At 46.1% G+C, this 121,896-nt stretch overlaps 2 protein-coding genes across 5 annotated transcripts; both read left to right on the top strand.

Annotated features, from left to right (window-relative positions):
* Positions 1 to 287: 287 nt before the first annotated feature.
* Positions 288 to 21,311, top strand: IFT52 (intraflagellar transport 52). 2 transcript variants are annotated; one of them, XM_084645854.1, is made up of 14 exons: positions 288 to 386; positions 2,035 to 2,159; positions 3,046 to 3,133; positions 3,429 to 3,558; positions 4,305 to 4,380; positions 4,468 to 4,539; positions 5,594 to 5,720; positions 12,479 to 12,565; positions 13,798 to 13,866; positions 16,089 to 16,243; positions 16,695 to 16,782; positions 19,507 to 19,615; positions 20,279 to 20,424; positions 20,986 to 21,310. In XM_084645854.1, the coding sequence occupies exons 1-14, from the start codon at positions 369 to 371 to the stop codon at positions 21,031 to 21,033; spliced, it is 1,338 nt and encodes a 445-aa protein (XP_084501980.1). In that variant the 5' UTR covers positions 288 to 368; the 3' UTR covers positions 21,034 to 21,310. The 2 variants fall into 2 exon arrangements, with proteins under 2 accessions (XP_084501980.1, XP_084501981.1); XM_084645855.1 differs by lacking the exon at positions 288 to 386 and adding an exon at positions 1,075 to 1,093 and having other exon boundaries at positions 20,986 to 21,311.
* A 4,408-nt stretch (positions 21,312 to 25,719) lies between these two features.
* On the top strand, positions 25,720 to 65,623 carry MYBL2 (MYB proto-oncogene like 2). Of its 3 annotated transcripts, none has more exons than XM_084645343.1 (14): positions 25,720 to 25,975; positions 39,620 to 39,713; positions 40,452 to 40,523; positions 42,598 to 42,690; positions 44,527 to 44,747; positions 44,895 to 45,051; positions 45,998 to 46,225; positions 48,365 to 48,739; positions 53,024 to 53,163; positions 54,703 to 54,802; positions 56,037 to 56,150; positions 57,509 to 57,625; positions 59,527 to 59,682; positions 65,320 to 65,623. In XM_084645343.1, exons 1-14 carry the CDS (start codon positions 25,920 to 25,922, stop codon positions 65,446 to 65,448), a joined length of 2,052 nt encoding a protein of 683 aa, XP_084501469.1. In that variant the 5' UTR covers positions 25,720 to 25,919; the 3' UTR covers positions 65,449 to 65,623. The 3 variants fall into 3 exon arrangements, with proteins under 3 accessions (XP_084501469.1, XP_084501467.1, XP_084501468.1); XM_084645341.1 differs by having other exon boundaries at positions 25,721 to 25,975; positions 45,953 to 46,225; XM_084645342.1 differs by lacking the exon at positions 25,720 to 25,975 and adding an exon at positions 37,129 to 37,339 and having other exon boundaries at positions 45,953 to 46,225.
* Positions 65,624 to 121,896: the final 56,273 nt, after the last annotated feature.

The raw sequence follows: 121,896 nt of genomic DNA, 5'->3' as shown, positions 1-121,896 counted from the left end.
AGCCCGGGGAGCAAGGTGCCGGGAGCAGCGCTGCACGCAGCAGCTGGCGCTCAGAGCGAGTGAAGGGGCCACGCCGCTCCGTGGGTCCCAGGCGCTATCCCTGCACACGTCACCCTCCCATCGAGAATGGTAGAGTCCAACTCTCCCCCCCCGTGCCAGGAAATAGTAGGTGCAACTTTCCCGTCCCCTGGAATGGTGGGAGAGGGCGGGGCCGGCGTGATGTCATCACGTGAAGCCTGCTCCGGCCGCCGTGTTGGTTGCGGGCGTGTTCCGTTGAATTCATTCCCTGCGCGTGCGCAGAAGGGCGGTTGCTAGGCAAGGAGCGGCCCTTAGTTACCGCTCCGAGGTCGGCGGCGGGGCGCAGGAAGATGGTGGCGACTCCGCGGGTAAGGCCCGGGAGTTCACGCCCCTCTCCCCCCGGGGCGATGGTGGGTAGGACTGTGAGGGGCACGCAGAGGAGGTGGAGCGGAGGCCCATGGAGACACCAGGTCAAGGGGTAGCGCCAACTGCCCACCCCCGTGTGCACTGTGCCACCCCGTCGCACAGAGCATAGCTCCCCCATCGCTCAGGCAGAGCCAGCGTGCCACCCCTCCCACGGAGACAGTGGGTCAGGGGTCGCCCCACCACGCACTGTGCTACGCTGCCCATGGAGACAGTAGGTGAAGGTGCACCACCCCGGTGCTCTGTGCCAGGGGTGGCCAACCTGTGGCTCCGGAGCCACACGCGGCTCTTCAGAAGTTAATATGCGGCTCCTGGTCCAGGCACTGACTCCGGCCCCAGCTTTCCAATGGGCCGGGGTGTGTGTATGTGTGTTCACTGCTCAACCCCTGGCTCTGCCACAGGCCCTGCCCCTGTCCACTCTTCCCGCCCCCTCCCCTGAGCCTGCCCTGCCCTCGCTCCTCCCCCTCCCCTGCCTCCCCATAAAACAGCTGATTAGGAGGTGTGGGAAGGAAGGGAGGGTGAGGTGCAGATTGGCCGGGCTACTGGTGGGTGGGAGGCGCTGGGAGCAGGGGCGGCTGCTGCTGCTGCTGATGTATTACTGTGGCTCTTTAGCAATGTACATCGGTAAATTCTGGTTCCTGCTCATGCACAGGTTGGCCACCCCTGCTCTATGCCCTTCCCCTCTACTCACCCCCCGCCGCATGCATTGTGCTACCCTCTAGTATGGAGATAGATAGCTTTATTATTTATATTGCAGTAGCAGTTAGGACCCCCAGCCCTGAATAAGGACCCCATTGTACTAGGCACTGTACAAATACAGAGCAAAAAGACAGTCCCTGTTGTCCCAAAGATTTATCTCTGTGTTTAGACCTGCTTTGAACTGGGTTAGGTGACTCAGTGGTAAAAATGCCTTTGCTGCAACAGGTTAGTAGTGCAATAGTGAAACTTGCCAGAAAATGCTAGTGTCAACATAGCCTAAGTTTAACCAGCTAACCGTCTGATTCTCTGCGATTATGCTTCAACCTTGACTTCCAGGAGGGGCCAGAGGTAGTGGTTATTTATTTTATTTATAGAATTCCAACAGCGTGGTAGCTACTTTACAGAAAGTAGACAAGGTCCTTGGTCCAAATAATTTAGCTCAGGGGTGTCCTATTTGTTCTTTGAAAACCATAAAAGATTGCAGCTCTTATTTTAATGTTATTTTTTGTGATTTTTTTCAATACAAAATGTTAGTGAATCTAATATAACTTTTTGATTACATATATTGAGGAAACAAAATGAGAAAGCTTGGGTGCTTCTTGGGATGTTGCCTCTTCTTTTTATTGTGTAGGGAAGTTTCTTGTAGGTTTTAGTTTTATTTTATATTTCTGTCTGTATGTTGTTTAAAATTGCAGTAAACGTTTTAAGTAACAACAACAAAGACATCTTTAGGCCTAATTCTTCTAGTTCAGATGTTCCGTTCCTGCACCAACACATTCCACGCCAGCCAGCATCTGCGTGCATGCGTTCCGTATTCAGAGACTGGTCTGAAATAGTACCTTTTTTTGCTCTTCCTTTCTGATTTTGGTTCTCTCCGTTCCTTTCATTCTTGAGGTCACTATGGAGACAGAGCTTCGGAACACCATAGTCTTCAATACATCCAAAAAGGAGATTTTCACTGTCAACAGTGGTTACAAGTCCTTACAGAAGAGGCTTCGTAGTAAATGGAAGATACAGAGGTGGGGGATTTTCTTCAGCTCTCTTTTTCATGCTTTATAGCACAAGATTGAAACTGACATGAACAAGTAATTACATGTAAGCTAATTGGAGATGGGACCATTTTAATGCTGACTTTGGGGGGTAATTCATAATATAGAAATGTTTGGGAATGTTAATAGAAAGGTAAAAGGATTATTTCCTTTGGTTCTACCCAGTGGCATTAGCTGTAGCTCTGCTGTTGCATGGTGTTGGAGGACTTTTATTTTGAACTTTCAGGTACTGTGGCAATGGAGAGGGACAGAGCTTAGCTGATAATGGTGAGGTTCCAAATGTGTGTGTACTCCTCTGTGCTGCATGGAATATCTAATGATAGGAAAAAATGTCAAGATAATTTGAACCCTAGCCTTTGTACATCAAGTTTATGGTATTGGTCACCCACCTGCTGTAATCATAGAATCATAGAATATCAGGGTTGGAAGGGACCCCAGAAGGTCATCTAGTCCAACCCCCTGCTCAAAGCAGGACCAATTCCCAGTTAAATCATCCCAGCCAGGGCTTTGTCAAGAATTAAAACACAGAAAAATAAGAGTGGAGCTGATTGTCAGCTGATATAAATTGCCATAGCTCTAGTGAAGTCAACTGAACTGCAACAATTTACATCAGCTGTGGATCTGCCACAGTGTCTTTCTAGAATACTTATTTTCCTTCATCAGTTCAAATTGGTAGTTATTTGAGATAATAAAATATCAAATTTAAAACCAGGGTAAACAGATGTAAAGTGACTGACTGAAGTGACTTGCTTTGTGTTCCTCTGCCTAGTTCTTTATGTAAAGGCAGCCCAGGATTCAGTCGTGGATTGTATCTAAAATTACAATGTAATATGTCTCTTTATTAACTTATTTGTAGTTTAAAAGATGAGATCACATCCGAGAAGCTAGCTGGGGTAAAATTGTGGATTACAGCAGGGCCCAGAGAGAAGTTCACTGCAGCTGAGGTAAGAAATATTCATAAAGAAGAAAAAAAGCCAACAATGGTTTGCAGATTAGTTATGCTTCCAGATTTGTCTAGGAAGACGGAAGAAAGGTGACCCAAAACATTCTGTAATAGCATTTTTGTTTGGAAAGTCTATTCTACATACATTTAGATTTGAACGCTTCTTGATCTTCTAGAGTCAAGTTGGTTGCAAGTAGCTGAAACCATTTATGCCTCATTTCCATATAGTTCTTTGGAGTTCTATACTTAGCGCCTCTAACTGTGTTCTTGTGTTTTTTTCCATCTTATTGTTTTAGTTTGAGGTTCTGAAGAAATATCTAGAAGAGGGTGGGGATATCCTGGTGATGCTGGGAGAAGGTGGTGAATCCCGATATGACACCAATATTAACTTCTTGTTAGAAGAGTATGGAATCATGGTCAATAATGGTAACTTGAACTTTTGTAGATGCAAACCATGTATGGTTCTTATTACAAATTAGGGTTTCAAAGCCACTTCCATTATAAGCCTTCTTTTCCCTCAAGTGTTTGTCTTTTAGGAGAGAGAAAAATAGTCTGTGAGCTGAGTTATTCCATACTCATTCTCAACCCAGCAGTGAATTTTTTTGCAGTCTCGTAAAATTCCATTCAGCTGTTCTTGCAATATCCAAGTGTAAATAAGCAGTGTGTCCTCACCAAATAAGACATTTTTCAGATGTTTTAGTGGCAGTTGGGTAGTGGGTTCACTCTTTATTGCACCAGAGTGTTATTGAGTTCATCATAGTTTTGGAAACCTCTAAGACACACAATAAAAATTTGAACTTGTTGAACCAGATTTTTTATTTATTTATTTTTTTTAAACCTGGCCTCCCTGTCTGTGCTTGAAAATAATTGCAGGTTCAAGTGAAGGCAGGTAGACATGATTGTGCCTGCACTTCAGGTGATTAGGTGTCTGCATATCTTCATCTGAATTTTGGAATAAGTGTTCCCACTGTCTTTTGATGCCTGAAGTTGCAGGTCCAAAAAGAGGCCATAGGTTAAGGCTGTTCCAAGTTACGCTGGGAACCAAATAAGCCCCAGGCTTGTAGCATTAAAAATAGGAATCGAACCCACATCTCATCACTCTCAATCTTGTGTTCTAAGTACTAGACAAACTGCCTCCATAAAAGATTTAAATTTCTTCTTTTTTCTTTAAGATGCTGTGGTGAGAAATGTATATTATAAGTACTTTCATCCTAAGGAAGCCTTAGTCTCCAATGGAGTTTTGAATAGGTAATTGTTTTGGGGATCTAAATCTGTGAGTAACATTATTGCAAATTCATGTAACTTTAATCAGATTTGTGTTTCCACCTCTTCTAGGGAAATCAGCAGAGCTGCAGGGAAAGCAGTGCTTGGGATAATAGATGAAGACAACAGTGGAAATGACTCACAGTAAGTGTATTTTCTTCACTAGCTTTTTCAAAGGAAAGATTTAGTACAGTCATGAAGAGTTAAATTATTGGGCCAGGGCAATGACTGAAGTACACAGTGCTTCTGTTAAGATGTCCTAATTCATTTGTTGGTCTCCGCTTCTTGCTTCTCTAGTTTCAATCCTAAATGGATGAATTCTTTAGCAATGCTTGCCAGCCAATCTGAGTAACAATGAAGGGTTCTGAAGGGAGTCCCATCTATTCCTACTGTCCAGACCTGTGATGATTAAATGAACCTTGTATGTGGATTTGAAAAGGCTTAAAGGACATAAAATGGTGAACATCCTTAGTACCTTGCAGACGTATAGAATTGAGTGGATTAGGCATAGGCAAAAAGAGTTCAATAGAAGGGGGGGAAAGGTGCTAATCCAGGGAGACTCATACACTTGAAGAATTTGGTGGTTTTCCCTCTTTCTCTCCCCTTGTAGTTCCTTTACTTTGCTCTGGGCAGAAGAATACTGAAGAACCATCAGCCTTTCCACAAACAGCTGTAGCTAATTGTGTTCTTTCTTATGGTTTATTTCGGGGCTGTACTGATTACGGTGCTCATTATAGGAAAGAATTTAAGTGCAGAAACATTTAGTATAGTTATGTTCCAGAATATTTATTTGAGAGTTAATTACCCCTACTTGTCTCTCGTATCTAGGAATACCTGAGAGATAACCAAAACGTTACACTTAAACTTCTTGAAAATTCCAACCATAAAAAACTCTGGAAATATTCCCACATCTTATTCTAGTCAGCAAGATTTCAAAAGTGTGCTTTTGTGAGCCTGCACTGTTCCTGACACAAGTCAGGATTTATGCACATAGACCATGACTTGTACGTGTGCCAAATTATGCATTTGAAAATCTGAGTCTCAGCTTGGTTATTATTACTCATGCCTCTAACTCTAAACAAACAATGCAGAATTGAACATCAGTCACTTATCAGGAATATCATCGACAAATCTAAAGTTAAGAAATCTAGTCTCTGAAATTTAGCAGACACTAATGAAATGCTTGTATTTTCTGCAGGGCTCTCACTTTTGTGTATCCATTTGGTGCCACACTGAATGTGATGAAACCAGCAGTGGCTGTTCTGTCCACAGGATCTGTCTGCTTTCCACTCAACAGACCCATTCTGGCTTTTTACCATTATAAGGTACAATACTGCATGAAATAAGCTATCCATCCCCCAGTAAAGAAATGCAACGGTATGGTGTGGCAGATCTACATACACCTGTTTCTACTCCCAAAGCACCTATGAGCCCTTGAGCCCGCTTGACAATTCTTTGATTCTTTTTTCTGGAAAGCTCTATTGCACAGAGTTCAAAGAAGAAAAATGTTTGATCATCACCAAAGATTATGTACCTTTTGTTTCTTATTTCCAGTTTTACTCTCTTTCCACCATTGTAGTAACCATCTAGTAACCATTATCAGTTCAGCTGCATAGGTAGGCAATTTTGAGTTAGGGACTCTGGAACTGAAAAGATGTTTGTATCCATGATCTTAGCCATTGACTTTGGTTTGGTACTTGCTAGTTTGCAAACATTTCTCCATAATAAGTACTAAGTGATGCTTACATTTAATGGTTAATATGTTAACATGAAATTTTATATTTGGTATCTTAGCGATATAGGGACTCCTCCCCTAAATGTGCACAAAGTTACAGATGCATGTTATGGATAAAATAGACCCCATAAAAAATTAGAGGCAATAAAAGTGCATGAAGTCATATTATGACAAGGTCGCCAGCGCATTTAAGACAGGGGAGCCTGGGGCAGCACTTGCCAAATCGCAGCCTGCCTACTTCCATGGCAATGATAGACGGAACAGTTTTCTCGCCCACCACTCTTATTTACATTTATGGAGCGAGTGTTTATACATGTGGTCATTTTGAAATTACATGCACAAACATACATTTCTGTAATATGTTAACCATCAAGTCCATATAAAGCCTTGATCCCCCGTGGATCAGAACCGTGCCGGTTCAAATTGCATTTCAAAACTGCTGTTTAGTTGAGTTCTAGCACTCTTTCCTTGGACAGGAATATTTTATCTGAGAACCATAACAACATACCAGTGCTATGGACTAAACTGTAAAGTGGTTATCCCAATCCTTAGGTAATCCGTTGCATCAGTTAATAACTGAAGTCTAACAGGGTTGTCAGATGAAAAAAATTCTAGACCATACAGGCCAAGGAAACTGGATCAGAAATGTGAATTTAAACACAGTTGCTGCTAGCAGGTTTGTCACAAAGGAGACAGGGCATAAATGTGTAATGTATTTTTAAAAGCTCTTTAATTAAATTTTAGTGAATGTTATCTTCCCTAAATTTCTGAATGTATAAGTTTTCTTTTGGTTTTGATATAGTGAGAAAATTAAATGAACGCTTGTCTGTGAGATGAGAACCTGATAATCTGAAGCCAGTCTTTTAAATTTATTTAGGCAACAATTGCATGTGCAAATCAGATAACTGTGCATGCCTATCCATCTAATTCATAATTTGTGTGTGATATCTGATTTCACTGCACAAGTGAAAGGGCTTGTATATTTTGTGAGCACAACAGCGTGCCTCGGCTATATGGAAGTTTGGCCCTTGATTCTCAACAAAATTACCAATGATCTTCTAAAGATTCTGCTTCTTTCCTCAGAGGGGGTAAGAAAATGTTGTTTCCATCAGAGTTCTCATCACGTGCTCTCCCTGGCAATCTCCCTTTTGATATAAGAAAATAGCATGAAAGTCAAGGGAATAGAACTGATCTTTAATTAGGCTTTCTTTTTTTCTATTTAGCTGGAGGAAATTATAGACAAAATGCTGGAGGATGAAGCTGAAGACAATGGTAGAATCTCTGTCAGGGCAGAGAAAAGGATTAGAAAGAAAATATATAATCTGTTTGAGAAAAGTGAGGTAGGGAAAAGAATAGCAATATATAATAGAAGAACAGTAGATAAGCTTAATAAGGAAATCAAAAAGGAGGTAAATGAGGCTTTTTGAGAACAAAATAACAGAAATATCCAAAACACAGACCTAGTAGTTATGGGGGACTTTAATTCCCCTGACATCCACTGGAAAAGTAATACATCAAAATTCAAAATTTCCAATAAGTTCTTGGAATGAATGGGGGACAACTTTTTGTTTCAGAAGGTGGAGGAAGCAGCCAGGTGGACAGCCATTTTAGTTTTGATTCTGACACATAGGGAAGAAATGGCTGCGAATTTAAAAGTTGAAGGCAGTTTGGGTGAAAGTGATTGATAAGTGATAGAGTTCATTTTTCTAAGAGTTTGTCTACATTACCCACTGGATCGACAGGCAGTGATCGTATCTAGTCTAGACACGATAAATTGACCGCCAAGCGCTCTCCCATCGACTCTGGTACTCCATCAGGGCAAGAAGCGCAGGCAGAGTTGACGGGAGAGCATCAGCCATTGACTTACCGCAGTAAGTAGGTCTAAGTACGTCGACTTCAGCTACGTTATTCACGTAGCTGAAGTTGCATAACTTAGATAGATTTCTCCCCACCCCCAGCGTAGACCAGGCCTAAGGAAAGGAAGGAGTGAGAGCAGCAGAATAAGGACAATGACTTCAAAAAAGCAGATTTTAACAGGGGTAAGGTCCCATGGGAAGAATATGTAAGGGAAAGATGAGTTCAGGTGAGCTAGCAGTTTCTCAAGAAGACGCTATTTAAAGATACAAAAACAAACTATCCCAATGTGAAGGAATGATATGAAGAATAGTAAGAGGCCAGCATGGCTCCATCAGGAGCTCTTTAAAGTCCTGAAAATCTAAAAGGAATCTTACACAAAGTGGAAACATCGACATATTGTTAAGGAGGACTGCAGACGAATAACACAAGCTTGTAGGGGCAAAATCAGAAAGGCTAAGGCACAAATGAGTTAAATCTAATAAGGGACATAACAGGCAATAAGAAGAGGTTCTTTAAATACATTAGGAGTAAGACAAAGATGAAGGAGAGTGCTTAAATGACAACATGAAGAAAGCTGCGGTGTTTAGTTCCTATTTTGCTTCAGTTTTCACTAAAAAGGTAAATTGTGACCAGATACATAATACAATTAATATTAACAAGGAAGAAGGAGTATAAGCCAAAATAGGGAAAGAACAGGTTAAAGAATACAGTAGAACCCCCTTTATTCGAGCCTCTACTATCTGGCTCTCAGTATTAACCAAGCCACTAGTGTGCACACACAGGAATATGGGAAACTGATGCTTCAGCCGCAGGCAGCGGAGCTGACAGTGGGAGCCCACTGTCCAGAGCTGAAGCTCTTTGTCCATTCTGCAGATTATCTGAATTTTTGATTATCCGATCTGGCCCCTGTCCCAGTGAGATTGGATTAATGGGGTTCCACTGTATTTAGGTAAGTTAGATGTATTCAAGTCGGCAGGGCTTGATCCTAAGGAACTAGTTGAAGCAATCTTGGAACCATTAAGGACTGTCTTTGAGACCTCATGGAGGACCAGTGAGGTTCTAGAGGACTGGAGAAGGGCAAACATTGTACCTATCTTTTAAAAGGAGAACAAAGAGGATGAGGAAATTATAGACCAGTAAGCCTAACTTTGATACCTAGAAAGGTACTGGAACAAATTACTGTACAATCAGTTTGTAAGCACCTGGAGGATAATAGGGTTATAAGGAATAGCCCCTTGGATTTGTCAAGAACATATAATTCCAAACCAACCTAATTTCCTTCTTTTGAGAGGGTTACTGGCCTTGTGGATAGGGAGGAAGCAATAGACACGATACATCTTAATTTTATAATTAAATTAGGGAGATGTGGTCTAGATGAAATTGCTGTAGGATGGGTGCATAACTTGTTGAAAGACTGTACTCAGAGAGTAGTTATCAATAGTTTGCTGTCAAACTGGGAGGATGTATCTAATGGAGTCCCACAAGTGTCAGTCCTGGGTCTGGTACTATTCAGTATGTTCATTAGCGCCTTGGTTTTGGAATGGAGAGTATGCTTATAAAATTTGAAGATGATCCCAAATTGGGAGGGGTTGCAAGCACTTTGGAGGATGGGATTAAAATTCAAAATCACCTTGAAAATTGGAGGGTTGGTCTGAATTCAATGAGATGAAATTCAATAAAGTTAAGTGCAAAGTACTACATTCAGGAAGGAAAAATCAAATGCACAAGTACAAAATGGGGAATAACTGGCTAGGCAGTAGTACTGCTGAAAAGGATCTGGGGGTATAGTGGATCACAAATTGAAAATGAGTCATCAATACGAAGCAGTTGCAAAAAAGGCGAATATCAGTCTGAGGTGTATTAACAGGAGTGTCGTATGTAAGACATGGGAGGTAACTGTCCCGCTCTACTTGGCCATGGTGAGGCATTAGCTGGAGTACTGTATCTAGTTCTGAGCGCCACACTTCAAGAAAGATCTGGACCAAGTGGAGGGAGTCCAGAGAAGAGTAACCAAAATGATAGAAGGTTTAGAAAACCTGACCTATTTGAAAAGGTTAAAAAAACCGGGCATGTTTAGTTTTGAGAAAAGAAGACTGAGGGAGGACTTGATAAGTCTTCAGATATGGTAAGAGCTGTTATAAAAAGGACGGTGATCAATTGTTTTCCATGTCAACTGAAGGTAGCACAAGAAGTCATTGCCTAATCTGTAGCAAGGGAGCTTTAGGTTAGATATTTGGAAAATCTAACTATAAAGATAGTTAAGCACTGGAACAGACTTCCGAGGGAGGTTGTAGAATCCTCATCATTATAGATTTTAAAGAACCGGTTAGACAAGCACCTGTCAAGGAAGATTGTGACATTCCTGAGAGTACAATTTGAACTGTTGAACCGTTGTGTCCTCTCAAATCTCTAACTTGGCATGCCTTTTATACTGCTTCGCTGGTAGAGCAACCACTTGCACACACAGCCTCTAACATGTAAAATCCGTTCCAACTGAATTACTTGAATGCTGCGTCCAGTCACTCATGAATTACATACAGAGCGATGCCAGCAACTTCTCAGTCCCAGATCTTCTCCCAGAAATGTGCATCTTTTACTGGCCAGCACTCTACTGGACTATGCATTTCATTAATAGAAAATGATATTCACAAACCTTGTTATCTCAAGTGGAGATTCCCAACACTTCAATCCAAACACGCACTGGTTTAGATAAAATAATAAAACAAGTTTATTAACTACAGAAAAATAGATTTTAAGTGATTACAAGTAATGAGGCATAAAAGTCAGAATGGGTTACAAGTAAAATAAAAGATAAAATGCAGATTGGTATCCAATTTAGCAAGCTTAATGGATTCAAAGCAAAGGTTTTTCTCACCCTGTACTCTTCACAGTCTTTATTGACTGGAAGCCTCCAGACCAGGACCCCTCCTACGGTTCAGTGTTTCTTCAGGTGTTGCTGCTGTGAGCAGAGACGAGTGGAGTAGAGAGAGTCGATTTGGAAGCCTCTGTTTCTCATTCTTATACCGTTCTCCCCTCTTTGAGGATTACCTCCAGCTGGGGTTCAGGTTACAGTCAGTCTGTTTACCCAGAAACCCCTCAGCTGTTCCATTGCCAATATGTAAAGTTCTCGTTCTTACCCTTCTTCCGGCCAAAGAATGGCTTCTTAATCAGTTGATAGCCCATGATAGTCCATTTGATTATGCTGATACTTGGCCGGGGTGTCAGTATGTCTTTTGTGTCTGAAAAACTGGTTTGGGCCTGTTTTTCTAACTTTGGAACTTGGCACAGCAATATTATACAGTAGAATCTTATAAATTTACATACAGTGTTGCCACACATTTTACCAGGACAATAATGTTCAGCAGATTGAGTTTTCAAGTGATACCTCACAAGGTATACTTTGTACAAAATGGTTTTGTAAAAAGAATGTACATGGGGTACAGTCTGTCACAATGATCTAGTGTACTTGGTCTTGCATGAAGGACTGGACTAGATGACCTCTTAAGGTTCCTTCTATCCCTACATTTCTATGATTCTGTGAAACAGTAACAGCTGAGGATGTGTTAGGGGATAAAAGTCACTTGCTTTAGGTTGTTTCCTTTCCTGGGGTCATTTACCAAGTAGGAGCTAAATAGAAAGTACAAGCATTCCATTCATACTCAGAAATTTACCATTATGTTTATCCTTTGATCAATACAAGTAAACTGGAACTCTGTTTGAAGCAAGTTCAAGTTCTTTACAACAGCAGTTTTTATGGTTACATTATTTGCTATGAATTTTTATCTTGGTGCCCACAAGAAATATTACTGGTTGTTGTGCTGTCTTGAAAACTTACTATTTCTTTGGGGGAAGGGTGTCGTTTTACATAATTCTTTATATGACATTTTTAATTCAGCTAATTAAAATATAATTGTCTGCATTTTTTGTAACTCTACCTATAAACAGCAAAAATTGCTATGCCTTTGTTTTGTTAGCTAGCCTGGGGCTTTGAAAGCTATGTTGACTTGCATGCATGCCTCACTTTTGCAGGTACTGACTCTGAATTACTTAAGAGAACTAATCTCATGCGCACCTATGTATTAATCTCAGTTAAGATCTTATCTTTCTTGCTCCTATTGATGAGTAGGTTTGTTTTTTTTTAAGGAGTCAAAAACTACAATAAAATACATACAATTTGCTTATTGTTGATGTAATCTTATTTGTTGCTCTGCTTTGTGGAATGCCCATGAAATAGCCCTCCAATCCCATTCATACAGAGCACTTCTTCTAAGGTAATCTTAATAAAAGAATAAATCTTCTAAAATAATGCATTTATTTTATACTAATGCTACACGTTCAACAGATTGTCCTCTTGCAAGTTGTCATACCTACTTCTTGTTCCAAAGTTCCCATTTCCCTCTAATTAAAATAATGTAATAGTTTAGAGCATGGTATGAAATCCCCTGAATGTTTGGGATCTGACTTTTTTTTATATGTTAACTTTGTTGACAGAACCAAGGTGGAAAAATGGCAGTGTTGGGATCTTGCCACATGTTCAGTGACCAATATTTGGATAAAGAAGAAAATGGCAAGATCATGGTAGACTTTTAAAATATATTTTAAAATTATCATTAGTCTTTTCATAGCATTCACAAGCACACCCAACCCTTGTAGTTTGTTCCCAGAGCACAGATACTTTCATCACTATGAAATAGTTGGGGGATGGAGAACCAGACTTGGCATTGAAATAGTGAGAGAGATTTTCAAAGGCACTGATAGCAGTTGAGCACCTAACTCTGTATATTGCAAAGCGGAATTCTGGAAAGCTTTTTACTGCTTCTGCTCTCTTGACCATGATTGTTTGTGTGTGTGTGTTTAAAATATGCAGTAGGGTTTTTTTGTCATTAAATGGTTGAAATTTGTCACAGCTAGAAATGTGGCAACACAATAATATTTTGCACTTACAGCTCCTTTTGTTTAAATATCACAAAGTGCTTCACAAAAGTTGGTATGTATTACCATCCTTGACTGTTTATTTAAAAAAAAAAAAGGGGGAGGGGGTTTGAGAATTTTGGTATTACAATCATTGTTTTAGCCCTAGATAACTGTTCTACTTGATCCAGATTATTAGGCAATTTGTGTCTACATGTTCTTTCAGTTTCTGTATGTGTTTCTTTGTAACATGACTTCTTTTGTAGGCTGATTTGTAACTGCATCTTGAGCTTCGTGCACCTCTCTATACATTTTTTCCTTTTTAAAACAAATATTATGAAAGGAGTATTCTGACTGGCTGATAAAGGACTGTCATGATTTGCATTGCTATACAAATACGTGTTTAAAAACAAAAGGCCAAATTAACCTCTCTAAGTTAACGCAACTCAGTTGAGTTGCACTTGCCAGTTTGTCCCCATAGTCCTTGCCCAAGTCCAGTAGCTAGCAATCTCTACTGTTCAAGTATTCCCCCTAAAAGTACAATTCAGCAATCATTTACCCATTATTGCATTTTTCAAGAACACTTATGAACTTCAGACAGCCCACGTTATTCAGGTGGATGAACTGAATTGGTTTTCATCCTCTTGCCTTGCAATTGACCTGCATCCATTATAAAGTGCACTCCTTGCCATGTTTTTGTTGCTTTGGTAAGTAATACAAATACTCTTAATATTACCATTTTTCTCCCCCTGATATTCTTTGTTGTTTTATCCGACTCTTTCATATTTACGTCATCTCTTCCAACGGGTGGATTTGACAAGGAATTTTAAAATGTTTTAGCATTACAGTAAATTATTCTGGCACTCCAAAAAAATTAACATGCATCTGTGGATCCACAGGATGTGATTTTCCAGTGGCTCACAACCACGGACATCCATTTAAATCAGATTGATGCAGAGGACCCTGAGGTAAGAGACATTCATCGTGTGATAGCTAATAATGTTTTAATCCACTAGGACCAGAATTACAGAAGTACCTGCCTAGCACCCCATAGTTCAAGGCTGTATCTATGTTCTTATTACAGATACACGGATGTTACTCTGAAACCTGTTCTTATTACAGATCCCTTAGGACAGGGTAGTAAATAGGCAGACAGCAGGCCAAATCCTGATCACTGGATGCTTTTGAAGGGACCCCTAAATCTTTTCATTTACATATTATCATTATTATTATTTTATTTTCTCTGGAGTCTGGACCATGACTATACTTTAATCAAGAAATTTGGACCTTGACAAAAAATAATTGACTTCCCCTGCCTTAAGAGTTTTGTTTAATTTTCAGGTTTAGAAAGTCTCTTCAGACTGCAACCTGGCAAGTCAGATCTCTCTCTAGCAGGGCATTTTGTTAAATGTTTTTGTTGTTGAGTAATAATGTGTCAATTGCCACTGATTGAAAATAACTAGAAGACATTAAAATCCAGTTATAGTCTTACTTAAACCCCCATAATCTGGAGTCTCACAGATCAAGATTCAGTCCTCATTAACTGCGCTCTTTGAGACATCAGCATGGATGCTAACCCTGATGTTCTGGTCGAGCTTTTACCTAGATATTTGAGTTTGGATCCTGAACTCAAATGTTCAACATTTTAGAGAGATATGTAAGAACAAACAGTATTTTAATGTACCTTCTAATGTGGCTTTTGTTGGTATTGCATCCAGATGTTGTAGTGAATGAACTTCAAGGTCTCAAAAACTGAAACTGTTTTCAGGGGAATTTTGGAGATATCCATGGCGTTTTTGCCACTTGTAGATTAGGATTTTCTGCCGTATTTGGGTAGTTATTCATCATAAAATGTCAGTCATGGACATATTTGCATCCTATTTGCCACTGGTTTCTGTGATGGGTTGGATCACAGAAACCCCTTTGGGACTGCCACCTGATATGCCAAGACTACTTCTGACCCTGCTTTCCTGCCCAGTCAGCTTAGGACTTCAGTGCCCTGCCTGGTTTGAGCCAGACCCACTAGCCTGCTGCAAACCCAGACCCAGGTCTGAACCATGTCCCCTAACAGCTGTAGGCTCAATTGAAAGCAGCTTACAGAAGTGTTCCTGTCTTTAACACTCAGATGCCCAACTCCCAATGGGGTCCAAACCCTATATAAATCCGTTTTACTTTGTATAAAGCTTATACAGGGTAAACTCATAAATTGTTCGCCCTCTATAACACTGATAGAGAGATACGCATAGCTGTTTGTACCCCCAAGTATTAATACGTATTCTGGGTTAATTAATAAGTAAAAATTGATTTTATTAAATATAGAAAGTAGGATTTAAGTGGTTCCAAGTAGTAACAGACAGAACAAAGTGAATTACCAAGTACAGTAAAACGAAACACGCAAATCTAAACCTAATACAGTAATACAACTGAATACAGGTAAAATCTCATCCTTAGAGATGCTTCAATAAATTTCTTTCTCAGACTGGACACCTTCCTAGTCTGGGCACAATCCTTTCCCCAGGGGGTTGGGGTGCAGGCTCTGGAAGGGAGTTAGGGTGTGGAAGGGGGCTCATGGCAGGGGGTTTGGGGTGGGTGTACATTCTTTGGGAGTGGGTTGGTGCTCAGGCCTGGGGCCAGGGGTAGGGGTGCAGGGAGGGGTGTGGGCTCCAGCTGGGTGCTGCTTTCCTCAGGCAGCTCTCAGTTGGCGGCGCAGCAGGGCTAAGGCAGGATCCCCCCCACCCTGGCCCCGTGCCGCTCCCGGAAGCGGCCACGATGTGGCCAGGCAGCTATGCATGGTGCGCGCTGCCAGTGGTGCACCTGCAGGCACCGCCCCCGCAGCTCCCATTGACTGCGGTTGGGGGTAGGCACACACAGATTCAGAGCTTCTCTGATCGCCCCTGCGCCTAGCCGGGGTCACAGGGACAGCCGACCGACTGGCCTGGCACCCTAGCTTCCACCTGCAGCAGGCAAGCTGGCACTCGTGTTCACTTTCTTTTCACATGAAACTAAATAGTTCTCTGTGACATTCTTAACGAAGTATAGTGACCTGCATTGTGAAGAGTCTTGGGAGGGAAAAAGTGTAAACTGAAGTTATCTCATCTAGAAAAAATGATTTTTTTTTAAGTGAAGTACAAAGTAGGAGGAGCGTATTTAAGGTAGTTCCCCTTACTCATAGCAGTGTCATTGTGTTCAGATTTCAGACTATACGATGCTTCCGGATATAGCCACGCTGTCTGAGCGACTACGAGTGTGTCTACAAGAGGGAGACGAGAACCCACGAGATTTCACAACGCTTTTTGATATGTCAATTTATCAGCTGGATACAACCTCCCTCCCTAAAGTTATCAAGTTAGCAACTATGAAGTGTTTGTGTGTTTGGTCTTATTCTGCATTTCCTCTTGGTGTGTTTGGAAGCATACCTATACTGAAGGAAACACTTTCACTTCCTTAATGTAATCTTGTAAGATGCCGATTAGATGCATACCCTGAACTTTCACCCTAGGACACTTGGATTTAAACATGCCATAGGTTACAAATAGAAAAGCTGAGCAATCTATCTGCATTGTAGTGAGTGCTTGTCCATTTTTTAGAAGCAGTTGCTTTGTAGTTGTTGCAGAGATCAAAGTTACTGTGTAAGTGTGGTCATAAAAGAACCCATGACATATTTTCACAAATAGGGTGTTAACCTTGGTGTCCTGGGCAAATTCAAATTCACAGTCTGTATCTTACACATGCAAGTGTAAACAGACAATGTATTATCATCTCCTCCCCTCAGACTGTGCCTTTTTCTTGATTGTAGATCTTATGAACAGCTGAATGTGAAACATGAACCTCTCCAGCTCATTCAGCCTCAGTTTGAGACTCCACTACCTGCACTCCAGCCAGCTGTGAGTAATCTTACCTGACTGAGCTTCTTACTGACCCCTGAGAGGCATAGGTTCATGTTACAAGGTGGATTCTATCTTTATTGTAAAGAACTATATGGAAGAGACAGAAACGGTAGAACATTAACCATTTGAGTGCCTTAGTACATGCCTTTTATGAAGTAGCACTCTTTATGGTCTTATGAATGTGTGTTCAGTCAGATTATGTGACTGAAAACAATGAAACCCCTTAAGTGCACACAGGATAAGCAAACTGAGACAGCTGCCAGCAGAACCCACTATATCCTGAAGATGTTAAGATGCTCCATACATCTAGTGTTTCCACAAGTCTCCGTAGCTGCTTTATGTTGCTCTGAGCCAGCGGTGCCCAGTGTTTTTAGTGTGAAGGCCAAATGTTATTTCAGAAAGGTCCTGGGGCCACAGTCAGTATCTTAACTCTTTCCCTAGGTTCAGGCAGAGGCAGTCAGGCTCCCATCCTGCTCTCGTTAGGGCTCCCACAAGGAGGCAGCGGAGCAACCAGAGCTATTCTATCCTTGCTGAGCTCACATCAGAGCTGTTCCTGCAGTTGTGAGGAATCACAGGCCTTTGGAGACTGAACCCCATGCTACTTTGACTGTAGAAAGGGGGTGGAGGTGGGCAGACACACATCTTTTACAAGCCTTGAGTAGAAGAATGCGATAGAAACTGCACATTCAGACTCTAGCTGTTTCTTGGCCCCTATATAGGAATAACCAGGCCAGAAGAGGATCTAGTTCTTGTCCTTGGTTTTAATTGGTTTAAAAAAGAAAACAACTAAGAGAATAAAATGAAATGGGAAAAAGGAGAGGTGCTGGCATGCTTGTTCCTAGGCAATATGTAGACTATCTAGTTATTTTTATGAAATTAGGGCTGTCAAGCGATTAAAAAAATTAACCATGATTAACCACGCAATTAAAAAAAAAATTTAAACACTACTACTACTACTTATATATTATGAGATATAAGTTTAACAATACCATTTACTTAAATATTTGTGGATGTTTTCTACATTTTCAAATATATTGATTTCAGTTACAACACAGAATACAAAGTGTACAGTGCTCACTTTATATTTATTTCTGACTACAAATATTTGCACTGTAAAAAAAGCAAAAGAAATAGTATTTTTTCAATTCGCCTAATACAAGTACTGTAGTGCAACCTCTTCATTGTGAAAGTTGAACTTACAAATGTAGAATTATGTACAAAAAATAACTGCATTCAAAAATAAAACAATTATAAATCTTTAGAGCCAACAGGTCTACTCGGTCCTACTTCTTGTTCAGCCAATAGTTCAGACAAATAAGTTTGTTTACATTTGCAGGAGATAATGCTGCCCGCTTCTTGTTTACAGTGTTACCTAAAAGTGAGAACAGGTGTGCGCATAACACTTTTGTAGCCAGCATTGCAAGGTACATGCCAAATATTGCTAAACATTCGTATGCCCCTTCATGCTTCGGCCACCAATCCAGAGGACATGCTTCCATGCTGATGACATTCATTAAAAAAATAACGCATTAATTAAATTTGTGATGGAACTCCTTAGTGGAGAATTGTATGTTCCCAGCTGTTTTACTCACATTCTGCCATATATTTCATGTTATAGTAGTCTTGGATGATGACCCAGCACCTGTAGGTCATTTTTAAGAACACTTTTGCTGAAGATTTGACAATACACAAAGAAGGTACCAATGTGAGATTTCTAAAGATAGCTACAGCACTCAACTCAAGGTTTAAGAATCTGAAGTGCCTTCCAAAATCTGAAAGGGGTGAGGTGTGAAGCATGCTTTCAGAAATCTTAAAAGAACAATACTCTGATGCAGAAACTACAGAACCCTAAACACCAAAAAAGAAAATCAACCTTCTGCTGGTAGCATCTGACTCAGATGATGAAAATGAACATGTGTTGGTCTGTACTGCTTTGGATCATTATTGAGCAAAACCCATCATCAGCATGGACGCATGTCCTATGGAATGGTGATTGAAGCATGAAGGAACATATTGAATCTTTAGCGCATCTGGCATGTAAATACCTTGCGACGCCAGCTACAACGGTGCCATGCAAAATCCTGTTCTCACTTTCAGATGACACAGTAAACAAAAAGCGGGCAGCCTTATCTCCTGCAAATGTAAACAAACTCGTTTGTCTGAGCAATTGGCTGAACAAGAAGTAAGACCGACTGGACTTACAGGCTCTAAAGATTTATAATTGTTTCGTTTTTGAGTGCAGTTATGTAACACAAATATTTCTACGTTTATAAGTTGCACTTTCACGATAAAGATTGCACTACAGTACTTGTATGAGGTGAATTGCAAAATACTATTATCATTTTTACAGTGCAAATATTTGTTATAAAAAATAAAGTGAGCACTGTACACTTTGTATTCTGTGTTGTAATTGAAATAAACATATTTGAAAATGTAGGAAAAAAATCCAAAAATATTTAATAAATTTCAATCGGTATTCTTTTAACAGTGTGATTAAAACTGCGATGAATCGTGATTAACTCAAAAAAATTAACTTGTGCGAGTTAACTGCAATTAATCGACAGCTCTATATGAAAATGTGTTCAGTTTATTGTGGAGTTTTGGCTTATCATAGATTTTCAAAAGGCTCTACTGATATCCAAGTTGAAAGCTATCTCCTAGTTTTCTATAGCATGTAAGGAAAACACTTGACAGTAAAATACATTAAATCTTCTCTTGTAGGTTTTCCCACCTGCTTTCAGAGAATTACCTCCGCCCAGTCTGGACCTGTTTGACTTAGATGAAACGTTCTCCTCTGAGAAAGCTCGTCTTGCACAGATTACAAACAAATGTAAGCAAGGCAAACTTCTGAAGTTGGATTACATTCATATTTATACAGAAGTCCCATTCTTTTGAGAAAAACTTTAGCAAAATAACTTGAGACATTTTAGCTGCAGTAGGAATATAGGGCCTGATTTTCAGATGTACGGTGCCCCTACAGCTTCACATTGATTTCATCTAGGGTTAGGGGTTCTCAGTATCTCTGGAAATCAGGTCCATGGAAAATATCCTTCTCACATGCATGACATGTTGTAGATCAAAATGTTAATAGCAGAGTGACTCTTCTTTTTCTGAGTCTCCTGCCTTCTTCTCCAGTCATTGTCCAGAATGACTTCCAATGCTGTGGTCACTAGAATATGATTCTTGGAGCCATACATGTTAAAGGATCCTAGATTCCTCTCACTAATTTGTGATGGACATTACTCTAAAAAATACTTTAAAGTGTTCAGTATCAGGATCTAGTGGGGCCAGTCAGAATCCCTGATCCTGCTGTGAATCTCAGTAGTGGGACTGCAGCTGATTTGATATTAATGGGTCTCTCATTTTGCTTCTGCTTTCTGGTCCATGTCTTTATGCATGAATGATTTCCGTGTGTGTGAGTGTGAGAGAGAGAGAGAGAGAGAGTGTGTGTGTGTGTGTGATTTGTCTCCCTCACTCTGTGCGTCCTTGTTAGGTACTGAAGATGACCTGGAGTTTTATGTCAGAAAATGTGGTGATATCTTAGGGGTAACAAACAAACTCCCAAAGGAGCAGCAAGATGCCAAGCATATCTTGGAGCACATCTTCTTCCAAGTGGTGGAGTTCAAGAAGTTGAATCAGGTACATTGTTTTAATAGCAGAACAGCTAATGTATGGAAAGTATGATGTTAGGTATGACCCTCTGTCATGGGGTGCTCTACTCACAGCAAAGGGCGGCTCTTTGTGGCTGCGTCAGGGGATTAGCTTCATTCAGATCTGATACCCCCTTCCGCTGCTTACTGCATGCCCTACTGTGTCTCTGTCTCTCTCTCCCTCCTTGCAACTCAAGGTACTCTGTCTTCATGGCTTGGGCCTCCAGCCAGGTCACTATAGTCTGTTAGAACCAGATCTTCAAAGGTATTTAGGCTCCTAACTGCTTTTGATTTCAGTGGGAGTTGGGAGCCTAAATACTTTTGAGGCTCTGGGTCTCAGTAACTGAGAATAGAGCATTCCTGATGGTGCTACAAAGTTTAGGGCTGCTGGGTCAATTGTGAACGCCTCCCTTCTGATCAGCTGTTTCATTAATAGGGCTTCCAGGTTTACATCAGTAAAAGTACATTTTAAAGGTGAAGGGTTTTGTTTTGTTTTTAAGTGTATAACTTTTACTGTATATTGTCCTTTCTTCTCCCCACCCCTGTAAAGGAACATGATATTGACACAAGTGAAGCTGGATTCCAGAATGGTTACTGAGCACTGGATTTTCCTGTCAGAGGGAGAGACCGACTGACCTTCTTAGCAAAAACATTTATTGTACCTCCCTCAGTGTAAATTATTTTTCTACTTGTTTATTCAATATATTGGTTGACATTGCCTCAGCAATTCTCTTTGAACCTTTGGGTGTTGTAAATATGTATAAAGTCTTAAACTGGTACTTTTTTTTTAATGCCAAATTAGGGTTTGCCTTGTAAGTGGCAGTAATTTTCAAAAGCTTTTTATGTAACACACATTCCATATTTAATCTTGTTTCTATTTTTGTATTGGAGCTATAATTCTGTAATTTATGAAATATTCTTATGTTAAGAAAATATTTCATTCCAAACCCTACTTCGGTCTCTGGTATTTATTTTCCTGTCTCTAATGCTTGCAGAATTTGTTTGAGTATAAAATGTTTGTTTTACAGATGCTTGTAGTTTTTTAATTGCATAGTAGAAGAGAGGCCACTCATCTGTGATTTATTTATTTTTGTGTGTGTGCTGGAGAGCAGAGTATGTAGCTATAAGTAGAATTGGGACTGAAACTCATATGCTAATCTCTCACCCTGTGGCTGCCTCCTGATTGACAGTCAAGAGAAGTAGGTTTGTCACTACAGAGGAAAAGGATGAGCTTCCAAATAGAGGGAAAGGAGTATACTTAGGCAAAGATAAGAAGATTCTTTGTGGATCAGTCTTTGTAAAGTGTAAGGCACCATGTAAATTTAGAAGGTAGGGGCAGCCATGTGGAAGAATACATAGAATTCAAAAGGAACATTTTCACACAATGCCTACAGTGTAAGGTGTTTTTCAAAACCAAAAAGCCACACCATACTTTTTGCTTGGATTTATTCTATCCATGGGCTATTTACCACCTGCTTACTGCAACCGTGAGGCATTGTCTACACTACAGGGGAAATTCAATCTAAGCTATGCAGTTTGGGTTACGTGAATAGCGTAACTCAAATCAACATAGCTTAGCTTAGATCAGTGTACCACTACATGATATCGACGGGAGCCCTTACTCTTCTCCATCTGGCGGAGTACAGGAGTTGATGGGAGAGCGATCGGCGGTTGATTTAGCTAAATTGACCGCCGATTCATCAGTTGCTGCTCATGTGTCCCCAGCTAAGTGTCGACAAGCCCTGAGTTACTGCATAAGAACTGAAATTAAAGTGGAAGTGATTGATCTTTAATTGTACAAGCTGAGTATAGGGCTGAGTGTAGAGTAAACAAGAAAACCGAAAGCATAAATAATGAAAAGGTTTCACATTCTTCCAATGTTAATAACCAGCTGCTTGTGTCAAGAGGGGCAAGGACATCTATTTTTCTTAATAGTTTTTAAACCTGTAATTGGCACTGCACGAGAGCACCCCTTCCTCATATATAACTGTGTATTATGCACAAGTAACCACTGCCTTTCTCTGCTCGTGTCTGAGATGCAGGCCTCTATCCCTGGCACCTGCTTGTAGTCCTGGTCTGCCCTATCACTACCTTCAAAGTTGCTTCTTCGGAAAGGCCTTTTCACCTTTTATCCTCTCCTCGGTGGTGTAGTGAAGATGAGTGAAAATCCTATTCTTTCTGCTATTGCCCCATCCCCCCCGCATGGATGCTAAAACATCAGCTTACACTGCTTGTCCGGAAGAGGAGCTAGCATTCTTTCCTGCCTAAAACACCTAGCATGCTGTTGACACTATGCAAATATGCACTATATGCTGCTGGCAGAAGTGGCAATTCCATTGACTTCAAAAGCTTTTGCTTACTTGTGCCAGCTATGAATATGGTCCCCAGCATCCTTTACTGTTTAGACAAGTGTAGAACTTCTAAATTCCATAGGGTCCCAGTCTGCCCCAACAGCTCTATGGCAGTGGTGGAAGATGATCATGCTTGGTCAGAGATCACATTTTTCAAAAAAGGTTGGTGTGCTTTGTGTTCTTACAAACTAGTTACCCCGTTCACCCAGGACACTGGCTAGTACAATCCAGCTGAAGATTTACACAACCACCTCAATCTTTCCAAGACTGTGTCAATACCATTCACCAAAGCACCACAGATTCCAGCAATCCTACTGGTATTTAGGGAGTGATGGATAGCTCCAGCCTGTGCTGTTCTTCTGTGTTTATATTTTAGACAGTAAATAAATGCTTCCTTTAGAAAGCTTTTAAAAGGTGTTTTGCCAACTGTGCTTGTTGTTGCAATAATATGTTTTAGAAATAAGTCAGCAGGGACCTCTAAGAATGCAGAGTAAGCAGTGTGTGACCAACCAAGAGCTAGGGCTTATCCTTCAGTATATCTGGTGTCCCTGTTTGCATTGCTCATGGGCCTACTGTAGTGAGCTTTGAAACAAAGGGAAGCATTTTCACTAAATTGTTATAACTTGCAGAGTAAGCTTCCCAAGCTGATATGTAGATAGGGATAACCGTGCACTTCTCTCCTTTAAAACACTGAAATCTCATGATTATGTAGTTCCTTTTCATTTCATTCCCCTAATAGAAGTTGAAACCATCATAGCTGTTTTGCCATGTGGATGGTGGTTTAAGAGCAGTAGCCAGTCAGAGGGCAGGGATTTGTATGCAGTGGAACTGCTGTAACTAGTGTAGCCTTGATTTTTACTAACTGTGCAATATGCAACTCCCTATTTGCTAGATACTAATCACAGATAGGCTTCAGTGTCACACAGGCTTTGTCTCTTATACTTCCAAAAATCAGCCTATAATTCTGCACAAGCAGAGATTACTATGTAGACAGGATGTAGATGTTTTTCTACCCTGTCTTCTAACCCTCAAGTACCTGAGCGCTGTGTACACTCAGACCCCCATAGTCATGTGTGATGGATGTGATATATGCCTGTGTAAACATAGCCACAGAATAAGAAAAAGCCTAATTGCTGTGGTGCTTTTGTGAGTCAGTTCTGCACCCCAGCCTGATGCTTTGCTTGTAAAGGAGCATTGCAGAATAACCTGCATCACACCCAGAAGGAAATTAAAATGAGTGCTGCTTTCGGAAACAGACTTCTCATCTCTACACTTGTGGGGCTTATTGCGTCACAGCCCCTTACATTAGCCTGAAGGAGTGTATTCTCTTCTTCATATGCTCCAACTTCTCTCCTTAGGGACCTAAGCAGGAGGTTGACTGTTCAGCTGTTAAACTGATCAGAGGCTAACTTCTAGAGCATTGTCTCTTTTCAGCTAGCTATGATTCTGACTAGAGTAGTAACTGGGAGATTTGACATTGGTAACACCTACTGCAAATTAACAGAATATTTAAAGAGATCTTCTACTTGGAGTCATCCAGGGAGTGGTGGCAGAGAACAAAGATACTATTCACACCTGCTCAAGAACTCCATGGTTATGAATAAACTACTGTATAATTTATTATTACCCTAAAGCCATCCACAAGCAAGAATCAGTGCCTCTCTGTGGAATCTCCTCCCCATGCCAGTTTACCAAACCTCCACCTTTTCCTCAGACTTCTTCATCTGTTAAGGCCGAAATATAGGATGCAGTCAGAATGATGAATTCATCCATAATAAGGGCACCAAAATTATTTTTGCACAAAATTTAAAATGCTGCAGGATTCCTTCTGTCAGTAGAAGTGACTATTTGTTCTCCATTTCTTGTGTCTATGTCTATTGTAAATAATTTTCATCAATGAAAATGAGAAATACCAGACAGATATAGAATGAAGGGAACTTTAGAAGTAGGATGAGAGGTGCCCCTGAAAACAAAGGTCATGTGAGAAGTTCCTAACTGACCCACTTCCTTCCATGAAGGCCATATGAAATGATTACAGAAATAATGCACCAAGCTACCTCAATTCTGAATGTCCCAGCACCTTCCTACATTGCAAAACCCTACTTCACAAGAGAAGTGACTAAAAACTGCCCCAACATTAATCCTACATGAGAAAAGACTTCAGCTGCTTTATAAACACTTAGAAGAGGGAGCATCTTCTAAGCCAGGGGTTCTCAAACTTCATTGCACCATGACCCCCTTCTGACAACAAAAATTACTATGTGACCCCCCTGACAACAAAAGTTACTACATGACCCCAGGAGCGGAGACTGAAGCCCCGGTCCCCAGCAAGTCTAAGCCAGCCCTGGTCCTGACCCATAGTTTGAGTTAAGAACCACTGTTCTAAGCCATTAAGGGACAGACCTCTGAGTCATGGGATCCATGATCTATTCCAGGCTGTGTGAGTTAGGGAAACAGAGAAGTGACTTGCCCAATCTCTAAAATGGAGATTTTAAGCGGGACCTGAAACCTTTTCAGGGGGTTGCATGCCCTTGAGCTAGTCACTTCCCCATCTGTAAAATGGGGATAATGATACTCCCTTCTCCAACCTGGCTTCTTTAGGTAGAGTGTAAATGCGCCAGGGACTGTGTGTGTTTCTACACAGAACCAGCGGGATTCCACAGCCACCCTGAGCAGCCTCTTCCAGAGCTTAACTGCCCTTACAGCAAGACCGCTTTCCCCAACAGCTAACCCAGCTCCCTTGCTGCAGATTGGGCCTGTCACTTCGCATCCGAGCTTCAATGGACGTGTGGGGTGCCCGCCGCAGCGAGGCCCTGCTCTCTCGCCCGTGGGACCCCTGGGACTGGCAACAAGCCACCGTCCGCGCAGCCCCCTTTAAAGAGCAGCGCTGCTCTTTTGTCCTTGCCAGGCTCCCATAGGGCGCAGGCTGGGTTTCTTCCGGCCTGAAGAGGGACCCGCAGCGGCCCAGCCCCCGCCGCCGGGCTGACTCTCCTTGCCCACGTGTAGGCACTGGCGGGTGGGGGGTCTCGGGATGCCGCGTCCGTCCCGTCTCCGGGCCGGGCTTTGCCCGGGGCTGAGCTAAGGCAGAGACCCGGGCTCGCAGCACTTCAGTCTGCAGGATGCTGAGCCGGTCATGGCTGCTCTCCCGCGGCGCTCCGCCACTCACGCGGCCCCCGGGGCGCTGCTGAGGTAACTGCATTCCCCCCCCCCCCCGCCGCATAGGCTCATACACCGCCCCACCCCCACCCCCCCGGCTGCCGGGGAGGGCGAGGGTTGTGTCCCTAGTGCCAGAAGGAAGGAAGGGAGGGAGGGAGGGAGAGAGAGAGAGAGTCAGAGTCCCACACGCCCCCGCCCGCCCCCGCCGCCGCCTCCGGGGGGGGGTTCGGGTTCGGGCTCGTGCACGTGTCGTGCCAGCCCCGCTCGTGCGCGTGAGACGTGCAGCCCTGCGCCCAGCCGTGCCGGGTTCACGGCCGAGGGGGAGGGGGTGGGGGTGGGATTCAGGGAGGTATAAACCTTTTTCTCCTCCTCCCTTCAGCGGTACAGCGGGATGTTCGCGCAAACGCCCTTCCCACCCCCCCAGCCCACGGATCCGCTTCCCCGGGCTCCTACGGACACAGGAGGCGTTAGCCGCCGGCAGGCACAAGCCGACTTCAGATTTCCCTCCTCGGCTCTTGCCCTCTCCCACGCCGCCCGTCCGCCCGCCCCTCCTACGTGCCCCGCCCGGGCTGCTGTCCCCCGCCGGCTGCTTGTGCGCTAGCCTCCCTTCCCCCGGCCCGGCCCTTTTAGTTCACAAACCAGGCAGCCCCCGCTAAGCTTTACGCCGGGGTAATGCTCTCGTGTGAGCTCGGCCATCTTGTTTCTTTGTGTAAATGTCTTGCATCGCCCCTGCTGCCTTAGTCCCGCCTTAAGGCTGGGCCCGTCCTGCTGTAGGCCGCCGCTGTTAGGAGAGTTACTCAGGGCAGGTGAGCAGGGGTCAAGTAGGGGAGAGATGCCGAAGAGTCCGGAATAAGACTTTTAAATGTCTCTTAAGACGGGGAGAGACCTTAAAATCAACCCAGGAGAGATTCCTTCAGCAAGGCTGAGATTTGGCAGGGCTGGCTCCACTTGCCAGAGTTACAGCTTTGGGGGGTAACAGTTCACTTAGTGATATAGACAAGGGGGGGGGGGAGAAGAGGTTCCCTTCTCTCCCCTCAGAAGCACAACCCCACTAAATATAATTATTGGGAACTCTACTGGATCCTGTTCCAAATATTTAGGGTGTAAAACTGTTACACAAAGACACACTAGATTTTGCAGAGATGTGAAGTTATTCTACCTGCCAGCCTTGCTCGGCATAGCCCAGATCCCAGCTCAGGCGCTTAGAGGGTGCCCCTCTAGAGCCATCATTTCAATGGCCAGAGGGTAGTTTAGCTCTTGGCCCAAAGTGGGGTGTAGTGTTAATGACATTATCTAGTTGCTACTTTAAAGTAATGGACAAAAGGCTGTAGATTCTGAAATATCATGCCCTAATTTAAAGATGAAATGAATAAAGAAATATTTCCCATTTTAGAGGGGCAATCACTTTGTAATCTGTTAAACTGGGTTCAAGTAGTTTCAGGTACTAACCTGCCCTTCCAGCCCATCTGTTGTATAAATGTGTTCTGTTCCCCACTACAGAGGGCTTCTCCTCACTGTAGTTTCAGGGACTTGAAGTGTTTTGTTAAATTTCCCTTTTCAAAGTTTTTAGGTCAGTGGTAGTTTAAACACTGCTTCAAAGGATTTGGAGTTTAATTTGACACTTAGGCCCAGGTCCACAAGAGGTACTTAAAAAGAAAAAAGTAGTACTTGTGGCTCCTTAGAGACTAACCGATTTATTTGAGCATGAGCTTTCGTGAGCAACAGCTCACTTCATCAGATGCAACATCCGATGAAGTGAGCTGTAGCTCACGAAAGCTTATGCTCTAATAAATTGGTTAGTCTCCAAGGTTCCACAAGTACTACTTTTTCTTTTTGCGAATACAGACTAACACGGCTGTTACTCTGAAACCTGTCAAGAGGTACTTAGATACCTAATGCAGTTTTGGTGGCACAGAACTGCTGCCGACTGCAGTAGGTACCTAAACTCATTCAGCACCTAAGTTTTCAGGGTCTGAATTAACTAAACCTATACATTTCTGCCTCTGAGCAGATGTACTACTGCCTTCCTTTAGCCTAGTGGTTCTCAACCTTCCTAGACTACTGTACTCCTTTCAGGAGTCTGATTTGTCTTGTGTACCCCTCCCCCCCAAGTTTAATGTCACTTAAACTACTTGCTTACAAGAAAAAAAAAGACAAAAATACAAAAAAGTGTGTCACAGCACACTGTTACTGGAATTGCATACTTTCACATTTTTGCCATATAAAATAGATCAATTGGAATATAATTGTTTCAGTGCAGAGTATATAGAGCAGTATAAGGAAGTCATTGTATGAAATTTTCATTTGTACTGACTTCACTAGTGCTTTTTATGCAGCCTGTTGTAGAACCAGGCAAATATCTGATGAGCTTTTCCCTCTGGGGGGGTGGGGGGTGGTGGTGGTACATGTACCCCTGGTTGAGAACCACTGTTTCTAGGCAGCCAGATGCCTACCTCCCAAAGCCCCAGAACAATACACAAACTGGGGAAGACAGGCATTTGGCCACCTAAGTTACATGCAGGACCCAATCCTGTAGGCAGTCTGTGAGCATGCCTACAGGATCACATCCCATTCAGAACCAACTTTGAGTTAAAAGCCATAAGGGGGATAATCACCTCCTCCAAATAAAAGGACTCTGTCTTTCTCACACATCTAATGGCTATTTAAATATTCATCCACAGTGCAACAGACCTTGGGCCAGAGAGAGAATGACTATAGTAGTGGTTCGGGCACCTGCATGGGAGGCAGGAGAGCCAAGGTCCAGTGCCCCGCTCTAGTCACTTCCTTTTAAATCCACAGTGGAACAGGAAAGATTAAGGGACTTCTGTGTCAGAATATCCCATAGCTCAGTAGTTAGAGCATCCTCTGGAGGCCCCCCCAATTCAACTTCTTCCTCCCCCCCAGGCAGAGAGAAAGGAATTGAACCCAAGTCTCCTCTATCCCCAGAGTGCTCTACCTACCAAGCTAGGTGTCAAGGTGGCATCACCTCCTCCTCCAGCTATTATGTGGAGCAAGGCATGTGGCTAAACTTATTCCCACAAGAAATGCATGAGGTGCCTAAACCCCCTCACATCAGGCAGCTGGTTCCCATTTGTAGATTGGGAAGCAGAGATAGGTATCTGTATTTCAGAGAGAAGGAAGGGCTTAGTATATAGCCCTCATCACAGATGCTGGAACAATTTGGGGTGGGTGGGGGTGCTAAGAGCCCTATAACCAAACTGTAAACCCTGTATATAATGGAAACCACTTCAAGCCAGATGGTGCTGCAGCACCCATAGTTCCAGCACTTAGACCTCTCATGTCCATCTCTCCCACTGGCTAGTTCAGGCAGCTCCGCACCTGGTATACTGGCTCTTGTGGCTCATTCTTAGGTGCCCCTCTCTTGCATTCATTGTATAGGGAGCCTAGGGGTCAATGTGGCTTATGGATCAGTGTTGTTCCTTTGATTTTCTAAGCATCAAAAAAGTGAAGTGTTACAACAGCGAGAGTCAAGGCTTAAATCTCTTCATGGATCCCCCCTTAGTGACTCAGCCAATTAGTTTAGGCTAGGTTGAAAATAGGCTCATGTTTTGAATGAGCTGTTCTCCTCACCTGAAACAATTACTTCTAAGTATTGTCTTGTAGGTGAAATGTCCCAACAATTAATTACCCATAATTACTGGTTTTAGATGTAGATCTCTGTTTGGTCTCCTGTGCAGAAACTTCATGTATCCTTTCAGTTTGTGCTGCATGCTCCATTCTACCAAGATTGTAGGTATAGTGCTACTCCCTGAACTCTGACCTAATCCATCCTTCCTGTGTCGTTTTATGTAGCAGTTAGAGTAGCCAGTTGACTGGTCATTCCACCATTTTTTCAGTATGGTCAATTAAGTTAGGATCTTGCATTGTCAGGTATTCTAGTTCATGTATTTTTATTTTTGAAGCCTCTTGCATGATAGGTACACTTAACCTGCAAATCACTATTTAACAGCTGGCTGCTTTCCCCCATAAATATTACCAATGGGAACATGCCCCTACAGCTGAGCTGAAGGAGAACAATAGCGTTGTGTTCCCTGAGCAAAAGGAGCAGAGGGTCTCATTACCTTGAGGCATGCCAGCTGTCCAGTAGTAATAGCTATGCACAAGATTGAGTTCTTCTCTTTATTTGCACACTACAAACAATTAAGACAGAGTTTTACAAGGCATTCTGGTCAATATGAAGGTCACAAATCAAGTTCAGTGCTGTTGAGCAAGAGTCAACATCCAGTTAATTTAAAAAGACCCACCAAGCTTATCTAGGAATTCAGAACAGCTTCCTCCACCCAGCAGTGCCCCTACCAAGTTTCCACACTAGAATTTTTTTTTTTTTTAAAAAGGTCCTTTCCCAGGTGGAGATGAGAGGGCATCACAGCAATAGAGCCTCACCCAGGATGGTTCCCACCATTTGCAGCTGAAACTATTTGTTAAGAGACTTTAGAGATTTGCCATGAGGTGAGCTAGTTTCCTGGACACAGATGAAAACCCCCAACTCCAGTCAGGCTTTATACACTAGCCTCTTGTGCAACAAACACCCTGGACCATGTATCACTTATGTTTGCACTATGATGCAGAGCACATGCATTACCAGAGAGAATCCCAAGTAACATTGTCACTAGAGAGCTTAGTGCTTAGCCTATTGGCTTTGGCCATCGCACTGAGCTAAGATCACTCCTTTCCTCTCTCATTTGAGGAGTTTTGATTTTTGTGGCCCATTTGGCTTGTCACTCCATCTGTCAGAGAGGGGATAGCAAAGTCAAATGGCTTCATGCAGTGAGCCACAGCTAAGGGCTCTGGCTCACTCCCCTGGGTATCGTAACTGAGAGACCTGAAGCCAGGAGCATAAGGTCTCTTGGTAGCTGCACCAGGCCATGCCAAAGCAATAGCAAAGACCGATTTCTCCAGAGATGGGGTATCTGGTTTCAGAGATCCCAGTGACCTCAGCTCTTCTACACTTGCATCCAGAGAAAGAGTGTTGTCCAGCAGGGCTGGTATCTCAGAGATCTCCCAGATGGGTGGAGGTGGTTTCCTGAGACTGGAGAAGTCAGTTGTTATCTCAGAGCTTTTGGAGAGCAAGTTGTCCATTGATTTGCGGAGCTTTTCTTCCTTGCATGGTGTGGAGGACTTGGCATCACAAAATACATCTACTATTGAGTTCACTCTGCTGTTGGATTCAGAAGCCACACTGGACAAGTCAAAGGCAACTGGAACACTGGGGGTCTTGCAGAAGCAAGCAAGACCACCATCACAAAGGCCCTGGGTCACACAATTCAGGTCACCCTTCACACAACTGCTCAGAGACTCTGGCCACTTGAGGACAAGCTGAGAACTACCTTTTGTTGTGTTCTCCAAGTCAAGGATGCCATCCCAGGCATCTGGTTTAGAGGTACTGTCAGTCTCCAAGTAGTAGCTGATGCCTGGAGAAAAGTTGATACAGCTGGAAGCACCTGCCACAAACCCATGTTCCAAGATCTCCTTTAACATCACAAGGTTGGTACTGCTCCTCTGGGTGGAGGACATCACAGGATCTCCACACTAAGTCACTCAGTCTTGTCCTGCTGCATCCAACAGACACACCCTGTGAGTAAAGGAAGCCTTGACAGAGGGAAAACACGTTGTCCTTCACAGGGCTCCTTTTCCAGAGTCTTGACTCTGGGCTTGTCTAGAGCAGAGCAGGTCTGACTACTTTAACTATCCCCATGTATTGTTAAAGCAGCCACCCCACAGTATGGATGTAATTATACTAGAGACTTTACACTAGTAGGCCTGTTTCTGGTTCAGGAAACAAAATAAGCTCTACTGATAGAGGGCACCTTTATACCAATATAGCTGCAGTCACACTGTGGTTTATACCAGTATAACTGTACTGGTTAGAAACCCCTGACACCAGTAGAACATTAGCATAGACCAGGCCTTACAGAAGCTTTTCTGACTTTAAACATGCCTGCCTCATCCTTGAGCTTATATTTGACATTAACTAGGTTACTATAAACTCACCTTCCTCAGTTATATTTCCAACCAGCATTTAAATCTTTCAGTTGGTTTTGAAACAGCACCCATTGCCAATCTTTGCAGCCCTGGCAGACAGAGGTCATCCAAGTAGAGGACTAGGAGCCAGGAGAGCAAAGGGATAGACAAACTCCCACAATGAACCTGGACAAGAGTGTTAAGCCTCATCTGTAATACGGGAGCAATACTAGTTTCCCAGGGGCATCATTAGGATGGACTAATTAGTGTTTGTAGAGTGCCTTAAGATTTACACTGATGGTCCTAGACAGATAGAGAGGTAGAGGTTGTTAACAGGTTGGAAGATTGTTTACATTCTTCCCACCTCACAGATGGCACCACGGTCCTGCCATCTGGCCATTTCTAGCATTAGGTTGGTTCATGAGCATTAGCTGTAGCTAGTAAAGCTCACCTGAAGATACTTTTTACCCCAGGAACTCATACTGCTTTAGTTCCCCTGTAAGGGTTGGCTTTGAGTGGCTCCAGTCCTTGTGTCCCACCATTCTTATAAGCAAAGTCAGACTAAGGAGAGGGGACTCCTTAGAACACCTACAGAGGAGAGCTCATTTTCTGTCCTTGGGGTCTGATGCCAGAGAGACCCTTTAGCAGTTTGCTGTGCAGTAGGCTCTCACACACCACTGGGGCTGCTTGCTACATGGTTACCCTGCAACTGAAACATTTGTAGCTCTTCTCCCACCACTACCCTAGACTAGAGAGTAGACCAGGAATTCCTATGTGCTGGCTAGGGCTTTTCCTCTGGCTATGTGGATTTTAGAGACAGTGTGTTCCTTGGGGGACCAAGTCAACTTTAAGATCACATTTGCCTGGAAGCTTTGTACTAATAGTTTACACGCAACACCTAAAATGACCAGCTTTCTTCAGCTGGCAAGAAGCTTTCTGTTCCCCTGACATTGACTAGACAAAACAATGTGCTGTTGTGCACATCTTCTGTTACCAAAGAGGCCCTTGGATAGGGGAGCTGGAAAATCCCTTCTAAAGAGGTTACGATTAAAACCTCAAGTCAATACTGTACCAGAGGCTCCATAGCAGGAGCTGGATTTTTTTTTTTTTAAAACAAAAAACAAACAAACAAGCTTCAAAAAACCACACACCACATTTGGTGGACAGTGTCTCTTTAAGGGCAGCTCAGTATTCAACATATCAGTTTAGATGACAAAGCTGGGGTCCTCCAGTGGGCTAGAGGGGCAGAACACATGGGAAAGGGCAGTCACATGAACTGCTGCTCAGTAGGGACTTGGGAGAGCTCACTCAAGGAAGAGCTCATTGCTGTTTCCCAGAAGCTGTACACTATCCTGGCCTCCTGGGTGGTCTTACTAAAAGATGGTTGAGCTCAAACCGACATTATGGACTTGATGAAGAAGTTACTGGCTGGATTCTCTAGCCTGTGTTATGTGGAAGGTCAGACTGGATGATCATGATTGTAAAGCAAGAAAGGACTATCTGATCGGCTGTGCTGAAGATCCAATATAGAAAGCCCTGATTCAGATAGTCCAGGGTAGGACTTTAGTCCTAGAGATAAGTTCACTGAGAATATTAAACCAAGATGTGGCATACATGCACACCTGAGACCATGGTTGAAACGGATAGTGACAGGGCAGGGAAGAGAAGAAGAAAGAATGTCCTAATACAGTTCTCTCCCCCACACAGGAGAGCATTAAAAAACCTGAACACCCCACACACAAGTACACTAGCCAGCTATTATTCTAGTTAAAAGAATACCAAATTCAGAGATTTTGTAGATCACTTTCTGACACTGACAGCTTAGAGAACAACATTTCTTTATTTTTAGGCCCTAATCCTGAAAGTGATTGGGTCCAGATAAGTCTCACTAATCCACATATTATACATTCTCTCTGCACCCAGTCCACAGGCTAGTGAGTTGTGCTTACAGAGAAGCTCACTCTAGTCAGTAGAACGTTACACCCAACTGCAGTCACAATCATTTATCCTTACTTTTTACAACACTAGTTTGTTTCCATATTTCTTCAACTCACTCACCCACATGTAAGTGAGTCTTACATAGGAAGTGGTGGGGGGAGAGAAGAGAGGAGCTTTTAAGAAGCATCAGGAAAGGAACACAAGACACAGAAGATGAGCTAGGGAGGCAGCGGGTGCATGACCAGAGGTTGATTTTAATTCACTTTTGACATTGACTAGGTTTGAAGATCCCCTGGAACATAAGAGGGGGTGAGTAAAATCCACAAATTCTCTAATGCTACATGACCATACAGGCAGTTTTTGGAAGCCAAGAAGTCTTTTCTCTAAGGAAAAATTTAACTAAACCAAATCACTAATATTTGAAAAATAACAGGAGGGAAGAAGAGTCCCATCTGGGAACTACTCACCTCTTGTTTCTGCAGAAATTCTCATGAACCTTTACTCCTGTTCTACTGGTGCAATGATGCTGCTTTTGTAGCACTGGTAATTAGTTAGCAGGTCCTTGTCATTTCCTATTAAGCTAATTTGGGAGGAGGCAGATTTTCAGCTTGACGGTGACGATGCTGTCAACAACCAACATGAAGCTGCTTTGGGGGAGGTTGCCCAACAGTCCTGCAGAGACCTGCACACATGCTTAGCTTTATGCATGTCAGTTAATAGTCCCATTGAACTCATTGGGGGTGCTTAAAGTTAAACATAAGTCTCTGCAGGACCAGGGCCTATAAGCAGAGGGCAGCCTATATCAGAATTGCAATAACCCAATAGTTCTGCAGGGTTTATATTTAGCCTGTCTACTTGGTGCTGTTATAGACTTCTTGGGGAGACACTAATTCACAAAAATCAAGCATCAGAAATAAGAACTGATTGCGAGAGCTGGTTGGTAGCGAACTCCTGAGTGCAGTGCACAAAAATAGAAATAACCCCAACACACACACAGCTGCTGGAGTAGCTCTGAACCAGATCAATGTGGTCATGCAACTCTTTTTGGGAGGAGCAACAGTGCCATCTGCTGGCAATGGTTAGTCCTATGACGGTATGTGCTCCCAAAGGAGATAAACCTACCGCACCAGGCTGCTCAAACTTTTTCATTGGGGAACCCACATCTCAATGGAGAAATTGTCTCCTCTCCCGTTTCTGATTATGCAGACCTCCTCTTCTTGCCTGTGGAAAGGTGCAGACCAGCTCCCTTCCGTTCACAATCCTGTAGCATCCCCATAGAACTCCAGCAGCTGTTTACATGGAAAAGCAACATAGGGAAAGTATTTTGATGTGTTTTTAGCTGTCTTCAGTGTGATGTAGCGGCTTGGAAACAAAGAGGAGGAGGCAGCAGCATATGACCAGCCAGCTCTCCAAAGGTCACCAGAAAGTGGTCCACGGACAAGTTTGGGAGCTGCTGCAATTACATCAGTGATGAATGTGAATCCTCTCCTCAGTTATTTTATCCTGGGTACCCATTAAACAAACCAGTGTCCTGCATACCTGAGCACGCAAGGTACCTCTCCCTTTTACACATATGGGTGTTTTTTAGTCTGCTTGCATGGATTTAAGGCGCCTCTCTTTCTGACTCTTCCACCTTGTATTTTGACTGTGCCATGGGGGTCTTTAACATGTTCTATGAGCTTCTGTCTTTTGGGCAGGTTGTCTGGAGGTGGTGGGGACTGCTGTCAGTAGTTGTGAATGGATGTTAAGAGATGGCAGAGAAGGTTGGGGGTATGATGGTCTGCTTTTATATATGGCTGCGTGATGGTTCTCCTTTTAAACCTTATTCACCCTTCATGCTGCAAATCTGAAATGGAGGTTCCGTTGTTTGATCACGTAGGCACGATTCAGCAAAGCGCTTAAACACGTTTAACTTTAAGCATGTGCTTAAGTCTTTTGCTGCATCAAAGCCTTTGTCTGTGAACTTGTCCGTATAGACATTTACACCAGCGATTGTCTTTGTTATAGTATTGTTGGAGTGGCTACAGATGTGTCTGCTCTGATTAAATAGTCATTCAGGGTACATGTAGGACGTTGTATGTAGAAGAGTGCAATTCTTTACCCCTCCTTCTTCAGTGCTGCCTAGCAAAATGCAGGTAAACATCCCTGCAAATGCATCTCTGCAGGCATGGGCCTCTGAAGATAAAATCACTTCCATTTAGTGGTCTTCCCTCTGTAAATCCACCTGTACCCCAAATAACATATGTTGGTAACAGTAATAATAGAAATAATATTCTCTTCTGTATGACTTCTAATCTTCAAACACTGTGCAAAAATTAATCCTCACAATGCCCCTCTAAACAAATGGAGAAAATCTTCTGTTGCCTGGCATAGAAAGCTGCTTCTTGTTTACTCAGAGAACAAGGGCCATATTCAGCCCTGGAATAACCGTAATTTAGCACATATGTAGCTTTTCTCACATGTAGATCTCAAAGCCCTTAACAAAAGTGAGTAGGCATCATTATCCCTGTGTTAGAGATGAGGAAACTGAGGCACAGAGAGTTACATGACTTGGCCAAGGTCACGGAGTGTGTCTGTGACATAGCCAGGAACAGAGCCCAGGTCTCCTGACTTGTAGCCCAGATGCCTTCAATGGGATTGGCATCCTGCGTGAATTTAGTTTTAGTAGTCTGACTGAATGTAAAGGCTGTGTCTTCGAGGCATGTTGAGCCTGGCCATAACAGGAAGAGAGAGAGGAGACCGATGAAAGCCCACAAAATCAATGGGGATTCTGCTTGGGAGCAGAGATCTGTCTCTGTAGGTCAGCTTTCAAGATTGGTGCCTTACCATGCAAAGTACATTCAAGTCTGCTAAGTCTGACAGGGAGACGGTGACCCCCCACGAGAGCACCTAGTTTTAAGGAACTAACAGACGTTGGGTTTGCAGACCCGAAGCACCCGCGTAGGGTCCCTGCCGTTCCGAGGCATTGATGCATGCATGCATTTCTTTTTGCACGCCTAGTTGGACATGGACGCCTGTATTTTGCACCCGTCCTTTGCATGCCTGTATTTCACATCCATTATTTCTCGCTTTAATAAGAGTCGGGGGCGGGGAAGGAGGAGAAAGGGAAGGAGTTTTTTGCAAGCGGCCCGCGCGCGCCTCTTTTACTCCCCCCCGCTTTTTTTTGTTCCTCCCTCCCTCTCTCCCTCCTTTTATTTTTGCGCTTCTCGTCGCTCTCGCGCAGGCTCGGCTGGTCCCCGGGGTGGAGTTGGCGCGAGATAGGAAAGTTGCCTCCTGCGCTGTACGCCGGGCAGGCGCGAGCTTCCCCCCGCGTCCAGCCCGCCGCGCGCGCTAACCGGGGCGCGCCGGGGCTGTACCCCCGGCAGAGGCCGGCCCCGGGGCCAAGGGGTGCGGCACCCCCCTGGCGCGCCCCTTCGATTTTCTCGCGATTGATGTTTTTAATGCACAAAGGGGCAGGATGGCTCGCAGGACCCGCGGGTAAGTTTCATGCAAAAGGGGCGAGCTTCGTGCCCGCCCTGGGGGGCAAGCTGGGTTTGTTGCATTGCACCCCCCTTCCCCATTCACCCCCTCCCAGGTATTTCAGGGGGGAGAATGCACTCCCTCCATTTCCTTTCCCCTTTATGGGGGACACGCAGGGGAATCTAATGCACAGAATAATTCTCCCCATAACTGCTAGGAAGGGGAGACTATCAGAGAGTGGAGGGCAGCCTGGGATCTGGGTTAAAGTGCTGCTTTAAAATGGCCTGCTTGCAAAACTTGAGGGTGGGGAGAGGAGCAGCCATGTCTGGTATGGAACAAAAAGTTTTTTGACTCTCAGGTGATCAGGTCAGTTTGGAGCTGGTGAAAGGTGCCAGTTTGATTAAAAAGTCCTTGGGGTAAGGACGGTCACTGATCAGATGGTAGGAGCAGCACCCAGCCCAGTGAGGCCCTGGTCTTGTTTCTGGCCTCTGGGTGTGTTACTGTGATGAAGACAATAGTTTACAGGCAAACCAAGCTATACTATAACACAGACTAAGTGGTTCATCAAAAAGTATTAGTCTCCAGGTGTAAGGACCAGGCCTACCCAATATCTTGTCTTTCTTTTTTAACCCATATTCAGTCTGAGATTGTGTGCTTAGATGAAAGCTGCTTGCTCCCTAAATATTGAGAAGGAATCAAAAGTTCAATTTGTTTCCTCCCTCCTTCAATAAAAATTACAGCTCTTAAGCCTATGGAATCAAGTCCAATTGCTCTACCTATCTGAATAAGGGAGCTGGAGGCTGGCCTGCGCCCTGGGCTTGGACATGGGTACAAAATAAAGCAAAAGGCTTGCGCTGGGCTAGTGGCTCTCAAACTGTGACCTGTGAAGAGCTGCCTGGTCACATGGTGCTGGTGGCTGCTCCTCCTAAACCAGTAAATAATATTAAATACTTCCCTAATGTTATTTCGATGTGAGTAACTACAAAGCTGTCGCGGAGATCGATGGCATGTAATCACCAACGTGAGAGAAGTGGGGGTGGGCTGCAGTCATGGAGGCAATGTGAGCTACTCATGAAGAGGTGGTCTGTGCCTACAGAGTATTTGACTGTGACTAGACAGTTGGTGTGCTGTGACTGCTACTTATTTCACTGATCCTAAGCATCTCACTGTCACCTTGGCTGGGTTTGAACTGGTGACCTAACTCCCTTGGGTACTTAATTATGGTAGTATCGATGTGTTTCATAGTCTTTAATGTGTTTACCCTGACAAAACCCCATGAGGTGGGGCAGTGCTGTTACCCTGTTGTACAGGCACAGAGCGTATGTCTACATTGCAGCTGGGAGCCTGACTCCCAGCCCAGGTAGACAGACTTGAGCCAAGTTAGCTCCCTCAAAATAGCAGTGTGGACGCTGCAGTAGCTCGAGCTAGTGATTTGAGCTCAGACGCAGGGGCATGGACTCTGGACGTTGCATCCTAGGCTAGCCACCTGAATCAAAGCCTACCCAACCCCCTAGGTCCAAGCTCTGGTGGCTAGCCTGAGCCTCTGCTGCAATGTCCACACCACTGTTTTACCTGGCCTGGGAGGCATGCTCCTAGCTGCAGTGTAGACATACCCAGAGAGGCTAAGCGACTTGCCCAAGGTCACATAGGAAGTCTGCGGCAGAGAGAATCTAGGTCTCCCAAGTACTAGGCCAGCACCCTAACCACTTGGCCATCCTTCCTCTCTAAAAGTAAAAAGCTGCACATCTTTTTTTAGTTTTTAAAGGGTCCTTGTCCCTGTGGTGGATGGGGATTTGACTCTTCCCGGGGTTCTGAGGTGCCTCACTTCCACCTGTCTTTACCGAGAAGAAGTTGTGCCAGGGCCTGCCAGGAGTCAGCTCCCCACCTCTACCAACCACAGGCAACACAACCGGTGTGACACCACCAGCTTTCAGTAGAGACTTTACGTGATACTCTTAGGTGAACTGATATATAAATACCAGACTCCGGGGATCCCTGTAACCCATATGCATCTTTGTGGCTTCTGTCACAGGAGTTGAGCTGTGCTCCTTGACACTGTTTGCCAATAACAGAGCCTGATTTGCAAAGATGCTCTCCTAAGCAGAGAGTGCAACCCCTACTTGCAGGTAATTACTTGATACCTAGATTGTTCAGGTGAGGCAGCTGTGTTTGGGAAATTTGGCCAAAACTTTGTGAAAAGGCCCAGGAGCAGAGTCAGAGCTCTGGGCTGCACTGTGGTATTTATTCCAGCTGCCGCATCTCTCATAAAACAAAACTAATGCTCTTGGTTTTGTGTAGTGAGGAGCAAGATGAGCTGCATTACCAGGACACAGACTCAGACGTGCCAGAGCAGCGGGAGAACAGGTGCAAGGTCAAGTGGACTCACGAAGAGGTAGGTGACAACAGGGAATGTGTGTTGTCTCTTTGAGCGGGTGGGGATAGGGTGACTGGGGGTGGGGGGAGAGAGGAGGTAGGTGTAAGGCCTGCTCTTTAGGGCACCTCAGGACTTCCTGTATAGAGAAGCTGTAGGGTGAACTGTCTACACTACAACAGCTCTTCCTGAGCCCAAAGGGCAGGGCTGCAGCATGGTGTGGCGGATGCAGTTAAAACATGGTTTAGCCCTGTCTGCCCAGCAAAATACAGCCCTGTCTGAGCCATGTCAAGGGCCTACCACGCTGTAATCCAACAGCCTAGACCGGCTTTCAGCCTACTTCTCTATGGGGCCTAAAACACACTGACTGGAGCACAGTTTGGCCTTGTCCATGCAGTTTGAATCAAACCATGTTAGAACATAGGTGGGCCAAAGCAGTATTTAATTACAGCAGTTGAACGCTTGTTTTCAATGTGTAGCCTGGGCCTGTGTGCTTAAAAACTTATGCCAGCCATTTATGGCCCAGGTTAGAAATCCTGCCAACTGGGCATTGCTACAGACAGCTGGAGTGATGATGGGTTTGGGTAGTTGTTGGGGTTTTTTTTTTTTTTTTTTTTTTACATGACTATAAATGGCAGGACAAAGATTCAAGCCCTTCTCTCTCCAGCTGCTATACTTAGTGACGTGTCCCTTGTACAATAGCATGGCTGTAGCATCTTGTGCTTGTGGGGTGAAAGCTGACCCCTTTGCTCTTCGCAGGATGAATGGCTGAAGACGCTAGTGAAGCAGTTTGGACAGAGCGACTGGAAGTTCTTGGCAAGTCACTTTCCCGTAAGTGGAGCTGCAGGCGGCACGGGGCGAGTTCGGAGCTTTGGCACTTCTTGTGCCCAAAGTGCTTTGCAGCTGTGAGCTAGCGTTGGGTTTGTACAGCATCTAGCACAACGGGACCTGGTTCCTTACTGTGGCTCTGAAGTTCTGTGCTAACACAAATAATAATATTGACCCCTCAGAGCAGCTCTGCAGGGTGGGAGAATAACTAACCCATCTGAAATGGGGAGGAGCTGGGATAAGAACTCGGGGGTGTCTGTCGCAGTTTCCCATGCTTGGTGCATTAGAACACAGACCCTGTTTTGACTGCATAAGGCAAAAGTGTGTGTATAGACCACATGCTCAAGTTCTGTGCATTGGTGGGTTCTTTGTGCAAACCTCATTCCCTTCTGTAGAGATGGTAGCACATGGCATGGGGGCCCTGTCAATAGTCAGCCACTCCCGTGCTGGGTGTCTCTCATTTTCTTGAACTGCTGGTTTCGAGCTTCTTTCCTGGCCCCCTGCTCATCACAGATTCCTAGATTCCAAGGCCAGAAGGGACCATTGTGATCATCTAGTCTGAACCCCTGTATGACACAAGCCAGAGAACTGCCCAAAAATAATTCCCAGAGCAAAGCTTTTAGAAAAACATCCCATCTTCGTTTAAAAACTGTCAGTGCTGGAGAATCCACCACAACCCTTGACACGTTCCAAAAGTTATTCACTCTCAGTGTTAAAAACGTACACTTTATTTCCAGTCTGAATGTGTCAGGTGGCCACATGGAGGGCAGCATTGGTGAGGAGGTCCCTTAGCACCCTCTGGCTGGGCAGAGAAGCTTGGGATGGCAAGCTGAGCCAGCAGCCTTGTGTATAGCAGCAGCTATACTGTGGGGCATCACAGGCTGGAAGGGAAGGAGGTTGGCTGGTAGACAACCTCCTTACCTGCAGCGGGCAGAGTCCTCTACAAGATGGGTTGTGGTGAGGGTGGATCTAGGCTCAAGCAACTTTCCTCTCCCCACTGCTTGCCTCCTCAGACTCTTGCCCACAAAGACTGGTCTGTTTCACCCTCCAAGAATGGGAAGTGCTAAGCTAGGAGGGGACTACTTCCATGGGCATCATCTGTGACTAGTAGCTGTTGGAGTAGCTTCCAGTCGCCAACGTGACATAGGATGGGAGCTCCCGTGGAGCAGTGTGAGCTGGAGAGAGAGGAGCTGGGAGCATTTGGCTGAAGCTCTGGGAACTGGAAGAGCAAGCTCTGAAGGGTTGATGCTAAGGACGCAGTTGACACGTTTGGACAGAATCTCTTTCTGCAGGGGGTTGTTTGTAAACTTGTTCCATGCCCCAGCATGGCAGAGGCAGTGAGTGAGGCTGTGTTTGTGGGATTTCAAAGCTGGCTGGTGGCACTAGCAGGGTTTCTCAAACTGGGGGGCCCAACCCAAAAGGGGGTCGCAAGACTATTGTAGAGGGGTCGCAACTGCTGGCCGGGCTCCCAGCTCTGAAGGCTGCACTGCTGCTGGCGGCAGTGCAGAAGTAAAGGTGTCATGGTTGGTGGAGCGGGGCAGAGGGGCTGGTGTCACAGCCTGAAATATTTTCAAAGGCGGTCCCAGCAAAAAAAAAGTTTGAGAACCTCTGCTCCAGAGACTGAAGTCTTCTGTTTATCCACCTGACAAGGACAGCAGTGCCGGAGCAGGATTCCCCTGCCCATGCATTTGCCATTGTGCTCCAGGATCAGCAGGGACCGTCTGTAAGGTTGAGAGAGGAGTTTGGTCTCTAGGGCCCATCTCTACTGACCTGGCTCACAAGGGGGCCAGTGTGTGTTTGTGGTGTGGACACCTCCATTGGGAACAGGGCTGAGAACTTGCCAATCTCATTTCTCACAATCTCCGCCGTCACATCATCACCACCCTTGACCACTGATGTGAGGTGAATTGTGGCAGGGTCCCCTTCCTGGCCCTCTCCTGAGCTGTCCACTCCTAGCCTGGTTATCTTTTGAAAATAAAACGGCCAGCCCAATATGGAAGGTTTCCCTCAGTTGCTCTGTGTTGCTCTTGTCGTTGTGGCCTCTGTTCTAACTCAGGCTCTTAATTCCCTGGCATAGAACCGCACCGATCAGCAGTGCCAGTACCGGTGGCTGAGGGTGTTGAATCCAGACTTGGTTAAAGGGCCTTGGACCAAGGAAGAGGATCAGAAGGTAACTTGGTGGCAGCGTCACGGTCAGTGGGTTCGTTGCTCTGTGTGGAGGACACGAAAGGTGCTGGATTTTCAGTCTGGAAGTCCTTTTACATGTAGCCCAAAAAAGCAGCACTCGATACCCTCCTGTGCACTCAGTTAACTGCTTTTGAGCTGCATAATAAGGCATTGTTTTTTGACCTGTAAAGCTCTAAATGCCCTGAGCTTTGCTCATCTGAAAGACCGCCTCTCTCCCCATACAACACTGCTTGAGCAATGATCCAGCAAGGTGTGAACTTGGGGGCTAGCAGTGAGAGGAAAGGACGTTTTTGACAGTTGCTACCTCATGTCATTTTTTCTGCCTCGGTATCTTCTGATCTACCCTTTCCTGTCCAACTCCCCTGCTAACCCCTTGTCTGTGCCTTTCTCACCTCACGCTGCTTCCTGCTGTTTCCTCCTTTCTGTGCACCCTGGTGCTTGCCTGTACGCTCTGTCCTGCATGTCACTGTGAAAATCTGCTGCCTTTCCTGCATCTGTGACCAGGTCCCTTCACATTACATTGCATTACGACGACTCCTCATCACTGCTGGGGCCCTCCACTACTCCACTTCTGTCAGCGTCTCTCCTTCCCTCTTTGTCTGTGCCCCTTTGTGTGTCCTAGACTCCGCCGTCTTTACTTACCAGGACGTTCCCTTTGTTTCCTTCCGCTGTTGTCTCTGCCAGACTGGGTAAATGAAGCTGCTTCACCATGTATACCTGCTTCCTCATGTTCTTCCACCCCCTTTTACATTGCAGCTGATCTCTGCCCCAGCAACTCTGTGGGAGTTGTGACTGCTTGTGCAAGGTGTGTTGCCTGTCTATACGAGATTGTAAGTGATTTGGGGCAGGGACTTGGTCATCTGATGTCTATAAAACTCCTTGCTTGGCATTATAAAAATAAAAATCTGCCAACAATCTGTCAGCCAAGGAAGGCTAGATGGGATGGGGACTCATTTGGGAGCCCATCAGTCGTGCTTCTTAATCAGCCAAGTGGGTCTCTGGGGAGAAATACAGAGAGTAGCCTACGTTATTACTCTCTCTCTCTCTCTCTCTATATATATATATATATCTATATCTATAAAAATATAGTGCTCTCAGCTTGCACAGCACTTCACAGAGCCAATAAAGACTGATTCCTTGCCCCAAAGTGCATAGAGGATCAAGGGAGGATCAAAACAACAGACAGATGTAATACAGGGCAGGGTGGAATGAAGATGCAAAAAACAAGGTTGCATGGTCACTTGGGGCTAGCATGGGTGTCTACATTGGTTTTTTAGTTAACGTAATTTAATTGTGATTAGAGCTCAGGCTGCCCACACTGGCACTATAGCTGGGTGCAGAGTTTTAAATATGCTCACGTGATTCACATGCTGCGGATATAGTCTTGCTGGACCAGGGAGAGAACTAGGAGGAGGACGGAGTTTGTCAGTGCAGTCACGTTCCCCATGGTACAGATGGAAGGAGGAGCCTCAGGACATGTCACCTGATCAGAAATGGGCACATGGTTTAAAATCTATCACCCACATTTGTACCGTGAAGAGTTCTTCCTTGCCCCTGGCATAGTGACTTTTGCCAGTACAGAATGGCAGCATTTTACACACACGTGGCACTGGTGTGAGCGACAACTCTAGGTGCAGAGTAAAGGAGACTCATGCCCCCGGGTCTGAGTGATGGGTTCATGTAGACTCTCCTCTAGACAGAACTCTTTTCACTGTGGCATCCACGGGTCCCTGTAGAGACACTGAAGGTGGAAAAAGCAAACCTGAAAACGAGTGCACCTGATACCCATTCATTCACTTCATTTTCCTTTTGTTTCAAGGTAATTGAATTGGTTAAAAAATTCGGCACAAAGCAATGGACACTGATAGCGAAGTACCTGAAAGGCAGGCTGGGGAAGCAGTGCCGGGAACGCTGGCACAACCACCTGAACCCCGAGGTGAAGAAGTCCTCGTGGACGGAGGAGGAGGACCGAATCATTTTTGAGGCTCACAAAGTTCTGGGGAATCGCTGGGCTGAGATTGCCAAGCTGCTGCCTGGGAGGTAGGGCCCTTGCCTGATGCTAATACCTTAAGAGTCAGATATGCTGTTGAAATATGTGTATCTGAGGGATGCTGAGAATATGGATTCTTAATTTCATCAGGAGCCATCACCTCTAAAATGCACATTGACTGTGGCTTTTCTCTCCAGGACTGACAATGCTGTGAAGAACCACTGGAACTCCACCATCAAACGGAAAGTGGACACAGGAGGTTTCCTCAGTGAAACAAAAGACTCTGAGTCCCTGTACTTGTTGGTGGAAGTGGAGGGTGAAGAAAGCCAAAGTGTCCAGAGTGCCGGGAACCAGGTACAGCACCAGCTGGCTGATAAAATCTTGCAGTGGAAGATCTTGCATTTTGGTTGATGGTGAGGTGTGCATTGTTCTGTTAATGCAGATCAGAGACATTAATCCACAGCCATGTTGCCCTTCAGAATGAATGTGCCAAAGCTGTGTGCCTGGCTGTGCTGTCTGTACCCACTAGCTTGCCACGTTGTCAGCCGGGAATAGAACTCAAGAATCCTGATTCCAAAACTCTTCTCCTGTCTAGAAAGTAGTTGTGTAAGCCACTAGTGCAATGCATGTTCCGTCCTTTAGTGCTGGTCCATAGAGAGGATAACAGGCTGGTTCTCTGAGCTCAAGTGGGAGAGGTCTGTGATGTGGATCTGAAGAGCCTGGGTACAAACCCTGCTGATGATGTATGTTTGTTTGGGTAAAGGGGTGGTGGTGGTGGTGGTATTGGTTTTTTTTTTTTTTTTTTTAAACCTAGGAAATTACATACAAAAATATACATTAAAAGAACATTAAGTCATGCTCTCTAAAGTTAAGAAATGCCTGATGTAAGGGTGCCTGTGTAAGCTTAGTTCAGTTATTCTTTGTGTGTGTGTGTGCAGTGTGGCACAGGCTTTAATTACATGATCACATACTGATTGTTTTACAAGACTCCTCCATTTGGTGAAGAGGACTGTAAGAAGAACAAGGATAATTCTGTTGTGGTTAAGACACTGGACTGGGGCCTAGGGAGCTGGGTTGTATTTCTGGCTCTGCCACAGATTTTCCATATGATGCTAACAAGACTCCAGCACAATGCATACGCACAAGGGGAACTAAGGTTGCACGGGGGACCTCAGGCTTGGCACTCCCTAACCCCTGAGAGCTTGATTTTGCAACCTTAGCGTTCTTTTGATATATGGCTTTTGTGTTTTCAAAGAAAAACTTACATGCTAACTGGCCTGCTGATACCTTGGAAATAAAGGAGGAAGAAGCCAGTGAGGAGGAAGCAGCTGGCTTCCAGGAGCTGCCCTCTGAGCAAGTAGCTGCAACACTGGCAGAGGACAATGCCGAGGGGGCCCCAAAGGACGTGGCACCTGAAGACACATTGCCGGACGGCACCTTTCCATACAAATGGGCAGCTGACACTGCCAACTACTTGAGCCTGACTTCGGGACCGGCCTTTACGGAAGCTCTGGACATGATGGAATCGGTAAGAGGGGAGTGATGTCTTGTCTCCTAATACACACCTCTGAGAGGGAGGCAAATGGTGTGGCCCAGTCCCACAGCCCCCAAACGATCCTTGTCGATGCGTTGGTTTCAGTGGGGCTGCTTGTGTGATTAAAGACTCCAGGCTTGGGCTCTGGCAATTTGTTGTGGGTTCTCACTACCTGCTTTCAATCCCGGAATGCTCAAGGCTGCAACCCAAGTCCCAATCTAGTCCTCGGTTTGTTTCAACCTGAAGTCAGTTACACAGCAAAAGCTTAAACTAGGGGTTCTCATACTGGGGGTTGGGACACCTTAGGGGGTCACAGGGTATTACGTGGGGGGTCGCGAGCTGTCAGTCTCCACCCCAAACCCCGCTTTTCCTCCAGCATTTATAATGGTGTTAAATATATAAAAAAATGTATAAGAGGGGCTGCACCCTTTCCTATGTGAAAGGGGTCAGCAGTACAAAAGTTTGAGAACTATTGGCATAAACCTTCCCACAGGGATGTGATTGACTGGCTAGCCCTGGCCAGCCTGCCTCACAGCTGCTGCTCAGAGCATGTCACAGAGGAGTTAGGTTAAAAATATCAGTGGGACTTGGCCATCTTGTTTAAAATGGACCCTATTCAGCTTTCCAGGCAACTAGCTTCTCCGACTGACCTTCCTATTCATGGAGGATGTTAGACGGGGGGGAACATGACCCCATCTGGATCCATGCAGATGTGGGGCAAGAAGTGAAGGACTGAATCAGGACTGTCCTTTCCATTGGCAAAGCTGTGTGGGGACCAGGACTGAAGTAGCAGGCGGGAAGCGAGGCAGAAGAGAGGGGTGTTGACTGAACTTCGTGGAAGAAGCTTGGGCTGAGACTGTCCAAGTGCCTGCGGAGTTTGGGAGTCCACTTCCCATTACATTGAATGGGAATTGGGCTTCCAGTTCTCTTACACAGCTTTGAAAATCTCAGCCTTGTAGAGAAACTGTCTGCATTTTCCTAGGCATGGTGTACACTTAAAAGTTTGGTTGACATAGCTGCCACCCCCTAACCAGTCTCGACTCAGCGTTGTCAACAGAAGAATGCCCCTGTTGGCGTAGCTACCGTTGTTCTGGGAGATGGTGTTCCTACACCGATGGGAAAACCCCTTCTGTCTGCATAGGCTGTGCCTATACCAGAGGGGGATGCAGAAGAGCCTTCAGGAAGGTGGGGCTAGGGCCAGCCTCCACGGGGGGCGGGGAGGGAGTGCCACCCAGCTCCACGGGGTGTGGGGGGCATGACGGGGGTTGGGGGCACGAGGTAAAAAGTTTGGGGACCACTGGTCTAGGCTACGGGGTTATACTGGTGTAGCTCTGGTGACATAGCTATGCCAGTATAGTCTCTCTAGTGTAGACGTACCCCTAGTCTCTAGTGCTGCTAAGTCTGTTACTGTCATGAACGCTAAATGCAGCCCCAAACTGAAGTCTGTTGTGGGGGATTCATTTTAATTAATTTTTGAGTTTCTTGGCCTTGCTGATCTTAAAATGTATTGCAGGATGCCACTGCCTTCAGAAGGGCCAATGTCTACAGGAGGAGCGCTTTACTAGTGTAGGAATACCAGCAAAGCGCTCCTCGTGTGAACGCAGCTGATATCGGTTTAGCTTATACCGCCCATGCTCCTGAGTGAAACAAGCTATCTGGGCAAAAAAACAGCTTTTCCAGTGTAACTGTGACTACACTGGCCCAGCTGTGTTGGTGAGGGATCACGTCTCCTCGTGCCCTGGCTGACAGAGCTCTGCCAGCAGAAGTTTGTAGTGTAGCCCTGGCCTTATGTAGCATGTAAATGAAATGTCCCTGCAGGCAACAGAGGGCGCAGTGCGGGCCCTGGGAACTACAAGGGTTAGATTCTCCATTCTCTTTGTGCAGTTGCATCGAGCAGTGCAAAGTGGATGTAAAATGCTGCCGTATTGATTTGCACTGGTGCAAAGGACTGCATAGTGTGTGGAAGACAGACTTGGGCCCCACGTCTTTTATAGACCAAATGTTCAGTCTTTGAGGGTCCTTGGAGCCTTTTGCTAGGCCCTGCCTTTGCACTGGTCTGTGAGGTTGTGTCCTGTGGCGGCTCAGGACGCTGCTCGTTCTTGGCCATTTCTAACCGTCTCTCTTGTCTGGTAGGACCCAGATGGGTGGTGTGACCTGACTCACTTTGACTTGCCTGAGGATCCAGCTGCTGGCGACAGCAGCAGCAACAGCCCGGTCAGGCAAGCCCCCAGCAAGCCCACAGCTCCTGTACCCCATGTGACGGAGTATCGCCTGGATGGCCACACCATTTCAGACCTGAGCAAAAGCAGCAAGGGCGAGCTGATCCCCATCTCCCCCCGCTCAGAGGTGAGCTCTGGCACACCGCCCTCGGTGCTCAAGAGGCAGAAGAAGAGGAAGATCTCCCTCTCGCCCGTCACGGAGAACACCAGCTATTCTTTCATAGACTCCTGTAACAGCATGACGCCCAAGAGCACCCCGGTGAAGACACTGCCCTTCTCCCCCTCCCAGGTATATAGCTAGATGGGAATCAGGCTGTCAGGATTTCTTCCCCGCTCTGAGATCTAGGGTTCAGATGTGGGGACCCGCATGAAAGACCCCCTAAGCTTGTTCTTACCAGCTTAGGTTAAAAACTTCCCCAAGGTACAAACTTTGCCTTGGCCTTAAACAGTATGCTGCCACCACCAAGCGTCTTACACAAAGACCAGGGAAAGAGCCCACTTGGAGACGTCTTTCCCCAAATATCCCCCCAAGCCCTACACCCCCTTACTGGGGAAGGCTTGATAAAAATCCTCACCAATTTGCATAGGTGAACACAGACCCAAATCCTTGGATCTTAAGAACAATGAAAAATCAATCAGGTTCTAAAAAAAAGAATTTTAATTAAAGAAAAGGTAAAGGAATCACCTCTGTAAAATCAGAATGGAAAATACTTTACAGGGTATTCAGATTCAAAACACAGAGGATCCCCCTCTGGGCAAAACCTTAAAGTTACAGAAAACAGTCCCTCTTAACACGGGGAAAATTCACATAAAACAAAAGATAAACTAATCCGCCTTGCCTGGCTTACCTATACTGGTTACAATATTGGAGACTTGGATTAGGATGTGTTGGAGAAGATGGATTTCTGTCTGGCCTCTCTCAGTCCCAAGAGAGAACAACCACGTAAACAAAGAGCACAAACAAACCCCCCACAAGATTTGAAAATATCTTGTCCCCTTATTGGTCCTTTGGGTCAGGTGCCAGCCAGGTTAGCTGAGCTAGTTAAACCCTTTACAAGTAACAGGATGTTGCCTCTGGCCAGGAGGGATTTTATAGCACTGTATACAGAAAGATGGTTACCCTTCCTTTAATATTTATGACACAGGCGAAGCTCATTCTGTTGCTGTCTGCTTGGGACACTGTGCATGAATTAGAGGGTCTGTGCTGGTACTTTATTTATTGGCCATAATGCAGTCGACACTGATCAGCTCTGTTTGCTTAATATTTATCATGCCACTTGCCTTGAAATGGGCACTGCCAGTTTGTAGGATGGTGGTGGAATTCTGTTCTCTGCTCATCGCAGTGGTATCTGAGCACCTTCTAGGAGTCCATTAGGTTACACGACTAGACATCTGGCACATGTTTGTTCTCTCATCCTCTCCCCAGGGGGAGAAGCGTGTGCAGAGGAGTGCCTTGCTTTGGTAGGCTGTGTGGTTTTTTTTAATCTAAATATATCTGTTGCTTTTTGTTAGAGAAGGTAAGGTCAAAGAAATGCCCACTGAGCGGGAAATGGAGAGGTTTGAGATGATCCTTAGTTTTGGGGGGAGTTCGTTCCACAGGCTCGGACCAGCCCCCAGAGGGTGTGGCCAGTCTCGCTGCAGTTTGTGTAGGGTACCTGTCTTTCCCCTGCTGAGCCACAGGACTGGCGTTCTCTGGCCGCTTGTGGTCATTAGACATGCCGTGGGAGATGGGGCACGTGAATAATGGGGCACACGTTCAGCTAAACCGAAGCCCAGCCTCCCTGTATGAGGTGGCTGCAGTTAGGTAGGTGGAGGCACACACATCCAGCTCTTCACCCACAGTTAAACTGCGGATGAGAATTGCCCCTCCCCGCCCCCGCTTAGAAGCTACTTGGCCTATTGCTGGCCAGCCGGCACCGCCCGCACAGCATCATTATGGTGTATGCAGTTTGTCTCCTCCCAATGGGGAGGGGGGGTACCCTGAGGGCAGAAGCCCTCGAAGAAGCTGCTTCTGTTCAGTCCATGTGCTTGTCACCCAGCCAGGTTTAGGAGCAAACGCTTTGGGCAGGTGTTGTAATCCAAGCCCTCTCCTCCTCACCAGCTGCTGCGGTAAGGAGAATGCTGTGTGCAGCAAGGACAAGTCCTAACTCAGGTTCTTACTCCAATGTTGGCCCTACTCTGACTCCTGCCCACACGCTTTCTCGAGTGTGGTCCCCTTTTACCCAGGCTAGCTGACCCTGAGTTCTGCCAGCACTCGTGCTGCTAACACAGCCGCTCAGCAGCGTGCACTCCAGTGCCTTCCCACAGTTCCCTGGGCTGTGTTACCTACTCCCTGCTTGTGAACCAGAGGTCACCTTCCAGTTCATACAGCCTGGTGTGGTGTCTGAACTGTACATTTGCTCGTGGCTTGCTGTACCTGCAACGCTTCCATATTTCTACTGCGTGTCCACAGCACTTGAACAGGAGAGACTGTGGCCAGGAGATCTTCCCAGCATGCTGCCAGCTGGCCAGAGGCTGACCCCTGCTCCTGGTGGACCTCTGCTGTGAGGCCAGCATGAGCCATGAGTTCAAGGCCAGGACCTGAAGTCTACACTTCTGTGATGCAAACCCCTGAGTTAGTTTTGCAGTGAAGACATTCCCTTAGGCTGTGAGTTCGTTGGGACAAGGACTGTTGCTTATGCTGTGTTCCTACAGGACTCAGTACAATTGTATTATTGTTTGTTATCATAACACTGAGGAGCCCCAGTCACAGAGCTGGGCCCCATGGTGCTAGGTGCTGTACGGACACTGAACAACAAGACAGTCCCTGCCCCACAGATCTTGCAGTCTACATATAAGACGAGAGACAACAGATGGAGACAGAGAGATGGGGGAGTACCAGGAAACAATGAGGCCAGGTCTGTACTACAAAATTAAGTTGACCTGACGTACATTGGCATCCAGCTGCTGCAGTAATTACATTGCTTGTGCGTGTCTACGCTTTGCTACCTGTGTCGGTGGTGCGTGTCCTGCCCAGGAGTGTCCGTTGTTCTGTCAGTGTGGGGCATTGTGGGATGGTTCCTGAAAGCCAGTAACAGTCAACATAAGGAACGCAGTGTCTACACCAACACTGCGTTGACCTAACTACATCGACCTTGACTTTGTGCCGCTTGTGGATGTGGAGTTCAGTGTAGCTGGGCAGTTACATCAGTGGGAGTGAAATTTGAGCGTAGACACTTCCATAGCTAGGTTGATGTAAGCTGCCTTGCGCTGACCTGATGCTGTAGAGTAGACTAGGCCTGAGACAGTGCTGGGCAGCGTGGCAAGCAGTGGTCTCAGCACACCAGCTGCCTAAGTATTGTCAGGTTGGGGTGTTTTGTTTTGTTTTGTTGTAGGTGTCACAGCAAAGGAGAGTTTTAAAGAGGAATGCAGGGGACAATTGGCCTTCAGGCACCACCACACCTTCCATGTTTAACCTCCCCATGCACACCTTGTGTGTGATCATGCCTCCCTCTGCTCTGTGACCAGCATAGAGGATAACAGCCAGTCACTCCTTTTAGCTTATGTGGATTTTGGTGCACAATGGCTCATGATCTCTCCCCTCTGATGGGTTCGGTCTCCTCCTCTCTGTATCGTACCTTGGCAGTGTTAGAGCCGGTAACCTCAGAGCCCTCCTGGGAGGTAGTTCGGTATCACCCATTTTCATGGGCACAGAGATCATGAGCTGCTGTCTCACAGTGAATCTGCAGCAAAGCTGGGACAGAAAGCTGATCTCCTGACTCCCGGGCTCTTCCTCCAACCGCAAGACCAGTCTCCTGCGATGAATGTAACAAAAATAACTCTTACCCCGAGTGGAGTAAGAGTGTGGGGGGCACCTGGAAGGCGTTTTCCTCGCTGGCCTTATCTTCCCAAGGAATAAAGGCAATCTCTTAATACGAATTATGAGCATGGGGTAAAAGCATCATGAAGAGGAGGCAGTGTGTGGTTTTAACATGAGTTAATAGGCTGAGTTAGACTATGGGGCAGCGCAGGCTTTACTTGACCTGCTAACTCATGTGAAAACTACAAACTGCTTTGTCTTCACTAGGACTTACCTTGTGATAACTCATGTTAGCCAACACTTGTTTTCCTGTGGTGAAGATACACCCACTGGAGCCTTGCTAAACACACACGTACAGCTTGAACGACATCAGTATAGTCAAAGCGATACATGCGTGGATGCAGCTGTATTGGTACGCTTATATTGGCATATCTATCCCCAGAAGCAAAGAGAAATAAGCTGCACTGGTAGGAGGCACTTTATACTGGTTATAACTACATCCATACTAGGTAAAAAAAAAAAAAATCACACCCTGAACTCACATAGTTATTCTGGTTCAAAAACTGTATGTGGATCAGGGCAAAGTCCGGATCTCCTGATCTGTGGAGGGAATATTGTTTGCCTTATTGGTAGCAAAAATACATGTAATCAGTCAGTGTGAGCGATCCTCTTTCAAGTTCAGTAAAACTAGCATAAGCTAATGGCCAGTGACAGCCTTGAATTTCCCAGGATGTGAAGTGTGTTCTCTGTTTGTTTCTTTCCCTCACTTGGCAGTTCTTAAACTTCTGGACCAAACAGGATACACTGGAGTTGGAGAACCCGTCCCTGACCTCCACTCCCGTGTGCAGTCAGAAGGTGGTAGTGACCACCCCGCTGCACAGGGACAAGACCCCGCTGCATCAGAAAAACTCAGCGTAAGTCATAGCCCACTCTCCCAGCCTCATCCCAGCTTGCATCACACAGCAGGGAGGCTGAACTGTCTCCGGAGTGGTGTTCTGTAGCTGTGGCAGCCCCACGGGAAGGAAAGGGGGGATGCAAATAGTGGGCTTTATCTACTTTTCGAGTTCCACAAGTGTATTCTGTTTTTCTGGAGGGCTGCTGTATTGTAACATATTTTAATAGTGAATTGTGGGCCGAACCTTCTGGAACGAAGGTGTCCGACTATAAAGTGGGCTAGAGTATTTAAAGTGAGCAAGGCACATTTGTAGAGGCTGGATCTGGAAGGGGAAAGTCTCACCAATTAAGCAATGGGATCTGCTCATGGTGATGAAGTGCCTCTCTCCAAAGCAGTTTCTTCTGAATGCTGCTGGGTGGTCTCTTGCTCGCACTGACCAGAAGGGCATTCAGTTGGAATGGTGAGGTCGGAATCATTTCTATGGTTATATTCTGCCCTTCATCTTCAAAGGCAGGGAAATATTTCACACCTTCTCCAGAGCCACTAAGCTGTGGGGAAGGAACGCTGGTGGATTCGACTGAGTGCCCAGTCCTGGTGTTAGAATGCCTGGCAGAACCTGCTCTGTCTATGCGGGGTTGGAACTTTTGCTTCTGGGCACGTGTCTTACTGGGGAATGTTGCTGGACTATGGACCTGGCTGCTAACAGGACTTTCTGGACCCCTGTAACTCTTCTCCACTGTGTGTTGTCTACAGGTGTATCCCCTGCCTGACAGAGTTCGTGGAGCATGCTTTCCTCTTAAGCCTTGTCCACCCAAGGAAACTGATGTGCATAGTTGTTCCACAGTAACTCTCCCATATGGATACTCAATTCCAGATTAAAAGTCACTTTATCCCAGAATAATCACTTCACTCACAAAGCAGAGTAATTGTGCCACAATAAAATCACCTTTATTCCAGAAGAGCATCCACACGGGGCAGTTATTCCAGAATAGCTTAATTATGGCCAAATAGCTGTGCTGGTCAATTTCCCCCATGTAGACAGGGCCTTGCCTGCATTACATAGCCTTGTCTGAGCCAGAGCCTTTCCTGCAGCAACGTGCGTTGTTGTGTGCTCAAGACCAGATTGAGATGGGTGGGTGGGAGAGGGAAGGGCTGTGGGTGGGGATCTGTGTTTCACCCACCTTGGTGACTGAAGAGTGATTTGCCAGGTGATCTGGTGGAGATATAACTGAATAACGTCTGGCTCTGTCAGAGCCACTTGGGTGGTGCTGCCAGAAGGCATGTCTGCTATTCCACTGCTCTTTAGCCCCTGCAGCACACCCAGCCAGGGAGGTTCACGCCATCCTTGTTATTGTGATGTAAGACCCCAATTCCTGTGTCTGAAGTGTCAGGGTGTTTCTGGAATGCATGTGCTCTTGGAAGGCGAGGCAGTGCAGCCCTGGGGCTGGAGGGCCAGAGCGTGCTTCCTCTCTTGTGGGGGGAATGCTTGGGGGACACCTGCGTGCAGTGCTCTGCTCCTGACCTCCTTCTCTCTCTCTCTCTCTCTCTCTGCTGGCAGGTTTGTCACCCCAGATCAGAAATACGTAGCAGACAACACGCCCCACACACCCACGCCTTTTAAGAACGCCCTGGAAAAGTACGGCGCCATGAGGCCACTGGTGAGTATTTAACCAACATGCGTGCCCTGTCTAGCATTGTCCAGTGCTGCTAGCTGTGCTCCTGTAGCCCCCGATGACAAAAATCTCATCTTCACCCTTGAATATTCTGGCATGATCTGCCAGTGAAAAGGCCTTCGGATATGTGGTGCGAAAGGTCCCATCAGCCTATCTTTGTGCATTTCTGTTTTCATTGTTAACGTTACCAGTGTGCTTGGGTGTTGGCACATTCTTTGGCTGAGATGGGGGGCTATGGGGAACACTGTCCTAAAATGGTATGGTGAATATGCTCCCATAAGTGACCACTTGGACTGAGGTACTTTATAAATCCCCTAAAAAGAAAAGGAGGACTTGTGGCACCTTAGAGACTAACCAATTTATTTGAGCATAAGCTTTCGTGAACTACAGCTCACTTCATCGGATGCATTCATTGGAAAATACAGTGGGGAGATTTATGTACATAGAGAACATGAAACAATGGGTGTTACCATACACACTGTAACGAAAGTGATCACATAAGGTGAGCTATTACCAGCAGGAGAGCTGGGGGGGGGTCTAGGGGGGAAACCGTTTGTAGTGATAATCAAAGTGGGCCATTTCCCACTGAATGCATCCGATGAGGTGAGCTGTAGCTTACGAAAGCTTATGCTCAAATAAATTGGTTAGTCTCTAAGGTGCCACAAGTCCTCCTTTTCCTTTTGCGAATACAGACTAACACAGCTGCTACTCTGAAACCTGTAAATCCCTTGTGTTCATGCTGCAGCTTTTGGTTCCTTTGTGAGCCTAAAAAGAAACCGACCCAATGGGTTTTCTCTTCTGAGTTTAGCAGTTGTTTGGGACTCCCCATCGAGTGGAGACCTGGTGCTATTCCAAAATAACCAGCGATGCTGTGTAGACCAGCTGGGAAGTCAGGCTGTGGGTATGGCACCCCTTGCCTGCCGAACAATTATAGGAGATTCTTGATGCACTTGCTCTCCTGAAGCTTCTGCTGTAGGGTCCTGTATCCTCACTGCATCAAGGGCCTGTGCAGAGGCCAGGCTGGCTGAGCTCTCGTGTCATTCACACTAAGAAATGAACAACGGCCCTGCAGACTGAGTTGCAGTGGGGGGACGTCTCCACTGACTATATAATTGCAGCATTAGCACAGGTTCACCTGCACCGTAAATCCAGACATGTAACTGTAGCCTGCACTGTAAACCCTGTGCTATGTTCCTCCCCCATATGTCCTTCACCCCAGCCGCAGACCCCTCACCTGGAAGAAGACTTGAAGGAAGTGCTCCGGAGTGAAGCTGGCATCGAGTTGATCATAGAGGATGATGTGAAGCCAGACAAACAGAAAAGGAAACAAGGAGTGAGTGTCTCGTCTTACAGCTGCTGCCCCTGCTGTGATCCTGCCTGGTTCCTCGTGCAGGGTCAGGCCAGGGTAGTACTGGGTGGGAGAATCGGAGGAAAGCCCAGGTGCTACAGGGAAGTTGGTGATTTAGTTGCTGGCACCCTTCCCGCTAAGGGCCTGATTCTGCAGAGCACTTGAGCACATGCTTAACTTTTAGCACATGAACAGTCCTGCTGGAGTCAGTGGGCTACTCGCACGCTTAAAGTGCTTCTGGATTGTGGCCTAACCCATTCTGACCCAATGCCCCAGCATAATACTGGGCACGATGTGTTCTGGAGTTGTCATCTCTCAGCTCAGACTTAGAACGGGGGTTCTGAGCACTGGGGAAATAAAGATCCTCAGGCACTTCTCCCAGGGCTTGGAACATTAGCCCAGGCCTCCTGGGCAAATTCCGTCTTGGCTGCTCCTGTTCTGCTGGCCTTCCCTTCCCAGACCTGCCAGGATTTCTGTTTTTAAGTCGGTTGTTCTCCATGCTAGAAATCATACCAATAAAAGCTGTGGCAGAGCGGGTGCGTTCACTTGGGCTGTGATGGTCACAGTAGAGACCCAACCCGTTATTTACACTGTCTGTCAATGCCAGACGTGATTTGACTTTCTGCCACCCACACGGCACAGGTGCCCCAGCTTGCTCACAGCTAACAGCAAGCCCTACGTCTCCGGATGTGTACTCTGCATCTGGGACAATTGGTTTGACTGTTTAAAATACCCTCAGAAGAGAGATTTGTTCATTCAAACCATCCGCCTCCAGGTGGATGAGATGAGGCTGGTAGTGGGACATGGGGCCTTTTGCTTTTGGGTTTCTGTCCCAATGTGGCCCTAAAGGTGTTGCTGTAAAAGGGCTGGCCTGCATGAAACACGCTGGTGGGTCTCCGTGGACAGGCAGCCCCACCATGAGCTGTCCCACCATGAGCCACCCCACCCTTTTGGCAGAGAGGCCAAGCAGTGGATGGGACAAAGAGAAGGAGCTCCCCACTCAGCACTCTAGAGGTGGCCCCCCTGGAATAGGCCGGAGGCCCCACGGTTAGGTGGAGCTGGGGAGTTTCTCCCTGCTCTGTAAAGGCAGGTGTTCAGCCTCTAGGGGTTGTGAGTCTCTGGTCTCTTCCACCACAGTGACATTCACAGGAAATGTTTTAATGCCACTGAGCCTCCGTGGTCCCCAGCCCCTCAAGCCCAAACAGTTGTGTGATGGTGACCCTTCCCTCTCTCTACGGAACTAGAAAATGCTCACCGAGACCCACTTTCCCGTTGCTATTGCTCTGTCTCCCCTGCAGGCTAGCGCTTACGGTTGCTTGCTTTGCTTCTCTTGTGTTTCCCAGCTGCACAGGAGTCCCATCAAGAAGGTCAGGAAGTCTCTCGCCTTGGACATTGTGGATGAGGATGTGAAGCTGACTGTGTCCGCCATGCCCAGGTCCATCTGCTTCAAAAGAGCACAGGTCAGGGATGCTCAGATGAGGGTGGGGAGGGAGGGCTGGACACAGATGCTGTGAGACATGTGCTTGCATGATAAGACGTGTCTGTGTGAATGTAGAGGAAAACTTAAGGCTGGCTATGAGTTGGATTTCCCTGCAGACATCTCTGAAACACAGGAACAATCAGAAATGTCCGAGGATGGCTATGAAATCTGATTAACTATACTGGATTAACTGGGGCTTTAGGTGTGCCAGTGAAACAAATATTTAATGAGATAAATGTGACGATAAGAGGGAAGGACCTGCTTGGAAAACTGCCTCTCCTTTCCTCTTTTCTCCACCCAAATGGATGGTGCAACTTAAACCTGGCTGTCCACTTCCTGCCTCTATGCTAGGTCATGCACATGGTGCTGAATGTAATGGAGGAGGGGTGGCCTTAACTTAATGTTTTATGCATTGTGCTTTCCGATCCCATTGTAAACCTCTCCTCTCTGAAGAACTGAATATCTGGAACACTAAATGCAGCACACAACGAAACGTACCGAAATGAGCCCATTCTGTGTTGGTTATTCACAGGATCAGATATAAAATAACTGGAGCATTTTGGTGAGAGCTCCTGTCAGACGTGTGGCTCTTTAGTGTATTTTATTAGACTTATAAAGTTCTTATTCATTTTGGTGTTCTTGTGCCCCATTAAGTTTGATGCAATGATCAACGTTTGATTATGGAGCTTGTTAAAGGGAAATAGATTTGCCAAGATACAGATTTATGTCCACATTCAGCCCCTGGTGTAACGCCATGAACTTCAGTGGAGTTGCAGCAAGGATGAATTTGGCCCATGTATTTTAAAAACACAACAGTATAGTGCACACAGCGAACAAGCTGCGGACTGTTATAAGAGGGAGAATGATAAATGGAACTCATGCTGTTAATGCTATTCTCACTGCGCTTGGCTTGAACAGTGAAAGTAGATTAGCCGGTTTCATTTTCTGGCTCCCATGTGCTAGCCCAGTACTGGTATGTTTGGATGGCACAAAGAGCAGGGGAGTTTCTAAATCTATGCACAGACTTTAACTGAATTTGTTAAGTGCACCTAATGGAAAGATTTCTGCTCGCTAGGCCTTAGGGTCTGTCTGTGCTACATCTGGGAACTGGCCTCCCAGCCTCGGGCCACAGCCTTGCAGTAGGGGGGCTCACCGCAAGCGCATTAAAAATAGTTGTGGCTTGAGCTGGCGCTCAGATTCTGAAGCCTGGGACAGGGAGGCTTTAGAGCCCAAACCACAATGTCAAAGTCCTGTCTACACAGATGTTTTTAGCATGCCAGCCAAGCCCCACTGCCCAAGTCTATGGAGCTGGGCTGCTCTCTCCCAGGTGCAATATCGGCATACCCTTGTACAGAGACAAGGTGGACAAGGGAATTTCTTTTAATGCAACATTCCCGATCCAAAAGGCTATTGTGGGGGCGGGGGGGGTTCTCGAGAGCGGCGGCTGCTGGCCAGGCGCCCAGCTCTGAAAGAAGCGCCACGACCAGTAGCAGCGCAGAAGTAGGGGTGGCATGGTGTGGGGGTGGAGGCGTCGTCACAACCTGAAATATTTTCAAAAGGGGTCTCAGCAAAAAAAGTTTGAGAACCCCTGTTTTAATAGACCAACTTCTGCTGGTGGAAGGGACAAGCTTTCAAGCTGCATAGAGCTCTGCGTCAGGTCCGGAAAAAGTAACCCAGACATGAAGTAATCGCTTGGTGACGCTCTGATTACTTCCCTGCATGTAGAACCTTGCTAGCATCCTAACGTGCTGTTTCTCATGCAGTTTAAATGCATGGACAGGAGAATACAGGAACACAAGTTAATGGATCTAGTTAAGTGGCATTTTCCAGTGTAAGGGAGCAAATTAACTTGGTGCGTATGTTTTTTTTTTTTTCCTGCAGCCTGTGAGTTTCCTCTCGAGGTCTCTAAACCTTTCCTCCTCAAGCAGCAAGGACGACAGCGGTTTGCTCAATAGGGGGTTTGTGCAGGTGCACGTGAAGACCGAGAAGACTTCATCCTCCAGGAAGATCCCAAGCCAATTCAGACCACCCACTCCGGTAAATACCAGCACTGCCATCCACCCAAAAGGCTTGGAGGTTGCAGAAACCCTGTCCCTCCTGTACTGGTGAAAGGGAGATGATAGCTTGAGTCAGGAGAGAGCACTGTCCCTGGAGAGCCACACAACAGCTCAAAATGCTAGTGCCACTCACCACCCAGGCTTTGTATGCTGAGCTTTGCCTTGGTCACTGTCTCTGTGCTACAATTAAAAAACCCGCAGCAATGAATCTCCGAGCCTGGGTCACTGACTCAGGCTCACAGGGGTCAAGCTGCGGGGCTATAAAACTTCAGTGTAGACAACCTTGGCCAGCCATGGCCATGTTGTGCAGTCTAGGCATACCCTTTCTTCCCCTGGGAGGGTAGGGGATAGGAACAGAGACCCCACCTGGCCTGTGGGAGGAAAGTTAGATTGCATTGCTGTGCAGTGCCATCTGCTGGGACTTGGAGCTGAAGGGAGCACTATTCTTCCCTCTAAACCAAGATACTCTCTACCTCCTTGTTACCATATTCAAATTCAGCCACTCAGAGCAGTCATTCCCAGAATCACTTGCTCTGGATCTCAGGGCTGGGAAGGGGAGTTCACAAGAGTCAAAACTGAAACAAAATGTTTGGATTGACCTGAAACAAGCAAAAATCCAGAATTTCATTTCCTGAAATCTTTGGAAGTTTGGCTTTTCGCCCCAAGTCAGGATTTATTGGGGTGGTTGTTTTTTTTCAAAATCTCTAAAGTTGTTATGGGTTGGAAAATCTGTTTTCCAACCAGCTCTATTCATGATCCGGTTCTGGCCTTTGAAGACCGACATAGGGAGTACAAACTGGCTAATCAGCCCCTTACTTATGCTGGTGGTCCCCTTGGGGCTTCCAGGCTGGGGACCCTGCAGGTCTGCGCCAGAGGAGAATTGCAGCAGTAGAAGGTTATTACATAATGATGGAGTAAAACAAGGCTGTTGGGAAGATGCAAGTTTGGTCACACTCCCTTGAAAGTCTCTAGGCCCTGGCTTTCATGCACTGACCGGCTGCCCTGGCTAGTGGGGCATGGGGATGTTTGATGGTAGGTGGGGATGTGTGTAGCTGGGAGATGTGGTGCTAAGGGGGATCAAGGAAAGGAAGGGGTAAAAAAGTCCTAGGAAACCAACGTACTGCAAAGTACACATCAAAACGCTATCAGCTCAGCATCTCTCACCATCAGGCCCAGGGCATCTCAGCCTTGCACCAAAAATCAATGGATACTACTTAAAGAATTCAGCCAAAGTACCTTGCCTGGGGCAGCAAGGGGGATGCTGTGCTATAGTGGGTTAGATGTGGGCATTAGCAATCTGGAATCCTGCAATCTGCTCCTGCTCCTGCCACTGATTTTGTGGGCAATTCGCTTCCCCCTGCACTCCCACTTCCATGGAGGTTTTTGTTCTGTTTTCCAAGACACAGCCATATCCTGCTTTTGAAGTGCAAAACTCAGTGCTCTCCTAACCCTGGAGCTGCTACTGACACCTCTGCAGGAACTGGATTTTCCTGTATCTGTGGCCCAGATATTTCTCTCCAGTTTGAGACTCAGGATAGACGGAGGCAAATGGCTTAGTGAGTTTCAGAAACTGATTAGGCCCATAGCCATGGGAGATGCACTTCACATCACGTAGCAAGAGCTCTTGATTTGTGTGCTAAACTGAACACTGGCTGGGAAAGGTAACTTCCCTACCACCGGCTGGTCTTGCACAGCAAGGTACACTCTAGAGAGTTCCCACCTTCCTGCAAACAGCCATTGGCCTCTGTCAGAGCCAAGATATCAGATTAGATGGACCATCCATCTATTGCAGTGTGGAGGTTCATTTGTTGGGAACATTGTGGGCTGTTCTAACTGCAGGCTTAAATGTCAGCCCTCTAGTGATCTCTAAAAGATACTTGGTTTCATTCAGAGCGATCTGTGAGTGTACGGGGAATAGCAGGAGATGCTTTAGCAACTGGGCTGCTCGTGAGTGAGAGTCTCACACCAGAAAACTTTCGGAGGGAACTCTATGCATGGAACTGGCTGCATGGCAGTACTGTGATAACAGCGCTGCAGCAGTTAGCATAGCCTGCCCTGTCCCCTCACCTCCCGCCTGCACGTGGCTTGGGAGGCAAGCCCTGAGGGAAGAGTCCTGGGTTCTGTTCTCTCTTCAGGAAGTTTTAAGCTTACATTGTTTCCATAGCACCAGCAGCATGATAGGGGCTTTCCAAATGGGTATTTGTAGGGCCTACCAAATTCACCGTCCATTTTGGTCAATTTCACGGTCATAAGATTTAAAAAATCGTAAATTTCATGATTTCAGCTGTTTAAATCTGAAATTTCAGGGTGATGTAATTGTAGGGGTCCTGACACAAAAAGGAGTTGTTGGGGGGGGGGGGGGGGGCCGCAAGGTTACTGTAGGAGAGTTTGCAGTACAGCTACTCTCACTTCTGCACGGCTGCTGGTGGCGGCGCTGCCTTCAGAGCTGGGCGGCTGGAGAGCGGTGGCTGCGGGCTGGGAGCCCAGCTCTGAAGTCAGAGCCGCCGGCAGCAGCAGGGCGGAAGTAAGGGTGGCCTGGTATGGGATTGCTCACTTACATCTGCGCTGCTGCTGGCGGGGCGCTGCCTTCAGAGCTGGGCGCCCAGCCAACAGCCGCCGCTTTCCGGCCGCCCAGCTCTGAAGGCAGCGCAGAAGTATGGGTGTCAATACCGTGACCCCCCGCAAAATAACCTTGTGACCCCCCCCAGCAACTCCCTTTTGGGTCAGGACCCCCAATTTGAGAAATGCAGGTCTCCCCCATGAAATCTGTATAGTATAGGGTAAAGGTACACATGAGACCAAATTTCAGAGGGGGAGACCAGATTTCACAGTCCGTGACGTGTTTTTCCTGGCCATGAATTTGGTAGGACCCTAGGTATTAGCTAACTATTCCAGGGTGGGGGAGGGAGAGGAGCTGAGCCATGTGCTGGCATGGGTGGGCTGAGCTGTGCAGTAGGTTGTGGGGCCAAGGGGATGACGCTTGTGCTTTGTGGGAGGTGGAAACAGTCCCAGTTGAGGGGAAGTAGCCGAGTGGGAATTGTTCCTGTGCTCGGCTGGTGGTGGAGGCAAGCTGGCAGCCAGCCAGACTCTTGCTGCTTAGACAGTCTAAGTTGTTCGCTGTTTCAATGCTTCATTTTCTCTTTATGAAACTTTATTTGAAAATAAACGTAGGCACAAAATGTCTGCTCTTCATCGGTGACGCCCACCTGGACGATGCTAGGCAAGCAGGTACCCCAGTGTAGTGTGACCGAGGTGCAGGAATTCAGGGTGAAATTCCTCTGTCTGATCTCTGCTACAGATCACTTTATGATGCTCTGCACCACATTTCCAAGGGGGCACTGGAATCTTGCCCCAGCTCTTTAGCAAGAGAGAGAAGCAGAGGTCTCGCCTATGCCAGCAATTTACTTAATTTTACCACAATTGCACTCCAACCTCTGCAGGCTCACCAGTGGTAGCAACAGCAGACCTCCATTATTTGTGTTCCTGTGGCACCCAGGAGCCTCCGTTCTGGACCCAGGCCCCCACTGTGCCAGGCGCTGTACGGACACAGAACTAAAAGAGGATCCCTGCCCCAAAGGTCTTCTAGTCGAAGTGTCATCTAGACCTGTTCTGAGCAGGGCTTAACTCAGTGACTTAAGATGCATGAAGGCTCCCGCAGTTGGAGGTGCAATGGTGGGAAGCTGCTAGCATAGGCACAGCCAGAGTGACCGAATACATTCCCAGGTTGCAGAGGCGACTGGGCTCTTGTCTAGCTAACCGTGAGCAAGGGGTAATTTAAAGACCTTTGCTTGCTCCCCTTTCCCTTTTCTGCCAGTGCTTAGCCAGCTTTGGAGGGACTGTTAATGGCTACACATTTGGCTGACATCAGTTCTAAACAATTTACCCCTTTTTGGAGGGTGTCCGTTCGATGGCATCTCTCTGAAGAGTGCTTACTTCTATCCCTGGACATGTTTCATTAGACAACCTGGCAAACCTTTACCAGCCCCTGCTTGGCATTATCTAGCAACGGGAGCCAGGGCTTCTGGGTTCAGGTCATGATTCTGCCACTGTCGGTCTTGGGGCAAGTGACTGAACCTCTCCCGTCTGTACAATGGTGTTTAAGGTGCTTTGAGATCCGCTGAAAGCTCCCAGAAGCACAAGTACAAGTGATTAACTTCTCAACCCTGCTTCTTACCTCTGACTCTTTGTCTCCAGCTAGATGTCAGCCAGAAGGGATAACTTTCTTCTCAGATGTTTGTAGTTGGATTAGATCTGTCTGTTGTAAAAGCTTTATCTTGTGATGAATGAACACTCCTTAATCGCAGCAAAGCAACCCCCCCCCCCCAATAAACCCCCATTTGCAGTTAATTTGTCCGTTTTATAAACCACTTCTCCCAGTGTGGCGTGGGAGCGCATTGCTCTCGCCACTGACAGAGCTGCATAAATAACTTCTGGCTAAAGCTTTGAAGGTGCAGAAAGGAATAAAATGTCTTGAAAGCATGGGAGGGCTGGAGGGAGGAGTGAGCCCCTGCGATCCTGAACTAGATCAAGATTGTGTGTGTATTGTGAAATCCCGTCTGTAGAATCCCAAAGAGAAAGATGACATCTGCAGTTTTGGGCTCTTCGGGGTTACTTTAGTGCTCTCCTTGGAGTCGCTAGCAGTAAGAGATAATTTGATTAGGAAATTAAGTAAAATGGCTTGCGGGAACTAAATTAGCCCCACATAAATGCACCGACAGCTGAGCCGCAGCTGTTGGTGCTGCAGTGGCTGCTTTGCTCTTAACAAATGCAGTCCTCATGGGGCCTGATTCTCTGTTGGTTTTTCCAGTGCAAAGGGGCTGTGAAGCTTATGGCTCAGCTACCAGGGAATTCCTGTGGTCTAGAAGGGAAGTCCCTGTGTGGCACAGAGCAAACATATTAGCTTCATGCCACTCACTGGCAGACATCTGTGTAAGGGGCACAACTGACATCTCTGCACTCTGCCTGTTTCTGGATGTTGCAACAGCCCCCTGAGGCTATAGGCAGCTGAACCCAAGTTAGGGCAGCCCTCCGACTCCTCTAACATGTGCTGCAGCCTTTGGATGGCCCAAGAGTAGGGGATGTGCGAAGGTGATGTGAAGCCCCATTCCCCTTCTCCTCTTTGGGTCCTGCGCTGAGCAAAGTTCAAGCTCCCTGGAGAATCGACCGCTGGTGTACTTGGGCGATGCAAGTGGCACGACTTCCCTATCCTCTAATCTTTTACTGAGGGCTATTGGGCTGTGCCTGGGACTGGAACACAGGTATCGCTGCGTTCTGATCTCCACTGTGCTCCCAACTTGCTCTGTGATCTGGGGCCAGTCACTGAACCTGGCTCCTTCCGAGGCGCAGAGCAGCACTGCTCCCATGGGAGCTCAGCTCCTCGGACCCTTTGGAATCAGGCTGCTGACTATTATGTCTGCTCCCTCTCAATCAAGTGGGGATTATAATATTGATTCCTTTACCCCTGGGGGGTTGTAAGGCTAAGTCAGTTAGCTTTGGGTGGCATGCTTTGAAGGGCTGGGTTCTTGTTCAGAGGTATTTACAGGTATCCATAGCCATCCAAATCTTAATCTATAAGCATATTTTAAAATCTCTCTCTCTTCTCCCCCATTTGCGCTAGATGTCCAGTGCATGGAAAGTAGTGGCTTGCGGTGGAACCCGAGACCAGCTCTTCATGCAAGAGAAAGCTCGCCAGATCTTAGGCACATTAAAACAGAGCCACACGTCAAGGACATTGATCTTATCATGAAGGATTGTTGGTTTTTCTCTGCTTTATGTTTTTGTTTGTTTGTTTTTAAGTAGAGGGGGAAAAGAACACGCAGAAGAATTCTCTTTGGCAAAGACACTGTTTATTTTTCCTTCTCTGAATTCTGTTCCCTGGTAGATCCCTATTTTAATAAATTGTGCTAAATACTGGATGATAAGTGGGATGTAAGTTTTGGAATTGTTTGTGGAAAACTTTAATCTGGGGGTGGGAGGGCTAGGAAAATAGCCTGTCCTCCCCCCCAAGAAAGATACCCCCTCCTCTTCTTCTTCTCCGGAGGTAGAAATAAGCCACCCACACACCACCCCTTTCTGCCATGCCTATGAAATGGACATGAGGCATTTACCTAACCTAGGTGGAGATGTTGCTGTGCAGAAAACAGACTGAGTTAGATTCTGCTCTGGCTTCTTGGGAGCAATGTGTAAGGTCCTTGCACATTTCACCTTGCACCTCCTGGCTTTCCTTGGATGAGAGTGTTCTCCATCATCACAGGTGATGGGGGTGATAGAGGTCAGCAGAAGAAAGGATGTTGGAGGGGGCATGTCCTTCAGGATGGTTTGATTATAATTTTGAACTAGCAGCTTTCTTCCTATCTGACCCTAGGAGAATCATTTGCCCAGATGTGTGATACATACATGATATAGGAGGGGGCTGGCCAGAACCTCTTCCCCTGGGAAATGCCCTCTCCTTTTATATATTTTAATAAATCTGTTTCCTATCAGGCTTCATCAGCCTGACTTCACCACTTTATTGAGACCTGGTCCAAAGCTCTGTGGATCCACATGCTGTATTGGATTTGAGTGCTTATGCCTTTCCAGGGAAGGCAGCGCTGCCTGACAGTGGTCTAGCCACTAGCAGGATTGTCTGACTCGAGCAGAGCAGGGGGTTAGTTCCAGCATCTCTCCTGTTGTAAACAAGTGGAGAGTGCCTTGATTCTCTAGAGAGAGAGTGTGAGTGAATGGGAACAAACTAGAAGGGAAGAGATCAGTTAAACTGGAGAAGGATGGGGCCTTAAACGCCAGCAGCCCAAGGGACTGCATGAGGTTCTATGCTCCGGTGTTCCACCAGCCCTGCTCCTGTGCAGCGGATAGATCAGCCCCATCTCCAGCGGATAGATCAGCCCCATCTCCAGCAGAGACAGTCGGGATTGCTTTCCTCCACCATCCAGCAGCTTGGGCCTCTCATGCTGAGAACTGCTTTTGCTTAAGGTTTCTGGTTAACTGGTATACACTGTGGCCATGGGCTTTCTGCGTTTGCAGCCCGAACGCTGCAGCACCAAGATCTAGAAACAACCATGCTATGGTGGGCCGCACATGGGTGTCCGCAGACTCACCAAATACTCACTGGGGCCCTGATTCAGCAAAGCAGTTAAGCTCATTCTTAAGGCTCATTGACTTCAATAGAACATAAATGCAGGCTTAATTGCTTTGCTGAATCAGGGCCCCAGTGATTTAACTCAATGGTGATATCTCACTTGCAGAAGATGAGGTCAGGGTATCACTTGTGGAGAGGGGAGTGGGAGGATAGCTTTGTGTTAAGCTGCAGGATGAAGAGGCAGGAAATCTTGCACAGTTGAGAACAGAACCCACAATAGTCTGGTGTGATTTGTAGGCAAATTGGTGGACCTCTCTGCCTCAGTTTCCCTAGTTGCATAAAGGGGGATGATCACTTCCTGCATCACAGGCATGGAGACTTAATTGCTGAGAAAATGCTTTGTCCGCAGTAGGTGCGTGAGCTTCTGGAGAAAGCCCTCTACTTTATTAGTGGCTGTGCAAAATGCCCCAGTGACCTGTGAAGTAATATAGATACATCCATGCCCAGAGCACTGTGTGTTTAGTACAAAATTCGCCACAGGCATGAAAACAGCATCTGCGATTATGGGTCACATTTACAAAGATCTTCAGCCCTCCAGCTTCTGTTTATAAACTGGTTGCTGTGTTGGGCAGGAAGAAATGGCCAGACACCCACCCACTCCCCCTCCATGGTATAGTATGACACAACGAGGTGTGTTATTGGTCTTGAGCATCCAGCGTTGGCCACCTGCAATGGAGAGAGGAGTTCTGTCTCACTCCTGAACTTGTGATTCTGGATGGTCACTTCATTTACCCTGGCCTAGTGTTGTGTGCCGTGGTACAGTTTTGACTTTGCTGCGGGGTGTAGGAAAGCTTCTGTGTGTCACCACTTTTACTGTATCTGTCCTGTCAATAAGTAGAAGACTTTAGTGTCCAAGGCTAACCAGTTCAGCGCCCCTCACCACCCATGCACTTGAAAAGATAAGGTGACAAGGGAGAATGTGAATTATCTCTTCAGCCTTGTCTACGCTGTAACTATACCAAGGCAGTTAAAGCAGTGCAACCCCCCTCCACCCCTAGGATAGGTGCAGGAAGGGAAATAACTTATACCCATCCCTGATCTAATTTTTGGCCCAAACATGAGTTGACAATCACTGTAACACTGAATCCAGGTCAGACTTATTTATAGAAGATGCTCAAAATCTCTGTATGACCAGCGCTGTGTGGGCTAACCCACAACACAGCTATACTTTAATCCATAGAACCTCAGTAACTTAGCAAATCATGCTGTGCTGGAGTAGCCAGCCTTTACCGCACACCTGAGACAGACCTGGCCTATCTTTCCAGTAACAGTCCTAAACCCTTGACACTAGAACAAGAGGTCGGGTGTGAGAATGTATTAATTAATATTCTCTAATCACCACTCTGCACCTAGTGTAGATTCAGTTGTACACCTTAAAAAGGGGCTAGCTGCTCCTGAATAATTCTGTCTTCCTTTTTACATTCAGCTGTGGCTAGCTAACTGTGTATTTAAAGGTTTAAACAACACTAGGAGCACAGTGAAAGCAACCGGGCATGCGTGTAAACGCTTTGGCTATTGCCTAGTCTAGGCGGCCCATGTCCACAACAGGACTTGGGTGTTGCAATCCCTAATTTTGAGGCCCCCAGAAAATTACTGGAACAACAATGGGATCCTAAGTTAGGGGCCCAGGCTCCCTATTCAATGAATGGGGAGAGAGGGAGAGGTTTCTGGCAAAGCAATCTACAAAAGGCAGCATCCTACTTGCGGAGCTGCTGGCGAGAGGGGTATTCACCCCACTCTGAGTTTGGGGTCTAAGTCCCCACAGCAGGGAATTACCTATCTGTGTATGATCCCCAGCTGGGACCCGGCTGCCTGGAGGCAGGTGGCTTAGCCAGCTACGCTGGTTCTAGTGAGAATGAGTTAGGCGGGTGTTTGATGCCACACAAAATGGCTGCTGGTGGGAACAGGCCTCCCTCAGAACCTTTAGGCCAGTGCTTAGGTTATTTGCCCAGGCTGTGGGAACCCTGGCTTGGATCTTCCCTCTGCCTGATGAGATGAAGGGATTTGATCGGAGATCTGCCATCTCTCAGTGAAGTGTTCTAACCAATGGGCTAGACAGTGAGTCTCAGGCTGTCTCCTTTGGCCCAATTAATATTTTGTTATTCAGCTGAAAGTGAAAGGCAGCTTCACCAAGAGAGATTGAGAGACTCTCCCAGAGCCTGTCAGGAGTGCCCTGTTCAAATGCCTTCTCGTCAGGCAAAGCGGGGATCTGAGCCTGGCTCTCTCTAAAGACTGGGCTACAAGTTATGAGGGAGTCGGCGTCTTCCCCCTTGGGCCGTTTTGTGTGGTGCTGGCCAACCTCTGAGCACACCTGCCGGATCAGGCCCCGCTGGCGCGGTAGGCGTTTTGCCTGTTGCCCCCAGGTTGTGGACTGCTCAGTGTGCAGGCCCAGAGTTGGAAACATAGGTGTCTAGGAAGCTTTTACAGTGGAAATATATGTGCTGAGTGAGTTTAGGGGCCTAAGTGGGTAGGCAGCAGCCAAGAGGAAGTCCAGCTTCCGCTGCGGAGTCTAAAGGGCAGTGGAGAGACCAAACCTGTGTGTGTTGCACATACAGCTGTCTGGCTGAAACACAAGCCTGGGGGGCTCGGTAGGGCTGAGCTTTCTCCTAGAATCCCACTCCCCAAAGAGGGACCAAAAATCGCTACTGCAGGAGGTTTGTCCCTGTTGCAGCAGCATTATCATTTAACCTGAGTCCCTGGCCTGAGGTTCTGATCTGTGGGTGCAGGGAGGGCAGGCAGCCTGTACTCTGTTATGGGGAAAATCAGCAGAGGAGGAAGAAAAATGGAGAAGATTTTGGAGCCGGGGGACAAGATCTCTTTGAGTGATATCCTGGCTCTGTGTAAGTCAACAGCAAAACTCCCAATGGACTAGATCGCACCCTTGGCTTTTAATTTAGTCCAACCTCTGGAGCGTGTGGCTGGTTTAAAAGGTGCTTTGGCTCTCTCTAGCAAGTAAAAGAAGGGTGAAAACTGTCACAGGTGGCCTGCCCCTTTAAGAGCCAGGGGGCCTGGAGCCATTTAACTTGGCTTGCTACACCCTTGCAGGGTGTGGGACAGACGCAGCAGCAGCGGAAATACCTAGGGAAAGCTGCTAGAAGTGGATGGATGGACCAGCTGAGGAAAAGAGCCAGGGGATGTGTCCTCTGCTCCACCCTGAGGAGAGAGGGTGGCTAGAGGGGACAATTACCCTAAGGATTAACAGCTGTGGGGGAGCTGGCTGAAGAGGAGGAAAGCCCAGCAATCCAGGCTGGCTGGGGGAGGAGTGTGGATAGGCTACTGCAGTCTGAAGCAAATAGCTGGGCTTGAGCTGCTAAGTGGCTGAAGCCTACTAGGTGCCCTTGGCAGAAAGGTAGACTTGCCCCGGCTGGTTGGGTTGATTGGTGTGTGGGAGCTGGCCGTTAGACTGCACAGGCTGTTCCTGCTGGCAGCCCGCCTGCCAGGAAGGGGGCTGAAGGCTGAGCCTAGCAAGGAAGAGGACTCTCTCATGTTGATGTTTTTGGACTTGGACTAACAGGATCTGTTACCCGGAAGTGGTTAAAGGCTTTGAAGGTGCTTGGCTGAAAGGCAAGACACCTCTATGGTGGGAGTAGGCTGAAGATTGCTGTGGGGAAACTGAGGTAGAGCAGTTGCAATGCCACACGGAGATGCTCTGGCATGGTGAGTCACGTATTGGGGTAATGCGCCATTCCCTCCCTGTCTGGGGACTGGATGGTCTCTCACTTTGGTTGTGAAGGCTATTTGCGTATGACAGGTTGTCTCAGGAAGGTAAAACAGAGGCATTACCAAACTGCTCATGGGAACACACATAGCGGGGTCGGGGAAAGGCGGACGGACAGTGTGTTCTCCAAACTCCTCTGTCTGGTGCCAGGGGATCCCCTAGCTGGGTCACCTGCAAAGCAAAATGATGAATGGCTTTTCCTTTCCCAGAATGATACAAACCAAGGGCCCTCCCCAGCGGCTGCGGCCATTGACTGGAGTGTAAATCAGTGCAGAATCTGGGCTCACGTGTTTTTGGAGTTGGCCCTACATTTAAAGGATTCTGAGCCTGAAAAGTATTAAATGCCATTTCTAATACCATCAATCCCTGCGTAGCCGGGTGTGCTGCCAAGTCTTTATTGCTTATTAAAGAAGATCCAGTGCCAGACAAATTCTGGGGGAAATGAGCAAGCACAGGCGGGTTAATGACGAAAAGACAATTAGCTTTTAATTGGAAAGTGGAGATGTCTCTTGTGTTTAATACACACCAGGCTCTGGCTCCACGCTCATGCCTATGGAGTCTGATCGATACAAGCCTAGCTTCTTCCTTGGAGGTAGTTATGGCTGCAGAGGTCCAGGTCACTAAACAATGTTAGGGAATAGAAGGGGTTGGGAGAAAACTGGGCCGCTTACCGTGATTGCTCTATGCAGGTTTGGGGGCCCCTGCAATGTGTTTGTTTAGGGCCCCAGCTGCAAGATATGAGGAATTTGTAGGTGACCAGAGAGGCGTGGAGTGTGTGTCTGGGAGGATTCACCCCCATGCATGGGGGTGAGGGAAGGATGCTGTGAGCTGTTAGCAGCACTCTGGTATATGATCCAGGGGCTCCCATGGCTGCTCTGCACCTTGTAGCAATTTTATTGAGAGCTGGTTGCCGTGTGGCTTGAAATCTTGTGTTGCACGGAAAGTGTGTTGTCTGTGGTTGTGGTCGTTTTGCATTATTACAGCTCCATGAGGGTGTGGCAGAATTGCCCAACAGAACAGTTATCAAACACCGACATTCTCAGTGGTACCTCAGTCTCTTGCACAGGGCTGAATTTCACCCACTGAATTTTTCACTCAAAAAACACCCTCTGTTGACTGAAAAAGAAAAGGAGTACTTGTGGCACCTTAGAGACTAACCAATTTATTTGAGCATAAGCTTTCGTGAGCTACAGCTCACTTCATCGGATGCATACTGTGGAAAGTGTAGAAGATCTTTTTATATACACAGAAAGCATAAAAAAATACCTCCTCCCACCCCACTCTCCTGCTGGTAATAGCTTATCTAAAGTGATCACTCTCCTTACAATGTGTATGATAATCAAGTTGGGCCATTTCCAGCACAAATCCAGGTTGATTTGTGCTGGAAATGGCCCAACTTGATTATCATACACATTGTAAGGAGAGTGATCACTTTAGACAAGCTATTACCAGCAGGAGAGTGGGGTGGGAGGAGGTATTGTTTCATGGTCTCTGTGTATATAATGTCTTCTGCAGTTTCCACAGTATGCATCCGATGAAGTGAGCTGTAGCTCACAAAAGCTCATGCTCAAATAAATTGGTTAGTCTCCAAGGTGCCACAAGTCCTCCTTTTCTTTTTGCGAATACAGACTAACACGGCTGCTACTCTGGAACCTCTGTTGACTGAAACACAAGCATTTCCCAGATTGCCAGGGCTGCAGGAGGCTGGGACATGGCAATCGAACAGGAAAACTGTTTGTGTGAAATGTAACGGACAAGTTCCCCTCTGTTTTGCCAGATTTTTATGGTAGCTCCTTGTGCTGCAAATTTTCTTTGAAAAGGAAACATGGCTTGAGATAGGGCTATTTCCCACCCCAAATATTTGCAATCCCAGACACCTCAGAGTGCATCCGGAACCACTTGTGTCTTGTGAATGGCACCATTTTGGTCATTTGACTGATAATCCCAGGCCTGGGACACTGGCACTGCTACCAAAGTCACCTGTGGCTGAAAATGTCAGCCCAAAATACGAGACCAGGGTACATGTCTAGTGACCATTGTGTCACTTTGGAAGCGAAACTAAACGGAATTAAGGCCACTTTAATTCATTAAGAGCACCCAAGGGGGGATTTAATGCAGTTTAACTAATCTACTTTGAATTTGCACTTTAAAAATAAGCCAGATTAATTTTTCCAATTGTCTCTGTGTAGACAAATCCTAATTTACCTCCATCCCAAGAAGGAATAACTTGTCCTGGCACTGATATAGCAACTCAGTTGAAGTTCTAGCTTTGCCACAGACATCCTGGACAAGTCTCTTAAACTCTCCGTGCCTCAGTTTCTCTATCGGTAACATGAGGATAAGAAGATTTCCTTTTCCCCCTCCCTATGGCTGTTTTGTGTATTTTAGATTGTAAAGTCCTCAGGGTAGGAGCTAAATCTCTTTCGAAGGGTACATACAGTGCCTAGCACAATGGGGCCCTCATCTTGGTTGGTCAAACTGTGGTGTATGTCAGATTTGCCTGCCTGGGGTTCACACCAGTGGCTGTCCAGCAATGGCAAAAATTAGGTCAAATTGCCCTGTGTGTAGACAAAGCCATGGCCTCCACTAGGGTTTATACCCATACAGCTCACCAATGGCTGAAATCAGGGCAAATTCCTAATGCTGGCAAGATATAAGTGCCTGTTTATTCCAGAAAACCCCATTAACCAACCCCACACGCAAACCCATTGCTGATCCTTTGGTCTACAATGCGAAATAAAACCAATCCTGTTCCCTCAAACACAGACCCAAGCTCCTCCATAGAAACAATTCAAACAGAGAAAAGTAAAGGATGAAATACACACAAAGTCATCAAGGAGTTTTCTTTCCTGCCAAACTGTCCCAGCTGTTAGGATATAGATATTCAAGCCTATCTGTAAAGGCCTATACTCTAAGAATTTAGTTGCATTCTTATCACTTGGCTAGTTATAGAGGTATAAAAGAAAGAATCAAAATCACGGTCTGCCAGTGTAAGGTCTTTCTCTTACTGTGACAGTCTAAGGCCCTGTTCTTAGGCTAAGGCCTCTGGCTAAGCAAAAGAGGCAGCCATAAGCGGGGAAGCGAATGATCACATCCTCACATTCCAAATTAGACACATTGAAATAAGGCACTATTGAGCTGTTAGGAATACAATCCTGTCCTGATAATGCCTGTTGCCTCCAAGAAAGGGAAGTGCCTAGAAGATGTAAAAGGAAACTAAGTTTCATAGCATCCTGTCTGGCAAGAACTCACTTATCAATAACTGGGATGTGAAATCCTCATTTCTGTGTTTGTTCTATCATTGTAGTCCCCATTTCCCTATTGTTTCTGTATAATCTCTGTCTGATTCTGTGATTGTTTCTGTCTGCTGTATAATTAATTTTGCTGGGTGTAAACTAATTAAGGTGGTGGGATATAATTTGGTTAAATAATCATGTTACAATAAGTTAGGATTGGTTCGTTAAATTTCAGGAAAATGATTGGCTAAGGTATAGCTAAGAAGAACTCAAGTTTTACTATATAGTCTGCAGTTAATCAGAAAGTGTGTGTGGGGAAAATGGGAACAGGGAATGGGGATGGGGAAATTGGAATCATGTTTGGCTAAGGGCAGGAATGGGAACAGGGACACAGGTGTACGGCTCTGTGGTGTCAGAGCTGGGAAGGGGGACGCTAAGGGAGGAAACTGGAATCATGCTTGCTGGAAGTTCACCCCAATAAACATCAAATTGTTTGCACCTTTGGACTTCGGGTATTGTTGCTCTCTGGTCATGCGAGAAGGACCAGGGAAGTAAGTGCGTGAAGGAATAGGCCCCCAAACACCGGCCTTCTGAGCCAGAACTGCAGGAGTGACAGCTGCAAGACTAGGTGCTACTGTCCTGAGTTTGCCCTCACCTACGCTGGAAGGAGCTGGCCTGGTTGGCTTGCTTTTTGAGCATGTCAAGCCCCTATTCTCTTGGAAGTAGTGTAGCTCGACTGACTCATGTTATGGTCAGCTGGTTGTGGATTTCTTTGGGCAAGGGGAGGGAACTGAAGGGTGGACAGGGAGGGACTAAGGTGACATCAAAGAAACCAGCCTGTTCTGTGAAATGCTCCCAGTGTTGATACCGGTGATCGTTCCCAGGAATTTAAACATGATGGCCAAGATCTACCAAGTGGCTAGTGACCTCTGGGTGTCCAACTATAAAGGGGCCTGATTTCCAGAGGGAGGGTACTCAGCTCCCTCTGTCAACAAGGCCCCTTTGCCGGTGTCTCCAGCCAGCCTCCTGAAATCTGAACGTGGCAGCCTGGAAAGCTAGACTTAAAGGAGCACCAGCTTTTAAAAGGCAATGAATCCCCTTATTCTCCATGCTGATTTCTGAGCTTTTTGGGGGGAGGAGCTGTTCTCCCCCTCCCCCTGTTTGTGTGAGATAATTTCAGGGTGAAAATCCCAATTTAACCCTCCCCCCGGCTAACCCTGAAGCTTTGAAAAAGGACACCCTCCTTTCCCTCCCAACTCTGGGGCTGAGCAATGTACCATTAAATCTTCCTCCAATCCCCTCCCTTATCACCACCCACCCCAGCCCCCCAGTGGAGTGTCCTGTCCCCAAACTCCCTCTCTCCTCCCCACAGTGTGTGCTGCCCCCAATTACTCCCCTATGTTTTCAACACCCCAGTCTCTCTTTCCCTCAGTCTCCTGTCTCCTCAGTCTCCCTGCGCATTCCCCTGCCGCCCTCTCTTTTCCTTCAGAGTCCTCTGGTCCTCAACAAGCTTCTGCCCCCTGAGTTATATGTCCAAGTCAGAGGGTGCAGTGGGTTGCCATCTTCTCTGAAGGCAGTCTGGATTCGGATTCATGGGAACAATGGGAGACAGTGGCCATTGTGACTAGGGGTGTGATGGTAGAGGATGTTGGGGAAATGGCTGTCTTCCTTACTGGAGAAAGACAATTGCCCAGGCTTATCATGTCCTGGGGACAACCATGCCAGATGCCTGGCCAAGGTGCTGGAATAGCAAAAGAGGAGCCTCTACAACTCCAGGATTTACAGTGAGCTCAGTGCATGATGGAGCAGGACTTTGGGAGTTTAGACCTTCTCTGGGCCTGATTCTAGCCATCAGTAACCCCTAGTGTAGATAAGCAAGGCCTGTTTGCTCCAGCCTGCTTTCATTCAATGGTCAACTGCACTTGGGCAGATACCTGCTTTGCTTGTCTACAATACGGATTCGCACCGTTTCAACTGGTGCTGCTGCTTGAGAAGATGTGCTTGATGAACTTCAGGGTTGTAACTATCCCTGTGTGACCATGCAAACACATTGCCTGTGCCAGTGGCTCAATGCAGTCAGCTGGAGGCTGTGTTTTGAAAAGCCAGCCCTTCCTGCTGTACGAGGACTGTATATAATTTGCTCTAAAACCCTGCGGCTTGTGTATATGTACAACTGAATTAAAGTCTCCCTCTGCAGGAGTCTGGTTTTCCCTTGCTGCTCTTATTTTGCAAGTGAAGATTCACAGGATGGCTTTCTTCTTGCCCAGTATATTTGTTTTAACCGTCTCTGAGTTTGCTGTGTTCTTTAGCAGTTGGTCCTGGTTAGAAATTACAACTGGCTGTGCTAAGAGACTATAGGAATTATCTTCCAGTGTGCATGCTTCGATAATACGTTGAGCCCTTTTCAGACTCTGGCTTTTTTTTTTTCCCTCTTCCCACCCCACTGTTAAACTAATCAATTTCTCTTGTCCTGTTTTTGACTGAATAGAAAATTTGACTAATGCCGTGAATGTAATTATGCAAAAATCAAAAATCTCCAGCTTCTGCTGCTATTTAATGAACCCGGCCAGAGGTGGCAGTTCCATGGCTGATGAGGGTTTAGTCTCTCTCATGGCTGCTGTTTCTTTTTTTTTAAATGGATTTTCATTTAAAACCAAAATTAAATTTCCAGCCCTCTTCTTTGTGAATGTGAAGTTGTGACCTGAGACAGCTGCTACTGAGCTTCAAACAGACCCACTCTGACAATACCGCTGAAAGGTGCGAATCAATCCATTCCTCTCTAGAACTCTGAGGTTGAATTGTAACACATTCAAATGTCAGCACTGTTAACTTTGTCACTGTTGATCGTAGTAGAGACTTCTGCTGTGGTTGGATGCCAGGAGGCAACAGAGGAACCAACCTGAAAATGTTGAGAGCAAAAATTCCAGTACCACCAACCTCAAATGTTGAAAAATCATGAGTCCAGTACCCAAAATGACATGAGCTTTAAAAACTAATTAGTTATGTTAAAACAGTGAAATGCAAGGTTTTGTTCTTTGCCTTTAGGGTGCATTTGGGTCACCTTTTCAAACTCTACTCTGCACCCCAAAGGGCTAGAAACGTGTTTTTTGTTTTGTTTTTTGTTTGTTTTTAATAAATGGAAGCAGAGACTCACATGATCACCTGATTCCAGGAATTGGGGATTCAAGCAGAACATAAAATATTGCAAAACTCGCAATAAAATGAGAGCTGGCAATGCTGTGACTTCAGTTTCCCATCCTAAGAAGCCCACGCTTACCTAGCATGGACACAGCCCAGATGCAGGGAACATGGTGAGCAAAGGCCTTCTCTGTGCTCAGGAATGGCCCTGACCAGCCATCGGTTGTCAGCAATAGGGCTACTTGCCCCAGTCCTACAGCATCTAGACAAGGGCAAATATGGTTTGTACTGATCAGGCTAAACCCTGATGAGCTCAATTGGTGCAACCCTTGCATACCTTTATCTTCATAGAGAGGCCAATGCTGATTAAGAAACATGGATTGCTGGCTCCTGCTGGTGGAGAAATGGCTACTGAATAGAAAAGGCCAAAGTGTGGCCATGGCCAAAGCTTGCGTGCTCGCCCCAAGAGCTGGAACAGCCTCCGTCACTCTGCTACTGAGCTAGGAAATGAGCAGTGTAACAAAGCCAATTATTGCCAAAGACACAGCTAAGTAGGCTGCAAAATCTGCTCTCCGAGCAAGGGCAATATCTCAATGCTGCTCCTCTTGTGTGTTTTGTACCAATGGTCCAGAAACAATGCTCAGCTTTCCCTCTCAAGCTCCCCTCTGCAGCAGCTCCTCAGGTGACCTGTTTGGGAGCCCGAGCGGAGATCAAGTGCTAACACCACGTCGTCTAGACCCTCCTTTGAGCAGAGCTTGGTGATGTGCTGGTTAAAAAGCCAGCAGGGCCCAGCCAATGCAAATGCTAGTGCTGCTGATGGCACTGCACAGCCACGAGCAGTGGTGGGAAATGTGAGTGGCGGGAAAGGCCTAGGGTGGACACAGCTATGAAAATCAGAGCTGGTGAAAGGGTTGGTACAGGGGACATGCCAGCAAAGGTAGTGTGACTGGGAAGGGGAATAACTTAGGCCCAGATCCTCAAAGGTACTAAAGCACTAAGCACCTAAATCGGTGTGTATGTTTGAATTTGCTTAAATACTGCTGAGGATCTGGTCCTTCCACCCTAAGGAAGCAGGAACAAAGGGGGCTATTTCATACCTTCATAAACGCTCCCCTTCACTCCAGCACCTCTGCATTTCCCATTCCCATCTAGGTTATGTTCCTCTTGAGGTACTGAGCCAACTCCCTGCCTCTAACAAGCCCCTGTTCAGTACTTGGGGCTGTAGCAAGCCTGCTGGGGGTTCATGTGCATACATGGAACAAACTTTGGCGAGTGAAAATTCACCCCGGGCAGAGGACCAGCAGAATATGTGAGATTCTATTTTGAGGGCATATATGGTGCCTGGGGCTTGTACTAGCCCTAGGCAGAGGGATGAATTTTGCCCAGAGTGAATGATCTCCATTTTGCAGAAGGGTAAGAGAATTCATCTTGTCCATTGGTATAAAATGGGAATAATGTTACCATCCCTTGGAAAGGGAGTTAAGGTGGACAATATGAGGCTTAACAAGTTCTCTCAACATTTTAGGTTGTGTCCAGTCAAATGAACCTACTCCAGAAAGTGAACAGCCTGTATTAAATGATCGATTTTATTCCAACTATACACAGCATTTTTAGAATTACAAGTCAAGGGAATACAACATTTCACTGACATCAAAACATTGCTTTGCTCTTAACAAGTGACCACCAATTTGCTAAAAATTAAACGGAGCGGGGCACGTTCCACAAGTTGGAAACCATCCTTCTAGCTCCAAAGATCCCAATGCTGTACATTAATTAAACCTGGGGTTTCTAACTCCTGGCAATCTGAAAGAGGTTACCAATGCTTGGGATAATAATTCTTACCTACCTCACATTGACTTGCAAAGACACTTCAGACTAGCGAATCTATTTAAGACAATTATACTGTGCTCATCACCATGGATAGTGAAAGTCTTACCAACATTTGGTAAGTGTCCTTTGGCAGCACTGCTTCATTGATCCCATCCTTGGTTTAAGGAAGATAAAACAACAATGGCTCCCAAAGAGCAAAGCCCTGGGATCCATATTGTGCTGTTCCAGCAGGTGTAACTTAGGTGCAGTTCCCAGGGAGCCCTGGGGAGATTCAAAGTGCTGACTGGTTTCTCAATTGCAGGATCCAAAGCCCAGATACTGGGGGGAGCTGTGCAGTTACCTCTGCCCTGTAGACAGAACCAGGCTTCTGCTCTTCCGAGATCGCATGAGATTGTTGATCTGGATTTTGATGTTACTATAGTCTTTGCCTGCCAGCTTTGGCTTCCAACTCTTTGTCGCTTTGAACGCTGCATTCACCAGATTGGGCGACAGGGCAGCTTTCTGGTGCGTGCCGGACACATTGGCCTTTCCCCGCCACCGCTGGTGGTAATCCCGTGGCATCGTGTATCTGAACACTGCCAGGGCATACTTGGCAATGTCGCCCTCGGCCTCCTCAAACAGTCTCCTGTCCTCCTCGGGGGAGATGCGCAGGAGGGAGCTGTCGGGTATGCTGGCTGCTGCAGGAGGGTTATGGGGTGGGGACTGTCCCTCAGGGGTAGATGGAACCTCTCCTGATTCCACAGCCTCAGGGTGTCCAGCTGGCAAATTGGTTCCAGTTCTCCCACAATCCATTGCCCTCATTTCATCCATCTCTGCCAGGGGTATCTGGATCTCCCCCACCTTGGGAATCAGGACAGTGCCTGTGGGGAGTCCAGTCACAGCCGGGGCTGGGGCTTGCTCTAGATGGGCCAATCTAGACTCCATCGCGGACACTTTCTTTGTCAAGTCCTCAACATGCTGCCATAGACTCTGATTCTCTCTCATCACTTGCTGCAGCTCCCGGGTCAGAAACCAGAGGGCTGTGTTTCCAGATGGCAGGGATGGTCTGAATATGATGCCTGTAGGCTGTGTTTCTCCTGCGGCAGGTAAATCCTTCTTATTGGCTACACTCTCAGCTATGATTCTCTGCAACTGAAACACATGTAAAAAGTGTCAATTAGTGTGCCATCTGTGGGAAGCACTATAAGCCACACCACCCTGCGCTCAGTGTTGTGAATTCTTAATAGGAATGGGTAATGGGACACAACACTGACTGGCCCAGGCCCCTAGCCTGCAATCACTTACACCCATGCTTTGCATGATACACGTGATCCTGCAAGCTGTAAGCACTTGCAGGATCAGGTCCCAAGTTGATAAGGGGCAGGTTCCCGTTGCATTACTTGGTTTGCACCGGTATGGAGGAGCCAATTTTGTTTAGCTTGTGATTTCAATGCCAGCATCGCTGCCTACAGCTCACCCCCTGGTGCGCTGGATACACAAGTACAACTCAGCGTGGCCTGCACTAGCCAGAGCCCCAGTTTCTAACACAGAGCGTCAGCTATGGGTGCTGCTGGAATGGATGCTGTTCTTGTCTAACCTTGCAGCTAAGCTGCATCCTGGCCTGGTTTCAGCCACAGGTAGCGTTTGTAGCATAGAGCAACCTGGTAAGCGTGGGATGATCAAATATAAGTAATGGGTAGGGGACAGCTCCTCAGCCCCATTATAGCTCTTAGAATGTCAACCGTATAGCCTCTCTGTGAAGATCTTGGCCCATTCCCTGTGTATGCATGCCTGCCACAGGGCCAGCAGAGAGCCCCCTGTCAGGGCATGGACAAAAGGTGCAGGGGTCTCTGTGTATGCACACTCTAGCTACCCCGATGTCCTGTCAGGGAGGGCTGCTGAGGGATGCCTGTGGTACGAAAGGGCTAATGGGGTCCCTTGCTTGCTGGTGTGAGTTTGTGTTGGAACAAAATTTCCTCACAGGGACATGTCAGTCACTGTTGGATTAAAGATCAGATATTTTAAAACCCAGCTCTGCTCTGTTACCAGTAGGGACTGAATTAACTATGAGTAGCTTTAAGACCCTAATTTAAACACTTCGGTAAATTAGTATGTTTGCATTTTCCTCAGCTTGGACAGTGAAAGCAGAGGGACCCCTGTCAGTGTTTATCTAGTCAGTTTCATAGCAATATCATATAGCTCAAGTTAGGGTTACCATAGGTTGGGTTTTCCCAGACATGACCCTTTTTTTTTGATCCTCCACCCTCTGTGCAGGTGGATTTTTCAAATCAGAGGCAATATCTGGGATTTTTGCAGAGCAGATTTTTTGCAGAGCTGTCTCCATGCCTGATTAGGCCCTTCCCTGCAGATGCACCTGCCAGATCCCACCCAGCTAGGTCCCGGCTCCCAGCCCTGGGGAGGGGGAAAGGCCCACAGGGAGGTGTGACTGATGACTACTGCTGTGTCATGGTTCTGCGCCAGCTTCCCTACCACTATGACTGGGAGCAACACTGTCCCCACCTTGAGAGTGAGGCCCCTGGTTCCCCCTCCCAATACACACCCACACCCCTCCCTCCAGCACCCCCCAGGTACCTCCACCCCTGGCAGTGTCCTGTCTTTGGGAACCAGAAATATGGTAACCCTAGATCAAGTTCACTTGATTCGAACCATAACAGAGGCAAATTAGGGCAATCTTTAGATTTTTTGAAACCCACGATGATAAACTGCATTCATTCAATTACATTCATGAAAACATTTCTATTTCTAAAGATGTTTTTATCTAAGTTTTGTGGGTTTTGTATATGACACCTATGTTTCCTCCCCGCCCCCCCCCCCCCAAAAATCTGTTGTGATTTAACTCCCTGGTGTGTTTTCTTGGTGCAAACTGAGAGAGAAATATAAAACCAGCATAAGCAATTCAAAGGAAACTAGTTTAAGTTTTTTGTTTAACTGTTCTATGGACAACATAAGTAAAGATTAACTGAGTAGCTTTTACCTCAAATTTGTGTATTTTTTTTTAAAGAAAAGCATATGAAGAAAAATATTCTCTGTAGTACACTAATTGCATCGTCTGAATTCAGTGGTTATTCACTGTAAGCGTCTGCAGTGTCAGACAGGAAATGAAAACATGTTAAAAACAGAATGACTTATAAGGTGCTTGAGCATACTTTGCATTTTCCTTTCAAAAGGACACATCAGATTTGACCTACTTGGAGAATTCCAAAGGTTTCAACTAACTTGGCTGGGCGGGGGGAGAGAAATCCCCCACATTTTCCCTTTGGGCTGAAACGCAGCATCAGCAAAATAAGACTATAGGGAATCTTCCCGAGAATGTTCTAAGGGAAAGGAAATGTGTTAAGAATGGAAAGACTTATTAGAATGGAATGATCTGACGTCTCAGGATCCTAACCCCTTCCCAGTGACCTCCATCTGATATTCTGTTTGGTTACATTTAAGGGTTAATTACAAACAAGCGTTAAAAAAGCCAAAGGCCAACAGAGTTTGCAACCTCAAATCCTGCAACATTAAAAAACTTAAAACAAAACTAATTGGAAATGGATGCAGGGGCCTTTGAGCTTCACCACAGACATCCATGCCCTGAAGGAGGCCAGGTTCCCTTGTTCTATTCTCCAAACCAAATTGGTGGTGTAGTAAACAATCCTGCAGAGACACAATTACAGCAAATGCCTTGGAATCAAGAAATGACTGTACCTTGTAAGGCCAATGAGGCATCCTGAGCCAGACCAGGAGGGACAGCAACAGCAACAAATCTCAGTAACAGGACTTGAGTCTTCCCAGGCTGTAGAGGAACTGACCAAGGTAGCTGTGCTTTATAAAGGACCAGGCATTGTTCTCTCAAGGTGCCCTTTCTGATGCAATCAAGTTGCCATTGGCTGGATTTGAATTCCTGGGGTGTTTCTCCCACAAACTAACCAACATACTCTTCCATCCCAATTCTGAGGTTCTTACTCAGTAAAACTGCTATTGACACAGACAGGTCTGGTTTTCTTATGGGATTGTACAGCACCTAGGACATATGCCTGTGTGCTGAGCACCTAGGACATATGCCTGTGTGCTGAGCACCTTTTAATGCAAGGGGCCAAGTTTGATGTTTTTGGCCTAAGACACTTTGTGACTCCCTCAACTTATTTGCTCAACATGCCTCCATGTGTTTAAAAAAAAAAAAATCCCAAACCTCCAGCAAGGCCGTGTCCTTTGTGCGTTGCCATCCGTACACAAGTAACTGTCCCATTAACTACAGGCTTTGAGAGCCCCTGTTTCTGATACTTCTCAACCAGTCATTCCCAGTGTGTATTCAGCCTTGATAAGCAGTGGAATTCTGTTGTCCGAGCATTATGATTTCCTTGGAGCAGGAGTTTTGGTCAGGAGGATATTAGTTTGCCAGGCCTCCCTTGAACTACATGATACATGGTAGTGGTGGTGTGTTGTTTTTTTTTCTGAGCCTGGAATTTTGCATTTCAGGATCCCCAGAGGCCATTATTTTCTTTTGGGAGTGAACGACCCATTGGTGACTCATGGGAGAGAGAAAACCAGCTCGAACCTGAGAGTGGGGTTTGCTAAGTGGGAATGGTATTTCAGTCTGACAGTGATTGGCAGGTCCTGATATGGGGGCCTGGCTTGAACCAGGCAGTGTTGCTGAGTCTGTGAATTGGAAGTTGGGGATGAAGGGCCTGGTGCTCGCCTCACTTTATGGGACGGCAGGGGAGCCAGAGTTGGGATGTGAGTCACAGATGTGGGTAAGGGACTTGGCACCTTCTTTACATGCCCTTCCCCTGCCTGGTATCCCTGGGAATCCCCACAGCAGGTTGGGGCTTCCCAGCCCAGATGGGGACAGGCTGGGAGCAGGAAGTTTCCATGGCTTTCTCCACTCCTCTCCCCAAGACATTGGGCATCTCGATACAAATCTACTTCGGAGATAATGCTGCTAGGAGCAGCAGTGAGTCCTCTCCAGGCCTGCCAGCCTGCTCCACGGGGAGGGGAATGATGTGGGGTCCAGCAATGGACAGCTGTACTGGTGGAGCAGGATGGAGACTTCGGAAAGCCATTGAGAGCTTGGCTCTCTGCAGGGCTGCCCCAAGATCTCAAAGGCACTGAAGAATTTCTAGGCTGCAGACACTGCTTCCTTGGAGGGAACCTTCCCACTGCCCAGAAGTGACCTCTCTGACCTCTCATGTAACTTGAGAATGCCAGTCACTGTTCATCCCCTTCACCCACTGCCCCTCCTTGGCCAGTCATTTAAAAAAACCCACATTTCTCCCATGATGGTGACCAGCAGTGAGAATGGCACGAACAGTCCCTATCCTGTCAACCTGCAAAGCCACCCACTTCTGGATTTCCCAGTCCACCTATGCCTGGCTTTTAGGCTTCAGTCCAGCATGAGGAGCTCTAGTGCAGGGTCCGGGGCCTGTGAAGAATCTCACTGATAGGGCTCCATGCCACTAGATCGAAGATGGGCCCTAGGGCTGTAAGCTCTTTGGGCAGGCTTGGCTTTTACTTCCCTGCCTCATACAGCTCTTTGCGCATTGCTGGTGCTAAGCAAATAATAGACACTGCAAAGTTTCTAGCTGACTTCCCCCTCTCCCTTGGGCTCTCTCAGAAAGGGGGACAAAATGGCTCTAACGAATAATGGCTGCCATACGTCAATTCAGTCAGAGGTTTTGGTTCTCAGGGATGGTGGGATTTTCACAAGAAACACACTTCTGTCTGAAAACACACTTTCCTTACTACTCCCAGTCACACCGCAGCTCACCAGGATGGTAAGAAATCAAAATGAAATCTCTGCTTGCTCAGTTTCTTTATTCTGTCAATACAATGGCACTTTGTCTGTAGTCACTTTTACCTTTATATGTCAGTCTTTTCTCCTTTGCTGGACAGGACATCAGTTGTTCCTGTGGACTGTTCGCAGCAAAAGTGGAGTAAAACATGCTTTTGCAAAACTATAAAAATAATCGGGGTGTGGGGTGGAGGTGGGGAGCATGATTAGTCCCTGAAAGTCCTTTTTAAATGTTTATTTTACTCTGATTAGTTTCACTTTGAAAGTGTCATGTTAACAGGTAGAATCCTGCTGTTGGCTGTTGTATTGAAAAATATCTTCTGAAATTCACCTCATCCAATGTTATGTTGAATCAATTAGTGTTCCTGGCCCTGCTGTGGGTATGAAGAGTTCTTATTTTCTGTTCTCCCCCGGGATTGCTACAGAAGGTAAACTTCAATTTAAACACATTTCATAATAATTTTCTAGCCCATCTGTTCATAAATAAATCCTTCAGTCTGTGACCCAATGCAGGGCAAACTAACTAACTGCCTCTACAGTCAGTCAGCTTGAAACAGCTGAGGGGCCTGAGTCTATAGCCATTGAAGTCCAGAGGAGTCATTTTACGGACTTCAAAGGGCTTTGGATCAACTTCTAGCAGAGGTGTCAACTGCCCAATTCATCTCAATGGGGTGTTAACTGTCAAATCTCCTAGCAGCTGAGGTGGCCTCATTTCACTGCTGTTTGCCTTGGTGACAATATCCAGGCTGCTAATGAGCTTTTCCACTGGGGTTTGCAATTTTCATTCCTTTGAAAGATTTTTGCAGTATGAAGATGGGGATGATATTGACATGCTTTGGTGGTAAGATTGAGTGGGCATGGTGGTAAATGTCTGAGGTATAACAGTGGTTCCCAAAATGTTAGGTCAAATCCATGGAAATAAACTGCACAACAATTTGAGATGGTATTTTATTGTAACTACATACACCACATTTACAATTACAAGCTTTTATTCAATGCAAGGGAATTAATTTTCAGTGGTGCAACTGTAACCCACACATCTTCTGGGTGTGGTGTTCTGTCCCATCTAGTGGCACGGGGGTGGGGGGGCGAGAGAGAGAGAGAGAGATTATGAATCTGCTCTACAGCTTTAACTCACAGTCAGTTGGTTTTTAGCTCATGCTGTAGAGGCTCATGCACTAAACTCCAGAGGTCCCTGGTTTGATGCTGCCAACCGGGTCCATCAGTGTTACACAACGATAACAAAATATTGATGCGAACAAGTGAGCCATTACTTTGCTTAAAAGTACACACTGACACACTGGTACCTTCCTCCCTGCCCCCCAAGCTAGAAACCTCAGGCTTAATGTATAACAGGTGCATTGGGATCCTTGGAGCTAGAGAGAAGCTGGGGGTTAGTAACCAACTTGAAAATATTTATCAGTGCTGGAGGGTAGTTTGACAGACCTTGATTAAAACAGAACAGTCTCAATAAGACCTATCATACCAGCACGTATGAGAGACTGACGCTGTGATCTGAGCAGCAGAACCTGCTCTGTGCATATTCATTTGGCTCATGTTGATGTCTTTATAGCCTTTTCTTGTTGGAATCCTTTTTTGTGCCCCTACTGCTAATTGCCAGAGTATGATTACATTTCTCTAAAGCACACCAATAAGAATACCAGGAGATTTTCTAACCATAATTCCTACTCATAATATTTACCTCCACCAAAAATAAATCCAGTATTAACATGCAAAACCCCTTGAACTGTCTAATCTGTTTAAGGCACCTATACTGTGCTCATGACCATGCAGAGTGAGGGTCTTATCAACATTTGGTAAATATCTTTTGGCAGCACTGCTACAATTGTGGTTTAACTTGGTTAAAACTGTGGCCTCCCAGAGAGCAAACCCACTGAGTGCCTGATCCTGCCAGCATAACTCAGGCACAGCTCCCCTTGGAGCCATGGGGAGATTGCCAGAGCTGACTGGTTTCTCAGGATTTTCTTTATGCTGCTGTGGCATCCAAAACCCTGGCACAGGGGGGAGCTGTGCTGTTACGACTGCCCTGTAGACACAACCAGGCTTCTGCTCTTCCGGGATCGCATGAGGTTGTTGATCTGGATTTTGAGGTTACTATAGTCTTTGCCTGCCAGCTCTGGCTTCTGCTTCTTTGCTGCTTTGAACGCTGCATTCACCAGATTGGGTGACAGGGCGGCTTTCTGGTGCGTGCCGGACACATTGGCCTTTCCCCGCCACTGCTGGTAATAATCCTGCAGCATTGTGTCTCTGAACACTGCCAGGGCATACTTGGCAATGTCCCCCTTGGCCTCCTCAAACAGTCTCCTGTCCTCCTCCAGGGAGATGTGCAGGAGGGAGCTGTCAGGTATGCTGGCTGCTGTAGCAGGGTTATGGGGCAGGGATTGCTTGTCGGAGGCAGATGGAGCCTCTCCTGATTTCACATCCCCAGGGTGTATAGCTGACAAGCCTCAGTCCCCTCACAGTCCACTGGCCGTGTGTCATTGACCTCTGCCACTTTGGGAATTAGGACCACACCTGTGGTGTGTACAGCCTCATCTGGGGTTGGGGCTTGCTCGAGGCCTGCCAGTCTGGATTCCATGATGGACATTTTCTCTGTCAACTCCTCAGCATGCTCCTCTAGCCTCTGGTTCTCCTCTCTTGTTGCAGCACCTGGCATGGCATCCAGATGGCAGCATCCCTAGAAAGCAGTGAGGGTTTAAGGTGACACCTGTTGGTAAGGGTTTCCCCCAGCATTGGTGAGTTATTCTGCAGATTCTTTCGGTTGGCTCTAGGTTCAGCTGAGAGGCTTTGCCCTTGCACCTGAAACATGAATTAAAAAAAAAAAAGAAGAAGCAGCTTAGTGTGCAGTCTGCATGCAACACAACAGGCCTATCACTGTGCATTGTGTGTGTAGGTTTCTAAAATGGGAATACACAACACCTGTTCATCCAGCCCTGTATCCTGGAAGTGCTTACATCCATGTTTCACTTGATGCATGTGACTTGTCCTGTTGTAAGTACCTGCAGGATTGTGCCCCGAGTTGATAAAGGGCAGCCTCCCATTGCATTACTTGGTTGGAACAGGGTCCCCATAGAGAAGCCAGTGCTATCTTAGCGTGTGATTTCAACCCCAACATCACTGCCTGAAGCTCATGCCCTGGTGCTCTGGGTGCACGTGTACAACCTCCACTTGACCTGCACCAGCCAACACTTGAGTTTCTAACACAGGGTGTCAGGTGTGAGTGCAGCTGAACACTGAAAAATCCTGCAGAGAAACAATTACAGCAAAGGCCTTGGAATCAGGAAATGACAGTACCTTGCTATTCCATGAGGCACCCTGAGGCCGGAACAGGAGGGGCATCAAGATTTTTTTTTTTTTAGTCCCTAACAGAGCACCCAGCACAAAACCAGCTGTTCCATCCCTGGTATGGATATTATCAAAGAAGAATAATGACAAGGCTTTCCCAGAGACCAGAGCAGTGGGGATGGGGAAGTCACAGACAGAGGGAAATATGGCTATATGGGATAGAACAGTCCACCATTAACATTTAATGTCGAGCTTTATTCCCATGAAAGAACCTTTCAAATGAATGAAACTTGCAAACCCCAGTGCCTGGATATTGCCTCCAACACAAAGAGCAGTGCAAGAGGTATCAATGGGGCCACCTCAGCTGCCAGAAGGAGGTTTCACAGTGAATACCCCATTGAGATGAATGGACCAGTTTTCACACCTCTACTAGAAACTGATCCAAAGCCCTTTGAAGTCCATAATGATGACTCTTGATATCAGTGGACTCAGGCCTCTCCAGTTGTTTGGTTGTTTGTCTGCAAGGTCAGTGAGGTTTTTCCATTGCCCTGCATTGGGTCACAGACTGAAGGATTTGTTTACAGCCAGACGGGCTAGAAAATTATTATAAAACGTGTTTCAGCTGAACATAAGAGTGGCCATGTTGGGTCAGACCAAAGGTCCATCTAGCCTAGTGTCCTGTCTCCCGACAGTGGCCAGTGCCAGGTGCCCCACAGGGAATGATCAGAACAGGTCATCAATAAATGATCCATATCCTGTCAACCATTCCCAGCTTCTGGCAAAGAGAGGCTAGGGATACCATCCCTGCCCATCAATGGCCTATCCTCCATGAACTTATCTACCGCTAATTCTTTTTTGAACCCTCTACCTTCTGTAGAGAACACTGGGGAGACCAGGAAATACAATCACATTTTATCCCTGAAAGATGTTTTTCTCCCTGTTATTGTGAAGCACCCACAGAACAACAGGGAAACAGATTGCTGCTGTTCACAATAAAGTAACTTACTGTTCAGGGGAAATAGTGAAAGTGATAAAGGACAAAGTGTCTGCCAATGAACACAGTAAACAACTGAGCAAGCAGATATTTCATTGTGTTCTCTTGCCATCTTGGAGACCTTAGTTGTGCCTGGGAGTAGTAAGGAAAGTGGGTTTTCAGACACAAGTGTTTTTAGTGTGGAAAACCCCAACATATCTGAATCCTCTCACTTATATGCGCCTATGGCAGCCTTTATTCCTTAAAGCCATTTTGTCCCCACTTCTGAGAGAGCCTAGGGGAGAGGGGGAAGTCGGCTGGACACTTATCGGTGTCTATTATTTGGTTAGCACCAGCAATGTGCAAAGAGCTGTATGAGGCAGGGAAGTAAAAGCTACGCCTGCCCGAAGAGCTTACAGCCCAAGGGCCCATCTTAGATCTAGGGGTGTGGAGCCCTGCCAGTGAGATTCTTCACAGGCCCCAAATCTGCACTAGAAGTCCTCCTGCAGGACTGAAGACTAAAAGCCAGGCTTGAAGAGGTTGAAATCCAGGGGTGTGGGTGGGTGATGGCGGGGCAGGGGGGCACAGGGGAGGCTAAAACCTTAGGGTTTAGGAATTATCTGTGGAATTGTGATTTCTGGTCGGCATCATGGAGGGAAGTGTTTATTTTGTTTCTAGGCCTTGGAGCACAGAGATGGGAAGGACATTGCACACACAGGGGCCGTGGCAGTGGGGATGTCACAGGGCCAATGGAGTGTGGGGAGACTGAGACCAACTCGTCATCTAGCCACCTGTCCCTGAGGCTGTGGAATCAGGAGAGACTCCGTCCTCCTCAGTGGAAAAGTTCCTGCCCAATAGCCCTCCCACAGGCCATAGCGTTTGTAATGAGGCCCTGTGAGGCTGGAGAGATCAAATATAAGTAGAGGAGAGGGCAAAGGGTTAACTCCTCGACCCCGCTACAGCTCCTAGAAAGCTGACCACTGACAGCCTCGCTGCAAAACTCTTGGCCCATTCCCGACAGCTTTCTGCTTGTGTGTTTGCATCTCAGGACCACCCCTGATCCCACTGCCCTGTCATGGCCAGGGGCCCAGCTGGGATTCCTGGGTAAGCCCACTCCAACCACTCTGCTCTCCAGTCACTTTGAGGGCAGCTGAGGGATGTCTGCAGCACAAAAGGGCCATGGAGATCTTGCCAGTTGGTTTTGCATGAAAATATTCTCATAGGGACATTTCAGTCACTGTTAAACCTCAGATATGAAATAAAACCAGCCCTGACCTGTTACTGATAGGGACTGAGTAAAATATGAATATTTTAAGTCCCTAATATAAACAATCTGGGTAAACAAAGATGTTTGTATTTTCCTCAGCTGGAACAGTAGAAGTAGACTGGTATTTTTAAGATCAACTAGGTTTGTATGATATTGATGTGAAATTAACTTCTTGATTCTAACAATAATAGCGGGTACCTTTGATGTTTTAAAAATAACAAGACAGTTAACCTCATTCATTCAATTATGTTCACTGAAAATATTTCTATTTATGTCAAGGATTTCTGAACCAAAAATTGATGTAGGCTTTCTTTAAAAAAAAATCACACGTACAGGAAGAGTCTAACTAAAGATAAGCCTATAATGTTTTTGGTTTTGGTTTTTTTTCGTGGTAGCGGGTTCCCAGATGATTTAAATAGTCATTCTCCTGCAGCGTTTACAACTCAAACATTGCAGCATTTTGCTAGTGCATGAGACCCAGGGAAGGAACTGTCGACTGGGTTTTCACTGGGCAAACTGAAAGGCAAAAAGGAAACAGAATAAACAGTTAACACTGAACTAGTTTTTAATATCTGTTTAAATGCTCTGTAATTTAGCAAGACAGGTTAAGATGACTGGGTAACATTCACTGCAGCATTGTCCATGTAACAGAAAAGTGCATATAGGAAATACTGATAATATTGGAGTAATAAAACTGTATGGGAGCCATGCCCCAGGATTCAAATCCAGCCAGTGATGACTTGATTGCATCAGAATGGGCTCTTCCAGAAAAACAATGCCTGGTCCTGTATAAAGCTCAGCTACCTTGGTCAGTTCCTCTAATGCCTCTGAAGACTTTGGTTCTGTTGCTGCATTCCTTGCCAGTGCTGTCCCTTCTGCTCTGGCTGTAGGATGTCTCCTAAGAATAAGGTACAGTCATTTCCTGATTCCAAGGCCTTTGCTGGTGTTTGTCTTTCTGCAAGATTGTATATCCCACAGTGAGTTTGGTTTGGGGAAGGGAAAGGAAAGGAAGGGAAGGGGGCAGGGGGGGAGAACTGGCCTCCTTCCTGTCATGAATGGCTGAGGTGAAGCACAAATCTTCTCTTCTGTTTTTAATCAGTTTAACTTTGTTTCCTAATGGTGTGGGGTTGGGGTTGTCATAGCAACTGATTTCACTGGCATTTTAAAATCAAGCAGGGCAAATCTGACATGTCCTTTTTTAAAAGCAAATTGCAGATGAATCCTAAACTAAATCAGAATCTGCAGTGTAATTTAACACTCAAGGGACTGAGAAAACTGTTTCTTAATGCTCTGGGGGCAAAGACTGTCCTTTATTATGGAATTGTACAGCCCCTAGCACAATGGGGCCCAAATTGGTTATGGCCTTTGGTCAGTACTGCAGTAATAATGATCTGATATGGTCTTTGCTGCACATAACATGTTTCCTTTTCAAAACCTTCTACTGCATTGCTTTCTTCATAACTGAATGGGCCCGGGGAAGCAGCCAGTTCATTTGCGCCCCCGCCGCCCCCCAAGATCTTCTGCCTGATAATGCAGAGATGGGATTAGAAGTTACAGTGCCTCTTTGTCTGGAGAGAAATCTGTGGTTAGAAAGCAGGAGTTTGAACTGTTGTAAGAGCAAGGGTTTTTGTTTGTTTGTTTTGGGGTTTTTTTGGTTAAAAAAATAGCTTTGAAAGGTCTGTTTTTTTTTTTAAAAAAAAACAACATTCAAATAGGAACTGCATTTCCCTACACATTACTGCATTTGTTATTGCAGACAGTCAGTGACTCGGTGATTAGTGTGTTCTATAAATATTTTCGCTGTGCACTTTTAAATAGACAGTGTTGTAGTACATTTTGCACACTAATCGTATGCTGGGAATAACAGAGTATTTGAACAACATTTAAAAATGAGTTTACTCTTCTGCTATTTGCTTTTTGCTTTTCTCTCTGCTTGCCCAGCAGCTTGTTTCTCCCCTGGTTCTCATGTACTTAAAACTTTGCATTATTTGACCCTATTATTGGAATCAACAAGTGAACTTGGTGTATATGATATTGATGTGAAATTGACGTTAGCACCCTACTTCCTAAAACTGACCCCTCTAGTTTTGTTATTCGGGCTGAGTTCTGGGCAGACGTATTATTTTTACCCAGATCATTTACATCTAAATGTTTAAACTATTTAACTCAGACCACGGCTGGAGGCAGCTTATCTGGAAGTGCAAACAAGGACCGTGTACGGCTGCATCCATAGCTGACAACCATAGCTGGTGAGGCCAGGCCAAGCTTAGCTTGTACTTGGTGTATCTGGAATGCCAGGGAGCGAGCTGTAGGCAGCGATGCTGGTGTTGAAATCATCAGCTAAGACAACCTTGCCTCATCCGTATGGCCCCTGTTCAAACAAATAATGCAGGGGGAGGCTGCCCCCAGGTCCTAATCCTGAATAGTGCTTACAATGGGACTGCTCATGTGTGTCCAGTGAAGCATGAGAGTAAGTGCTTTCAGGCCTGGATTAATAGGTGCTGTGTGTTCCTATTGCCCACCCCACCTGTATTAGAAATCTGTGCTCAGTGAACACAGTGGAAGGTCTACAGCAAGGGTTCGCAAACTGGGGATCAGGACCCCTCAGGGGGATCATGAGGTTATTACATGGGGGTTCGCGAGCTGTCAGCCTCCACCCCAACTCCCACTTTGCCTTGAGCATTTATAATGGTGTTAAATATATAAAAAAGTGTTTTTAATTTATAAGGGGGGGTCACACTCAGCGGCTTGCTATGTGAAAGGGGTCATCAGTACACAAGTTTGAGAACCACTGGTCTACAGTACTTCACACAGACTGCACACTATTCTAACACTTTACTCTGTGTGTTTCAGGTGCAAGTGCAAAGCCTCCCAGCTGAGCAGAGAACTGAGAATAAGAATCCACAGAGTAACCCATCCCCACCGGAGCAAACATCCCTTCCAGGTGTCATCTTGAAACCCACACTGGCCTCCTGGGATGCAGCTGTCTGGACGCTGGGCCAGGAGCTGCAGCAAGCGGGGAGAGAGAATCAGAGTCTCGGTGAGCATCTTGAGGACTTGACAAAGAGAGTGTCCACGATGGAATCCAGGCTGGCTGCTCTTGAGCGAACCCCACTCCCAGCTGTTGCTGGCCACCCCCCAGGCACTCTCCTGATTCCCAAGGTAGAGGAGATCCAGATACCCCTGGCAGAGATGGATGAAATGAGGGCAATGGATTGTGGGAGAACTGGAACCAATTTGCCAGCTGGGCACCCTGAGGCTGTGGAATCAGGAGAGGTTCCATCTACTCCTGAGGGACAGTCCCCGCCCCATAACCCTCCTGCAGCAGTCAGCTTACCCAACAGCTCCCTCCTGCACATCTCCCCCGAGGAGGACAGGAGACTGTTTGAGGAGGCCAAGGGCAACATTGCCAAGTATGCCCTGGCAGTGTTCAGACACATGATGCCTCGGGATTATTACCAGCAGTGGCGGGGAAAGGCCAATGTGTCCGGCACGCACCAGAAAGCTGCCCTGTCGCCCAATCTGGTAAATGCAGCGTTCAAAGTGGCAAAGAGACGGAAGCCAAAGCTGGCAGGCAAAGACTATAGTAACATCAAAATCCAGATCAACAACTTCATGCGATCCCGGAAGAGCAGAAGCCTGGTTGTGTCTACAGGACAGATGTAACAGCTCCCCCCCAGTACCCGGGCTTTGGATCCTTCCTATAGAAGAGTTAAGAAAATCCTGGGAAACCTATCACCACTGGGAATCTCTCCATGGCTCCAAGGGGAGCTGTGCCTGAGTTATGACTGCAGGATCAGGCACTCAGTGTTGTGCAGATCTCATGACTTTGCTCTTTGGCAGGCCACAATTTTATCCCAATTACAACATGAAGGGGACAAGCAGTGCTGCGAAAAGATATTTACCACATGTTGGTGAGACCTTCACTCTGAATGGTGATGAGCACAGTATGGGTGCCTTAAATAGATTAGATAGCTGAAGGGATTTTGCACATTTAATGGGGTGTAAGAATGATGTTTTAAAAAAATCTCCTAGTATTGTTACTGATGTGTGTAGAGAAATGGAATCATAGTGTGGCAACAAGCACACAAGAAATTATCCTAAGAAGAACAAGCCCTAAAGACATCAAAATTAGTCAAACGAATGTGTGCAGAGCAACTGCAGTTCAGCTCACTATGTCACTGTCTTATTCCTGCTGGTTTGCTGCTTTATGATAAATGTCTTTTCGGGGCGCTGGAACAATCTGTGTAGCGGGCTTGGTGCTGAGAGCCATTGAACTACACTGTAAACCCTGTATATAATAGAATCACCTTCAAGCCAGAGGTGGGGCAGCACCCCTAGTTCCAGTACCTAGGCATCTTATGGAAACTGTTCTTGTTTAATAAAGTTCTGTCAAACTGCTCTCCAGCATTCAGAAATGCTTTAAGATTTGTTACTTGGCATCCCTCTAGCTCCAAGGATCCTAACGTATGTGTGTACAGGGTGTTTTTTTTTTTTTAAACCAGTATGTAATTTTAAGAAAAGTAACGGCTCACTTGTTTGGAGGAAAATAATATTTTGTCATCGGTGCATCACTGAAATGAATTCCCTTGAATTGTATGAAAGCTTGTCATTGTGGTGCATAGCTCTAATAAAATACCTTCTCCAATTTTTGTGGGAAAATTTTGGGAACCCCTGTTAATCCTGAGATGTTTAATCCCCAACCTCCAGCCCAGAGGATGTCAATATCATCCCCATTTCACACTGCAAAAACCTTTCAAATGAATGAAAGCCCAGTGGAAAAAGTTCAGTAGCAGCCTGGATATTGCCACCAAAGCAAACAGCTGTGAAAAAATTGTTGATGAGGCCGCCTCAGCTGCTCCAAGATTTGACAGTTAACACCCCATTGAGATGAATTGGGCAGTTGACACCTCTGCTAGAAGTTGATCTAAAGCCCTCTGAAGTTCATAACAAGATTCCTTTTAACTTCAGGTTTCAGAGTAACAGCCGTGTTAGTCTGTATTCGCAAAAAGAACAGGAGTACTTGTGGCACCTTAGAGACTAACCAATTTATTTGAGCTTATGCTCAAATAAATTGGTTAGTCTCTAAGGTGCCACAAGTACTCCTGTTCTTTTAACGTCAGTACAGACTCAGGCCCCTCAGCTGTTTAAGACCGATTGTAGAGGCAGTTAGTTAGTTTGCCCTGCATTGGGTCACAGACTGAAGGATTTATTTATGAACAGATGGGCTAGAAAATTATAAAATATGTTTAAATTGAAATTTACCTTCTGTAGCAATCCCTCTGGAGAGCAGGAAATAATAACTCTTCATGCCCACAGCAGGGCCAGGGGCACTAATTGATTCAACATAACATTGGATGAGGTGGATTTCAGAAGATATTTTTCAATAAAACAGCCAACAGCAGGATTCTACCTGTTAACATGACACTTTCAAAATGAAACTAACCAGAGTACAATAAGCATTTAAAGGGAATTGCAGGGGCTCATCCTGCTCCCCACCCTCCCTGATAATTTTTGTGGTTTTACCAAAAAAAAGTTTTTCTCCCCTTTTTCTGTGACAGATTCACAGGAACAACAGGGAAACTGCTCGCTGATGTCCTTTCCAACAAAGGAGACAGACTGTGTAAAAGTGACTACAGACAAAGTGCCATTGTATTGACAGAATAAAGAAACTGAGCAAGCAGAGATTTCATTTTAATTTCTTACCATCCTGGTGAGCTGCAGTGTGACTGGGAGTAGTAAGGAAAGTGTGTTTTCAGACAGAAGTGTGTTTCTTGTGAAAATCCCACCATCCCTGAGATCCAAAACCTCTGACTGAATTGGTATATGGCAGCCATCATTTCTTACAGTTATGTTGTCTCCACTCCTGAGAGAGCCCAGGGTAGAGGGGAGAGTCAGCTGGAAACTTTGCAGCATCTATTATTTGCTTAGCACCAGCAATGCGCACAGAGCTGTATGGGGCAGGGAAGTAAAAGCCAAGCTTGCCCAAAGAGCTTACAGCCCAAGGGCCTATCTTGCAACTAGATCTCCTGGTGTGGAGCCCTGTTAGTTAGATTCTCCAAATCTGCACTAGAGCTCCTCCTGCAGGACTGAAGCCTAAGAGGCAGGCCTAGGTGGACTGGGAAGTCTAGACGGGGGATAGCTTTGCTGGCAGATGGGTAGGGGACTGTTTGTGCCATTCTCGCTGCTGGTCAGCATCAGGGGAGAAGTGTTTTTTGTTTTTTTTTTTGTTAAGAATGGCCTTGATGGCTGACGGGACCTAGGGCCCTGGACTGGGGAGGGCTTTGAAGATGGGTGAAGGGGATGAACAGGGACTAACACTCTCCCTTTCAGGGAAGAGGTCAGAGGGAACACTTCTGGGCATGGGGCAGGGTTTCTCTACTGGTCCCTCTGCAGGAGTAGGGCCTGGAAACCTTGTGGTACCTCTGAGATCTTGACAAGCTATTACCAGCAGGACAGTGGGGTGGGAGGAGGTATTTTTTCATATTCTCTGTGTATAAATAAAGTCTGCTGCAGTTTCCACGGCATGCATCCGCTGAAGTGAGCTGTAGCTCACGAAAGCTCATGCTCAAATAAATTGGTTAGTCTCTAAGGTGCCACAAGTACTCCTTTTCTTTTTGCGAACCCCTCAGGGGTTTTTTCCAACTTTTATCCTGTGCCACTTCTACAGCTGCCCATTGCTGGACCCCACATCATTCCCCTCCTTGGAGCAGGCCAGCAGGCTTGGAGAGGAGTGTCTGCTGCTCCTAACAGCGTTAGCTCCAGGATAGCTTTGCACTGAGAGGCCCAATGTCTTAGGAGGGGAGAAAGCTATGGAAACTGCCTACTCCTAGCCTGCTCCCACCTGGCCTGAAAAGCCCCAACCTGTTGTGGGGATTCCCAGAGATACCAGGCAGGGGAAGGGCATGCAGAGAGGAGGCTGTGTCCCTTACCCACATCTGTGCCTCCCATCCCAACTCTGGCTCCCCTGCCATCCCATAAAGTGAGGTGAGCCCCAGGCTCTTCATCCCCAACTTCCCATTCACTGACTCAGCAAGACAGCCTGGTTCGAGCCAGGCCGCAGTATCAGGGGCTGCCAATCCTGAAATACCATCCCCAGATAGTAACCTCCACTCTCAGATTCAGGCTGCTTCTCTCACGCCCTTGGGTCACCAATGGTTCGTTCACTCCCATAAGAAATAGCGGACTCTGGGTATTGTTCCCATGTCAACTGAGTTCTCAGAATGCAAAATTCCAGGCTCAGCAAAACCACCCCATGTTTAATGTTCCTCAAAGGAGCCCTGACAATGCAATATCCTGGTTACCAAAGCTCTTGCTCCGTATCCTTGCTCCAAGGACTTAACAAAGCTCAGACAAAGGATGTCCACTGCTTGTTTATCTTCAGGGCTGAATACAGTTTGGGAACATCCACAGAAATGGTGATTAACAAACCCTGTGGTTAATGGGACAGCAACTTTGTACAAGGATTGCAAAGCAGAGAGAACAATGGCCTTGCTGGAGGTTTTTAAATAGAGTGGCACATTGAGCAAACAAGGATGGGTTGAGGAAGCCACAAAGTGTCCAGCTAAAAACAACAGTTTGGGTCCTTACATTAGAGATGTAAGTGAAAGTGGCTTTTCCAAGCCACTCAGCCCCCAAACCCATTGTCCAAGAAAGTCAAATCCTGTCAATGGCAGTTTATCCCAGGAAGCACCTCAGAACTGAGATCAAAGGGTAAAAGCTCTAGCTTTCTACATGCTGGTTGCTTTCTGAAAGCCCTGCCCCCAAGATTCAAATCCAGCCAATGGTGACATGATCGCATCAGAATGGGAGCATAGAGTGCCTGGTCCTGTATAAAGCACAACTACCTTGGTCAGTTCCTCTGTGGCCTCAGAAGGTTTGTGGCCTGTTGCTTGTCTTGCTGCTGTCCCTCCTATTCTGGTTTAGTAAGGTATGAGCCATTTCTTTATTCCAATATCTATGCTGTAATCATCTCTCTGCAGTTTTGTTTGGGGAAGGGACTGGGGGAAACCGTCTGCCTTCGGGGTATAGATGTCTGAGGTGACCAAAGTGCAAAGGCCTCTCTTCTGTTTCTTCTTAGTTTAACTTTGGTTCCTAATGGTGGAGGTTTGGGGTTGTCATAGCAATAAATTTCACTGGCCTTTTGAAACCAAGCAGGACAAATTCAAAGTGTCCTTTGTTTAAAAATGAAAATGGCAGATGAGTCCTAAACTAAATAACTTAACATACCCTAAGCAGCCACTAGAGGCACGGAGAAAAGTCTGTTTCTTATTGCCTTTGGTGCAGAGACTGTCCTTTATGAATTTATATAGCCCCTTGCACAATGCGGCCCAAACTGGTTATGGCCTTTGGGCAGTACAAATGATCTTCGGTAGGTTTCACTGCATGTTAAAATGATTCCTTTTCAAAACGCTTTACTTTCTCCATAACTGAATGGTCTCAGAGACACAAGATGGGTGAGATAATATATTTTATTGAACCAGCTTCTGTTGGTGAAAGAAACAAGCTTTCAAGCTGCACACAGCTCTCCTTCAGAAGCAGCCCATTTATTGATTCCTCCCTGTAGCAGATTGCAGACTCACCACTGCAGTGCCTCTGGCTGGTTGCCTCAGGAATTAGCTCAATCTTCAGCCTTGGAGCACCTCCTGCTGGCCAGTGTCTCACCTGCCTCAGGCCCCGTGTCCCTCCCAGACCCCAGTGCCCCTTACTCTGGGGTTCTGCCCCCAGCAGTCCCCACCCAGGGGAACCCCCAGCCCCCTGTGTTCACCTTGCCTCAGTGGCTACTGCTAGTTGTCAGCTAGCTCCCATTCATTCGGACAGACTACAGTCTGTAATGGCCACTCATCACTGGCAAGGGGGTAGGACCAGCTACCTCTACCTATTTCCAGGCTACACCCCTGCAGCCCCAGTACCTCTTTTAGGTCTTTAACAAGACCTGCAGCCTAGGGAGTTGCCAGGCTGGAGCTTCCCAGCTCCTCTTACCCTTCCCCAGCATTGCTCTGCTTCAGGTACCTTGCTCCCAGGCAGCTATCCCTTCCCACTCCAGGGCTAGAGTGAGACTCCTTCAGCTCCTGGCTCCCAGCCCTCTTGTCAGGGCCAGCTGGGCCCTGATTGAGCTGGCCACACCTGTGGTCAGCTACTCCCTCAGCTGCTCTCACTCCTTTTATCCCAGCTGCAGCCTTCTTCCAGGCTGCTTTTAACCCCCTGTTCTGCTGGAGTGGGGTAGCCACCTCACTACACTCCCCAACAGGACCTTTTTCCTCATAATGTAGAGTAAGGCATCAGAAATTGCAGTGTCTCTTAGATTGCAAAGAACTGCAGGAGATATTTGCAGCTGTTTGTTAGGATATAGATATTCAGGCCTGTCTGTAAAGGCCTATACTCTAAGAATTTAGGTGTATTCTTATCACTTGGCTAGTGATAGAGGTATAAAAGAAAGAATCAAAACCACTGTCTGCCAGTGTAAGGGCCTTCTCTTACTGTGACAGTTTGTGGCCCTGTGCTTAGGCTCAGGCCTTTGGCTAAGCAGCAGAGGCAGCCATAAGCTGGGAAGCGAACGGTCACATCCTCACATTCCAAACTAGTCCCATTGAAATAAGGTGCTATTGGGCTGTTAGGCACTATCAGGACAGGATTGTATTCCTATCACCTCCAGAGAAAGGGAAGTGCCTAGAAAATGTAAAAGGAAACTTAGTTTGATAGCCTCCTGTCTGGCAAGAACTCACTTATCAATAGCTGGGATGTGAAATCCTCACTTCTGTATTGTTTTGGCATTATAGTTCCCACTTTGCTGTTGTTTGTCTGTATAATCTCTGTCTGGTTCTGTGATTGTTCCTGTCTGCTGTATAATTAATTTTGCTGGGTGTAAACTAATTGAGGTGGTGGGATATAATTGGTTACATAATCATGTTACAATATGTTAGGATTGGTTAGTTAAATTTCAGGAAAATGATTGGTTAAGGTATAGCTAAGCAGAACTCAAGTTTTACTATATAATCTGTAGTCAATGAGGAAGTGACTGGGGTGTGAGTGGGGAACAGGGAATGGGGGTAAGAAAATTGGAATCATGTTTTGCTAAAGGGGGAGATGGGAACAAGGAATGGGGGTAAGAAAATTGGAATCATGTTTTGCTAAAGGGGGAAATGGGAACAGGGAATGGGAGTAAGGAAGTTGGAATCATGCTTGGCTAAGGGCAGGAATGGGAACAGGGACATAGGTGTAAGGCTCTGTGGTGTCAGAGCTGGGAAGGAGGATACTAAGGAAGGAAACTGGAATCATGCTTGCTGGAAGTTCACCCCAATAAACATCGAATTGTTTGCACCTTTGGACTTCGGGTATTGTTGCTCTCTGTTCATGTGAGAAGGACCAGGGAAGTAAGTGGGTGAAGGAATAAGCCCCCTAACACTGTTATGTGGCTAACAGGACCTTCAGAGTTGTAAGATAAATTATTTTAAAACAGCTGTGAAAGTTCTGTTTTCTAATGCATTCAGTTTGGAGCTTCATTTCCTTACGTCCTACTCTACCAGACTATCTGCTTCCTATGTGATATTGCAGGCATTCTGTCAATGACTCCCTCCTATCTGTAATCAGATGTGCCTATTGGGGTATTTATAAATATTGTCTTAATGCACTTTTCTTTGGAATACACATTGTTGGAGTACACGTTATGAGTTAATCTTATGCTGTTAATTACAGAGCAGTTAAACAACTTAAAACCTAGTTTCCTTGTAGCTGTTTCCTGTATGCCTTTCTCTTAGCTTGCCCAGAAAAAAACAAGTAGCGAGTTTTCCTCCTGGTTCTCATACACCAGCTAAATGTTGCAATATTAGAGTTGTAAACACTGCAGGGGAATGATTCTTTAAATCATCATGGAATATTTTCACTTTTGGGGGGAGAGAGACATGCCTTACTTTACCCTCAATTTTTTTAGGGTTATCTTTAATTTGGCCCCACAGGTGTTTGTATTTTTTTTTTAAAAAAAGAAGTCTGTATCAATTTCTGGTTAAAAATCGCTGATATAAATAGAAATATTTTCATGACATTAAGTGAATTAATGCAGTTTTTCTTTAAATTTAAATATTCTTCTTATTTGAAAGGATCATTGTTAGAATGGAGAAATTAATTGGGGCTGTATGCTATTGATGTGAAATTGACTTAAAGATACTGAAATTGACCAGCCTACGGTCACTGTCCAGATGAGCAAAAATTCAAATGTTAATTTACCCAGATAGTTTTATGACCCTAATTTAAACAATTTAATTCTATCAGGGTTGTTTGGTTTGTTTGTTTTTACATCTGATGTGTAATTCAGCAGTGACTGAAATGTCCCTTTGAGGAAATTATGTTCCAAAACTAAAACCCAAAGCAACCAGCAGGGATTCCCACTGGCCTTTTTGTGCTGCAGACGCCCCTGAGCAGCCCTCCACGACTGGAGAGTGGGTGGAGTGCGCATACACAGGACCCCCTGCACTCCTGGCCATGCCATGATGGTGAATCTGTGCTGGCTCTGAATACGTACAGGTGCACACATGTGTTGAGAATGGGCCAAGATTTCTTCAGAGAGGCCGTGGTTGCTATTCTTAGAACTATAAAGAGGCAGAGGACCTGTCCCTTTTCCCTCCACACTGCTTATACTTGATCTCTCCCTCTTTACAGGGCTGCTCTGTGCCACAAATTATACCTGTGTCTGCAGCCAGACCAGTGCTGGATGCAGCTTAACTGCAAGTGTAGACGCAGACAGACAGCATTCAGCTGTTCCCTCTATTGACACCCTGTGTTAGAAACGGGGGCTTTGGCTAGTACAGGCCAAGCCTACGTCGTACTTGTGCAACCAGGGAGCGAGTGGTAGGCAGCGATGCTGGTGTCGAAATCACAGACAAAGACAGCATTGACTCCTCTGTGTGGCCCCTGTGCAAACCAAGTAGCGCAATGGGAGTCTGTCCTTTATCAGCTTGTGGCGCAATCCTGCAAGCACATACAATGAGACCACTCATGTGCATCAAGTGAAGAACAGGTGTAAGTGCTTGCAGGACACTGGCTTGGGTGAATAGATGTTGTGTGTTCCTGTCGCCCACCCCACCCCTATTAGAACCCTAAACACACCAAACACAGGGTGTATGGACAGACTATAGTCTTCCATGCGGGCTGCACGCTAATCTGATACATTATTTATATGCGTTTCAATTGCAAAGAATCGTTGCTGAGAGTGGAGCCCACCAGAAGGATTTGCCCATGATGGAGCAATCACCACCCGCAGGCATCTTCTTCAAACCATCGCTGCCACGAGGGAATGCAACAGTCTGCTTTCTGACCCAGGTGCTGCAGCAAGTGACCAGAGAGAATCGGAGTCTAGGTGAGCGTGTCCAGGATTTGGCAAAGAAAGTGTCCACAATGGAGTCCAGACTGGCTGGTCTCACTTAAGCCCCGCTCCCAGATGTGGCTGGCCACCCCACAGGCACTGTCCTGATTCCCAAGGTGGGGGAGATCCAGATACCCCTGGCAGAGATGGATGAAATGAGGGCAATGGATTGTGGGAGAACTGGAACCAATTTGCCAGCTGGACACCCTGAGGCTGTGGAATCAGGAGAGGTTCCATCTACCCCTGAGGGACAGTCCCCGCCCCATAACCCTCCTGCAGCAGCCAGCATACCCGACAGCTCCCTCCTGCGCATCTCCCCCGAGGAGGACAGGAGACTGTTTGAGGAGACCGAGGGCGACATTGCCAAGTATGCCCTGGCAGTGTTCAGACACACGATGCCTCGGGATTATTACCAGCGGTGGCGGGGAAAGGCCAATGTGTCCGGCACGCACCAGAAAGCTGCCCTGTCACCCAATCTGGTGAATGCAGCGTTTAAAGCGGCAAAGAGACGGAAGCCAAAGCTGGCAGGCAAAGACTATAGTAACATCAAAATCCAGATCAACAACCTCATGTGATCCCGGAAGAGCAGAAGCCTGGTTGTGTCTACAGGGCAGAGGTAACTGCACAGCTCCCCCCAGTACTCGGGGTTTGGATCCTTCCTATAGAAGAGTAAAGAAAATCCCAGGAAACCAGTCAGCATTGGGAATCTCCCTGGGGCTCCAATGGGAACAGTGCCTGAGTTATGATGGCAGAAACAGGCACTCAGTGTGGTACAAATTCCATGTGTTTGATCTTTCGGAGGCCACAGGTTTATCCCGGTTACAACTGGGGACAACTGTAACAGTGCTGCCAAAAGATATTTTCCAAATATTGGTAAGACCTTCATGACAGTGGTGATAAGCATTGCATACCTGTCTCAATAGATTAGATGGTTGAAGGGTTTTTTTGCATGTTAATGTTGGGTATCTTCTTGGTGCAGGTAAAAATTACTAGGAATCAGGTCTACAGAGCTCCTAGTACTGTTATTGGTGTGCTGAGAGAAATATAATCGTACTGTGGTAATAAGGGCAAAAAACAATCCTAACAAAAGGCCGTAGAGACATCAAAATGAGTCAAATGAATGTGAGTAGAGCAAGTTCTGCAGGTGAGATCACTGTGTCACTGTCTCATTCCTTCTGGCTTTATGATAAAGTCCTTGTTGAAACTGTTCTTGTTCATTAGAAGTTCAAACTGCTTTCAAGCATTCAGATTAGTTTCATTATCAGTTAAATGTGTTCACCTGAATTGTATAAAAGCTTGTCATTGTAAAGGCCCTGTGTGTAGTTTTAATAATATTAGTTCTCAGATTTTTGTGCAAATTCATTTTGATTGGATTTGACCTAAACTTTTGGGAACCGTTGTTAAGCCTTATACTCTTCCTACTTGCAAACCTCATCCACAAAGCATGTCCATATCAGACTCATTTTTTACTGATGAGTCACATAATCCATTTTGCCAGTGCGTTAAATAGATCTTATGCTGGCCCCCTGCACAGTCTGATGCCAGATAGCTTGCTGATCTTATGGGGTGAATTTGTCACTCACCAAAGTGTGTGCCATATATGCACACAAACCCCCATCAGGCTTGCTAAAGCCCCATGTACTGATTCAGAGGCTTATTAGACCCAGGGAATTTGTGCAATACCTCTGAAGGACCATAGCCTACATGGCAGAGAAATGGGAAATGCAAAGATACTGGAGCAATTGGAAGTGCTTAAGGAGGTTTTATAAAATTTGCTCCTGTTTCCTTAGTTTGTAAATTACACCCTTTTACAACCACATTCCATTCTCTGACCTGTCACTTCACCAATGCTTTCATTGCCTCTGATTTTGGCTGCATCCATCTGCGCTAGACATTTCCCACCATTGCTAGCAGCCATGCAATCCCACCCGTGCTAGCACTCAGGTAGACTGGGCACTCCTCACTTTTTAACCAGGAGGCACCTAGCACTGCTCAAAGAAGGGTCTAGATAGATGACATGGTGCTTAGAATGGCAGCAGCTTGTCTCCACTAGGGTTTCCAATAGGGTTACCAGTGGAGTTGCTCCAGAGAGGAATTTCAAGGGAAAAGCCTAGGATAGCCCAGGGCTGTGTCTGTGCAAGGGAGGGTTTTAGTGGAGCAGGTATTTCTGTACCAGTGAGACAGAACGTATCAGCAGGCCCAGTCTTACCAGCATCAGCCTACGCATACATGGAGTTTGGGATATTGCTCTTGCTCTGAGAGCAGATTTTACTGCTTGTTTAGCTGTGTCTTTTATATGACCTGGCTTAGTTACACTAATTGTTTCCTCTTGCAGTAATACAGAGTATCTGAGGCTGTTCTAGCACTCAGAGCCAGCACCCAAGGATTTGGCCTTTTTTATGCAGGAGTAACCCTTTAGGTACCAGCAGGAGCCAGCAATCCATGTTGCTTAATCAGTGCTGACCCCTCTATGAAGATAAAGGCATGCAAGGGTTGCACCAATTGAGCTCATCAGGGTTTAATGCATGGGTCTCAAACACGCAGCCCACGGGGTTATTTTCTGCGACCCCCTGCCCCCCAGCATTTACCTAGAGCGGCTCTGGCCCGGCGAGCACCGGTGGCAGGGCAGGTTCCTTGCCTGCCTGCCCTGTCCCTGCGCTGCTCTGGGAAGTGGCCGGGACCTGGGCGAGGGGACACAGGGGTCTGTGTGTTCCCCTGGCCGCGCCTCCAGGTACCTTCCCTGAAGCTCCCAGGCCAATGGGATTTTGGGGAAGGGGTGGGAATGGGGGCAGGGAAGAGGTGGGAAGAGGCAGGTCAGGGGTGGGGCCTCACAGAAGGGGTGGGGCCTCACGGAAGGGGTGGAGTGGGGGGCGGGGCCGGGGCAGTGGGGAGGGGGTGGTCAGTGGTGCGGCCCTCGGGCCAACGTACTAGTCCCCATGTGGCCCTCGTGGTCATTTGAGTTTGAGACCCCTGGTTCAATGTGATCAGTACAAACCATGCTTGCTCTAGTCTAGATGCTGTAAGACTAGGGCAAGTACTCCAGTTGCAGGCAACTGCCAGCTAGCCAGGGCCGTTCCTGAGCACAAAGTCTTTTTTCACTGTGCACCCTGCATCTGGGCTGTACGCGTGCTAGGTAACGTGGGCTTCTTAGGCTGGAGAACTGAAGTCACAGCATTGCCATCTCTCAGCATTTTACTGTGAATTTTGCAATATTTTATGTTATACTTGAATCCCCAACTCCTGGAATCAAGTGATCATGTTAGAGTCTCAGCTGCCATTAAAAAAAAAAAAGTTTCCCGCCTTTATGGTAGCCTAGTAAGGCATGAAAATGTGATCCAAATGCTCCCAAAAGGCAAAGAACAGAACCCCACATGTAATTATTGTTATTTATCTAATTAGTTTATAAATCTCATGGCATTTTGGGGACTGAACTCATTATTTTTTCGACATTTGAGATTGGCAATACTGGAATTTTGCTTAACATTTTAAGGTTGGTTCCCCTGGGGCTTCCTGGACATCCAACCACAGCGGAAGTCTCTACTGTGATGAGCTGTGACAGTTAACGGTGCTGGCATCTGAATTTGTTACAATTCAGTCTGAAGTTCCAGAGACGAATGCATTGGTTAGCACCTTTCAGCGGTATTGTCTGAGTGTGTCTGTTTGAAGCTCAGGAGCAGTGGTCTCAGGTCACATGACCTCACATTCACAAAAAGGAGGGCTGGACATTTAATTTTGGCTTTAAATGAAAGACTTTCGCCTTCCCTCCCCCTCAAAAAAGGTCCATGGGAGACACTAAACTCTCAGCAGCCATAGAAATTCCACCTATGATCCTGGTCATTAGATCACAGCAGAAGCTGGCAAATTTTGCCTTTTTGCATAATTGCATTCATGGCATTAGTCAAATTTTCTATTCAACTGAGACCTGGATAAAGGGAATATATTAGTTACACAGGTTAGGGTAAAAATACCAGAGGCTAGAAAGGATCAAGATGTAATTTTAGCACACAGACTGGAAGGTATATATATGAAACAACAAGCTCTACTAAGATGTCCTAGGCAGTACCCCATTGGCTTTGCTAACACACAGAACATCACAGTAATTAGTGCCGTTGCATATTGCAAAGTAAATTGTCGAGCATAAAGCTAAGAATAATTGTTTCATAGTGGTGTGGAGGTTCTACTTTTAACTTAACTTGCCACTGTCTGATGGTTTCAGAAAGCATATTAAGACTGCAGCACTAATGCAGAGCATTTGCTAGATTTATGTTCTATTTATTCTTCTGTGTGTAGTAATTATAATAATGATACATTGTGTGGTGGCAGGTTCGTCAGTAATGTCTTAGAAAAATGCAGCTGCACTATGCACTTCTTCTTTCCACATAATCAAATTTAAAGCTTTTGTAAAATACTTTACTGCAATTTAACTGAAAGTTGAGTGGGCAGTCGTCAATGGCAGGAATTTTTCATTTCCAGAACAGACACTTTTGTTTCTTCCAGTATTTAATGTAATTTCAGTTTCTGATATGAGGGAGTTACTTTTTTTTTTTTAACTGACTTGTTTGGTATGAGCTTGAAGTTGGGGACATTTCGTTAAATTAAAAGAGACTGCTTGATTGTTAGCTAAATCACTAAATTAAACAAAGCTTGGTAGAAAGCTACTTTACAACAATTCTGATCTCTATACATTTGAGTGGGAGCTTTATTCCCTGAGTTCTAACGGATAAGTATGCTATATTAAATTATTCTATATTAAATTAAATATATATAGACACACAGACATCGAATTCTAAAGAAGAACACGATATATATCCTTTGTTTTTATATATCTCTATCTATATCTATATAATATATATAATACTTCTTTCGAATTAGAGGTAGGCATTAGAATGTCTCTTGTAGCCTATCAAAGTTTCCTTTGTTGGTAAACGCCCTTGAATTGTTTGGGATGGTTAGTCCTGGGTAGGGCACCCTCTCTAGTGGAGCAGCTTTGCAATTATAAATTGCAGACCATTCGAAGCCGTATTGTGTCTGCAGCCTCTACTGCTGCTGAGCGTCCTTCAGTGGAAAGTCCCAGTAATGCAATTGCCAGAAGAACTGTAGCCAAAGTTGTTTCCAAAGTTTCTTTGGTCCTGTCTATGTTCGTGGTCGGAAATTAATGGATCAGAAGAGCTGGCCACAAGACAACTGAAAATCAAGCAGGTTTCCACACACAACATTGTACCAGTTTAAGTAAAGCTGTGGGTTTAGATTGATTTAGTTGAACAAATACAAAATCCTGTGATAATGCTTTTCTTTTGATTGATCCCTCTCTTATCAATGTAACTGAAGCACAAACTATGCTACAGCCCCAAACCCTGATAAGGACCAAGGCTGTATTAGTATTATTATTATTATCATTATGTATTTGTTACTGTAGCACATAGGAGGCGTAGTTAGGGACTAGTACCCCCATGTGTATTTGCCTCTACACTAGAGACCTGAATCACTGGTAATGCAACAAGTACAGCCTGGAAAGGAGAACAGGGCTGTGCTCTGGCAGTCCGGGTGTCATTCCTTTAGTCAAACTACCTTCCACAGCCCCAAGCCTTTGCCTGTGTCCACCCTTTCACGGGAAGTGTGGAGAACAACCCTAGCTCCTGCGACATCTAGGACTAAGGATGGTATGGGGCTTACAGCACTGGAGTCAGTGCATCCCTTTCCCCATGGGCAGGTTCACACACAGTTATCACAGGAAGTGCAGTACCTGTGGCCTGGATATTAATGGTGTCTCTGTGCTTGCTGCTGTTTTGGTTGACGCTGCCTCTCCTGTCCTGCCATGGGTTATGCAAGCATCCCCTGATGGGCAGATTGCTGGTGGAAGGTGATTCAGCTCTCCACTAAGCAGGTGCAGGATGGCAGTGGAGCGTGGGCTGAAGGCAAGGTGCGGATGTCCACAAGCCCACTTGGACTGCCCAATGGGAAACATGTACATACCTATTATAGGGGCGTACTGTGTCATGAACTATATTTGTGAGATAACAGGGAATGTTTCAGACTTGAGTGGGTCCAAGTTTCCAGAAATGTTCAGACCATTTACATATACATACCACTGGCTGGCCTCTAACGGCAGAAATCCACAGCTTAGATGCTGGCAGTTTCATGGTCACTTTTTTCTTAGAGAGATGTGTAGCGGGATTGTGATCCTAGAGTAATCTAATTGCTGCATCCAGCCTGGTGCTGCACTCACTACTGTGAGGTGCTAAGACTTCTGGGGGCATGGTTCATAGCCCTGCATGATGCTGTGCTGCTCTATGAATTATTTTGCAGTACACTGTGGGAGAACCTGTCTGTTCCCTTTGTGCCTCTGGATGGAAGTGGTCACTGACTCGGTAAAGAAAACCATTTCCAGCTTGGTATGCTCTATATTTCTGCCCACAGCCTCCCTTCCCACCTGTGACAAGGCATGGATCCAGCTCAGGACTAGGTCCTGTTCCAGCTATTAGCTGTAATGCAACTCTCATGTCAGAACCAGGGGGCTGATGCTGGGCATGAGACACAATGGAGGGAATTTCAGTAGCATCTCGTTGCCCTGAAAAGGCAGTGGTGGGCCATGATGAGGTCATGCAGGCTGCCTGCAGACATGAGCACTGGAGACAGCTAATGCAGGTCTGAATAGCTCTGGTATCTCCCAGTGCTGATCAGCAGTTCTGGAGCAGGACCACAAATGCAGAGCGGTGAGTGAGAATGATGAGGCTTGGTCAACATAGCTTCATTGGTCAGAGATGTGAAACACACACTCCTGACCCACACAGCTATGCTCACCCAACTCCCTATGTAGATGCAGCTGTGTTGATGGAAAAATGTTTCCATCAATGTACTACCATCATTTGGGGAGGTGGTATGCCAACACCAATGGAAAAACCACTTCCATCAGTGTGGGCTGTGTCTACGCCATGGGGTTATGCCGGCATAGCTACGGCGATGTCTCTGTAGTGTGGATGTACTCTAACTCATTGTGCAGACCTGGGATGATCAGCAGTGGCTCCAGACTTCCAGTGATCCTTGTCCTACCTTGCTTGATAACTAGACACCTGTGTTGTGGCTGGATGGCTTCAGTGCTGTTTTCAGTGCTGTTACACCTGTAGGCAGGTGCTCCCTGCAATGGCGCTTTTCTCTCCTGCAATCTTCTATAACCCGTTAGAGGAAAAAACCCTATTTGTACAAAATTCTGACTCGTTATTAATGGTAACATCAGCAACCAGGAAGCAATAGAAAAGCTCCCATTGTGTTCTCTGCATTTAGGCCATTTGTTCTTACTTTACTTTCACTCAGGTTAAGAGTGAAACCAGACTGTTCAGTGTCACTCTCTTAATTGTGTCCTTTTCACTTCTTTCTGTCTTTCAATAAAGGGTCATCCCAGGGGAATGTTTATTTAAAAATAACATGAGAATAAACTTTATGCATCTTAAGAAATCATGTAAAAGCATTTCCCTTTAGATTGGCGTTGCTTTAAAAAAACCAAAACCTCCCCCACATTTTTTTAAATACAATTTTAATTTAGGACCTGTCAGAAAATAGTGAAGATCCCACATTCTGCTTTTCTTTAATAGGGCAGGAAACATTTTTACAAAACTAAATAGAAAGGTGTGAATGAACTCAAAGTACTAAATGAAAATGTTTTCTTTTGATTTAGGAAAACATTCTCCAAACATTGCAGCATTCTGCTTGTGCATGACATCCAGACAAAACAAACAAACAAACACCTAAACTGTGGCAAATCAATAAGATTTTGGCAGTGATTTGTATTTAACCACTTTGTGTTACTATTATTTATGATTTGTATTGCTTAGGAGTAACATGCTAGCTTATTACGTATTCCATGTTACGTATGTAACATATGTAAGATTTTGTTAATATGATCTTTTCATCAGTCATGACCTTTTAAAAGAAATGTGTACTGGAATAATAATCTCACACATTAACTAGGAGACCTAATTATAAAAAGGAGTGAACCACTACAAAGTCTCTTATATAACAAAAAAGCCCGAATCTTGTAGACAGCTGACAGAGTGATGTAGAGTAGCACTCAGGGAATGCAGCTTCTATTTGAATACATTTGCAAACATGACATTACAAAGTGCTCACTGGTGTATGTTATTGGTCTCCACACTGTCAGCTGATCTGTACCATGGGTGAAACCCTGGCTCCTTTGAAGTCGATGGTAAAACTCCCACCGACTTTAATGAAGCCAGAGTTTCACCCCCTACATTTGGCAAGTTCCTTCTGGGAGGCATCACTACAATGATCGATTTGTGAAAGAACATGCATAGTTCTGGAGAAAGTGAAACTGTTTGGGAGTCTTTCTACTAACTTCAATCAACTTTGCCTCAGGAACCAAGGAGGTGTGAACTGCTCCAGTCATCTCAGTGGGTGTATTAAGGGAGATGCCTCCTTATGGCGATTGAAATAGATAACTATTTCATGGTTCTTTGGCTTGGCAGATCCAGCCAGCTACTGGGAGTAGATGTTCCATTCATTTCAAATAAAATGGCACATTAGAAAATGTACACGACTGAATGGTCTCTTGAATATGTTGTATGCTTCCCGCAGCCTGGGATCTCCCACCCCTATGCATGCTGAGTGACCGGATGCCTTGGGTATCTGGGGACATCTTGGTCATGTTACTATATTTTGTAGCTATGATTTATAGAAATACTGCTGTTTATGCTGGGGAGCTTACACTGGCTTCAAACCAGGATAAATGGCACTGGCCCAAATCCTGGCTTATTGAGGCTTTGCCTGCCTATACCAGTGGTACGCATTGGTGTAAGGTTACCATTGGCTGGCCTCTGTTGGCTGAAATCCATAATGGGGATTCCAGTAGTTTCATAGTAACTTTTCTCATATAGAGATATGCAGAGGGACTGCAAGCCTGGAATAAGCTGGTGCTTTACAAAGGGAAAAAGTGTCCACTAACAGAGGCCACAGAAAACGGTGTGAGAAATACGAGGGCAGGGGTGGCCAACCTGTGGCTCCGGAGCCACATGCAGAAGATAATACGCGGCTCCTTGCAAAGGCGCCAACTCTGGGGCTGGAGCTACAGACGCCAACTTTCCCATGGGTCGGGGGGCGCTCGCTGCTCAACCCCTGGCTCTGCCCCGGGCCCTGCCCCCACTCCACCCCTTCCCCCAAGGCCCCTGCCCCTTCCCCTGAGTCTGCTGCACCCTGGCTCCTCCGCCCCCAGCCTCCTGCACACCACAAAACAGCTGATTGCGGCGGGTGGGAGGTGCAGGGATGGAGGGTTAGGTGCTGATCAGCGGTGCTGACGGGGGGCTGCTGATGTGTTACTGAGGCTCTTTGGCAATGCACATCGGTAAATTCTGGCTCCTTCTCAGGCTCGGGTTGGCCTCCCCTGTACCAGGGTATTGTGGTTTTGCTGGCTCAGGATGCTGGTTATGGAATATGAAGAATTCAATTTCTCAAGCCTGACATCCAAGTTTATTCATTTTAAGGCTTGGTCTGATCAATACTTTAGCTTGGTTGTGAAAAACAAAGGCTTATTCAGACTCTGCTTACATCTACTATTAGTATTAAAAGTCTGATATCACATTAGAAGCTACAGCCCAGTAAGAATAAACCCTGTTATTTGTAATTTAATTGTGCAGCAGGTAGTGGATGCCAAAATCCATGCCAGATCTGCCCAAAAGGACCAGATAAGGACATATATTAATTTTAGATTCAATTCCACTGATGCACTTGTTTATTTCTAGCCATGACGTAAATTGGTTTTTTGAACTAAGCCAAAACTGCAGCAGTTAATGTCTAAATCTGTCATAACTCAGGCCTCATAGAAGCAGCTGAACACAAAATCAATGAATTTTGTTGTTGCTGTTAAATTTTTCTTATGGACTAATTTCTGCCTAATAATCCCCTCAGCAATAGGTCTCTGGATGCCTCTTACTGCACAGAAGTAACCTGCACCAATTTGGGAGCAGCAGTGGGCTCCGCGACATGGTTCTTCCTTGAGCACTGTGGTATTCATTTCCCAGTGGTGACTGAACTCATCAATTGGTTGTGAAGACCACTGCAGCTCCAAGATCCAGACACTTGTGAAAGCAATTCATGGAGCCAGAGCCTGGTAAGTTTCAGAGTAGCAGCCATGTTAGTCTGTATTCGCAAAAAGAAAAAGAGGACTTGTGGCACCTTAGAGACTAACCAATTTATTTGAGCATAAGCTTTCGGGAGCTACAGCTCACTTCATCGGATGCATCCGATGAAGTGAGCTGTAGCTCACGAAAGCTTATGCTCAAGTAAATTGGTTAGTCTCTAAGGTGCCACAAGTCCTCCTTTTCTTAGAGCCTGGAAAGAGATTCTCAAAACAAAGGGATTCAGTGTGAGGATAGATAATTGACCATTCACAGCCTCTGATGGTCAGCAAGTGTAGGGGACTTGGGTGTAACGTGGGTGCAGCTGGGCAAAAGATGTAGTGGCCCATCCACCAGCCAGCATAAGGGAATCCTGAACATTGCTCTTGTTCCAGCATCTGTTTCACCTCTGAGTGATGGCATGTGACTGGTTAGACTTTTTGGTTGGGTGTAGCTATTACGCCAGCATTGCAGGTCACCCTCAAACACCAACCCGCCAAGAAACCAGTGGAGAACATCCATATCTTTGAGAGGGGCTTGACATGTAGCATTTGCATCTGGATGCAAATCAAAAGCTGAACTCTCCCACAGTTCAGGAGTGTGTGGCTTGGGGCATCCTGGGTCAGAACCATCAGCTCCATTCCGCTGTCTGTGCAATAGCACCATTTATTAAACCTTCTTCCAAGAAAACACTCAAACGTCAAGGAAGCAATGCCCCTCCTCCCCTCAAAGTATAAAAATGAATTTTATTCCCTTGATGTTCAAATCTTTCTCTAAAAGGCTGTGCTGAGTGGAGTGCAGCAGAGATACAGCCAGATTAACATACCGATTTACAAACTGTTGTGGTGTTAGACAGGAGATTATTTTTCTCCACTGATTAGTATTATCTCACTTGTGCACACTCATTCTCGGCTCTCACCACTGAGTGGGGGTGTTGTCACAGCAAGTGCACAGAATGTGCTTCTCGAGAAATAGGCTAACATGGCAAAGGACTGGAAAAAATGGGGCACGTGCCCTTTTCTGCAGCTTTATGATACAGAAAAAGGCTTAGAAGTTTTGGAGAATTTTTTAAAAGTTCTTCTTCCTTTCTGCTTGTTGTTTACCTGAGAAATCTCAGGCCTGGTGTGTTCTGGTTTTGCTAGGGTCAGTATGTGTGCTCAGAGCATATCTATTTTGAGCCTCTGTACCTTGACTGGAAGATCATGGGTCAGTGTGTTTAATTTTTACTTCAGACCAACTTTCTCCAAAATGCTCATGAGTCATTGGAGTTCACAGTGTTAACAAACCCAGTTAGGGCTTACAAATACAGCCAAGTTAAGGGACCCCTAGCTGGGCAGGGATTGGATTTTCTGTTTTGCAGGAGACATCATGATTTTGATTTTTCCCCCCATTCTGAAATTGAACGAAAACAAACAAATCAATATTTTCCCCCAGAATTGGTTTTGGCTCAATTGCAACATTTCAGGTCAGTTCGATCAAAATATTTTGTTCCAATGTTGACATTTTAAGATTTCAAATTGAAACATTGAAACGTTCCTTTAGGAAAATATTTGAAGTAGGCTATTTCAGTCTTATGCTTAATTTTAATTTTTTTAAAGCAAATTGTGTTGAAATAGACACGTTTTTAGAACAATGTTGATTTTGACAAAAGCATCATTTTATCCAAAAAGAAAAGGAGGACTTGTGGCACCTTAGAGACTAACCGATTTATTTGAGCAAAAGCTTTCGTGAGCTACAGCTCACTTCATCAGATGCATCACTTGGTTAGTTGCTAAGGTGCCACAAGTACTCCTTTTCTTTTTGCGAATACAGACTAACACGGCTGTTACTCTGATTTTATCCAGAAACCATTTAGATGAAAAAATTCTGCCCAGCTCTGCCTGTCACATGGCTTGTACTTGTCTGTAAGTGATGCTTCCTCAACCGTCACTTTATGAACTAAAATATAGCTATTATGCAGGAGCTATACTCTATTCTCAGCCTTGGCGCAGATGTCCCCTATCAGTGGGAGACCTGCTTTGGTTTAACGGGACTTGGTGACCTTAACTTTGTAGACCTTGCTATGTCCGTAACTAAAAATGTAATTCACGCCTCTCCACAAAATAAGTTTGACACTTTGCACCTAGATAGACAGATTTGCCCAGTACAGCACTTTGAGACCTAAGGCTGAAAAGTGCTAATGAAGTACACAGTATTGTTGGAATAAGGAGACAAGGTGGGCGAGGTAATATCTTTCACTGGGCCATCTTCTATGGGTGGGAGAGACAAGCATTCGAGCTTACACAGAACTCTCCCTCAGAACTCTCTCCTGGCTTTGAAATCTATTAATCTACTCTGAGCCTTTGACATTATTTCAAACAACAATAAAACAAAACCAGCACAAATCTTCCCCCGAAACTCCACGCCTAACACAACCCAATAAGCAGGATTTCCCCCAACAAACTTCCATCCCCTATAAAAAATGAGGGACTTGTCTTGACTAGCAGAAGCCTGAGTGATAACTCAAGATGGTAAAACTGAGTTAAAGGTATTCCCATGCATCTACTTTAGGCGGTGCTTAATTTGTAATGAGAGTGGCCAGGGCTCAAGCAATTAGATGCTAGGACTTAAGCAATTTTTAAAACTTTTATAATTGACGCAGCAAGTCCACAGGTGACGGGACTATGAACTGCCAAGCCTAGAGGTGCTGGGTTCACCCCTGGCACAAATTAAGCACTGCCATTAGGTAAATGGTTGCGTTTAGGCTGGGTTTATTTAGCTCATGTTAGCTAATCCTGAGCTAAATTTGACCTTTATATCCCCATTTCCCCATCTGTGAAGTGGAGATAACAATGTTTATCTGCCTTTTATAAAAGGCTTTAAGCTCTACAGATTCTAAGTGCTAAGTGTTGTTATTATTTATGGAGCTTACTTTTGTTAGGGCCCAAACCAACTGTCCAATATCAGTAACCAAAAGAAAAAGGAGATGGAGCTGTGATGTCCCTTTAAAAATATGTTCCTTTTTCCATTTCAAATATCAGCATGAACTCTTTCTTCAAGGACCTTCCAGGGATTTTAGTCAGAGAATCAGAAGGAGCGGCAGAGCATAGAGAGATCACCCAAGAGAATCTTGAAAGAATTGCTTGGGCTCTAAGAAATGAGATTAAAAATAAAAACAGGTGGGTGAACAGTAGAATCCAGCACATGCATCTATTAATGACAACTCATCTGTGGAACTCACAGGGCTCTGCCAACGTTAATTAAGCCTCACAGTTGGGAGGTAGGGGAAGTGTTACTGTCCCCATTTTACAAATGGGTAGACGGGGGTACAGGCCTTGTCTGGGCTGGTAAAATGCATCGTATTAGGCCTGATTTACACTAAAACGTAAATCAAGGATGCCACTCAAGGATGTGAAAATCCACACACTGAGAGCTGTAGTTAAGACTAAGGCTGCAAATCTGTCATGGAGGTCGTGGAAGTCACTGATTCCAGGCCTCCCAGGGACCACCTGAGCAGCATCAGTGCCGTCGCATCGGTGCAGGATGTTGCTTCTATCTCTGATGTCACTGCAGTCTGCCTGCCTCCGACTCCAGCCCTCAGGCCAAGCTGCCTAAGTTCAGACCCCTTCTGGGGGATCTTGAACAAATCCAAATGAAATGGAACAATTCTGCTGCTGTCTGGGGCTACTGAAGTCTTCTCTTCTCTTACAAACCCTGTCTCAAGGCTTCCCTTGCAGGAGCCTATCCTACCCCTCCAGTGTGCTGCCCCCATTATCTGTCTGTTACCCTAACCCTGGGCTTCTCTCAGCCAGAGATACATGTTTCCTCTACAGTCTTCCCCTCAACTGAGCTCCTTCAGTCTACTTATTATGGCTTAGCTCCGCCCCGCTCCCCTTCCAGATGGGAACCAATTTGTGCTCTCCTCCCCAGGTGCAAATCCTGAGTACTTGTGTACATTCACTAGGCTTGGAGGTGATGGTGATTAAGCCCCATCACAGGCACACAGGGCAAGGTGTAATTTTACACGTGTTAGCTGCTTGAGGTGAGCCTTGGTGGGAAACACTGGATTCACCTCCACTGGCCAACATGACTTGAAAATAAAATGTGGCTTATCTATGCTCGGACTTTAACATGTGTTAGCTAACTCGTGTTTAGAAAACATACCTTTTAGCCTAGTGTAGACAAGGCTTTAATGTGGACAAAGACAGTGCCGTTTACCGTGTTAGTCAGTCATGGGTAATGCTAAAGCTAACAAGTTTTTAAACACAGCTTGTCCCATTCTGCACTCGGCTGCGTTTAATATCATGTTAGTTAAAACCCATTAAAATGTTTACTAACATGATTGATCTCCCCCATGCAGACATGGCCACAGGCAGATTAAGGGACTTGTCCAAGGTCATCGGGGTGGACCGGTTATCAGTGGTTTAAGAGCTGCGCTCAGAGCAGGTCTGGATGACACGGTGGGTAAAATGCCAGCAGCTGCCTGGGGGGTCTCATTGCACTGGCCCTTATGCTGTTGGTGGAGCAGCACAGGTGGTAGCAGCTGTAGGAAACTGGAAGATGAAAAAGCATGGGAAGAAAGAGCCATACAGGGCTGGGTCCAGCGCGGGTGGCAGAGTGTCGAATTAGGACAGGCACTGCGGCACTAGACTCGACGTGAAATCCCCTCCTCAGAGGCTTATCCTGGGTTTCCTTTGGCTTTGTAAATCCTTGGGCCACATCTGGTCCAGGCAGCAAACATCGCCTGGCTCTCAGTATGTCCATTGATTTTTATGCTGATCGAGTTAGCCCAGAGGCACATGGTACCCACTGGCCTGCCAGAGAGATCCGTGCTTACTACCCCCCTTCCTGCCAAGAATCTGGTTTTCACCTTCCGGTGACTCGTCTTAACTGACATACTTTAAGAACGTAGTTTTGAGACTACATACATAACCCCTTACACATTCTCTGCAGGTACATTTCACAATGATTATGTTGGCCAGTATGACCCATGCTTTCAGTAGAGACACTACATGATCCCCTTTGGTGCAAGGGGATCTCTTTAACACCTTGATTGAAGAGCATCTACTCTGGGGAGAGGCAAAGGCAGAGCAGGATGTGGAAGGGGTGAGGCAGAGGGAGAGAGAAATCCAAATACCACTGCAATGATTCCCTAAGGGCACAGCCCCGGATTCTACAGGAAGGTTTGCGAGGGGACTAGGAGATCTCCTCAGTACATTTCTAAGGGAGCAGCATTAGCGATGCCAAGTATATACAGGGATCTAAGGCAGAGATAATGATGGATCATTATTCGTTGCACAGACAAAAGGAACTAAGACTGCAAAGCAAAGCCCCAGAGACCAGTTACATGCAAGCAGCTCATTTGCTCTCTAAAGCTAATGATAAGATAGGCACAAGCTTCCAATTTCCTAGGGAGGTGGAGGCCATGAGGGGAGCCTTAACCCTTTCATGCCCTGAGTCACAATCTTCTGACTCTTTAAACGTGGATGTAAAATGCGCGGACTGTAATGATTAAGGCTATGATTTAGTCACGGGTATTTTTAGTAAAAGTCATGGACAGGTCACAGGCAATAAACAAAAAGTCATGGCCAATGACCATGGCCAAAAATACCCCTAACTAAATCTTAGGTGCTGGGGGAGAAGGGGTACTCCAGTGGACGCTGCAGCTCTGGGGGAGATGCTCCGGTGGTCACTGCTGCAGCTGTGGGGGTAGCGGGGTGGCCCGGGGCTCTGAGGCGGCTGCTGCTGCTGGGTGGGTGGGTGGGTGGAGGGGCAACCTAGGACCCCGCCCCTGAGACCAGCTGCCTGGGACCGCCGGAGCAGTGGCCAGTGAGGCTGGCCCCGGGGCCGCCCCAGCTGCTTGGGTGGCTCTGGGATCGGCCACACCAGCCTCTGCAGCTGTGGAAGTCACGGAGGTTCTGGGAAGTCACGGAATCTGTGACTTCCGTGACGTCCGTGAATAACTCGCAGCCTTAGCGTTGTGTCAGGTTAACAGGAGGCCTATGTAGTATTTCAGGTGCTGCTCTGCCCTTCTAGCTGGTTTGCCTCAGAGACACCTTCAACTTATAGATCACGCTTTGGTGTGAACCTATCTCACCTGCTCTCATTCCAAGTGACACCAGAGATTCCTGCAACTGTGAGAGAGGGAAGGCAAACATCTTCCAGAATTGTTTTTCCGTTTGGGACTCAGCCTGTTTGACAGCACTCTGGGCCTGATTCTGAGCGTCCACTTCACGCTCGTACAAAGCCATTGACTTCAGTGAAGTCATTCCTGATCTTCACTGCTGGAACTTAAGGTACATCCACACAGCAGCTGGGAGGTGTGACTGCATCATGTGGAGACCTCCTCGAGCTAGCGTTGTTAGATCAGGTTGCTAACAACAGACAGCAGCGAAGCCGCAGCAATACGGGGGTGGCATAGTCCAACTGCTTGTCTACATAGCCCAGGTGCTGAGTGGGACTGCACCGGGGTGGCTGGCTTGTTCTGCCACCTGGGCGGCCGTGGCTTCGCTGCTATTTTTAGTGAGCAAGCTAGAGCTAAGCTTGCTCAGGTACCTCTACGGGTGCTGCACTCCTCCCCTCCGATTGCTGTGTAGACCTACCCGTAGAGCAGAATCAAGCCTTCTGAGGCTAGTCAGTTTCACTGCTCATCCTAGATCTAGGCTGAGGTCTATTTGTCCAGTTCCCCTACCTTTGCACTTTCAATAATATTGTCACCTGGTGCAGAATGGTGACAATAATATTCTCCCAAGTAAAAAAAATAAAAGGATGACTAAAACTTGATATTCCTGATCCTTCCAAGATCAACGCCCAGCACAACCCACTCACCCCCATTTTTCTTTTTAACCTGCAGACTATCCCTGATTTGGCGAAGTTAGTTACTGGAGCTATACATGTCCAGGAACTACGTCCCTTTCCCCTGGCTCTATTTAGAGAAACCCTTCTCTCCAGCCCAGAGCTGGATTTAAACACATGAAAAAGCGCAGCCTGTGAGATGGGTGTTTGCCCTGGATAATCTCACCAGTTTGTGAGCCAGTCTAATTCCTGCAGTTTGACAGGCGAAAGAAGTTCATGGCCCAGTCTAGCAGTGGGCAGTTACTCAAGGCCTGAGTTACTCCAAGCCTTTCAGTTGCTTAGAACCCTGGTCTGGCCCTCTCCCTTCTCCTCACCAGCTAGTTTCCTCTTTTCTCCAAAGCTGAGGTAACAGCTGCCCTAGTTTTATTTTGAAAACATTGTTTGACTAACCTATTCCATTTCAAAGCAAGATAAGCAATTCCCTGCCCACATAGAACCGCAGGGCCTGCAGTCCAGAACAGATGTTTAAAAGCAGTTTCATTTGGGGATTCAAAAGAATGTGACTGGTTTGCTTGAGTGGGAGGATAGGAGTATGGCAGCTGCTCCTGTATACATTCGCCATGTCTAGGTAGGCGAAGCACTGTGAGATGGTAGAGAGACTTAATAGGTAGGATGTGGGTGCGTTCTAATGTTGGAGAACCTGGGCACCTAGCAAAAATCATTATAATGTTTGCCCCCAGTGCAAACATTAAGGGAGACAGTCCTAGATTTGAAGGCCAGAAGGGATCGTTATGACAATCTAGCCTGACTCCTGCTTAACTCAGGACAGATAACCCACCCAGTAATTTCTGCATCAAGTTCGTAATTAGCCATGTTAAAATGCATACCGTTTGCCAGCGCCGAGCGATCTAGATTGCTCTGTAGCAGTGACCTATCCTCTTCCATTATTTACCACTCCTCCAATTTTTGTGTCTTCTGCAAACTTTATCAGTGATGATTTTATGTTTTGTTCCAGGTCATTGATAAAAACGTTAAATAGCCTAGGCCCAAGAACTGACCCTTGAGGGACCCCAGTAGAAACACACCCGCTTGATGATGATTCCCCATTTACAACTCCAGTGTGAGACCTATCAGTTGGCCAGCTTTTAATCCATTTAATATGTGCCATGTTAATTTTATATCTTTCTAGTTTTTTTAATCCAAATGTCATGTGGTACCAAGTCAAATGCCTGACAGAAGTCTAAGTCTATTACAACAACACTATTACCTTTAGCAACCAAACTTGTAATCTCATTTAAAAAAATTAGGATAGTTTGACAGGATCTATTTTCCATAATCCGATGTTGATTGGCATTAATTGTATTACCGTCTATTAATTGAGTTCCATATCAGCTGCTCCATTATCTTGCCCAGGCTTGATGTTAGACTGACAGGCCTATAATTACCCGGGTCATCTCAGCTGTTTAATACAACTCTATTATTGTCTTTGATCTGCACTTCAAGTTCTTATCATTGGCAGTTCCAGGCAGAAGTCAAGATCCTGATGCAGCACCCACTGAAGTCAATGACAAGATTTCCATTGACTTCCATGGGCACTGGACCAGGCCTCAAGTGAGGATTATACAGCAGAGATGGGAAACAGCCACTAGCTCAGCAGGTTAACCCCATCCTCCTCAAGCCCCCATGGCAAGGGCATGATAAAGTGCCTTTCCAGAGAGGTTATTTACTGGATACTATCCCTGATTTTAATCCCCTGGAGAACCACACTCCAGATAAGAGAACGCAGTGCAGGTATATCCAGCAAGATCATTTAGGTTTGATTTTCCTCTCTTACCTGGATCTCCAGTTTCCCTGCTGTTACTGTGGTGGTGTTGTCCCATTGTAGCCTGATTCTGAAAAGTGCAGAGTGCCCTCAACTCCCGTTGACTTTAATGGGAATTGAGGGTGCTCAATACCGCGCAGGATTCTCTCTTGAAGCTCTGTAGATATCAATGCACCTGGTATGCTCAGCAATTCCAGCCGGGGCAGCAGGCAGGGATGGTAAAGTGACCTGGAAGTAGCAATCTATGACAAAGGGCTGGCTGGTCTGAAAGGCAGTCCGTGACACTACATACGATTTAGTGCTGCACAGATGAGGCTGATTGCCAATCACTTTTAGATTCCTTTTGTGTGGGATATGTGAGATATACAGTGAGACTACGGCTGTGCTGGGCACAAGTACAGCCTGCCTGGGATAGCTCCAGCTTGGGATATCCAGCTATCAACTCCTTTTTGCAGGAGAAGAACAGCAGAATCTCCATGAAAACAACCTGACGCTAACCTGCACCCCCTCTTGGCCTGACAAAGAAGGTGGATACTTGTTAGGGTTAGTGTTGATTTGAAATGTTTTCAAGAGCTAAAATTTCAACATTTTTTTAATGACGTTTCTGGCAGTTTTTCCACAATAAACATCCATCAACTTTAATCATGACTTGTGTGTTTTAAAAAGTCATCTTCTATCTAAGTTCTTTGGGGGTCGTATCTGAGCACCTCATCAACTGTAGCCAACTCATCCCCACAACT

The sequence above is a fragment of the Lepidochelys olivacea genome (genome assembly GCF_965140295.1).
Source record: "Lepidochelys olivacea isolate rLepOli2 genome assembly, chromosome: 13".
Lineage (NCBI taxonomy): Eukaryota > Metazoa > Chordata > Testudines > Cheloniidae > Lepidochelys > Lepidochelys olivacea.
The sequence above is the reverse complement of the archived record's forward strand: the minus strand, read 5'-3'. Positions and strand labels throughout refer to the sequence as shown.

Coding starts and splice junctions, on each gene's coding strand:
- IFT52 (XM_084645854.1), top strand. Junction 3,559..4,304: donor TGGAATCATGGTCAATAATG/GTAACTTGAACT, acceptor TTTTTCTTTAAG/ATGCTGTGGTGAGAAATGTA. Junction 16,783..19,506: donor TACCTGCACTCCAGCCAGCT/GTGAGTAATCTT, acceptor CTTCTCTTGTAG/GTTTTCCCACCTGCTTTCAG.
- MYBL2 (XM_084645341.1), top strand. CDS start 25,920: ATGGCTGCTCTCCCGCGGCGCTCCGCCACTCACGCGGCCCCCGGGGCG. Junction 45,052..45,952: donor TCCAGAGTGCCGGGAACCAG/GTACAGCACCAG, acceptor GTGTTTTCAAAG/AAAAACTTACATGCTAACTG. Junction 53,164..54,702: donor CTGCATCAGAAAAACTCAGC/GTAAGTCATAGC, acceptor CTCTGCTGGCAG/GTTTGTCACCCCAGATCAGA.